General features: G+C 41.5%; 2 protein-coding genes across 2 annotated transcripts; both read right to left on the bottom strand.

The window, feature by feature from the left end:
* Positions 1-80,948: 80,948 nt before the first annotated feature.
* On the bottom strand, positions 80,949-101,058 carry hs3st3b1b (heparan sulfate (glucosamine) 3-O-sulfotransferase 3B1b). Its single transcript, XM_020630858.3, has 2 exons — positions 100,218-101,058; positions 80,949-84,010 (listed from the first exon to the last, which is right to left on the bottom strand). The coding sequence occupies exons 1-2, from the start codon at positions 100,796-100,798 to the stop codon at positions 83,392-83,394; spliced, it is 1,200 nt and encodes a 399-aa protein (XP_020486514.1). The 5' UTR covers positions 100,799-101,058; the 3' UTR covers positions 80,949-83,391.
* Positions 101,059-104,880: 3,822 nt separating this feature from the next.
* Positions 104,881-141,791, bottom strand: cox10 (cytochrome c oxidase assembly factor heme A:farnesyltransferase COX10). Its single transcript, XM_020630766.3, has 7 exons — positions 141,681-141,791; positions 136,628-136,758; positions 136,127-136,526; positions 135,254-135,378; positions 111,388-111,458; positions 107,165-107,397; positions 104,881-106,678 (listed from the first exon to the last, which is right to left on the bottom strand). Exons 1-7 carry the CDS (start codon positions 141,709-141,711, stop codon positions 106,248-106,250), a joined length of 1,422 nt encoding a protein of 473 aa, XP_020486422.2. The 5' UTR covers positions 141,712-141,791; the 3' UTR covers positions 104,881-106,247.
* Positions 141,792-144,179: the final 2,388 nt, after the last annotated feature.

Raw genomic sequence — 144,179 nt, 5'->3', positions numbered from 1 at the left:
GAGGGAGAGAGTTAGCTAGGTGGCGTGAAACAGTAGCTAAGAGGGAGCATGGCCTGAGGCTGCGGGTCAGAGTTCTCCTGAGGTCATTTAGAGCTAATTTGACTAGCAGATCCAGAAAGAAAGGGAGGGAGAGGGGGAGAAAAAAAGTCTGGGGAGGATGAGAATGAACGAGAGAGACAGCTAGACAACCTCCGGAGCCATCGATACAGCCCCCAGGTCTCTTTGATCTATCACTGCCTGCTTCCTGAAGTAAACATTGGCTAATTGTCTGGATCAGCTTGAGATGCTTATCTGCGTTCGCCTGTCTGTTCCCTCCAACGCTCTGGTATGTTTCTTTAGCGATACAGAGGAGGCCGAGCTTGTCAGTCCCTATCAGATTCCTGGAGGTAACCCAACATTTAACTGCTTCAATCCACCATCCGGCCAGGTTTGACCCCAACGCATATCTCCTGACCTTTTAATCCAGCAAGCGCCTCACAATTAATGCAAACCTGATAAAGAACAAGTAACACAGGCTTTTTTAGAAACACATTTAATTGTGCTGTTAACTTATCTTTTAATTGCCTGGTAACTTACTTGAAAATAAGTTGGCTTTATTTCTAAAGTTTTTCTTCCAGTGAACATGTACCTTTTATTGTATTGTTAAAAGAGTTGTACTGATACCAACACCAGTAGCAGGATTGGGCTCCAATATTACCTAAAATGCAGAATCAGCTTTTGGTGAAGAATGCCAGTCACAAATGACAACAGTGTGGTGCTAGCAAAGTGAAATATTAGTCAAAAATATCAAAACGTCCACCATCAATGATTTTTAACCAATGTTATGTATTTTTTTAGAAGACTATCTGAGTGGTTTTCCTTATCAGCCAATATTTAGGTATCAGTATCAGTGTATGCATGGATGGCTGGTTTAAATGGACTAACAGAGCTAAGCCCTCCCTTTGTCAAACAATGAAGATGGAGAAAAATATTTCTGAAATAACTTAAAAACAGATTGTTTTAAACGCTGGTAGAACTAGGTAGATCCTAATGGTTACGTTATGTCGTTAAATGGGCTATTTTTATACAGCCCAAGCAGTGCAGCATTCTCTTTCATTCACTTCCTGAATATAAATGGTTGACAGGTATCATGGCTTGGTTTTCTGATTTGGGCCGAATCCATTAAGCCCACAGACCAACAAAATTTCACCAAATTAAACTGTTGAGTTACAGACTGTAGAGAGGCTAAGAAACTAACTTATCAACGCTTAACTAAAAAAGAAACAATTCTACTCAAACATGTTAGATGAGGTACTTTCTAAAGTTTAAATTACAGCTATTTGGATGCTAATTAATGTTAGCAGCAAGCTAACAAAGTACAATGGACATCCCAGTCCAGAGAATAAACCACCAGCCAATTCCAAATACTGCTTAGCATCAGTATTAGTATCAGTAGCCTATTGGATCAGAATCAGGAATCTGGTACGGACGTCTGTCAATGGAATATTTTAATAATTCCTCTATTTTTTCAGTGGTTTCAGATTTTTATAAAGTTGAATTATCTCTTTTGTCTCTACGTATTCCAGCCATTCATAACAGCTTTTTGTAATTTAAACTAATAGAGGAGAAGGGTAAGAAGATAAAGACAGAGGCAGATTATTGGAGGGTGAGCCTTTGAAGTTGAACTTTTGGTATCCAAGAGGTGGTGACTGGGAGGCGGGGATGACAATATCCCCCTTCAGAGCTTTCCTGGCATAAATATTGGTTCTGATGTTGTAATGGAGTTTTCCTCATGACCCTCCTTCTCTAGACACAGAGCCCTTCATGTGGATTCTGCTTCCCCTCCTCTTCACCCTGAGCCCGCAGAGATCAGACACTGGGGGTCTCCAGGGGGAGATAGCTCATCCAGTGATGACGCTACTCACTACAAGCCTGATTGGCTTTAGTGATGCCTTGGGGGAAGCTGGGGCCAGATAGAAGAGATACATCAATAAGCTACAGCTACTGGGGCTACTGGGAAGCCATTACTCCCTTGATGTTGGAATAACTGGTTTCATGCAGATGGTTGCTGAGGATGTGGTGCTGAGATTTACGCTGGCAGCTGCATAAAGATACAAGCCTGCTGTTTTAATTTGTATGTTTTTCATCTTGCCTCTATATTGTTTTAATAGCCTTTAGCATCTTTATGAACAGCACCGAGTCCTTTCAATTTTATATGCGACAAAGGCAACAGCCCTGCAATGCAGCTGGTTATATGTTCTGTGTACGCAATAAAGAGCAATAGAAAAAGCCAATTTAATTTACACAGCTGAGGGCGGAATTTGTTTGTGTTTTGATGTGGTGTGTCTGAATCTGATTGATCTCAAATCCAATCAGTGTTTTTTTTTATTCAAGCTTGTTTAAGATACATTTTTTAACAATCCCATAAAATCTAATTTACAATCCAATCATATCCTCAACGGCCTTTAAGGGAACTGGAAAAAAATGGATTTTCAATAGAAATATAAACACGCTAAGGGCTTGAGTCCACATACACTGACTTTTGCACTGCCAGCTCCCATTTATTATACAAAACCTGTATAATTTGGCATTTTCAGCACTCAGGGTCCTTAGCACAAAAATGCCCTCGGCGTCAGCTGTCATTTTTGCACTCACATCGCTCTTATTTGAAAATAGTTCTACTCATGAACACCCCTGTACTTGTCACTTCTCCCTCACTGACCAATCAAAACCAAGAAGGGGCGTTACTTCTGGTATCAATTTGTGAAACACAAGAGTTTTAGTTAATGACATAGCTTGTCATTTGTTTGATGTAATTTGTTCTTTGCCTTTACTTGAGAGGACAGTGGACAGAATTGGAAATCAGGGAGCGAGAGAGAGTTGGGAATAACATGCAGAAAAGGAGCCAAGGGTCAGACCCGATTTGGGCTGCAAGGATCACAACAGCCTCCGAACATGGGGCGCTACCCAACAGCCAGGCCATCCTCGCCCAAATTTGGGTGATTTTAAAGTGGTGTCTCCAAAAAAAAAAAAAAACTTAACTTACAATCATGTGAAATCTAATTTAAAATCCAATTTATGAGCCATTCTTCAGTCCTTTGTGAGATAAAGCCAGGACCAGTTGGTTTATTTACAGGATAACATGTTAATACGAGTGTGCATGCAAGTGTGTGCATTTGCCTCTGCAATGATTTGTATGCGTCTGTGTGTGACACAGAGGTACAGCCTTGCATCATGGACCAGTCTTCTATCTTGTAGAGGCATCATTCCACCTCGGGCCCAGGACTCCACTCTGTCACTCACCCTGACACATGGAGAGGCAGCGCCCTGCCCGCGGCGTACGGAGGGGATCACCACCCTGTCACTGTCTGTCACTCCGGCTTTGTCCCCTGTCGTGCCCCCACGCTGGCAGGTTGAGGGAAAAGAGGGGGGTTTCTCGTCATGAGAGGTGACAGACTGACAGGTGACAGGTGAAGCCAGCTAGACAGCCAGTGCAACAGACACCAAAATCCTCACTGCGTATCCCAGAGTGGCTCAGTATGTATGTGTGAATATGTGCCGGCTTACAAACACACACAGCAGCTTTGTTTAACACCACTGGGACGACATTAGAAGGTCATTTTTGGGGTTGAATTGACTCCCGTTGGGACCTGTTTTATGACCTCTTAAGCTGCAGGGGTATCAATCTAGTGTCAGAAATGGTAAAAGTGGATATTTTGGGAAAACCTTAACAATTTTGAATGCTGCACGGCCAAGGCACTGCCAAGTTGTCTTCCCCCAAGAGCCTTATTGCTTTAATGATCTTTCAAACTCAGTCACAGCAGCAAAGTTTCTTCCCAGGCTGAAAATCACTTTTCTGGTCTGCACTTTGCCTTCACCATTTCATCCTAAACCAAGGTTTTCTTTTTCACCTAAACGCTGGTTATTTTATTATTTCACTGCTTAGTGGATATTCAAAATTTCTAAACTTTTCTTTATACTTGTTTTCAGAGCACTTTTTTGGCTACTTAGCCTGTTTGTGACCATAGACCATTACATTTCAGTACAGTAGTCCATACTGCTGACTGGACTACTGTAATGTAAGTTTCTTCAAATATTTTGGGGAATTAAGACTTCTGATCTTTGCTATTTGCTTGATAAAATGTTGTCGCTGTAGAAATAAGCCTACCAAACATCCAGATTTCTAACTTAGGTTTTATTTAATCTCTACAGGTATTGGTGCAGACCCAAAACTTTAATTCTTTCCTCCTCCTCCTCCTCTTCTGAGTTCTGTATTTCTCTTTCAAAATTATGGAAATGTAATTTCATCAATTTATTTAATCCTGTGTTTCAAAGGAACTGTAGTCACTTGGTGAAAGTGCTAAATTAATCCTAGTGTCATCTGCATGTCGGCAATAAGCTTGAACCTAAAGTGGTCTACAAATTGAACCTTGGGGGACACCACATGTCAAGGTTTTCCACTGAAACTGCTGAAAGCACTTCTCCATTCAAAGTAACGGTTTGTAAAGTTTTGTCAGGTTGAAATCTTCTACAGACATGTACTTTACCTAGATAAAAATTCAGCAAAACAGCATCTCAACAACTCAAGAAAACACAATTTATCTTGCTTGATTTTTTCAAAAATCTAAGATTGAAAATTAAGTAAGAAGTTATTTGCTGGGCTGTCTCTTGGCCAGGCAGGAATGTAGCAGTGACTTCTTCTTATAGTTTTATCTCTGAGGTTTCCAGGGAAAGAAGAAGATATTCCTGGAAGTGCTTGCACCCAACCAAGAAATAAGACAGAGCTTCCCAAGCTGAGTAAGCAACTTCTGAAGAATTCACTTTATTTTTTTAATCTCGTCAATAGATGATGCTCGATAAGAGTGACCGGAAAATGTCTTAATTGAAAACTGTGACGAAACTGCACTGTGTGAGGCACAGATAAAATACAAGCCTCTTAGTACAGAGTAAGTTACATAAGAAACTTGCTTTTGAAACTTACTGAAATATGCATTAGCTGGCCCTGATATACTAACCCAGTAAAAACATTGAAAACACAACCGAAGGAGCTCAGCATGCAAACATATTGTAGAAACACAGATGCAAACACGCACGCGCACACACACACACACACACACACACACACACACACAAGCAAAGCAGAAGATCATCTTTTGATCAGTCTACCCACCAGGGTTAAAATACACCCACTGCACTCATGCTGCTGATGCTGTCAGATCTAGGCAAGGACTGAAAGTGTGAGTATACTTTTGATGTTGGAATAGACTTTGGCTTATATTCTTCTTCTTTTTTCGCACAAGAAAAGGCAAACACAAACCCCACAAGAGATGGTGCTACATATTTAGTTTAGGTTCTAATATTTATGAGCTCAGCAATAAAACTGTTTTGTTCTCAGACGAGTGGGAACGCTGAATAATTGCTGATAAAATATAAAGAGACATCGAGTTATTTATGTGCAACCGAATTACAGCCAACATATGTGCACAGTCCTATATGGGATTAGATTTACAGCTCTCTTTGTCACTCGATCGACTTTTAATGGCCATTATTGCTGCCGCTTGTGGTCCCAAATCGAGCATTAGACCTTCACTGTGGCTTGAATCTAACCCGATGCCAGAGGTTGCACCCAAATCATTCCATTTGACCTGGATCTCCCTTCCCATTACCCAACATTCCCTGTGGGGACAGTAGTGGTCCCCTAACACTTGAACTTTGACCCCAGCCCCATCAGGATTGGAGCCAATAACAGCTAGGGAGGTTTTATAGGCACCCAGGCTATCTGGATTGTCTCGCTTTTTTGTCTCAGAGGGGACATACAGTCATAATGATGCCCTGTGAGGTTTTGCTCTGAAATGTGATTTCGTTCTTATTACCTACAGTCATATTGTGCGAGGCTGCATTTGTCAGGAGGATGTATGGAGGGTAAACAACCTGCATCATCTCATTGGAGAAGACAATGCAGAACATTTAGAGAAGACTTGTCTTTAAAATGAGATTTTCTTTCCTTATACTCCTGCAGGGTTCAGCGGGTGTTCATATCCCAGTTGTAGGATTTACAGCATTACAGTCGTTCCAGTGCAGGTCAAGCCAGGTCAGTGTGTCACCAACCAGTATAATAATGTATAATTTAGTGCGCTATCACTCAGTAGAACCCTGTCTCTGCCAGAGAATTATGACTTATCAGGCTTTCAAAGTGAGTTTCTCCACATTTCAGCGCCAGGCTTGGTTCGATTGCTGTTCATTTCTATAAATCATTGAAGAGCACGATGATTCTTTTTCGACCTACATAGTTGCACACTATTTGGTTGTGATTCTTTTAACAATAGAAGAAGAAAAGTGCCATACATTAAGCATATAGTGCAGCCCTACAGTAAAAACAACATTAAACATTCTCTAGACAACACATGCACAGGAGTTATTCCCTCGGGCCTCTGAGAGAAGCTATACTTCTAAACTCGTAGGAAGCGACCTAGAGTAGTGGCACAGTTATAATAAACAAGGTCTGAGTTATTATGGCAAATACAGAGAACTCTAAATGGCGCAAAGCACAATAATGGTGCCAGTGTAGGTGTCTCGCTTTAGTGTATGTCTTTAGAGACATGCCTGAAGACACACAGAGTGTCCTGATGAATAAAAAGGCGAATAACTTTCTCAAACTTTGTATGCATTACTCTGTGATTTAACTCCCTGAATTATTTGGTGGAGTTTGGCAACTGCAAGCTGCTACTGTGCCTCCAAAACTCCCATTTCTAGACTCTTTGAATTAAAATATTCATCATCATCATCATCATCAACCTTTATTTGAGCCTTGAAAATCATTGAGGTTTCCCTCATTAACAATGATGTCGGGATACAAAAACAATATACAACATTTGCAACAATTAAGAACAGACACAATTTGTGTTTATAAAAAAACAATCACACATTAACGTGAAATAATTTGAGATAAATAACTCAATTTGTCTTTTTTCTTCGATTGTGGATGGTGGCTTGTACTTTGGATTGTATCTACAGAAACGTATACAGGGCCAGAAGAGGAGAGGAGAGTCAACAGATATCTTATGTAGAGGTGGCTCAGTGAGATTGAAGGTATAAATACCACAACTAAACCTAAGTTTGGGACCCTCCAAAACACACTCATGCTCGTGTACTCTGATATAATTATCTGGCAACCAGAATAATTCACTTCATTGTTAGTTTTTTTTTTTTTTTTTTTGTTCAGGAATGGTGGAGTGGAAAACAAATGCAGAAATGTCTGACACATTTGCAGAGAGGAATTAAATTAATGCACATTCACATTGATTTTTTGAATGAGAAATTAGAAGTTTGATACAATAGCTGGCTACTGTTAAAAAGGATTCAAGACTGGATATAAAGGGATGGAGGGAATTCAAAAGGAGAGAGACAAAAGAAAAGTTGTTTTCACTGTCTACTGAGTCCATGACAGGCCTGTGGGATTGGCAGAGATTGGTAGAAGAGCAGTACTTGAAAGCCAAGACAGGAGTTTAAGATGTTCATAGGAAGCTGTTGGTCCTCTCCTCTCCCCTCCTCTCTCCCCTCCTCTCCTGAGCCTCCCCAAGTCTTTTCAAGCTGCGGGCCTGCAGACACTTTTTCTTTTTCTCTCATCCCTCCAAGAGCCCTTACAAGTATGACAGGTACACGAGAAGAGAGAGAAACTGCAGAGGTGTAAGGAGAGGAGGAATACATGAGAAGGACTCCAGACAACTGAGAGAGAGAAAGTAGTCGAGACATTGCAAGATAGAAAGCTCCATGTATCTTATCTGGATTCATTTCAAAGGAGGAACCTTAGCTCACTGAAATGTCTCCAATGAAAAGGGATACACAAAACTTTTGTGGACCTCTACATCGGCAAAGCACAAAAACAAAGTGTGGACATGACTTTTTAAAACTCAATTTAAAAAATCTCAACAACGCAGTGCCCTTTCAGGTAAGGGATGTCATTAACTGATGTTAGAGGAAAAGGTCATGTTCACAGTCAGTGTTCCAGTTCATCCTAGAGGCATCGAATGGGATTGAGGTCAGGTTTCTGTGCAGGCCAGTCAAGTTCTTGCACACAAAACAAAGAAACTTCATGGAACTTAACTTGTGCACAGGTTTGTTGTCTGTTGCTTAAGTTGGACCCCATTGTCTACTAAAGGCCCATTAAACCCAACTAAGGGTCCTGAACGACACAAATCTGGGTATCTACAAACTTCAGCAACTACTGCAATGAATATAGCAGAGTAGGAACTGCAAGAATCTGCAAAAAAATAGCTGAACTTAAGCCCTCCCTTTTACAGAAAGAAATTGTAAAATCAAGCCTTAAAAGTGCATGCATGTTAATCAGGTATACATTTGTCCTCAAAGCATATTATGCTAATGATATGAAGCTGTGTATTAACATATTTCTTTGAGCATAAAGTTTTCATGATGAAAGGCATTGCTAAATTAGAAATATGAATCCATACACATATATAAAGCAGAGCAGGTTTCAGGTGAAGTAAAGGTGAAAGGTATTCTTTTTCCTTGAAAGAATCTGGCTAGACTTTTGATTCTTTCATCTTAAAAAGGTATAGTCCTGTTACGCCATTCAAATTTATAAGCTCCTTTGAAAAGAGTTTATCTCAAACAGTGATGTAATATTCCCTTCCATCGGTCCCCATCCCGGTATCAATGAAACTCAGGTGCGTGGTATAAAGGAAGACACAAGAGCATTGTTTTAGGTTTGTAGGGATGAGTTATTGCTCCAATTTTTCCGCCGTATAACAATGATTTGCATGACAGGCCCGTAACGGTCGATGAGGTCACTGGCAGGGGGTTTAAAGCACGGGTGCTTATGGTTAAAGATAATAAATATTGCCATGACAAGATGAGAGTAGAAATGACAGATGGCGAGACATATTTTTTTCCCCCCTTTCTCAATGCCATGTGTGTCTTCTATCAAATACATCTTTCTTTCAAAGAGCAACCAAAAGAGAGTAGAGAGGTTCAAATCAGGAGTAAAGGGGGAAAAAAAAGTTTTGCTATTGCTCTCACAGGGCTCTTTCATAACCATTAACTGTGTGATGACACTGGCGGATATTCAGATTGATTTACCATCCTCTGGGGATCACTCGACCTGCTCAGAAGTCTCCCATACCAAAGATTCATTTGTGTCCTTAATGAAAGACTTCCTGCCCTAACGTTTCTTCAAATCAAAATCCCACAATTTTATACTTGCTTTTATTACCGTTATGGCCTTATTTATGAGGTCACTGTTGAAACTCGTATCTCATTGGTAGTTCTTTAGCCACAGGATGGGCAGGGAATTAATCTAAAATCTCTAGCTCTGAAGCTCATTTTTCAAAATAGCAGCAATGCCCCAAAAATCAATGAAGGAGTTAAGGGAATGCCAAACTGCGAGATAAAGGGCAAATTGTCTGGAAAGGCTTGGCAAAACCCCAGAGCAGTATAAAAGAAGAACACTTAAACTTGCCGAGCAGACGGCAAGACTCTATAATGAGAAGTAGAAGAAAATGCAAAGCAATTAAACAACTTATACCATCAAGACTTTAGGCAATTATTGTCCCATAATGCCCTTATTGATGCTGACATATTCACACAGTGGAGTAGCTTGTGAGGTAACATCAAAGAAGTGTTCAGTGTGATGCTAACGGTGGGGAGTGGGGGCTTGAATAATCAGTCTGCAAAGGTGATTACATCCCAAATTCCCCACTCAACCAGCGCTGAGGCTTAGGTTGGGTAGCCCCAAGTCTTAGTCTGGCAAACAAGTCATTTAGCACTCCTTGCAAAATGAATGTGGACACAGTGTGACAGTGAAGCATGAGGTTATGGTTTCTAATCATAGCTAGAGAGGAAGCAGAGGTGGAGTGGTTGAGAGAGAATGGAGAATGGGGGTCGTCTTTCAAGGAATCAGAGGGTTCCCCGGTCACCTTTGACCATGGGGGGGTTACGATGACCTGTATTTCCCAGGGTGATTCATTTCCTCTTCCCTGAAACACCAACCTCTTCCCGATCACAGTATACATGCCTGTTGCTATGGAGATGCTGTGGCTCTAGAGGGGATGGCTGGGATGGATCTTGGGATCTAGAGGATACCGCCGAGGTCGTGTCATTAACCCTTAGGGCATGAGCAGTTCAGACTGAGGTGGAAATTTAACGCTTATAGTTGAGCCAATCGAGGGTATCGACATCTATATGGGTTAGGGGGAATGGAGGAGAAAGGGGTAATCACTCGGCCATTGGTATCAGGGAATGGCCTTGAGGTGCAAGTGAGTGAACCATAATGTGCAGTCTGGCATGAAAGGAAACAGTCAAGGGGATCAAAACCATATTAAAAAAAGATTGTTGGTCAGTGATTCTGGTGGATCAATGTGATAATGCGACTCACAGGGGGACTGTGAAAGCTGGAGACACAAGCTAGAGATTCTGACATATGAAGCCACAAAGCTAGAACCTAACTTGGACTTTACTTCAATGAGACTTCACTTTTGTTCTGACTTTTTTAAGGCTTGGCCATTCTTGGCACTTGACAAAGAAACCCTGTCAATGGACCCTGACATGGATGCAGCCTTAATGACACCATTAATTGGTTTCTGAAGAACATTGGTAAATGCTCATCATCCTGCTCATCTTGTCTTACTTCACCATGAATTGAAATGTTCAGTTTAATATGAGTCATAGGACTCAAGTTGACTACTTCCAATTGTTGGCTATTTCCATGGAAGCAAATTGAACCATACGGTCTATGGGACTGAAACCAGGGTGACACAAGACCTGTCCTTCATCATAATGTCACAGTTATTATTCTGCTTTAACAAACCTATTCACTGTACATTTTTCCAAAACTAAGTGGTCTTGAGCAAATGTCACATTGATGACCTGATGATGATCTATTCTTTTTTAAAGCTTCATGTGAGCCAAAACTCAATCAACAAGTAACCCGTTCATGCAGGTTTCATTTAAGTCCAGCTACAATCAGGAGCAGAGAAATCCCTCCCAAGGCAATGCAGTTGGAATCAGCTTTAGGAAGGGCTGCCTGGTCTAAGCCTCCGAGAAACAGTCGGATTAATTCCCTCACCCCCTTCCTAGACATGCATTATCCTCCACTGTCATAAAGTTGGCTGTGGTGAAGATTTACAACTGCCTTGTGCTCTCTCTCACATGGCTTTCCTTCCTAATTGTCTGAACGGCCAAGACCTTGACCAGAGCTTTTCTCATTTGAGGAGCCTGAGAGCTCTAGATTGATTGCCAAACCGGGCTAATAATAACACAAACTCTCCACCAGTGGTTTGCTGAGGGAAGACAACACTGAACTCATGATGGTGGATTTCCAGGAAAGCCAGAGTAATTAAGTGATTTTCCACCGAATTAGGATCTTTGTCAAAGAGCATATGCCAAACTGAAGCAAAGGAACCTGGGATTAAAACGGAGCATGCTGTCAAGTGGTTGCCAACGTTAGACAAAGAAATTCCTTAAGTGGAGATAGTCACAAGGATTCTTGCACATGCATTATTTCCATATTGCAAACAGAGCTAAAATCCTCAAAAGGTTTGCAGAATGAACTCTCACTAAGGTGTGCTGAACAATATACCAGTTGAAAGATGAATGATGATACCAATGTAGCATTCTTCAGTGTTAGTTGTTTTCAAGTTTTCTCTACTGATGGTTAGGTTGTTGCTGCTGCTACTCAAGCTCATAGATCACATCATGGAAAACCCAGTTTCTGCGCCAATTCAGTTAGCAGGAAGCAGCAGCGGATGTGAGCCAAGGTTATGAACCGGAGGACATCAGCCCTACTGATAACGTACTGCTTCTGTGTGTCCTTGGTCTACTGCTGTTCAACAATCAAGGCTGCGATAAAGTACAAGGACCGCTGCTAACATTGTAATGGCTGAGACACTATGTCCATAACAAGAGCATTAATAACCAAAGAATGGAGATAACAAGAAAAGCAATCTGAGAAAAAGCAGGAACTTGTTTTTTTCTATAAGACAGTGCTGTTTTGCAAGGAGTCTTTAGGTAGAAAGGCTGCAGACGTTGAGACTGCTTCTTGAAATAGATTTTAGATTTCCTCTTTTTCATTATGATGGTTCACTGAAATTTCATTTTGGCTCAGAAATAATGGAAAGTGGGTATGAGCTGGAATTGTAGAGGGAGTGGAGGGGATTGGCTTCGCACAAGTGGTAATTGATGTAAGTCTCAAGCTCACCTTCATGTACTTTAAAGGTGCTACTTTTGTCATTCGAGTCTTTTCACATTTTTGAACATTAAATGTTTTATTGGTTACCCAATTGGGAATCTACATTAGTTTCAGATTGTCATAGACAGCTTGATAATGGATAATGACAGCTCTACCCAGCATCCCTGTTTACTAGACCAGTCCCCAAGGTGGACCTTGGGGGGTTACCTGTGTTTGGATAGGCCTTATAGTGTTTGTACATAACACCTCTAGGGACAGTGGGGGTCCCCAATCTCTAGCACCCTTATTTTGGGGGTTGCCACCTGAAAAGTTTGGGAACCCCCGTACTAGACAATTACAGCGGATAGATACTGTACCTTGATTTTAAACGATGATTTCCAGCCATTGCACAGTGACTTTCAGCTCCTTCCCTCCAGAGGAAGTTTTTTAGTCCCAAGATGAAGAACAAAGCCGTACAAGAATGGCTTTTTCATGCTTTCATACAGACGATAATGGTTGTACTTGAAAAAGCAATCCTCTCAAAACCAAAACTATGGAGGCCTATCATAAGCTCAGGTGATGTAAACTAAGAGGTTGAAGAAGAAAAGAAATCCCTTTTTTAATAATGAGACAGTGGTGAGCGCTCAATGGCTGATTTGATGCCATTAAGTAATGTTTCCCAGCAAGGGAAAACCTCCCCCCCCAGGCGTGGAGTTCTGCTGCAATTTGGCTGATTAGCTGAACTAGGCTGGTATTTATGGGGGGATTTCGTTTGATCTGTTGGCTTCAATACATTAGGACGGGGGGGAAAGGGGGGAGTTGAGGTCGAGGGATGGGGAGGAGTGTGCAAATGGTGAAAGAAGAGACCAGCATCCATGACTGCAAGAATAAAAAAAGCTTAAAAAGACCTTTTGGGAGATAACAGGGGTAAAAGAGAGCGAAGATGGTGATGAAGAGGAAATGGTGACGGAGCAGAAGAGTAAACAGGGTGAGGCAGTTAGAAGAGCACAAGCTTTATTCTCATTACAAGACTCTGAGACTCAGGACAGCTGTGGCTCCTGTTACTGCTGTAACATGTGTCTGATTGCACATTACTACAGAGACGCCACACCCCCATCATCATCATTCACTGCATGTCAGTTTCCCTAGTTCCTAGTCCTTGTCCTACTTTGACCCTGTTTCCTCTTTATGCATGGTATTTCCTCTTACTGTCTTGGCACACTTTTGTCTCACTTGTATTCTATTATAAAAGGACAAAATCCAGACTATCGATATAATGTTATGATTCATTACCCGTTGCTTTTTCCATCTCTCCTTTCCTACAGATGGGACACATTTCCGTTACCTCCTGCTAGCTCAGACCGCTACCACTGGTGGTCTCGTCAGTGTGTGTCAAGCCCTGCATGACCACCTCCCTGCTCAACACCGGTCCAAGTAAAACCACAACCTTTTTATCACAGGCCCATACTGAGTTTTGCACCCTTAACCCTCCTAGACAACCATTTGATTTCCACCTTCACAGAAAGCAAAGCCTTAGCATAAAACAGCACGCTGTTAAAAAAGCCAGACACACAAGAAACAACATGCTTCTAATATGCTTCCCCCTGGCTATTTATGCTGTATACATATGTTGCAAAACAACATCAATTAAACATAGGAGTTTACAGCAGGAGCCTTTCTCTGCTGCTGGGTAATAGTTTAAGGGAAGGAGGCTGTTAAAACAGTGCCACCAACAGAGAGGAGCCAAGACACAAAGAGCCCACACAGGCAGTACGTTGTCTCTCCGTCTGCCCCAAGGACAGTGGGGCCCATCACTAAACAAGCAGTGTTTACATGCATTCCAGACTGGGATGCATCCATTTCCATGTTGGGGCAACTGTAAACACCCAACAATAGGAAAATACCCAATGCCAAATAGGCATCCTTACTATAAAGTCATGCCAAATGTAATAATAAATGTGGAATAATTGGTGTTCACTCCTTTATTAGTCGTATCAAGATCACTCCACGTCGTCCTTCAACATCACTCCCGTTCAACATTTGAAGAAATAACAAACATGACATTGAGGTCCATTAGGAGCCAGCCTTACATTACTGTTTGGAGATGTTTAGTGGCCATCAACTACTTGCATAGTAGCAAAGTCCATAAAATTCACCCTCAGTCTAATTCATACTATTGCTAGGTTTTCCCTCCAGTCAACTAGGCAATCCTGGTTATGAAACGGACTGAAATTAAAACTGATGTCACCAACAAAAGCAAACAAGACCATCTGCAACAAGTTGATTATTTCCATATTGTTACCATTAATGCCTTGCCTGCAGTGGGTTGAGGTATCAGACAAATGGGTTACCTCCACACTGCCGAAACAGCCTTTATTCACTATTTATGGCAAAGATTCTCAATGAGTGACACTAGTAATGCCACTGGTCATTGTAATGGTGGTTTTGATTGGTATGTTAAGATTTGGCCAAAAAACAGGCGTTAGTTATTTTTCAGAAAACCAGTGCTGATTCCTTGCAGTCTCTTTTGGCAAAAAACAAATGCTAAACAAGGCCTTTTCAAGTTGAAGCACCTTCTGATTTCTAAGGTTGCCTCCACTGAAGCTCACCCTGCTTTCTGGTCTATTTGAGTTCAAATAAGACTATAGTTTTAATGATTACAATGACATATTGAAAGAAACTCAAGAATAACTTTGAGACAGTCAAACTTCTTATCGCGACTACTGTAGTTTCGTCCTATATACAATCTGTGATCCACCACTACCAATTCCATGGGTCTCGCTTACTATTCCTCATATACATACACAAAGTTGTGGACACACACTTTTGAACATGAGCACACCCACCAGTGAAACTGAATCCTCAGTGCAGCTCATATGGTTTGCAGGTTTGTCAGATTGTTAAGAGACATAACACTTATCTGTTCCCCACATCTGAAGCTTGGTTAGCGGCGAGCGCCTGTTCATCTCCAAAATAGCCTCAAACAGGCCCAAAGTAAGAGGAGAAAGGATACCAGCCCGACCACAACCAATCATCGTGTGATGAATCATTTGAGCCGAATCCCTTAGCTGTGGCTGAAGGATCCCAGATTGCAGCTCTTGTCTCTTAGGGCCCCTGAATCTTCTTGATTTACTGGATACGGACTTTGAGTACAAGCTGTGCTTTCTACACCCCACTGTACTGTCTTTCCAAATCCATATGTGCATCTGAAGGTGAATGCGGGCTGCTCAAAAGTGGATATAAAAACTGCAGCTCTTCAGAAGCAAAAATAGAGGAAGATAAAAGGAGAAATATAAAATGTGACAATGACTTTCAAAATGGTCACGACATCATTAGCCCAAATCTGTCTTTCAGCAAGCCTTTGAAGCAGATACACAAACAGTAAAAACGGATTGGGAATTAAAAAAGGAAGAAGAGGTTTCAGTGTGTAGGAGTGGTCCATTTGTCTAGTTGTTTTTCTTGCCATATGAATCCAGCAATAGATTAAGTGTTCATTTTAGTTGTGTTTTTTAGCACTATGAAGCACCTGGAGGGATTATTTTGAGAGATTTATCAAAAGACTAGAGATTCATTTCGGCTCATTACTCTTGTAATACTCAAGCAGCTGTCTGTTGTCAAGCAGCCTTGTACTACAAAATTAGACATTCCAGAACACCTCTTGCATAATGAAAATTCATCCATTGAATGCAGGCTTTATCAGAATGACAGTAAACAAACAGAATCCATAATATTTGTAATTTACTCAACTTTTGTAATGATTTTGGGACATCTTGGATCATGCGCACCCAAGCCTTCAATTCATGATTGAGGTAATGAGGTGAGACAAGATAAACAGCGTTGTGAGTTGGGCCATCCTCAAGCCCCCTTAATGTCATCAGAAGCCATGGCAACAAACCATCCTTTGCTGCTGTACATTCAGTCCGCTCCAGCTGCGAGACAGTGGCGCTGACAGAACTGAAACCTACGAACCGTTAAGTGGTAAGGTTATGCTGTGCCGCCGGCTGAAATGGAAACTGTGCGCCAGGTAAACATTTACACAAGCTTGATGAGACCTCTACCATCCGGCACACACCGCCTGAGCCATATATTCCAATCACATGCTCCACGCCTGCACGCTCCACCATGCTGCGTGCTGCTGACACCCACTTTGGCTCAGTGAATCCCATTTATTTAACTGCAAATGGAGCAAAACACTTCAATTGTAACTTTGGCCACACTTTGGCTCAGACATGTTGAACAGTAAAACAATATCTTGGCTGTGTTGATTGCCTAAGGATGGAATAAAAAAAATGAAACCAGCAGGAGTTGGAGGGTTGGAATAATACTTTCCAAATTCTACAAATGAGCACCTGTGTACATGAAAGAAGGCTAAAACGTGGTAATTGTTTAATTTGAAGAAGCAGAGAAGCTGGAGGCTACCTGGCACCGACTGACTGACAGATGTTGAAAAAGCAGGTGGGAGACGGAATTTGTAGCAACATGTCGGCCTTTCTATCAGCCACCCTTAAGCTTTTTTTTATAAGATTAATTAGATAGATTTGCTTCTTATTATCTAGGTCAGATTTGTCAGGTTTACTTAGGATTGTTGATTAACTCTTTGTGGTGAGGAAAGGATAGGAAAGTTTGAATAACAAAGAGAGAAAGGAGAATAAAAAACATCCATAATTTGTATATTAGAAGAAGACAAAGCCACATTGAAGTCAATCATTGGTTTGGCTTTTTACGCTCTCAAGCATACCCCAGTTCATCACCTTATTTTCCAAGAAATGGGACCATTTTCCACAAAATTTACTTCTTTCTTGCTTAAAGACTTAAGAACTTTTAATCAATACCATAAACCCAATGGGAAGTGTTTACTAGAGAGAAATAGGGTACATTTCTCACCTGTTTTTATACATTTGGTATTGTTTGCAACCAGTGGAGTTGCCTCCTTATGGCGATTACAAAGAACCCGTGTAGAGTCACTTCCTCATTATATTCACTTTTGAACCCATAGGTCAGTCCTCCTTACAGTCGATGAGTCACCGCTTTCTAACCCCCCATTCTCCTTTCCAGCTGCTCAATTGAAAAGTAGTTTAACTTAAAAAGATGTAATTTCCTGCCATGTTTTTATTTCCTCAGAATGAACAGGAGCAACTTGATGCGAAGGTTGTGTCTTATTTATTGCTTTTCTATCATTAGCAATTGGTGCTGTGCTCTTCATGTGGATTCTTCAGCATCATGTTCAGAGCCTCTCAAATACGGCGACCAAACCACATTAGTGGATTTAATCAGGGACACAGAAAATTGGAAGGCCACTTAACATCCCTCCCTGAAGTAGGAGATTGCTGAACACACGATGAACTCAGTGCCGTCCAACCAAACGTTACGGTGGTCAGATTAGGCAGCTCTTACTAAAGAAACGGAAAATCTTATAGAGTCTTGCGATGACTCACGACCTTAAAATACCACTCTATTATCTATAGCTATAAAAAAAATGCATGAAATCTGATTAAAATGTGACTCTTCTGCAAGAAAAACTGGGTTTGAAGAGTCAATTCTGGGGGATACAGGCCTCAGCAGCTCATGAAAGAAGCATTATTCATGTATCTACATTTCTATTGGCTGACCAAAAGGCTCCTGTTGGAAATATGTTGTACGTCAATGAATAGAGCATGGGTTATGTCTTTGTTCTGAACAATGCCCTCTCCCAGTATTACTCACTATCTGCTGAGTGAGTCCTGGCTCGGGCTTTTGTTGGGAGGAAAGTTGTTGAAGAGCATGAAAATGTAAGCACAGGAGAAAAATGGGGGTCTGGGTGGGCTTATTTATCATAGAGCTATATTTTACAGTAAGGTTACAGGGAATACATTGTTTCAGTGTGTTGTTAGAAACACTTGAGGTTTCACTTTATATTTCAGGGAAAGAGTGGAGTGGATAAGTGTGCCCAGGAAAACGAGTTGATAGGAATAATGCTGGAGGGTCTACCTGAACACATGGTTGAAAAAAAAAGATATGTTCACATGTCTGCGGGGAAATAATACATATTACATAAATAGATTATACTCACAATATCAAGAATATCTTTCCTCTGAGAAAAAAATGTTGTTATTTGTGGTTGTGAATGGTATTCATTACCCTCATAACATGTTTGTATTTCATTTTTGTCAATACTTCAATTTTGGACCTTTAACTGTCTCCATATGTCAAAATGATTTTCCCACTTGGGACACCAGTATCGTATCATATCGCATCATATGGCATCGAGCTGCATAGTACAGTTTCATTTCACATTGTACTAAATGGTTTAATTACATTTCCAGTCATACCGTATCATATCGTATTGTATCGTATCATATATCGCATTGCATTGCATTATAATGCAACTTGTTGTAAATTTATCTTGTTGTATTAAGTATTGCTCATCTTGTGCTGTACCCTATCATATCACATCATTTTGTGTCGTATGATATGGTACTGACGAGTATTGCCATTTTGCATCAATTTGTAACCCTTTCCTATTGATAAATACCTGACTGTATCATATAGTATCAAGTCCTATATTACTGATCGTATCGTAAGATTGTGATTTTCTATTTTCCAGAATGATTTAAATTCTCTGGATATTTCTATCCGACCTCTAACGTTTATTTGTGTTCCGTCAGCCTCAGAGCTCCTTCTTCTCTCTGCAGGTCTTGGTGGGTTCTAAGAGCCAGATTTACTGAACAGGTCTGTGATGAGGAGGCTGAGGAATAAAAAGGTATTAAACCTGGGCGGCATTACAGAAAAGAGGGGGAGGCGGTGGGGGTTGTGGGGCAATCTGATATGGGGTTTCCTCTAATCAGCCAGAGGCTCCACACTCCCTCAGGCAAACAGGATGCAGAAAGTCGAAGAAATCACTCCCTATACACTCAGGAAAAGAGAGAGAGAGAGAGAGAGAGGCGGAAAGGGGGTGGGAGCTGCTTAGACAGCCAGGGGCATCTAAATAAACACAAACCAGATGCAGAACATGCAGAACACGTGTGTGAACATGAAACAGGAGTGTGTGGATAAGTGCTTTTTGTATTATGTTTACTGCTCATGGGGCTGACAGGTCTGATCATATGTACTCTTGTACTTTGATCTTTGTTAAAACTAATTTGACCCTGATACGTTCACAGTGAGAACAGTTTTAAAAGGTGAGAGCTTCTTTTTTGATCCGATTGAGGGTTAAGAGTTGTTTTTTATGATTAACAATAAAATTCCGTTGAACTCAGACTGTTAAATACATGGATGTAGTCTCAGTGAGGTCACCCATTGGTTTCTGAAGAGGCATTAAGAATCCAATCATAGGCTGCCGCCATGTTGGAACATTTGATGAATTGAGAAACAGTCAAAGAGGTGAAGCTGAGGCGAGACTTGAACCTCCTGGCAAACAGCTAATGCTAATTTAGAAATAAGTCATAGGCTTAAAGAAATGATTTTTACAAAATTTACCCCACATACAGTGCGTACCAATAAAGAAACTATCTATTGCTAACCTATTCCTTTATTGAACCAGGCTGTTACATATTTATCGCTGCTGTAAAAATTGGCCCTTATTTGTATCCATTGGCTTTAACAGTTTGTCAATTAGAAACTCGAGGAACTGCAATTTCTTTGACTACTTGGCAAAATTTTTCAACACCCAAGATTTCCACTTGGTTTAACCTCTAGTTAATGTAATTCGAGCTCTTCTCCTGTATGGTCCCTCATTGGTGGAATATATTGACAGACTTGATTTGGTCAGCAGGATTTAAGACCCTTTGGACACTTTCATAACTAGTTAACCTGCTCTTTTTAAGCTTTTTTTCAACAGAAACCAGACATAAAAATACATTCTATTGGCCCTTATTTTTCAGTTTATGCATTTGAAACCCATGTGGCATGTGTGTGAGCTGAATGTAGAGGAACCTTGCTTTGAAAGCATATAAAGCATGCTGTACATATTTAAGGTATTTATTGACGAAGGTACCTTTACTTTTCTTTCCATTGGTATCTTATTTTTAAATTATCTTTGACGTATCATTTTTAAGTTCTATTCCTTTATTTCTGTTGTCCCTCTTTTATTCAGGCATCATTTTGTTGGATTTTATATCTTAAGCATGAAGCACTTTGAAATGCTGATCGTTGTGGCTTTATACCCATCAGGCAACAAGAACTGATTTTTCTATTACAACCTGAGAGATACCTCTACACAAGTTCAATGTTACTCTATAAAGTTGTTCACCGCGGATGCTATGTCAAATGCTAAGAAAATAAGAATAATCTGTATGTCTCTGCCATCTGTATCCACATTTCAGAACTTCCTCTTCATCTCCGCTGAACCTCTAGAGACTTTAAAGCCTTCCACAGATTTTTAGACTTTTTTTCTAAATCTCAAGTCCCTCGAGGCCATTTGAGTGGCACCAGGCCTAGAGTGCAGCTGAAGAGCAGTCAGTTTATTCTAATGCGAAGGTTAAGCTTAATCCTGTCTGGCCTTTGATATGCTAGTGGAAGAAAAAAATGTTTGCTGAGTGATCCTCTGCAAGAATAAAGGCCTCTGGGGTTAGGGCTCCTCAGTTCTGCTGCTTCAGTCCTTGTTGTGGTTCCTGACATCGGACCAGAGAAGATCTGAGCCTGGACGACAGAGCAAAGTAGACAGATAGACTGAGATCAATGGCGTCTCTTAGTGCTCCGTTCTTTCTAAATCTGCTTCCTCGTTTTCCTCAGAAGCTAGTTTAAGAGCTAATAATGATGTCACTGGCTAAGTAATAGCTAGCGAGCTATTGAAGGCAAATCTCCTGATGAGTGCTGCGACGACTGAGCTGCCATTAGAGAAGGACTTGCAGAACTTTTTGAGGGTGTGGTGGTGTGTGTTTAGAGGCGCATGTTTTGTACCAACCAGCAAGCTAGGCAACAAGCCGGCCCCACCCTGCACCCCCTTTTGAGAGGCCCTTGATAATGGCCCTCAAAAGTGTCTGAAATAGTTGGAAGGATGACACACGCGAAGAAAAGAATGGCAAGCCGGAGTAGCATGAAATAAACTGGCCCAGAGGAGAGACAGAGACCGTAGAGCAATTTGTTTCCCCTTCTACGAATTACAGGCCGGAGCCAGCCGCTGTCTCTAAATGGGAACCAGCTCGGATCTGCCCAGACACCACTGTTCAGGCACAGTAAGTGATTTGAGGAGAGGGAAACAGCAGCCAAAACCCCACGGCTCCTCCTGGGCAATGAAGCCTGCCTGTAAATTCTTGGGTGTTCCTTTTAAAACAATCTTTGCAAAGACTTATATAAGTGTTCAGTGGAAATCTCTAACACGGTGTCAGGCCTTTTAAGCGTCTGCTTTGTTTTATCAGGATCATATTTGTGTAAGCAGCCACGTGTCATCCCTGGGTACTATTGCAGACAGACTGGAGATTCACACAACGCTTTGACAAGATCTTAATTTTAGATTTCTTTCGTGTTACCTTTTGAATATTTGAATTAAAAATTACCTGGTACATGGCATTTAGCTATACCATGGGACTCAAATCCCAAATGTACTCAAATCATTGAATTATTTTCCATTGTTCTGTCGAGATGAGCTACCATACCGCAAAACGATAGCAGACGCTGTCCATATCCCCTGTGAAATAAAGCTAACAGAACAAAAAAGAAATGATCAGAGTATGGGAAGAACATTTTGTACTCTCATTATTTAAGAATTTAGGGAAAGCTATCTCATTGGACAATAAAAAAGAACTCAGGTCAACAAAGTGGTTTCGCCAACTCACTGTCTTAGTCCTGCTCAGTAACAGTTTTCAAATTTCTATCCTGGTTTTGGGTGTAGGAAGACGAGCGAGTCATCACACATCGACCAGTATAACAACATTTTAAAAAGGCGGATCACCTTGCAATGATGCGTTACAGAATTACTTTCTCATAGGGTATTCCAATAATTTTTTTATTTCTTTGGTATAAATTGAATTTATTGGGACTCCAAATATTGAGGCTTTGTAATCTTGCATGTTCTTCCCCACAGTGACGAAGCTTCATGTGGACGAGTCATGGAAGGCCTGCACAACTTTATTTTAATTTATTTTTGTACCTAAAGTTTGTGTCATGAACGTGGCCATAAAGTAAAGCCCTGAGGCCTTTTAGGACTTTTTCTATCAAGTCAACCTGGTTGACTTTTTTGACCCTCAAACCCATTACTATAAGTTTAAAGTCACACAGGCAGGTCGCCGTGGACTCTCAGTCTGTCTAAAAACCATTTCCATGAATTTTTAATTCATACAGGGATGGCAAATGTGATGACGGCCTGCATCTTGTCTCCGAGGTTTGAAAACCGCATTGCACATTAATGTTGGTGCCCTATGAGGTTATTATATGTTAGACGCTGTTTTTATCACATGCATGACCAAACGTGTTTGCTGTGGCTATTGGCACAAAAGTTTCAGATGAGTCACAGGCTGGACGGACTGACTCGACTCCAGTCCCTGCTGAGTGAACATATCATTACACGTATCTATTTCAGAAAACGCAAATGAAGAAAGCATGTGCACACGTACAAACACTGATCAAGAACACAACAGCCCACCATGGATGTCTCCACCATCAGACAGAAATAAAGCGTCCCATGGAGAAAAAAAGTTATGTGGGTGTCTGGTCACTGATGTCAACAAGCAAAAACCACAGCATCAAATCAAATTTATTAAAGTGGTTCCCTTGATCCTGGCGTTTTTTTCTGCTTGTGGATACTGGAGGCATGGCCAGCATTTCCAATTCAGGCTGTGCCATGTATAATTTCAACCAATCACAGCCCGTTGGTTCAGTTTTCCACTCACACATTGCGCCCCTGTGGCCACTTAGCTCATCTTGTCCTGTGGAAAGAGATACTTATTCAAATGGATTAATCACCAGAGGGGTCCACTTTGAAGAAGCGCACAGAGACAGGATGGAGGGTTGGAAGGACGGTTGGAAGAAGGTGGATGTGAGGGGATAAGATGCTATGTCGTAGCCAAGGCAGCGGGGAGGATTTCAATAGCGAGCTGTTGGCAGGACGACGTGGCTTAAGATTCCTGGCATCGTCTGCATGTCTTCGGGGGGCCATCTTTGCGTGCCCACCATACTAAGGTGGGCCAAGACCCCTCAGAATTCAGTCCATATGCTCCCCCCTCTCCCTACCCAGCAGCACCCAGTGCCTCAGCCAAAGCACACAATCTGTCCCGATTACCGGCCTCCCCCTTCAGCTTTGATACCGGCCTCTTCTAAAATATGCATGTGTCTGGTTGTATCTGCACTATAATAACTCAGCTGCACCATAAACCTGCACTGACCCCAACTGTCTTTATCTCCACCCTCCTTGATCTTTGATGAATTACACCACACGTGTCTGTTAGCTCTAATGTAGCTCTGAGGTCCACATTCAATTAAACAAAGTCACTTTGGTGGACATAATGGACCCAAATCCGAAATAATCTACTGGTTAACAATGCAATTTTATACGTCACCTCATTAACAAAACAACAAATGGGGAGATCTGATATGTCACAGATGATATAAATGATACTGTCCACATCTGATTTCTTCAATGCATCTCTTAGAACAGTGGTTCTCAACTGGTGGGTCAACTGTTCAAAACTGTTTCTGTTGTTATTTTGGTTCCATTTCTTTGTTCCGTCACAAATTGTCCCGTCTGAGGTCCAAACTGCGCCGTTTCTTTTTAATAAATCTGAGTTGTTGAAAATGTTCTGAAATTTGGAGCCAGTTTATTCATTGATGAGGCGATGGCGGGTCCTGAGGCTAGACCAGTTGAGAACCACTGCCTTAGAATACCACATCATGTATCGAGAAATTGACGGATAACGTCAATGGCATCTTGGACTTCCAGGCAACCGCAAAGATCGAAAGAAACAAGTGTACCCTTCTGATCTGAATGCTGACTCAGTAGCGTCTTCTCTACAAAGATCTGAGGTCAGTTATATGCATGCCAATAAAGCTTGTAAACTGAAATTGAATTGAAAATTTAGAGGAAACATTTTGAGGAATGACATGTGGGGAAGGCGCCACAGGCCGGTCTCAAACCTTGGCCATCCACTTGGGGGACAATAGCCATTGTACATGGGGCATGACTTAACCGCCAGGCCATCCGTGCCCCTAATTTGAGAGTATTATATTTTAATTTAACTCCAGATTTGAGATTTACAAAATACATTTCTTGTGTAATCCTGTGGATATTGTCACCTTACAGTTTTAAGGGATTTTTCAAATTCACAAGAAGAGAAGAGAATACGTCATGGAGATCTAAAAACAGCACATAATTTCTGTATAGAGCGTCCAGGTTTCCATGTTGGCTGCTCTTCCATCCATCATTCAGCAGGGGTGTGACATCAGAGCCCTCCACCATGCCTGGGCCATGCTGTTCCACTCCAGGCCAAGGCCAGGACCAGACGGACTTCAGCTTCATGGTGCCTACCAGCTTCATTGGACATTCTTGGCTTGCTGTGGAGATGAGTGCAGCTGCAGATGACCCCGTCCGCAGCGTGCTACTGGTGACTGTTTATTCAGTCAGAGCGCCACACTAATGGCCTGCCACATGTACCAGGGACTAGCCAGATGCACTGTGGTGTCCACATGTCAAATACTGATGCACTAGTGTGAACTCAAATTTTAACTTTCAAACACAATTCAGCAACTATGAATTAACATGTCTTCATGTATCAATATGTTTTTATAAGATCTGTCCATCTTTTAGTAAATATCAAAAGTGAACACATCACAGCTTCCTGTGATTCAGAGATTATTTAAATATCTTCTTTTATCCAATTAACAGAACAAAACCTAAATATGTTCAATTTAAATTGATAACATGACACACAATGTAGCTGAATGTCACTTGTGAGTAGCTGGATCAAATAAATACTTGACTTTTTCTTTAAATAAATGACCTTAAAGTCCTTCAAAAGGCCCAGGATTTGTTTTATTCCCACCACACAAATTCAAACAAAACCATAAATGCATCAACGTTAATGCCCTACACACAGACGTAGTCCCTCTATACTTCCTTATATTAGGCAATAAATGGGTTTATTGATTCCTTCTTTAAAGCAACTTGGAAGAAAACTAGAAACTCCTCTGACATGTTTACTCATAATTACATTCTGTAACAGTGCAAACACTCTGCCTTATACAAAAGAAAAGTATGACAAATATACCGTGTCAAACAAACCTAATGCCAGCTCTCTGTTGCCGTTGGGATGGTTGTTTACTTTTGTTGAACGTAGCAACGGCAGACGTGTTTGTCTTCCTTTGGGGACGATGATGGTGGAATAATATACTCCAAGGATGACAAACAGCCTCACAAAAGTGAGTTGAAAGAGGCTAATGAGTAACTGCAGGTCAAACATTAGTGAAATATGAACATGGGGATAGATTGGGGGGGGATGGACGGGGGGGGGGGGGGGGGGGGGGGTTCTAAAATGCAACTACCCGGTCCTGACGACTGCCGTGTGCTGTGCCATGTTGAAATACTTCCTTTACTTTAACACGCTTTCATTAGACCCTGAGTGCTCATTCATCACAGCACTCCTTTAAGACAAGGCTCTATGAAACAGAGAGAGAAACTACAGGATGGGTTATCGCAAGAAGAAGTCCACAAACATTTCAACGGCTCATGGACAGGCTCACAAAAGACGGTTAAATATTAAATACACTGCAAAAAAATCCACATGTACAATCAAATGTGCATTAGTCGGGACTCTCTCTCGAGCAGAGATTTTCCTCGACAACAAGTGAGTAGTTCAAGCCAAGAATCAACAAGGTGTTGTAACATATGTGTACAAGGATGATTAAGTTTATTTTATTTATTTTCAAGGGCAGATTGGACATTGATTTGACTCCAAGGGCTAAAAATATACATAGCATTGCTAACATTTTGAGCTGTAGTACAGCTAGATACAAAAAAAACATAATGAGATGCCTTTAAAGTATAGATTTTACAGCGACCCATCAAGCAAGCTAGTTAACTATAAGGCTAATGGTTAAAGAAGTGATGTTAGTAATACTAAATGTGTTGGGGGGGAAAAAACCTTTGTGAAGTAAGGCTCTTTCATCGACCTTTTGCTTGACTATACAGGGGCAGCCCTACACTCTTATATCTTTGCATGTGCTTCCCATTTCAAGGTCTTATCAGTGTCGACTGAACTATCCGAGACCGACTTTGAACCATCACATTTAATGTGACAGGTTCGGTTTTCAATCTCCAAGGAAATCTGCAGCCAAATTCAAACAATACTCCGAAATCTTCCCGTTCGATCAGCCATAATCGGTCGAGACGCAAGTAAGACAACATCCAGCTTCCTCTGCCAAGTGCAGAAATGGTAAGACTTTAAAGAGCCTCACAGTGAAGCACATTTTGAAAAGACTCAAAGATGACTTCCCCATACGATCAAGTTGTTTTTAGGGAAAGAATGCAAAATGAGCTCGTCTGTGCATCACCAAAGCAGTCTGGGCTCATGCTGACACACCACGCAATTTCAATTTCAAACAGTGTTTTTCAGTCTGACGTCAGCAGCGGCCAAACTTTTAATGTGCCAAACCTGATGAAGTTCATTTTTTTTTATACTACATCCAACGCATTATTTAATGCTAAATTGTCAATTAAACTTTTATACTTCGACGGTAAAGAGAGCCACAAATCTTCGGCTCCATCTTTTATTCATCTGGCCTAGTTTGTGAGATACATAAAGACTTGCGGTATACAGCGCTGCTAAACTGTCTGCTCATCACCGTATTCTTTAACAGTCTGCTGTAATATCTTAATGTGCACTGATTGGATGGACTCTTATAAGGTGAGTTGGGTCACCTTGTGTGTGTCTTTGTGTGTGTGAGACATGTTAAACTAAAATAGAACAGACCCCCTGTTTAAGACTTCAGAGACCGAAGGTGGAAGAGGATTTTTTTTTTTTTTTTAAAGCCCACTGTGGGTTGAGGAGTCACACCACATCAATTCAGAGAAGGATCTGCTTCAAAGCTGATACCTCACAGCTCATTTACCTCCACAGTCATTTTTCATTCAAGGACTTCATGACAGCCAGTGAGGAACATGCAGGATACACACTCACAGATGGAAAAGGTAAAATAAAGACTGAAAGATTTGAGATTCCCTTGTTACCTAACATTTAATAGCAGCCAGCTGTCATTGGGTTCTTATAGACAAGGGCCAGAGCACCAAAAGTTGGGCGGGGACAATATTGGTACCACTATGTTTCATGTAATGATTCTTTATTAGTCTTACAGATCTAATACATTTACAATGATGTGACAAAATGCCTGCATAGCGCCCCCTACAATGATCCTAAAAAGTAACCCCTTCAGCATGTTTTAGGTACGTTCAAAATAAGGTAAGCTTATTTATCACCTCAAGACCTCATACGAGATCAGCCGTTTTGAAGTAACTTTTAAAGTTTGATGTATTTTTGGCAAATAATTGGGCTCAGATTTAATCAACCTCCTCCTTGACGCTTCATCTGACCCAATTCAAACTGTGTCGGTGTAAAGAAAAGATCTGTCAGATATTTTTAGTCAAATTTTGTGGCATTGACAGGACGCTGAATTCCTGTGTTTCACACCAGTGGCAACCTCGGGTGTTAAACAACTAAGACAATGTTGAAGTGCAAAACACTGCAGTTCCACAAGTGTCCACTAGATGCTGGCTAAAAAAAAAAAACGCCATGAAATACCATTAGGTCCGATATCCCATAATGGGAAAACGTGGGTATATTTTGGGTTAAATGTGAGAGTTATTGGGTTTATTTTCAATAATTCATCTGTTTTATGTTTTTATCACTCTGAAGTAATATTCATAAATGTGCACAATTAGAGGCCCAGCTGACCGACAGATCGGTGCCATGTAGCTTTAGCCAGGTGTCTAAAGACTTGCCTCAACCTCTTTGTTCGTTTCTAGATCGATAGAAAGTTAGATTGCGTCCGCATTTCCAATAAAGTGGCCTCCATTGTTGGACTTCAGTCTGTGATTTCACCCCAATCTACATGCTAGCATTCGGTTTTACTAACAGCACCACCTACAGCTATAGGAGGCAATCGACCTTTGATGTAAATGTCCTACAATTAACCTCTATTTTACGCGTTGGGTAATACAGGTAATGTTCTGCGGCATTTTCATGTTTGGGTGTGTTTCTGTGTCAACTCACGGCCCAAAGTGGACACAGGAAGTCATGTTGTACGAACACAAGAAACATTAACAAGACATATTAAAGGTCTGTAGCTGCAAACATCTGAAAGAAGAAAAATTGCAGCCAACTTTCTAACGATTCCACAAAGATTGAACGGACCCCTGGTATCGACTTGACTGGTTGAAGATGGACGGATACCTAACATGTTGGGAGCTTCTAATGAGCATTTTTGTGGACAGGTTTTAGTCTGTTAAACCTCTTGATGAAATGAAAACACATTTGCAACTGCGACCGACAGCATCTCTTTCTTTCTTTCTTTCTTTTTATGGGAGAGCAGTGTGTTCATAGTTATTGGCACTACACTGTAGGCTGCAGCTCACAGAAACAGAGAAGTTCACATTCCCCCATTTGGAATTCACCCGTAAGCCTGTATTCATCCTTTATATTCTCCAGCCATTAAAATCAGGCAGGGAAATAAAATCCAGAAACATTTTTGGAAAGGAATTTGAAAGCTTAGCTGAAGAAAAAAAAAATTACAATGTTCCATTTTGCTCATTTTTTTCCCCCATTCAGGAAGAGGAAAATAAAATCTTTATCACACTTTGAGCAGTAACACACACATGCACAACATCACAGGCTGATACCTCAGGGAGATTCTGTCACCTTTCAACCTGTATAGAATATCAAAAAGAATCTGTCTACTGTCAGCGTATAGAACATTGGTCAAAAGAGGATATAAGTACAAATGCATGGGTTTCCATTTAGATCAGAGTGTTTCAGATAACATCAGATTGAGCTTTCGATCAAAAAGCAGTCATGTAAATTGATTTTCCAGGGCACTTAAGTAGAAAATAGTTTTAGTTTCTGGCACTGTCATTTGTGGCAAACCCTATACTTCAAACAGGTTCAACCAAAACCCATGAATTGTCTGGAAATACCATTTACCTTCACTCAAACACGGCTCTGAAGCATGCTTGTGAAAAATCTCCAAAGGGACGGCTCAAAAAGAAACCCTAAAATGTAACGGCTCACGTTAAGCACAAGGTGCATTATATTCTCTTTTGGTTCCATCGCATGGTCCATGGTGTGCATAGGGAATGCGTCACGTGTTTTATTGCACTGTATGTGTGCATGGTTGAGTTTTCCCAGGTGAGTGCGTATGTCAGGGGGAGAAGGGGCTCCTTGGATGGTCTTCACAGCCGTGACATTTCTTCCTCTGAATCCGTAGGCTGTATTTCTGGCACCATTAAAACCTGTAACTCAGGAGATGATCCAACAGCCGTACATGCAGGCCACCCAGCAGAAACACCGCCTTTAACGATGGAAATGGGAAAAAAATGAAAAGAATGATCAAACTGCCGTTGGGTTTTAGAGCATGCAGGGCCTTTGATACAGGCCAGTCGACTGTAACGCGGACTGAGAGATCCCATTTTTGCTCTAAAGGAGAAAATAATGCAAACCAGCCACGGGAAAAAGAGGGAGGGTGATCTCGGGTACGAACAGTACATGAGGAGATGTGCCACAGAGGAGGGAGCAGTCAACGTCTCGGTGTGATGAAGACATGCGGACGTGGAACCGACTCTGGGAAGCGTCAGTGATGACGAGCAGCCACAGGAGCGGACGCCATATAATTCATCTCAGTTAACTCCCATTCACCTCGGCTTTGAACTGTCATTTGACAGGTGGGAGTCTGTGCATGTGTTACCTCAGCGCTGTGAGTCTGTGTATACAGTATCTACTGTACGTGTGTGCCCTGTGACTCGTAACCAGCCTCATATGGGTTTAATAACATACTGACTGCATGTTCCTGAAGAACAGGACGTTTTTCTGTTTATTATTAACTGCCTTCTTTTTTCAATCAAGATACATTTTATACTATCACATTGCTGTTCTTAGTGTTGAAATCAACAAAAATGTAGTCCAATCTAGAATGTATTGATTGAATGTAATTGTCTTGGGCTTGATTTTGCAAACATTGTGAATGCCATTTTTACTTTTTTTTGTCCTAACGTCCTAATGTTTTTTTCTCTTACAAACTTTATCCACAAATGCCACTGATGTAAACTTTAGACCATCTTGAGCTTTGCAAAATTCCAATTTGACAAATAGTTGAACTATTTAAAGTGGTAACGAAGAATTAAAACCATTGTAAGATTGTTTGAGGAATTTTAAAATACTGACAAATTGAAAAGCACAGGAAACAACTTTTGGATAACTTTGTTCCTTAAGAAATGTGAAGTATTTCTCTGGAAGGCTCTGAAGTTGTAAGGTTTGGATGGCTTCTAAGCAGAAGAAGACTTTGAGATATTGACATAAAAAAAATGCGTCATGTTCTGACTTATGAAAATGATCTTCAGCAACAACAAAAAAATCCTTTTTAGGCAAGAAGATAAGCAGTTAATCTATTCTTTGGTAAAATAATCATGAATCAATTAATAATGGAACTTAATGTAAGATGCAGCAGGTTAACCCATTGTGGCTGACAGAAAATGTTCCATGTAAATATTCAAAGTGATGTCTTGAAATTTGTGCAATCCTAGACATTCTTCTCTCTCAAGTCCCCTTAGATTGAAACTGAAATTACCAGCTGAATTGTGCCGTAACATTGTGGTTAAGTGTGTCTGAACAACAGCCAGAAAGATGACGTGTTGTTGGATCAGTAGTTAAGACGAGTGATGATCCCTGTGAACCATAATGGCCTCTTTTTCCCCCTGGACTCTGTGAACAGCAGCCTAATGATCTCTGAGACCAGATGAGACATCACACTCCAACCTCCCGTGTCAGATCACACAAACACACACACACATCAGCAAACACACAAGCACAATTACAAACATATGTACAGGAGAACACAACAGAACAACTGCTAGCTTGGTAGTGGTAAATGGGGATCAAAATATGTAATAATAAAAGCCAAAATTTCAGATCTGCTACAAAATATTTCATGCATAAAGGTGCTTTAATGAATCTCAGTTAGCATTGGTCAGATCGTTGTAGAACAAGCTCCAGAAGCTGATTTGTCTGAACTTAGATCAACTTTTACACCAATGTGTTGTTACTGACTGGCCTTCCTCTTTCAGGAAAAAGCATTGTGGGTAATGTAAATACCTAGAGGCATGTAGTGAAGCAGGTTAGTTATGACAAGTTAATCTCTTGTGTGTGAGTTACAGAAAGTTTTAAGCATTGGTATCCAACTGTCTCACAACAAAACCTTGTCATTAAGTTAGCTTGTGAAAAGCTTATAGCTGGGCTAATGCTAACTGAATCATTATAAAGAAACCAACAGTTGGATAATGGAGGCTGAGGAGCCAGTATGTCCTCCTCTGAATGGTCTGTATTTGTTTTAGACCGTTTTGGATGCCCCTCAGTTTGCCAGGCAAAAATAGTAAGAGTAATTGGTAAAAAGTAAAAATGGACTTTAAGTGCTTTTCTAGTGTTCTGACTACTCAAAGCACTTTCACACCTATCCATTCATACACAATTATACAACGCCGACAAAGCAGCGGAAGCAACTTGTGGTAAAGTGTCTTGGCTAAGGTCACATCGGACATGTCTGTCGCTGCAGGAGCTGGGGATCGAACACCCCAACCTTACAGATTGGAGATGACCGGTCACAAAACCACCCCTAGAATAAACATTCAGACTCTAACCGAGTTTTTCCAAAACAATCAAATCATAAGCATGACATCTTTTATGTATCGTATCATACAAGGAGTGTCTAGTTCATCAAAATGTATTGCGTCTTCACGTCTTAACTTGGTAACTTGTAGGTTTTGTTTTCCGGCAAGAAATCGTTTTCTGCTGCCCCAACATATACATTTAGATTTTTTGATTAATATCATAAACATATGATGACTGGTTAACTAGTTAATGGCTTAACCTAACCCCACACTTGTTGCCCATAATAATCATCTCAGTCGAAGGCAGCCGTAGAAACCACCAGGATCGGTTGTTACTAAAGGTCTGCAGGGGGAGTAAGAAAAAGGAAAGATTCTTAGGGGTCCAGTGGGCAGACAAGTGCCCCGACTCCAGACATCCACCGTCTGCCTGCTCATCCGCTCCCCAGGATGTCACTCCATTCATCATCCTGCCGCACGGCACACAGCTCCGCTCAGCTGCATTCTTCACTTACAATCAGGCTTTCATACTCATCCTCTGATGACTAAGCCAGACACTGGAAAAGACAGTAGCTCCTCAGACAGCTCTGAGTGGAAGAAGATCCCAAGAAGCAGATCCACCAGTCAACGCATGTAGAACTACGTCTAAAAAAAAAGGCCTCTAGGATTGCTGTGAACAAGTTTTAAAGATTAGATGCAAAAGAGTTTGATGAACTACATGGAAAATCTGCTGTGCAAAGGAAATCTAAAAAAAAAAGGTATCCTGTAGGTTTAAAAAAGCAGGTTTATGACTTATTTTTGGTGGAGGTTGGGTTGATTTCCAGCCGAGAAAAGCTCATAGGATGAAGTGAACAAAGAAACTTTAGAATTTTATAAAGGAAGATGGATGTCTGGTGGGTCCCAGGGGGTGTATTTAGTGGGTTTGTAAGACTCTCAGTGGTGAACCCAAAATACCTGAGCAGCCTGAGGAGGGCTCTGGCTGCTCCTCTAAGCCTCTTAACACGTCATCTACCATGAGTTCAGTATTTCAACTTGACAAACACAAACAAAATGTGTAATTTTTCAATCTGTTGCAATGAAAATGTGAAAGATTGTTACTTTTAGTAGCCAAATGTTTTACATGCCAGACCTTCACTTGGTCATCCCCTCATGAGGGAGTACAGAACGTTCTAATTGAGCTGTGTTGCAAGTCGACATATTTAACGTTTAAACGTTTAAAACGTTTAAAAGTGGGTACATGATTTACACAACTTTTATCTGTGAGAGACTGCAGTCATTGCATGAGTAGATGAGGTTTTTATACAACAGAGCACTAATCTGATGTTTTAAATTAGGAAGAGTTCAGAAATCAATGTTTGCTGGAATAACTCTGATTTTTTAATCACAGCTTTCATTCTTCTTGGATTGCTCGCCACAAATTTTTCACATTTCTGTGGGTTGACGTTATGCCACTCTTAACACGAAAACTCAAGCAGCTCTGTGGCATGGCTTGTGACCATCTCTCTTTTTCTTGGTCACATTAAGTAGAAAGAGGGTTGAAATTCAACAGACACTGTAGAATGGCTCCCGTGCTTGTAAGTGTTTCAAGCTAAATTTGAATAGGTCTTTTGAGGACTATGCAGTTAAGAAGGCTTTTTACATTGACTAGGTATCCAACATGGGGACTAACATTGTTCCTTCAAAGTGTGAGGCTTTTATTTGCTAAACAAACAAATAAACTGTTTGTGCTGTCCATCCAGTCTCCAGTCGACGATACTTCAAGGTCAACTAGAACGGTTATTTCCCAATGCCATAGTCCTTAGCTGCAGTTCCTGTTCCACTGTGATTGTCGGATGTCCAACATGACTTACTGTACAGTGTAAAGTATTTTGTAAGTCCTTTATGGAGACTTGCCCGAAAATCGAAATTCCCATCATTGAGGGAGAAACCCTCCGAGGAAACGAGAAGAAAACCAGACAAGTCCTCCTTGTAGTTCTTCTACCACCGTTTGACTGGAGAGATTACATCAGTCGATGACGAAATAAAAACTCTGAGAGAACACAGTCATACTCATTGGACATGAAACATGCCTCTGCTGTGATTAGTATTAGTTATAAAGATGAAGATCAGCAGTGTTCCTTTTGAGTACCGCTGAAACTGAATTTGAACAAAGTTTCTGTGAAATGGAAAACCCTGAGCACTAAAAATCTTTCCGAGGTTTGTAAAAAGATGTTATTTACATTTTTGTAAAATCATTTTTAAACAATAGGCTTTGTAAGAAATCCTTTGATGAAATACCTGCTGAGGTAATTTTCTCTTTCACAAAGTTAAATGGAGAAGGTAGCTGAATCTTCTGTCAGATTAAGAACCTTCAAAGCGCTCAGGATGAGTCTCTCAGAAGGTGATTCAAAGCAACAGAGCCAGCGAGCCTCCTGCAGACAAACCAAGGCAGAAGATTTACAGATACCCCATAGCTTTGTTGAAGTTTCATAAGAGGGAAAGAATAAAAAAAGGCCAGAGAGGAGCTTATCTTCTCCCAGCACTGATCGTAGGATTAGAGGAGCAGGTCTGGTTTGCTCAGCATCAGTTTTATGTGACAGCTTTTTGAGCAATATCTGTGTTGGATCACTGAAAAGTGAATCAACAAAGTCTGACGTATCCTATCAAGAGGTGGTATTGATTGATTCTTTTGGCTAACAGTCCTTTGGTTTCAAAACATGTTGAATTTGTTCCATAAAGCAGAACTCCAGTGAAACTGTGCCGCAGTGATAAAAGACTTTGTGCTGAATGAGAAAAAAACACTCAATTTGCCCAAGGCCGGTAAATATCATCCACTAATACCTAAGGAATTCCCTTTACATGGAAGGGCTTCTCTTTCAATTCTGGTTTACCTATTATCATTTAAATACATACGACAGCAGGAATTGGGAGGGGGTGAGAAGGGGGTTGGGTATAAGGTGAAAAACAAGTTCAAATGGCCGAGGGAAATAATTACCACTTGGTTTTTAGAGAAGAAAGGGGAAATCCACAGAAGAATTCCTAGACTGGAAACTTTGCTAAAGGCGCTGTTCAGTAATTAGGGAATTTACAAGAGAGCATGTGTCTCAGACAACATAAAAAAGCAACAACTTTTATACAGCTTAGTTCCCTCCATTTCTTAATATTCTACATCTTATTTTACAACTACTACTTCTCTTAATACTTGAGAGGTGCGCAGAGGGCTGACTTCCATAAAGGCCAGTCATCCATTCAACTGCTTAATGTGTTTTTATCTAGAAAACTATAAAAAACCACTAAGCGATTAGATTCGAGTTAATAAAACAGGTGCTGACAAACAAGCTTTTAAGTTGAGGATGAACTATTAAGATTGACTCTATACAGGTAAACAACTAAAAGAACAATAAAACTGTGACAATTAATTATGCAAAACAATAATAATGAATTACGCCAACAAATGAACACACTGCTGTGAATAGGAGTAAGTAAGAGGTAATAATGGACTGGCAAAATGTACAGGGTAATATAAAAAAAAAAGGTTGGTCTTTAAATTTGATTTTTAATAATGATGGAACCGGAGGATTTTTAACAGGGTGACACAAGTATGCTGTTAGCAGAACAGAGGTATTTGTGGAGCTAATTAATTTAAGATTTAAGAAATAATAATATTAGTAAGGAAGATTGAAAATCCAGAAAGTGAAGAGGGTCTAATATTGAACCTTGGGGAACGCCACATTTAATTAAAGTTACCATACCATTGGCATCAAGACACTGGTGTTCTTTCATTTTTTATGGCTTATTTGTGAGTTGGATCTGGATCCATCCAAAATAATTTAGTTTGTTCCCAACACAAATACACAGAACTAAAACTAACTTATTTTGAATGTATTCCATAGATTTGGTTACTGAAGAGCCCTTGTAAAATGTTGCAATTTAAAGTCAAATCTATTGCATAAAAAATCACTGAATTAAATAGAAATGGTCAGCCCATGTAAAAGGAAAAAGAGCTCTGATTAGTGTCTAATTAATAATAGTGTAGAAATGTGTTCCTCATTTATATTTTGTTTCTCTGTATGATGAGAGCAACATGGATTTTCCAATCATTAAGTCAAAAGATTAGAAAAATCTTTGGAAAGAAAACTCTGGAAAAGAGGAACTTAACATGTGACTGCAAACCAACAACAGGAAAGAGTCTGTGGTAGGTGGAAACAGTGGAAAGCACTTAGCCTTTTTCCTCATAGCAATGTGTCGCTGCAATAGCTGTTGACATGCAAGCTCAGTAAAAGAATAGCAGTAAAAGAACTGGCTTCCAGGTGCAGTATCACACCATTTAAAAGGTTATATGGTTACATTTACGGTTACTGGTTCTGCTCATTTATTTGGCCTTTTCTTGTTTTTCAGATAACATACTTCACCTGTTTCACTTATTTTCTTTGCAAATGCATGAGTCTATCGTTCTTCTCTCCATCACCTTCCTCTTTTCATCCTCCCGCCTGGCACTGAGACCAAAGTATCTGGCTCTAATTCCAAATGTCAAAAAAGAGGATGAATGCTTTGTGAAAGCGATGGTAACCCCATGACAACTTCTAATATGATGATTTATCGCAGCCAAACTTGCGTATGTGGGTGCACTGGCATGTGCTGTTGGCTTGGCTCTGAGTTAATGTCAGCTCCACTTATCGTCTACTTTTCATGATAATAAAAAGATCTCATAGCTTATTGATTACAGCGCTTTTAATGGGTTGCAGGTGCATGGAGGAAATACCTAGTCTGAAAGAATTCACAACAACTGTACAGAAAATCAGTATTGATCACTTCAAAGAAAATATTCCATAACATCAGTTGGTTTAAACATTTCCAGCCATAAGAACCTGAAATCGACTGCTCTGACCGAAACATCCACAAATGCTGGGATCTACATTCATTCTCTTAAAAAAAATGCTCACCATTCTTTTACAACTTATAAGCAGCAAATCAATAAAAGCAGGAGGAATTTTGCATTCAGCTTCTAGAAGTTCTACCGAAACTTGTCTTTGACTTTTGAAGTTGTGTGGGGAGTTAGGAGCCCATGTCAAACAAACAGAAAAAACAGCATTTTAAATAAAATGTACAAAAGCCATAAAGACATAGCATACCGGCAGACAATGAAAGTTTCAAGGGCCAACAATTCTTGTCAAGGCTCCAAATGAAGCCTCTTTATTCGAAACATTTCTATAGACTTTGCAAAACAAAGGGGAAGAACAAACAGTGAGAAGAAATAGGAACCAAGTGGTAAACACATTTCTTTGCCTACTCGCTTTATGAATATATTGTTCTTGGGTTGTTTTTTTTTTACAATGCTATTTGACAGCGTCCTCGATGTTTGAATTTAAAGTAATGAACATGTTTTGTTGAATAAAAGTAAAAGGGATAAAAGGGTAGTGTTCCTCTAGAAATACCACCAGTTTTCCATCACATATATACATTTATCTTTGGAAAAAAAAAAGGCTGTAATTACTCCAGCAATCTTAGGGTTAAGGATATGAAAATATCCAAATATGGTCATTTTACATGACAAGAAATGTGGGAATGATTAGCTATGTGTGCCCAAAAATCTATAACAGTTTGTACTTGTTTGCCATGTTCCAATCCTCTCTCTGATATTTCTACTTTTTAGTGTGCAGTCTACAGCTATCCAGATTAGACCCCGCCTCCTCCAGTCCGGCTGACCTTCTGTCTTCCTGTTCCATCAGGTCCTGGAGCCACTGGTTCCTGTGTGGGCCTATCAGGCCTGATAAGAACCTGAGCCTCCTCCCAGGGAACTTTGGCGCTGTCGTGCCTGGAGGACAGGGGCTGCCTCTCAGGGCTTATCTCCCCTTTACCCACCCTGCAGCACAGAGCCGGAGCCAAGGCCAGCCAGGTGGGCATCGCTGTGAGGCATGTCAGCAGCATGCCAACCACACACACACTCACCGAGCCGTCAGCCACTAACCCTGGGCCCGCTGCCTCCTTCCCTTCCATCACTATCTGCTCCTGGCAGCAGGGTCGCTTCTCAACATGGAGCGGATATCAGTGATTCGAGGAAGGTTACAAAAAAAGCCACAGCACAGAATGTTTCTTCCTCTCCGATATCCAAAAATCATATTTTCTCACTTACTAATGTATCAAGTCACGCACACAGTAACGGTTCTTTCCTGAGAGTTTTACCATCATCTTAATACAATCGCAGTGAATGGAGTATCATGTTTGTGCAAGGGGGGAGAAAAAAATCACTTTCAACAAAGTTTTAGTGGTTTTCATAACTTTTTCTTCAACAGAAAGTAGTTCCAATGAAAACTGGGACACGGGGAATACACACATGGGGAATATTTTAAATGTAATTCTTCAACACGTCGAGCTCCAGGCAGAAAAAAAACGATTTTAGTGCTGATATCTCAAAAACGGAAGTAAATGAAACCAAAACAAACTTCACAGTTTGTTAGAGCTTTGCATTTAGCTGAACTGAATCTTTGTGTTCAAACTTTTTCTATTTTTACAGGAAGAATGTGCGAAATTTAGACTGCAGAAATCAATTATATCCTCTGTAAATGTCTCTCTGAGTCATGACTGTCTGCAATGAGTGAGAAGCTCGAGTCCCACCAGCTGTATTGTTGTCAGAGCCGTGTTTACATCATGTTTACATGGACAGGACGACCTTCATATAAAGCTGTTTTAGTCAAGCACTAGAGAAGAAGAATAACATACTCACTGGTTATTTTGATGTCATGTAGGTTTGTATAGATCACTGTCATTCCGAGTCAATTTATGTTCAATATGAAGCTATGAGCTAACCAAGTGTGCTAACATTAGCCTGCTAACACAACAATGCAGGCCACAGGCAATCACCTCGAGCAAAGGACAATTTTGTCCGCCGCTTGCGCTTAATGGTGCTTAATTATGGTGCGTTCTAATTGATAACTCCTTCCTGTGAACGCGAGTGGAGAGGGGCTGGAGGTGTGACGCTGGAGGAGAGCGGAGGCTTCAGAATAGTGGAGGTGTCTCCAAACAGCAGTTTGTTTTGGTTTCATGCTGGTGCTCAAAGGTGACGTCTACTGGATCAGAAAGTTGCACTTTCTTCCTTTAATGAACATTTGACCGATGTTATAGCATCTTGTCTGCACTATAATATCCTTAATGTTCATCTGAATCATGTATTTGTAACATCAAGTTGCACCCGCTTGCTAAATAAGTCCACTGAAGAGTTTCCTGCAGCAACTTTATCAAATCAATTAAAGCACTTTCAGTTTAAGCTTGGAAATCAAAACTGGTTTTTTTTTCTGCAAACAGTTGCAAAAAAATGAACAAAAATGTTTCTCAGAAGTAAAAAGGAGGTGCATTAATTTCATTGCACATTCAGCAAACTTCACTTCCAGCCTGGATCTTCTCCTTTTCCTACTTTTTTTTTTTTGTTGTTGCTTGCGGCTCTTTCTTGATATTCTTTAATTCAGAGGAATTTTTCCCTTGAAAGTCTACCCATGATCGTGGGGAATGTGCTGAATGCTGGATTTTTCAGAGGACGGTGAGTGTTTACACATGTGTTAACGCTGATTGGTCCCCTGGAGTGACTGTTTGTCGTTGGGAATGAGAGAGGTTCATTAGCGATCCAGGACGATTGTTGGTCTTTAGGGCAAAAGATGTTTTTTTTTTCCAGAGGTGTCGACTCAGCGGATCAACAAAGGTAACCACGGGGGAGAGATCCATAAAATATGAAATGTTTATTTCTTGTTTCCTGGAGAGATGGAGGCAGGTTTTTTATTAAGGTACAAATAATGTAAAAACAATAAAACGCTAAATAGACCAAATAAAACTTTAAATTGACTAAAGAGCCATAAAATGTAAACCCACACACACACACACACTATCTCTCTCCTCGTTGTGTTTAAACATGAAGGATGCTCAGCACATGAAGCTGCACATGTGAGCACACAAAGAGCATGACACAACGCCGCCCGTCCAGCTGCACACTCATGTGTGACTTCATATGAAATGAAGTCAGGCAGAAAAGGCTCTGCTGCCGTTTTAAACGCGTTTACGTTAACGTCGATCACATTTCCACTCTGCGGTCGGACAAACCTGAACAAACCTGAGAAAACCTTCAACAGATCATAAAAAAAAAGTGGGGCCGCTTGTTTGCATTTTGTAAAGTCACCGACGTGTGCAAAGCAAACTTTCTGCACTCGGAGCGCATGTGAGCTATAAATATAGTCCGAAGTGATTCGATTGCTTCAAGTAAAACAAACACACGTTGGAAAGGAAGCGTAGCTAAGCTGGGGGAAAATGCACACAAGCAAACGAGAAATACATATCTCCAGAATTCTTTGTGTAAACTTTAAACCATGAACTCTGCCAAGTTTAGAAGAGCTCCTTACAATGTTGTGGTTCCACTTACACCAGAGTGCATTTCAAACCAACGGGGGCTGCTTTTTCTCTGCATCTTTGTGACCACTCGGACTCTGCTGTTTGTTTATTATGAGAGCGTCCAGCCTCCTTACATGTGTCTGACCAATGGGAGGACATTTTTTTTTTTTTTTATGGTCGTGACACAAGGAGAAAAAAAGAATAGCAACAAGGAAAATACTGGGAGGATTTTTTCACGGGTATTCATGGAATTTTAACAACATGCCGGCTGAAAGTAACCACTGGGTGGAGAAAACATCAGTATGTCGGGGCGTTTGCATGGAGAAAATGTAATAACATAACAATTAAACACTTAATTTTCTCCAGATTTCTTTCGCTGGACACCTTTCTTCTTCTAATTACCATTTTATTATTTATTTTTGCTCAAATGCGACCGAAGGAAAGATCAGAAAAAGACCCATAGGTCCTTGTTTGCTTGCTGCACCTGCCGTGATAATTTCTTCTGCCCTTGTTGGGGGGTGGAGAAAAAGGGGGCGTCAGAATGATGTAGAGGGTGTTGGGAGTGGGCGGGGCTTCAAGGAGGAGGAGGGGGTGGGAGGATACCACAGGGAGTTTGAGTGACAGGTGCAGACAGGGATCGTGGCAACAAGTGGACTGTAGTTACTTCAGCTGCAGTTTGGAGGGAGGAGGGGTGGAGGGGGAGGGGTGGAGGGGGAGGGGGGGAGGGAACGCAAAGAGGGAGAAAACAAGCTCATCTGTGACGAATCTTTGGGTTCAAAGGCATCAACAGACTCATAAAAGAGGGGGCTGAGGAGGTTGTTTGTGGGTGTATGTGTGTGTGTGTGTGTGTGTGTGTGTGTGTGTGGAGAGAGAAGCGTTGGGAATACAAGAATGGATGTAAGGCTGATTTATTCATGCAAGTGTAACATGTAAAATATTAAACAGAAAACACTGATTATTGTTTTTTATATAGATTTTTCACAGTAACGATTGAGTGTTGACTGCAAATTTTCTTTTCTTTTTTTTTCACATCGATCTGATTTTTTTTTTCTCACTTGACTTTCTGTTTAGTCTCTGTTGTCGACTACAGATCCAATAAACCGGGGCTATTCAACTATTTTGTTCAGGGGGCCAAATCTTCAGAAAGCCAAGTACCCGGGGGCCAGACAAGCCGGCCCACCACAGAAGTACAGCTTTTTTCATCAACAACACAAGCTTGTGATAGGCTGCGAGATCAGGACCAAAGATGTTCTATTAAACGGGAGCGCTCAGCTGTTTTAAAACCTTTACTGTGGCAACGATGACTGTCATTCACATGTTTCCCCCCCCAAGTGTTTATAATCTATTTATTTTTTAACTGCAAATAGAACTAATCGACAGGCCAGTCTGATGTCATCGGTGGGCCGGAGTTGGCCCATGGACCGCCAGTTGAATAGGCCTGCCATAGACCAAGATTCAGAACGCTATACAAGCTGAAGTCCATTTTCCATTTACCGATGTTTCAACAGTTTAACTCGTTCAAAGTGAAGTAGCAGCTGTAGGAGGCTCCATGTGCATCAGCACTCGTACAAGGGTTAAGAACGCCAGAAGTAAACAGTGAGTGTTATCAATTTCATAAAGCTGAAGGACATTTATACAATCTCAACCTTGAGATTGAAGGTTTGAATACAGCGCAGGAATGGATGACTACCATGAAACTGCTCTATAAATATGGTCATTACAGACTGTAAATACATTGATTGGCTTTTGTTGAAAATCTCCAGATATGTAGCTTGAAAATAATCTACACTAACCTATCATTGCATCATGCACTACCGAGATGTATTATCTTTGCAAAAATCCAATCTAGACGGCGTCCAGCGTATATATACTCAGCTGCTCTCCATTTGCTTTACATGAGCGAACTTGAGTTTTAATAAAACCCGATGTTTTCTTCTCATTTCTCTCACTGTCACGTTAAGAAAACGGGGCAAATCAATTTCATTTAATTAAAAGTAAAAAAAAAAAAAGAAGAAATCTCACATTTCCCAGCCGACTCTCGCGCTCGCTCTCCTCTGATATGATCAAAGAATAGCATACCAACTCCTGCCCCTCTGAAAAAATCCCAGCGCATACTTCTCTGACACAGTAGTCTAGAGGGGAAAAAAAAACAACACCAAATAACGAAAACGAGAATTTGAATTATCTGTTCAGACAGCAAATTTGGATTAGGGTTTTCCCTTTTGTTTTGCTTGGCCGGAGCGTCTCGGTCCTGTTACAAAAACCGCACATACCTCTATGTGTGGCGGGACGGAGAGAAGCAGCGGTGTGGAGCCGAAACTCCCCCAGAGGAGTGACACCTGAGCAGGGGACGTGGGCACCCCTGAGATCTCCCCCGTTCCAGCTAAAACACAGACTATTTAAGAAGGAATAATAAAAATGCCTAACCTTGTTAAGCATAAGGGCAAGTATTCTCATAACATTCACACACAAGAGGCATGGGGGAATTAACTCGTTGGATCGGGGAGATCGGGGAGCCCGGAGCTCGCATCACGGCGTTTTCTTCTTTTTTTTTTTTTTTACTCGCCACAGCGCCCGCAGCAAGACGAGATTGCCTTTCCTAACGCTCCAAAATAATCTCAGCCAAGCGGTGTGAAATGGCAAGAATGTTCTAATCTGATTTGACATAAGGGGAGGATTGTTTCATTTCAATCTCCCTCTTGCTCGCCCTCTTTCTGTCACACACACACACACACACACACACACACACACACACACAAACACACACACTCAGCGACATGCTGCCTGTCCTGTGAGACGTTTGTAAAAATGGCTGCCAGTTGTTTCTTTATTTCTTCTCCTCTCATTGGTTTGGAGACTTGTGTGGCGTGTAATTGGCAACTCTGGCCTCAGGATCTTTGAGCAGATAATAACTGTCTGGTCTGAGAGGGGGTGTCTCGGACCAAATGTGCTAAATTCATTACCTGGGACCATTATTCAATTACTTCACTCCATCAGGACATCGGTTACTTCAATGGAGCCAAGATGAAGACGAGCAGCGGGGGGGCTCACAGGGAGAATCTGTCTGCAATGGAGATGAAAGATGGATAAGGGTATGCACAAGACTAATGGTGACATCGTGACGAGGGTAAAATGCTCGATTTTCCAGGTTACAATCGATTTCATAGGCGGGATGTACCTCGCTAGCAGCCTGCTAGCTAGTAATATCAAATCAAGATATATCCTCCAGCTCCCTGCAGATAAAGCCGACCACGGCGCAGAACTTGATTTTTAGTCTATAAAAGTTCTTACATATTTTAAAAGTCACCTCAAAGATGTAAGGAGATAAATGTACCACTTTCATTTACTTCATTTTAATCTAGAGCAGAATGATTTCTTTCAACAAAGCTAGGATCGGACAAATGTGTTTGGCTAGCATTGCCTCGCCAAAGCAAATTAGCATTACAGAAGATAAAACAGATGTGAGTTGTTCATTTAAAGTATTTTATGTCCTAACAAAGTATTGCAGGTTAGCCTTTTTATTTAGTTACCAATGGATACCACCCTCACATCTGTGCAATAACTCAGATCTAGACTTGGAATGAATTATCTTAGCTTAGCACAAACACTGGAAGAAGAGCTAGCATAGCTTAGCCAAAAATAATTAAAACAAATACAAGTATCCCTTCATGAAGATGAAATACAGATTGGGGCATGCAAGGGCAAAAATGCATGATTTTCCAAGTTCAAATTACATTTTTAGTTCAAGTGATTATGAAATTGCTGCAGCAGCACCACATGATGATGTTGCAGGAAATCAAAAATGAGCACTAGCCACAACTTGTCACACCATAATCATCAAATAAGCCTAAAAACACAATAGGCTGAGTGGATGCTTCCTGGAAAAACACAGAAAAAAATGCAGAAACTCAGTCAGAGGAACGACACAGGAATGTGTGCCAGCAGTGAGAAAAATCAAGGATGTTTTGTAAGGAGAGATGCAAAATAATCAAGGACTTGTCTCTAGTGTGGAAGAACAGAATGAAGAGGCTTTTATATAAGGTACATTTTGTATTTCTTTCTTTCTCGTAAAGTGAAAAAAAAAAAGATTTCTTGTTTAAAAAGGGTTTTTTTTTTCCATTGATGACTTTATCTAATTATGCAAATTACACTTAAAGTGTTTTTAAGCATGAAAACCTGTGCTATTGTTGGATGAATGTTGACACATCAATCATTTCCACACAAGAAGAAAAATGTGGCCACAGAAGCACTGTGAAGAAAAGGTTGATCAATTATCAATCAAATAACAAAGAGCCCAAAGAAACACAAAAATATTCTGAGGCTATACACCAAATATTCCTCAAAGGTGGTCAGTATTTTGGAGATTTAAAGTTAGGTGCCAGTTTTCACTTTAGCTGGCATACAGATAAAAAACCGACCAATGAAAAGCCAGAGGCAGCCCACTGGGTAAAGCTGTCCCACTGACACGCAGCCCCAGCAGACTGCAGGAAGGTGGGAGGAGGAGGAGGGGAAAGGGGGGGGGGGGGGGGGGTGCAGATGGCCCTGATGGTGCAGGAGCCACACAATTTCATGGCGTATTTTCTGCAGATGTGTCTGTGGTAACTCATGCGAAGGGTGCAGCTCGGACACTGACAGGGGTGATGGATAGACCCCCGAGTCACACTGTGACAAAAAAACACTTCGTCTTGCTCTTCACGCTCACTTTCAGGAAAAAAAAAACTTCTTTACGAAAACAAAACACGACTATAAGCCAAACTTTTAAAAGACCTGTCATCAAATCAAAGACATTATGACATGAAGAAAAATGTTTGGCAGGACAAACGAAGGACTGTGAGCTTTAAAGGATCAGACTTGGCGATGAGGTTGAGTTGACTGTAACAATGCATGCACAGCTGCCCGGGGAAATGTTTAACTCCTGCCTCAGCTGGGGGATTCACACACTCACTGAATTTCCTAATCAGTGCATTGATCACAGTTTTAAACCTAAGGCTAAATTAGATCCAGAAAAGTCATCAACTAATCCATATAGACCCTGATGTGAACCAGACATCTTTTTGAACTCATTGGCCAAATGTTCGTCTTCTAAACCTCAAAATTTGAAGCATCTATTGAGTATTTTTGAGCATATGGACTGTTTTATGTTCTACTAATTGTTTTTTTTAAAAGTTGGTTCCCCTTTAGAAGGTTGAAACTAATAACGAGGCCGTCAGGTGTTGGAAAAATAAAAAAAAAAGGTGCATGTGAGTGATTTCCCCATTCACCTGAACGCGTTGTGCAATTTCCCCTGAAAAGGTGGGAATTTCCCCCAGGATGAGCCAATAACACGCTCGCGATGCATGATCGATGTGATTCAGTGGCTGATGAAAATGAAGCAGATGTTTTCAAACTGAAACATTCATCTTGTGTCGAGCTTTTTATCCGGCTCGCTGAGAAAGGAGAAGAAGAAGAAGACGAAGAAGAAGAAGTGTTTTGAAATGCTGATGAAATTACATCATGTAACATGTGAAGGTAATTGCCCGCCCCCCCCTCCATCCCCCCCTCCATCCCCCCCCATGCCCAGAACAGGATGAATGCATTTTATTAAATCAGACTCCCACCCTGCTAATTTGATTAATGGTCGCAGTGTGAGGCCATCAGGGTGTCTGCAGGGAGTCACTCATGCAGGGAATTTTCTGATTAAGTATGCAGAGTGATGTGTCACCACGTTTACATCTGATTGTATGCAATCATGCAAAATTCATACGTGCAGAGGGCTGTTTGACTGATAATTACAGCTGCATTCTCAAACCCATGCTTTTTATTTACACAGTGCCTCGCCTATGTGATTCCACTATTCCCCATGTTTCCAGGTGTGGGGCTTTAAAGAGCCACCTGTAGAAGACCTCAGGATGCCCCTCCACCCCTCCCTCACCAGCCTCCCCTTCCTCCTCGTCTATCTGCAAAAGAAAAACAAAGTCTGGGATTCCCCACATTCCCAGAGCCGCCTCTTTACTTCCGATCATGATTTCCTCAGGCGAAAGTGGGACGATCCTTCTCTCGTGTGTTTTTTTTTTTTGCTTTCAATCTCCGTTCATGTGCAAATCTCTGCAGGTACAATCTGAAGGACCACATGCTGAGAGAGGAGACACACAAACCTCGCACAGATGTTTTTTTAGAGGTCGGGAGATGGAAGCCGGGGGGCAATACAGGAACTACATCCTCAACCTTAGACACCACCTTTCCCAGTTACGCCTCCAGAAAACTGGGAATAATGTAATGACTGAAGGACGCTCAAATCATCAGTAGTGCTCTGTTTGGTGGAGCACTGAGCATGTTAGGAGTATTAGGGCATGAGGAAGAAAATATATAATTGCCAGGAATATAAATACATCATTTGTTTCAAGGTTTCACTCCTCTACTTTGATTTTTTTCTTCTACATCCAACTCATTATTTCCATACTTTTTAAAACAAATCCTGTCCTGTTTTTCATTCCTGGTCCTGACACTTTTCTGAACGATCATCAGATACTCTCTCTCTGTGTGTGGAGTAACTTCAACTAGTTGATATAACTTAAAATAATCCTGTGTCCGGGCTTCCTGCTGACTAGTTGTTCAGAAACAGCGGCAACCCGGGTGCAGCTCCCGTTAGCTCGGCAGACCAAGGAGGATCCTCTCCATCCAAACAGACAAGGCTTGATTTTTTTTGGGGGGGGCTTTTGTGCATTTCATGGAGAGATAGGACAGTGGACAGAGTTGGAAATCAGTGAGAGAGAGAGTGGGGAATGACATGCGGGAAAGGATGCATGTCCTCTTAGGCTCTTTGTAGGTATGTTAGGTTGTTTGGATGCATCTTATTTAACCTAACCTGTTACCTATAGAGGTCACCAAAGGAAGTTGAGTCTGTTCTCTGATCTAAGTAAAAGAATGTGTCGTCTATTGCCGACTCCCACATAGAGAGAGTAGTACTGAAGCAATGCACATCCTGTTCTTGACACCTTACAGTCACCATGCTTGCATCCAGCAGGGCACCAACTCAACCAAAAAAAGCCATCTGCCCCCACCACCCAAACCCCCACTAAGGCCTGTGCAATCTGTTGCCTGCCAGTCAGAGATCTGGGCAGTAATCTCCCTGAACTTCTCGGTCCAGGAGCAGCCCTCGGCCCCTCCACAGTGCAGCTCCTCCGGGATGATAAGGGCTGAATAGTCCCTCATAAAAAGAGCCCTCATAAACCCACACACCCCTGTTCCCTTCAGCAGGGGGCTAATCAGCCCAACAGGGGGGGAAACTGAGGTAAGAGTCTGGGGAGGCTAAAGGGGTAGAGGAGACATGGGGGTGGACCTCAGCCAGACAGGAGACAGAGAGCTACTGTAATCACCGAGCGGAGGAGATGACGCGTGTACAGCAGATCAAGTCTGAAATGACACAAAAGAGGAGGAGAGAGGAATAAGATGGAAGTGGGACAAAGTTTTCTGACGACCTGGGTTTTAAAAGATAAGAGAATAACTGATAAGGAATGTGCAGAAAAAAAGTGACAGGAAAAGGAGGATATAATGCCAATCAGAGGGGCCAGAGGGTCTGCGCGAGGAAGCCGAATTTCCTCCCGTGTTTATCTTAAAAGCCTGGATTTAAGGTTCAGGGGGCTGGAAGAGTGCAGACTTTGAGGGGTTCATTAAAGGACACACTGGGAGGATTAAAGAGATCAAAAAAGGGTCTGCCTTATGTAAGTCACAAAAAATGCAAAAGTAAAGTCAGATTATACAGGATTTCAGCTTCGTCTCCTTGTGAAAAACTTCCAACAGAGGAAGAGAATATGTGAGAGAAATATTGATGAATATAAACTAAATATAAAAAAAGAAACCTGCAGTTTGAGCCCTCAGCTTTTGGACATATTGCAGTTCATGGACAGAATGTGAGGAAGGAAAAGATTAGCATTCATCCCTCTGCTCGTCCATCTGTACCTCATCGACGACATGTGTTGGCGGGTTGGCTGTCAACCTGTTCACCCTTGCCCCGAGTAGCACGTTAGACCTGCTGAGAGGGGTGTTTTAAACATTTATGAAACAGTATCGGTTTTATGCGCCTGTCCTATATGACCTCTTAAATTGTCAGCTAGAACAGCGATGAGCAGCTTTGGTTACCAAGAGGTTCCACCATCAATGTAGGATACTCTCAATAAGCAAATACATGGACTTGAGCTTTTTAGACACTTGTCTAGTCTTCTGACTGCTCAAAGCGCTTTCACGCCACAGGTCACACCTTCACCTTCACACACTGATGGCAGAGGTTTGCTGTAGGGCTGGGAATGTTTGGGTGTCTCAAGATTCGATTGGATTTCAGTTCTTGGGGGGGTCATGATTCGATTGAGAATCAAAATGATTCTGGATTCATGATTCTATTTTTGGATTAGTAAATACTTAAGGATCTAGTCCAGTCCTCTGTGAGACTGGATGAATTTCTTGCTGCTTTATTTGGTATTCTACTGAGTTAAAAGTGACTGATTAGCCAATTTTTGGAAGTTATGAATCTATTTAAAATCTCAGAAGATAAGAATCTCGATTTTTACATAAATCGATTTTTTTCCCCATCTCTAATACGAAGTGTCCATCGGTACTAACTAATCCCATTCATCCGCCGCTGAAGAGCAGAATGAGCAACTTGGGGCTAAGTGTCTTGCAAAAGGATACTTTGGACTTGTGACTGCAGGAGCTGGGGATCAAACCCCAGACCCTCCAGTTAAGAAGCGACCGAGTCTATAAAATAAAAGTGTGTATCTAAACAGTCATGTACCATTAAGATCAGAAGTCATCCATTGTCCAAGTGATCTATTTCGGTTCTCAACTTTATTTTCACGATTCAACAATCTGTTAAAAACAGAAAAGATGAGGGCAGGGTTCTGAGTGTCAGAAGACGATACTTCATGCTCTGTGAACTTGTAAGAGGAAGTGAGTATGTTCTGTGCGGTGTGCCTTGTAACCGCCTGCAGGCCTGACCAGATGTCCGTCCACCTCTCAGCACTTCCAGCCTTGCGACAGGAAGTGTTCGCCTGTGGTCAGGATGTGATCAGTGTCAGCACCGGGGCTTCATCAAGGCAACTCATCAGACCAGCTGCATGCTGGGACACACACAGCCGGCCGAACGGGCTGCAGGCGCTCCGCTCCACTCCAGCAGCTCTGTTGGACTGTTTGTCCCTCTGTTTGCTCTCATGGTGTCTTTCAATGACCCAACATGTCGCCAAGAGGGATCGAGGCTTCTGCACAAAGTCAACAACTGGAAACACACAACTATTCATTTGAAATAAAGACACTGGGAAGTCTGGGAAGCTGAACATTTCCTGTTTACTAAAGTGGGAAAGTGTGAATGAGGGCCAGAAATGACTGTTTGTTTGGTTGTTAACTGTTTATTTTGTGTTTGCTTTTAAAGGATACCGAGCGGTTTGCAGGAAAACTGAAGATACAACAAAGTTAAATGACTTCCCCCCCACTGGATCCTGTACAGTACAGTGCTTCACATGTGATGAGCTGAAAGATGCTGCTGGCTCTGCTGGAGATGGATTCAATTAAAAGTTGGGTTCAGTGTGGAAGCAACCTGCTCTGATTCATGTGCACTTTTTACATGTGTGTCTTGTAACATTCCTTCCTGGCTGTAATATGTGACATATGTTGTACTGGCTTTAAGTCTCTTGGTTGAATTCTAATTTCTGCGCAAATGTAGGAAACTGTTGTCTTTGTTCTGTGTCATCTTCCTGTTCTGCAGCCACATGCACGTCAACCGTATACGCTAAAGGCATGTTCACTGAATGACTCACACGTCTGCACTTATCACATTAAGTTTTAAGCACCTTTCCAAAAGGGTCATCCTATTATCATGTAGTCGATGTCTTTTTTTTTTAAATAATTGTTGTGCATTGTTGTTTTCGTTATCCTTGTTTTTCTACAAAGTAAAAACAAAACTCCATCTGGAAACTTCACATTATAAAGTTACGATGACACAATTCAAACCTTAGTGACTCACTGCTTGGCCAGGCTAGCATTAGCTCGGAGGAAGCTGACTCGTGTCACTCAGAGAACATGGGGGTTACAGAAGCAACCTAAAGTTATCGAGTCAGCTCATGATCTCTCTGTTGCTCTGCTGTACATTACGCTCTCTCCTATTTCCTGCTTGTTATTTTATGGACAGATAAGACGCACAGTGATGTACGATATCACGGATTTTCAATGAGTGACAGACCACTAACGTTTAAGTCCCGTTTCATCTTGTTTATGAAAGAAAAGTACTAGATGTCAGAGCTTTTAGAATTAAAGATCTATTTTTTCAGCTCGTCATCATCTCTTCTTTTTCATGGAAAAACGGTCTCTGACGAACATAATTCGGCATATTTCCATGAATTAAATGAACACTGGAATAGACTTAGTTTCTGAAAATGTCATGTTTATTCACCTCATACCACTTCATATTTAATAATTGTACATTTTGACACCGTGTCCTAACAGCAAGCGACCGTACGATCGCACACTGGCTCTCCACACTGCATCTGTTAAACATACAATTCTTTGCTCTGTGTATTTCAGTTTCCCCTTGCAAACAAGGTGACATCTAGTCATTTTGTACTGAAGGTGGACAAACTGAAGTGTGCTGCTGTGTATTTAGGAGCTGTTGACTCAAATCAGAACACAGTGGCTCGTCAAAAAAACGGCTTGTGGTGAGCCGAAATACATTTTTTTCTCCGGTGTTGTTGACACAAGTCAAAGCTCAACATTTCAATCACGGATGTGGATACCATTTATGCACAGTTATCTCCCATTTGTACAACAAGTTAACAAGCTCTTTTGAGTGAGAAAAGTGAGTGTCAGCGCGTTGTAGAGTCACCCCTTCTCTCGTTCTTCGTTCCGTCTACACAATCGACAGAGAGGAAATTAGAAATGGGGCGTCTGGGTAACAAAATGTTAAGACTCAAATAGGAAATCAGACTTTGTCGCTGACGCTCGCGTCGCGTGCTTTTAGTTAAGGCTGTGAGAACAATGAGAAACTGATCTCAACTTCTGATTATTTAAGACAATACTTCATATGGTTTCATTTTTTGAAATTTCATATGGAATTCTGTGGCAGAACAAAAGACATACTGAGTGCCAAAGGGTTTGTAGGAATCACCACTCTTCTTAAGCCTCGCCCTGCATCCAGTGGACACAGTGAACATATAATAAGGCTTTATCTGACAGGAACTGGAAACGTATTAATGGGAAACGCTTTAACTGGCCCTTAAATCAGGAGGATTAGGAGCCATATGTGAGGCTCTGTAATCTCATTTGGAAGAGCCATGGGCTTCCTCTGCTCTGCTGGTATGTTTCACATTAGCTGAATCAAAAAGCTTGATGCCACTCAGATGGTACACAGTCCATGGTGTAATCACACAGAAAGCATTCAAAGCAGACCAGAGGAGAAACAGCTCACATGGATAATAGTTAAGAGAGCTTTCAGTCTCACATTCCGTCATTCCCGTTCAGCTTACATCACCTGTCCCTGGTGTCAGACACACGGGAGGGAAACATTTAAATATTCATAGTGTACACATATTAATAGACTGTGCATTTTCTGCCCAAATTAACTGGATCTCATCTTGAAGGGTTTGCTCATGCAGAAGCAACAGCATGCTCTTTATAAATATTTCAGCGGGCCACGTTTTTCCCTGCAAGAACATCAGCGTTTGCTTGGAGATTTTCTGAGAATCAAACAGTTTGCAGAGAGGGTCTGAATGCAAATAAGGTAAATACATTAAACTCATGATATATACATGAAGTTCATTTGAAAATGTATCGCTTTTCCTTACATACATACTCTTTGGGTCGCTGTTTGAGTTAAAAACAACCTTACAATGAACTTAATTGTGTTGAACTGGATGACTTCTTACAAGAACCAGACAGATCTCACTCCCACATAATTAGAGCGACAGCTTGGAGAGCGCCCTAAGGGTCAAAATAGTAAGTAAACCTTATCATCATTTCTGGATAGTGTCCTGTGGCCAATTTTTTTCAGTAGCCTTTCAGTTAGATGATGTAGTACAAAGAGTACATAAGTCCACTAGGGGTGGGGTTTGGGGCAATTAATGGAACAAAAAACAGAGTACTTTTCTACAATAAAGGGAGCCCTTGGTCTCCAATTTCCTTGTGAAGCAAATACAAGAAGCTAACAGACTGTATTTACATGGAAGTAGTGTGGGCGACGTCACCCATTGGTGTCTAGGCGGACTTTTGAAAGCCATCGATAGCGTGCACCACATTGAAAAGGTTGTAGGTCCTGGCAGAGTTATTTGAAAAAATATGCTAGCTCTATTTGAAAAAGTCCTCAATTCTGCTTTTCCATTATTGTAAACTTTATCACTTTCTTTTTTAAAGTCTGACCAGACATCGTACATTTAGTTTAGCTCACCTGCTTGTGGAGCTAAACTGTAGCCAGAGTGTAACATCTGAAGCTCAGAGCCACAGTCCAAGCTGCCATGTTTGAAGAGTTTGAAATGAGACTGTGTTGAAAAGAGTATAAAGGCAATGCATTCCAGCAGCTATGAAACAAATAACACTTGAATTCTTAAATTGCATCCAGAGACGACGCGGGGTGTCTCTTTCAGATGCATTCTGCAGCTCCAGAGAGCAGGTTGGTCCATGAACGGTTCTGGGAACGTCTCATTGTTCTCTTTAGTCCTGATGGGAAAGAATGCAGCTGTAAAGCTCTCACATTAAACCCTGGCATCTTCGATACAATCAGATCAGAGGGGAACAAGTCAAAGGTTGGATCCTTGACCTTAAACTAACCAACATTTTATCCAATTCTTCTTCAAACAAGATCACAAATGTTCATAACACCATAATGAGATTTTTGAGGCAGCGAGACAGCCACAAAGCGGAGTGATCTCCAGTAAGGAACAGATTAGTGTGACGGTCCGTCTATCAACACACCAATAAATCCGAGATGTTTTTCCTCTTGAAGATGTTCTGCCAACTCTATTAGCTTCAAGTATCGAAACGAGGTGGAAAATCAGAACCACGTTTGAGTTCTAAAAACTCTTCTGTTCAGTTTTTTTTTTTTTTTCTTCAGTCAGGAATAATCAGCTGAAGGCGATTTGGAATGACCAGATGATTCAAACGTCTGTTATGGCAAACTGGTTTGTGTATGGAAAACAGTCACAGCGTAGCTAATTCCCCCCATCGCTATAAAATAACTCTTTGTGTAACTTTCGAGGATCGGTCACACGGCCAGCTGTTGAAGTGCCACATAAACAGTCAAACTCACAGCAGCAGAGGATGGGTTTGATTTTAGCTGCTCAAACACTAGAAGAGAGGACACATTGTCTGAACAGACGCCATGTTTTGGAAGTGTTTCCACCTTCATCTGGCTGTAATGGATGAGATTAGATTTCATTTGTATCAAGCCAAGCTGTAATGACGCCTGTGGGGGGAAATTTGACAGCAGGAAAGAAATTAGATGCAAAACAATGAAGAGCAGATACAGTAAGTGAAGACAAAAGCAGGCGTAACCTCAACTAAACAACAATAAAGATGCTCCAACATGGTAAGGCTTAATCCAAGATTGTTGCTTCATCTGTACAGAGTAGACTAACTGAGACGGTGACAAATCAAAACACCATCACACAAAAGATGATAAGAAAACTGGATTCTATTATGATCATGTAAACATTGATGTCCATCCATTATCTACACCAATTTTTACAGTTCTGCTGGAGCCAATCCCAGCTGCCATTGGACGAGAGGCGAGGTACACTTCGGACTGTTCACCAGTCAATCGAGGTGGGGGGGATTTGAACCAGGAACCTCCTTGCTGTGAGGCTACAGCGCTAACCTCTGCACCACTGAGAGTCCTGCATGTTCCACCCCATAAACATTGATGTGAATAACCAAATTCATCTTGAGCCAAATTCACCTTGAGCCATGTAAACAACACATCATCAAGAAGTTAAAAATAAGGAAATGGCTCAAAAGTGGAATACTAATGAGCATGTAAATGCATTGATTGTTTATTTAGGTTGATTAAGCTGATGGTGGAGGTGGAGATGCATAAATGGAGTCATTCATCCCAAACTGGTGAATTATGGAGCTAATTTTATAGCTAAGTAGCTAGCGAGTGATGCATCTTGCTTTCTTACTTTCTCTGTTTTAAAATTGCACATGCTCAGTACGATCACCCAGAATAACCAAATCCATTATAAACAGCTTGCAAAACACAGCTTCCACACAAAAGTAAAAGACTATTGGGCGAATCGGAACACAACATTAGCTGCTGAAAGACGGTACCGAACATCTGATCCCCTCCAGACTTTTGCTTGGCGGAGAAAACCAATCAAGGGTCATAAAAGACCATGAGGAAAATTATTTTATTAGACAATATAAAACATTGTTTGGACGAAACGAGGGGATGTAACGTTTGATTGGACAGAACAGGAAACACTGATTCAAAGTGTATGACGAACACAAAGGGGGCACAGAAGGGGGAAGAGGCAGTTACCAACATTTTTCAGCCCATGTGAGCTACAGGACTTGGGGGGGGGGGGTTCTTGGGTGTTTTATCCATTACGGCTGGAAAGGTGAAACGGCAGGAATTATGGCATGACCTGCAAATTTGTCAGTATTCCCACCCGGAGACACAGTGTGGGAGAGAGTCCAGTGAAGCAGACAGGATTTTGGTCTCCACATGTCCACTGTAAACACTCACAAAGCAGCAAAGTCACTTATTATTACTGTGTGTTTAGACTTTCCACCAGCAGCAACTTCTGCCCATGCAGGTGGTTATTTGATAGTATTTAGAAATAAATGAAATCTAAATGATTTATCCAGCTGAGGCAAATTTAGGATCTTTTTTTTTTAAAGACTAAGCCGAACCCAACGAGTGAAAAGAAGCTAAGTTTTTTTAAATAAATGATTCAATACGAACAGTGTTTATGAAAGGCTACTCTGTGATTCAAAGTGAAATGTTTACTCAACCCCTGGTGGAGAGGTTCAGACAGTTTGAAGATATAAAAAGACGATTCTCCAAAGAGGAAGATGAGAGATGTGCAGGGATTGAGAAAAAGACGATTCAGGAAATGATGGCTCGTTTCAAATATCCCCTTTTTAAAGCATCCATCACGTGCGTCTCTCAGCTTCCTGTTGAATAATAGCTTTGGGAATAATGGTTTGCAAAAAGGTTAATGTTCAGACGACGTTCTCTATACTTGTTGTGTTTATTCTGTAAGTTATTTTTTGTAAACGAGGAGAGAAGAAGGAGGTGTGAGGTGACCAGAAGGTTAAAGTTCCAGAAATGATCAATCCAGCTGCTTTGACATGTCAAATATCAGTTTCCTAAGACTATAATAAATCACAGAATGCCATGGCCCACAACGCGTTCTCACTACCATCACGCTCAGTCGGTGGCCTTATACGCTTTAGAAACTGACAATCTTAGTGCTCCTCATGTCGGATTTTCACATGCAGGGCTCTGTAATCACGTTATCAACAAGTATGCAACAACTCGTTAAGACTTAATTTAAAGCATTTCGATTGGCGATATAAAAAAGGCAACATAGCTTTGGATATGAAAAAATAAAGCCTTGCAAGCAACCATTTCAACATTTCATGACTTTTGGAAGTGCAACGATCGGTAACACTTGGCTGATTGGGTCAAATCGTTGCAGTTTGGTTGTTTAGGCATTCAAATTTCTTCAATATGCTGATGTCATTATCTTGGGTTGGGTTTAAACTCTGGATACATTAAAGATATACAAACCAGGACGCTGTATTTGTCCAACATGGGAGTGATAACCGACTGCATGACCACCGTCACCTCCGCCATTTAATCCGTTCCCACAACCCCCCACCCCACGTCACTGACCACTGTCCATTATTCTGCATACCAAAAAAGCGAGGGTCACCGCTGGCCACTGTCCATTCAGGACACTCTGACCCCCGTCCACCCTCCCCCTCCAATAGGACCACGCAGGCTGACCACGGCCCATTGTGGACCCATTGTGACGGTCTCCAGAGAGGGACCAGATTTGTGGAGCCGGCCTTCTGTGATTGATGCGGCGCTGACCCCCGGCAGTGGCCTGTCGCAAAGATTGCGGCGGACGTTCAGCAACAATTAGCATGAATTTGTCTCTCTGAGGGTCCTCGTCTGCCACAAAAGATATAAACACCATAAATAACACGGGGCTCTTCGTTCTTTCTTCTTACACCTCATGTCTTTCTGTCTTTATTTTCTTTCATCCCTCTTCTTTCTCCTTCGTCCCTGCTCCTTCCACCTGCAGAGAGAATCATCATGAAGACTGCCACCAACATTTAGCATCATCTGCATTTCGTAGATTTGTTGGCAAAGCTGTCCATCAAAATGCAGCTCACATCTGGATCCACCGCTGTGATAGTAGATCCAGGTTCTTCATCCTGTTTAGGTCACATTTGCCCTGCACACTGCTGTCCTAAATCTTTTTCCCCGTCATGATTTGGGCCAGGAATTCTCATAAAGATGTAAATATTCACACAGCTCTGTCCAGCTCATCATTTTGTGTTTCTACGTTCATGTCAGGTACACACCTTTCATCCACACTTCTCTTGTCTTCCATCCTTTCTTTTCCTTCCCCCCGTTACAGTTCTTCTTAACCTCCTCGTGCAATTTGTCTCTCTGTTTTTTCTTTCTCTTTTCAGACTTTTTATACATACATTTTCTTCTTCCCTTGCCTTTGACGTGTCTGAGGTTTGCAGCTGTGTTTAGTGTTTCTACCTCGACTGCTCGTTTTTTTTAACACCTTAAAGTGTTGCCAAACATTTTAAAACACTTCTGATTTTTTACTATGTTCTTCTCCTGCATAATCAGACATTTACCTTTCTTCTTCTTCTCCTTCTTTCATCCCTAAATCCTACACTTAATCTGCATTAGCCCTTCTTCCCTTTTCAAATACCACAATCTATTGATACACTGAATTGACATAGTCCTTCCACCTTTAGCGCAGACTTGCAATCATGTGAGAGAACATTTTCCGGGACTTTTTTCTTCTTGCCATTTCCCAGCTTCTTATCCCCCCCCCCCCCCTCCCCCTCCACCTGGGGAAGTCCTAAAGGAAGAGCTGCTATCACCTCCTATCTGCTCCTGTCTCCTGTCCTGCAGAGAACTGTCACCACTCCTCCCCTCGGCCTCTAATGCCTCTCCTCTCCTGCGTTTAAAGGGGTGATAACACCTCTCAGCGAGGCCTGTCGTCGGGGCAGCTCCGCGGGGGGGGGGGGGGCTCAGCTCGGCTCTCTCAGCTCACTCCGTACACGGCTGTAAAGTGGTGGAGAAGCCGGCTTGTTCTTTACCTCTCCTCCATTTCTCTCTTCATCCCCCGCCTCCTCTTCCTGCATCTCTCTTTCTCGCACGCTGTCATACGCTGTGGCAGCTTCATCAGGGGACACTTCAGAAAATAAACACCAGCTATTCCCTGTGACCCAACCTGGTTCTTAGACGGGGAGAAAAGTATCTCAGTGCAGTAACTTAGCACATGGTGGATATACCGTGTCGGTGTGTGACTCTGAAAAGGTCATGTTCTGTACAAAAGGCCACACTCACAGAAGGATTTGAAACGTCGGACATCTCATTAAAAGGTGTTTGATTTGTCTAACAAGTCCTTAATATCACCTTCAATTAAAGAAACGGAATTATCCTTCTCACAAGCTGAAAATAGCTTTTATTAATTCAATGGTTTGTGTCGTTTTTTTCCCCCACTAGGGGCACTGCAGAGCAATGTTTTGATGTGCTGATTTTGTGTGTATCTTATCAAGAGGATGAACATGCATGCTACTACCAAAGGTGATAAGATACACATCATCTCTCATATCTCACATCGTCTCACTAGTCTCTCTCTCTCTGTCTCTCTCTTCACATTCACCTTCATGTCTGCTTTCTCACACACCTATAACAACTCAGATTGTGTTGAGGACTTTTTCTAGTTTTTTTTTCCCACAAAGCCAGTGAACAACATGTTGAGGACTAAATTCAAACGATAAAATCAACATGTTCATTTTTAGCAGATGCCTTCGTACAAGTTTTTTTAAACAGAGTTATAAAAAGGGCTTTTATTTCCTCCATTACAAAGAGCTTCTTGTTGTATTGTATTCAGCAAAATTACAGATGGGAAATTATGGCACTCACTCACTCTCTTACTTTCTCTGTCTACTCTTTTTGTCACTCTCATCTTTTTTCTGTCATGCTTCTCTTCGCTCTCTCTCTCTCGTTCTCACTGCATCTTTTTTTCCTCTTTCTGTCTCTCCCTCTTTTATTTTTCCTCGAGGGCTCTCTCTCACTCTTCATCTCTCCCTCCTTTTTCTGCCCACCTCCTCTCTCTCTCTCTCTCTCACTATCAATCTGCATCTTTCTCTCTCTCAATTCTCTCCCCATCGCCATCTTTCTTAATCTCTCTCTCTCTCAGTAGAGCGAGGAAAGATTGTAGTTCATCGTCTCTCTCTCTTTAAAAAATACAAAAATATAGGGATACATACATGCACGTTTTACAACTTTCTCTCCCCCCAGGTGGCTTCCTCTGTAAGGTATTCATGAAGCTACACTGTTTTATTCATCTGCCGACTGTAACGACCGGTAATGAATAATGACAGACAATTAAAATAATCTGCCATATAAGGTAACAATGAAAGAGAAGCCTGCAAGCCGGAGTAAACAATGCCGACTTCCAAACATTCAAAACAAAGTCTGCACATTTTTCACTGTTCTGGAAATGCATTCAGCATGCTGTCAAGGCCTTCAGGATACTCTGAAACGGTGAACGTAAACAAGAGTCGTTTGTCTTCACGTCAAGCTCCTCGAGGTACCTTTAAGTTTGAATTTGAAATATCTCTTTATATAAGTTGTTCCTGCAGAGGTTTGGCCAGGTTGGTTTCTGCGATCAGATGTTTCATCGATGTGCAGCTCTGGTTTCGTTGTTGTTGTTGTTCTCCCAATGGACGGCCTTAGAGGACCTCTCGTGTTTGTGCCTGTCTAACATCCATACCCATCACGGATCAAGAAGGACCCTCAGCTTTGACATGATGGATTGAACCGGTGACACATGGAGCGTGGACTATGTGCTCTCACTTGACCTTCTATTGGTTTAAGGTCCAAGCGACGCCACTCAGGCAGCTCTCTGTGGGCCCGACAGGATCGTCGACATCGAGACAAATAAAAGAGAAACTTGATTGATTATAATTTCTGATTTACTTCAGGTTGTGTCAAACCTTCTAAAAACCTACATGGAAACTTTTGAAGTAAATCTTTAAATTTTCTGATTTCTCGTTTGAGAAGACCAAATTAAGCGGTGCTTCTTTTTTTTTTTTTTTTACATTGGGCTGTCTCTTCTTCCTCCAGTGTACGATCTCTACCTCTTATCAGAGCTTTGTGCTCAGGGGTGTCGTAAGCCAAGTCTCTCCTTGGGGGCAAAAGATAATGATTTATTGAGCACGTCCTGAGGCTCGGTCAAATCCTTCCTAACATCAACAGCTTGCTTGTTTGTTTACTCAAGACGATGCCGGTCAGCATTTTGTCACCTAAAGCTTGGGTCCTCTTTCTGTTTGCCTCGCTTCTGTTTTGCTAAATCCTCAACATTTATCGCCACTAAACTCACTGACGCACTTGAAGTACCTTGAGAGTTATCTCATTGAGCTGCACCCAAAAGTTAATTTGATCTGTGTTATTGTACACACAGCGACACAAGAGAAACAGTTAGACAATATCTATACCTTCCAAAACAAGTCTCTCAATGGTTCTCAAGGTGTCATAGTTTATCTGTTACATCTACTGGAAGCAAAATACACCAAAGAGGTCTCCTCAAAATATACTGAGAGTGAAAAAAACTGAATGAAAGTCTGACTGAAAGAACAGTGGAGACTGTGAGCTGAGCAGCTACTAGCTTGTTTGTACGTGCAGTGCTAGGTTTAAAGTCAAGATGACTGAGAACTAAGAGACTAAGTGATTAAAATCAGTTAAAACATTGAATAAAACGGATTTGACATGAAAGGTGGGAATATTGTAAAGCACTCTTTTGCTGAACATGAAAGGCTGCCAGCTGAGCTGCAGATAGCTTGTGTGCAAATCTTGAATTAAGGTCTGGATTCCTTACAGAGGTCTCCACCATTCTTCCAAAAAACACAGATGGCGATTAAAAATGGTATAAAACAAGCAGTTTGATATTATAAGTTGTAATTCTTTGACACTCTTTTGCAAAGCTTGAGGGGCTGCTAGCTGAGCTGCTCCTTGCTTAAACTCATTCACCTTCTATAGAGCAATACTTCCAGTTTAATGATACAGTCAGGAACAATGATTTTAAGACTTGTGACAGGAGGGAAGTAGTTAGCTGGAAACATCTGAATGTCTCTCAGGCAGCCATAAGGTGGTTAAACATGTAGAATGATGTTGTAGATTGTTGTGGCGCTGAATTAAAAAAACAGAAGATAATAGTTGAAGCGATTTATTGAGCTTTCAAATTTGGCTGATGAAATCCAGAGTCAGCTAAAGCACAAGATTTTAATTTCTAGCAAATTAATATAACAATTATACTGCAAAAAATGGTTTTGTTAAATTGCTAAATCTGCATTTAGGATTTGATTATAAATGCTCAACATTACTTGTTTCTGGAGCTTTCTTGTGTTCTTATGCAAATGCACTTGTATATTGATTAGATATTTATCATCCAAGCTGTTGGGGGTCCAAGCTGGGGTTTGCAGGGGGGCCCTGTGAGGCAAAGGAGAAACCCCCCCCTCGTCCCTTAGGTCACAGACTGAATTTCTGATCTGGAGATGCAAATAACCACACACACACACACACACACACACACACATATATCGAGACAGGCCTGTTGATCACAGGGGTACTTGTTAACACTGATCAGTAAAAGCATCACATTCTTCAGGCCGCATGTCTCACTGACATCATATAAATAATTTAATGTGCGCTGACATGCGAGTCCTGGTGTTAAGGCTCTGAGAGAAGACGAGCAGCTCAGGGAACACATGCAGAGAGGAAGAGGAGGAGTAACAACATCCTTAGAGGAGACAACGGGGGGGGGGGGGGGATGACGCTGATGCTGGTATGGAGATGCAAATGACCAAAGAGACAGGAGTACGTTGAGAGCGTGCGGGCATCATCTGACCTTTCATGCCAGACCACGAGGGACGAGGCCCCCGTGCTCCACCTCAGTTTCTTGTGGGGATTCCTTTGCTGAGTGAAAAACAATCAACTCCCCCTCAAATCCAATCTCATATTTGCCCTGAAATTAGACTCAAAGACAACAAAGGAATAACTGAGAGCGAGAGGAATAAGAAGAGGGGCACATTGCGTCTATGAGGGGTCCCATCTCAGTGTGACATCCTTTTCTAATGATCGGCAGAGCAGATGGCAGGAGATAAGACACATGTTTGTGCCCCGTGCATCTCAGGGCTTGTGTCTCTGTCACCCGCTGCACCGCAACGCTTCTGCTGCATGGCTTCTGGATTTATCTGCAGGATTACATCCTCCAGGCAATGCACAAAAGGAAATATCTTTTGCCATCATTTTATATAATTTTCCTGCTATCAAGCCGAGATTGTAACAGCCCAAGTGAGAGAAGTGTTGACGACAACTGGGAAAAATAGAACTGTCAGGCGAAGAGTTTTTGAGATAATGAATTTGGACTGTGAAAATGCTGTTAGCTAAATTATATGAGGTTCCTTCCTTGGCATTGAGGACATTTTCAAAACTGTGTCACAATGTAATAGAGATATGTTTTAGGCTGGCAAATTTCACAAATATGGGGAATAAGAGAAGTGGTAACTGTTTCCTGATTTTTCAGGAACTGAAAAGAAAATAAGAGAGAGAAAGAATGATGGTGCTTTACTTCAAGAGAAACTGCATATTTATATAAAAGTAGTAGGCTAGTTACTGTTAGACAACAGCTACAGTTAGCATTATCCAATTCCTACCTAGCATTATCTTTTAAGTCTGTTAAACAGAACAGAAGAGGATTAACCTCCAAGTTAATGGTAATGTAAGCTAGCTTACAGTAATGTTTTGTGACTGTAGCCTTTCAGCTAACTTTAACTGTTGTTAGACTCCAAGCTTATCATCATTTACTGAACAGCTAACGATAAACATTGGCTCACAATTGGCCTATAACACGGTTAGCTGTTACGTTAGGCAATTGTGTGTTTGACCCAAGTTCCAAAAACTTGACCTTTTCCTTCCTTTTTGTTTTCTTTTAGGCTACTAATGATTACTGTTGACCTGTTTTGGATTTTTGTGATTATGTAACATCATGTTTTCGGGCATTCTTCTGCTTTTTTGGCTCATTATAAACGTAATAAAAACGTAATTGACAACTAGACAAATCAACTGTGACTAAAATATTATTGAATGCAGCCTTTTGAATCATGTTGAAATATTACCTGTGAATATCAGATATCAGGGATGGGCAACTTTGGTCACGGCAAGGGCCACATCCAATTAATACTCCCTGCGAAAGGGCCAAATTGTAGTATACAAAAACGATCAATTATGAATCAATTCTAAAAAAAAAATCAATTATGTCTCAAATTTAACTCAACATTATGGACGTATTTCTGGTTTTCATGATTTCATGGCAGATTTTGTCACATTTTCTTCATGTTTCGAATTCATTGATATGTAAAAATTGACCTGAGGGCCACATTGAGGGTTGATGTGGGCCGCATGTGGCCCCCGGGCTGCCAGTTGCCCACCCCTGTCCTATATTATGCAGCCTACAGATAAGGTGTTTTCTTGTTTTTCTTGTCATTGACATTATTGGATCTCTTTTTAGGAAAATCATCAACATGAAGTGTCAGGGTTTAGGATCAAAAGTAAATAATCAATGGACCCATAATTGAGTCAAAGACTATGGAAGTTTGTTGTCCATGTTTACTCAGACTGTCAGGATACACACGACAAACCAGCACACACACACACACACACACACACACACAACTCACAACTGGGAAACAGAATTGGTTCATTTTTAAACTTTCCTGCAGAGCATTAAAGAACAGACAAGAAACAGATGAAGAGAGAATTCCTGCTGAAGAGGAGTTTGTGGTGAACGTTTGGAGAATGAGAGGAATGTCCAAAGTGTGGGAAAGAAGAAGATCCAGTATGGACAGTAGATCTGCCAAACTAGAAGCCAGACTCTGCATCTGTCCCCTCTCTGCAGGCGTCCCCCTGCCACCAAGGAACAGCAGACGGAGGAAAGGCCTACCAAACACCCCCCCCCCCCCCTTATACCACACACACACACACACACACACACAGTTACACACACACACACACTCACTGAGTGGCAGCTCCGTCTGGGTCAACAGAGCGCCCTCTGACATTCCAGCAGTGAGACGGATACGGGGGTGTCAGCTCACCTGGTCTCGGCTCCATGGCAGCAGAGGACAGTAGGGGAGCAGCACGGCTGTCCACAATATTTGTTTAGCTGCTCAGGGTATCAGCCCGTGTCTTAATTTACCCTCCTGTTTGCAGAGCCAGCAGGTCAGACCACGGCTATCACTGAGACGGCTAAATATGAAGACATTTACTTTTTTTTTTTTCTTTTTTTTTACCCTGATGGTTTAGCACATTGCTGGTCACACATTCAGAAAAAAGATGGAAGCGTTGTAGAAAGGAAAGATGACAGGTGGTCACTATCTGACTGACTGGGAAATTAACTAGATTGTCATAAGTGGTGTTTTTTTCTGCTATAAATTAATCAATGATGACATCCCTGACTGCTGCTATGATAACTAACAACATTTGAGTTTGATATTTCATGCATTCTGGTTGTGGGGGTCATTAGGGGTCACGTAGGTAGTTTCAGCTTTTTCACTGTCTTGAGCTTGCATGTACGGAGCACGGGGTCGTTGAAGGTAGGCAATGCGTTTTGGCCTGTGATGGCCATGTGGTAATGTAGGTAAGATAAAGACGCTCTGCCATTCTGTCCATTCTTTGACATGTGTTGTAGCTCTGTATAAACATACAGCTGCAGTATTAGTAAGAGCGTGGCTTAAGATAACTAGTTGCTTCTCACCACATTGGGATCTACTCCGCTACTTCACAGGTTTTTTGTATTAGTCACATCTCCCTGCGGCCCCCTCCCCCCCCAAAAAAGAAAAAAATGTATCTGCACGAGCACTCCCAAGTTCCTCATCCTGTCACAGTGAGCTTAGAAACCTGAAAGCTGAGCACATACAGACAGGCACTGACAGCTTCCATGAGCCAGGAGTTTAAACACCGTCCCCTTAAATTCACCCGCACAAAGGTGCAACCCAGCTTTACGGCCAAAACATGCTGACTTTATTTGCTTTTGCATGTATTGATCTATTTATTTATTTACTTCTGGCTTCATTCCCTCTCTCTCTCTCTCTCTCTTCTCTCATCTCCTATTCGCCTGTTCCAAGCACCCAGGGATCTCTCTCCCACTTTAATAATTCATGAATGTTCGGGCTGCTGCCGTAATCCTGACTGACACTAAAAGTCTGTCTAGATTTAGCGTCATGAAATTTTCATCCATAAATGTACAGTGGAGCTGTGTCTTTCGCCTCCCTCTCCTCTCCTCTCCTCTCCTCTCCTCTCCTCCTCTCTTAAGGGCCACTCTCGCTTTTACCGACAATCTCTCTCGCAGCCAGTTTGCAAGGCTAGCCTCATTCTCTCACTCACTTGTATGAGCGTAGACACACACAGGCATGCACACAGCGACAGGTAACACACTGACACACACACATGCAGGCAGAAATAGAAAGCCAGACGGTGAAAGAGAGAGAGAGAGAGAGAGAGAGAGAGAGTCCACTTTGCTCCGTCTTGATGGGGCTGTTTACTGTGTTACATCTGGACTCATTTGTTCATCTGTGCAGCAGCTGATGGGAGGCGTCGACCCCTCGAGTACAAAGTGACTTACAGATCCGTGGGTGGATGTTTCAGCGGTGACAGTCCCTCAGGAAATCAGCATCTTAACCGAGTGTCAGTGACACGTTTTAGCCAGTTAGCAGCACTGAAACACAACCCTATCACGCGCGAATCATGAATTAGCAGCTCTGTCCTGTTGCCTCCCTGAGCTGTCAGTCTCTGGATGCGTGAAGTTTAGTGTCCCACCTGGGGATTTTATTTCACCTGCAATGGTCAGAACCATATTAGCAGCCAGCATACTGTTGGTTCGACATATTTCTTGATCAAGTTTGCGGAGAATACCTTATTTTTATGCTGTATTTTATCTTTTTTTTCTAAGAAAACAAATTATTGTTTGCGCAATAAAAGACCAAAATATGACTTCCTGTTTTGAAAAATGAATCCAGTGCAGAAGTGTAAAAAACTGCAGTTCCTAAAGTGTCCACTCGAGGCTGGATGCAAAAGCCAAGGAAGGAAAGATGCCATTTTCTTTTCAGCAGAAAGTAAAATGTTTAATGTCTGGTTCACATTTCTTGCCTGAATTTCTTTACTTTTTTTACTTCCTATAACTGAGCAGGGCTGGGGTTTTTTTTTTTCAGTACTTATGTTTACATTTGCATTACAAGGTGTGGGCTGATTTGACTGACAGGCGGGCATGTCATAGTTGTTTGCTTAGGGTCACCTCAGCTCCACCTCTTTGACTGTGTTTTGAATGATCGAAAGTTAGGCTGAGATAGCATTTCCAATATGGCGACCGCCATCGTTGAGCTTCATAACGCCTATGCAGAAACCAAAGGGTGACATCCCTGAGATGACGTCCATGTTTCATACAGTTTTTGGTGTGGATGCAAATCTGGAAACTCTATTTATGGTGCTTTTTTCTGCACATAACCTTCAACCACTGTGGCCACTACACCCTTTACGCAACCTGTCAATCTTTACTGGCACTGAATGCAAATCTGTCAGTTTTTGTTCATGAAGTCAGGACAAATCCATCTCTCTCTGACGTTCTTGCCTGATTCATTCCTCTGTGAGGAGGATGTTTCACCATTTTCAACGTTGTAACTTTAACTTCAAGTTCAGTTTTCACTTCCCAATAGATACACTTGGTTTCCGCTAATCCTCAACAGAGAAGTAGATGTGAGAAGTATCGTGACTAACAGACTTGCATTGTATCTGTGTTTTTTATTGTTTGTGGTCACTCAAAGTAGAGAATGCGTGTGCACATATATGTAGTCAGCTTTTAAAGTGTGTGCGTAGCTCAGCAGTTCTTGTTCCTGTAAGCACTTTAGCAGAGAAGTGACTCATTCTCTTTTCTGTGGCATGCTTCACTTAAACAAATAATTGGAGTTATACAACCGTCCAATCAGAGAAAATCAAGGAGGTTGAATAATTCTTTTGGGCTTTTTCAGGATGCCATGACATAAAAAAAATAAAAAAATAAAAAGTCCATCGAGCACAACATGGGCGATATGCTTTGATGTTATTTCACTGCGGTGTTAGCGATCAGCGGATTCTTGTACACTCCCACAAACCCTGACTCCATGACTAAGGTGAAAAAAATACATTTTGGGAGGAAGTCGTCATGGAGACAGCTTTCGGAAACAACCCGGCTCTTTCCTAGAGGGAGGGAAAATCCTTCTCGGAGAACATCGACACACTGGTACTGCCTCAAACCAGCGATTGTACGAGGGGTGAGATTATAATCCACAACTTGGCTGTTATAATTTCTGACTGAGTTGAACATTGTTCGCTCAGAGCTGTTTTTTCGATTTTGCCATAGAAACAACGCTACACTTTTTTTTTCTCCATTAAAAATGCACTTGATGGTTTTAGTGAGTAATCAGTTGATAAGACGCCCGGAGCTTATAGCCCCTCGTGGTATCGGCTAATTCTCTCTAGAAGAAAGAAAGAAAGAAGTGGAGCTCGGGGAAGAGTTGATAAACTTTCATTGCTCATCAACGGGTATTCATCGCCGGTTAAGTGCCACGGTATTAATAGCAGTCTTATCAGGGAGAGAGAAAGGCCCTGTAATTGGCTGCTGGGGTGATGTCTCTCGCTGGTATCAAAAAAACAGACCAGCAGCAAAGATGCACAGATAACCCGGCGATGATGTTTCTAATTACCACCCACCTCTGCCTCCATTTCTTCCATTTTTCTTCTCCATCTTCCATCTTCCGCCTCCCAACCCCCCCACTCTCTTACTCGAGCATGCTTCAAGAGGGATAAGTCAACCTGAAGAGAGAGGTTTTAACCACAGTGAGGGAAGGCAGCACTCACACTAATGGACAGAATATGGTAGCAAGGAGGGTGTGGGGGGGGGGGGGGGGGGGGGGGGGGGGTTTGTATACTCTCACCCCCAATTTCCCTTTCCTCTTTTTTGCACTTTCTTTAATGTGCCTCCATTTTTCCCATCTTGCCTTAAACACTGTTTTTTCTTCTACTATCAACTTCACTCTGCAAGAAAAAAAGAAAGACTCAAGAAGCACCTCCAGCGCGTCTTTTCACCACTTGCACCCTTGTAAACTCTCTGCACTCTCCAGCCGCTGTAAAGTATGCAAGGCAACACACATCTTTGCTCCTTTTTCCCCCCGTTTTTTTTTTTTTTCCAGACACATTTTATGCAAGGTACAATAGCAACCTCTGACACCTATAAAGACAAAGAAAAAAGACCACCCACACTTCTTCTATCTGTCCTTCACCTCTTCAGCCCTGCTGGAGGACAGTCCAATGGAAGCCATCACATCCGACAGTCTGGCTGTTCACTTTTATTGGTGCTTATTAAAAAAGGACATGGACTTCAGCAGCAGTGAGTTTAGTTCACTCTTCTTGCTGCCCTTTCATTTTTATACGCTGTATACAGACACTTCTTCATGCACGTTTTTATTACATATTTACATGATTTCATCCAGTATAAATTTGATGCTTCTTCTGTGATCTTAAAACAGCACATTAAAATTTCAGCGTGCTACTAAAAATGTGACAAGCACTGCTACATTTAAAACCATGTGACTGGCTCTCCACAGGGATAACTGGATGTTCCTCTTTGCCGGGTTATTAACATCAGCTACCACTGCTCTGCAATAAGAAGGCATCGAACGATGGGGTGGAAAAAGCTGACAAAATCTTGTCCAACAGCGACATAAAGCAGATTATTACTCCCTCTTATTGCGAGTCAATCAAGCGTTTATCGTTTTCAATAAAATAAATTAACGTATGCATGTATTTAAGGGCTCCAACACTGGCAGAATCAACAAGCTGCAATCTGCAGAGCAAATCAGCACAAGGATTCAACAGTGACTGACAGCTGATTGGTTGTTATCAAGGGTGATGAGGGTGCTGTAGTCTGCAAGTTCTTTGGGTTGTCAATCCCAGGAAAATATAACTAAATCACATCAGTTAGTTCATCTCTCAAAAAAAAATTTTTGACTGTTGTTCTGTAAATATTTGTCATCACTTTATGAAAAATCTAAAAATACTCTCACTCCATTGCGCTTCCAATTGGTGTTGTGGAAAATGTAGCTTATTTAGAGCTACCGCACTACTTGATCAATAATACAGCTTAGCGGCTAAAAAGCTATTTGGCACAAAAAAACAGCGTCACTACCACAAAGCTACTGAAAAATGTAGTTAAACCACTAGCACCTCTATTTGTGGTGCAGTAACTGCCCATCACTGCAGACGTTATGCAGATGACACAACTCTTTGTTTGGCTGTTAAGTTGGTTTTTCTTTTAACTTAAAAGATAGAACAGCTCTGTCCTTTAATCCTAGCTAAATGAACTCTGGCTATCGAGCTTAAACTGATTAAATCATCAGCACTACCGCTCCAGTTCAATTATTAACTCAATACATGCTAACTGACAGTCTGCATGAAAGACTATAGTTATAGGCGCTTCATTACCTTCTCCCTTTTCTATTCTGCTTCTCATATCCTCAGCTGTCACAAACACATATGCACTATGACATGATTTAATTCTCTGTGATGCAGGTTATATCAAAAGCATTATAATCAAGTGCATGATCACAGTTTGATTTTTCTACCCTGCCTTTGAACTAGTGTGAAGAATCCATTGCCCTGAAGACAACGTTTGAACCAGTCTTCAAAACTGGAAATGTATAAATTTAGTCTGGTGAACTATCCATGACTCCCATCGCTTGATGAAAATGGTAACTAATGATACAGAGGGAGGAAGAATTGTCTTTTATGTGTGCAATTCACATGTAGCATATGCTATCGTTTGCACTGAAACACTGTCTCCAGTGTGGGATGCAATTACAAAGGCGGCTGGGTGTAGTGAAAGATGGAGATTGCGGGGTGAAAGCAGGAATAAAATCTACCATGTAATGAAGAGATCGCATGTTTTAAATGACTTGCTGATGGTGAGTTACATGTGTGTGTACTGGAGCAAAGGAAAATGCATCAGTATTCAATATCATGGGTGGAATCAGCAGTCACACGCTGGACGAGATACTTAATGCAGGTGTGATTCAGTACGGGTGGCAGCATGCTCAGTGACTTGTGCTAATGTGTTCATTTCACTCCGGCGTCATGGTGTGTTGATGGCATGCAGCCAGATATTACTGTGTTCAAATATGTGTGTGTCGTCATTGCAGAAACAATGTCACCCAAACACACAACTGGGGTCTCTGGCCTCCATTTGTGGGAGATGATGCTTAGTGGGCAATCTCAGCAGACAGATGTCAGCGCCTTATTAAAGGAGATGCCCACCAGCCCCCAGAGCTCTGGGAAGGCTATGAATATATTTATAACACTAATGTACTGACCTTAAAACTGTAAGTGACGTTCAAACGCCGCAGTGATGCTGGCAATTGATGTAATCGTCATTAAGGAGAGAGGAAGGTATATCTGACAGTTCCCACTCCCAACTGGTGGCCCAATGAGAAAAATAACAACATTTCAAACACCCCTTAGTGTCGTTATTTCAGAGGTGGGCACAATTAATCAAAAGTTTAACTCTGTTAATTGTTAATCCGTTAACAAAGACGTTAACTTCGATAGCAGTTAATTAAGCCAATTGGGAAGTATAAAGAACTGCAGTTCCTTGAGTGTCCTCTTGAGGCTGGCTGCAAAAACCCCGGGATCCCCATTAAAACCCATTTTAAAATGCCCATTTTGACAGCAGTATTAAACATGTTTACAGAACGGTTTTGATCTAAACAGCTCATGTCATTAAAAAAGAACTAACTATACAAGGTTGATTTTTTTATAACTTATCGCTTTTGATAGAATTAAGCCTAAGAGTTATGCATAAATAGGGGCGTGGCTGACAAGATTGACATATGGGCATATTGTAGATGTTTGTAAAGAGGTGTCAGCTCCACCTCTTTGCCATAGGTTGATCAAAGTTAGTTTGACTGCATTTTCAGTATGGGGTCCGCCATCGTTGGGATCAAAAGTCCCAATGGGTGATGTCACTGAGACTACGTCCATGTCTTATACTGTCTGTGGTTTCAAGCCATGGACCTTCCATATTTCACAAGTTGGAGGGTGAACATTTTCTCCATATATATTCTGTTAACACTGCCTCAGCTAATGATACACCCCCCATTCTTCTTTCATCACTACTTCACCATACATGCATCCGTACTGCTTCTACCTATAGTCTACGCGCCTCCAGAGGAAACACCAAATAAGGCTTGTTTCCATGCCAGGAGCAGGAAGATAGAGTCTCTAAGAAGTTTCCACCTCCTCCATCACCCGAACAAACCACCTCAAACGTCTCCTCAGCCGTGTAGGAACGCCAGGCTGCTCGCATTTGGGCCTGATTAGGGCTGTGAGTGGGATGTTGCTCATGGACCAGCAGGAGGAAGTGGCACGGCAATGGTTTCCAGACCAAAGACTGGTACTTATTGACTGTGCAGCACTGGAACCTTGCTACCATTGAAGTCTGAATGTGACATCACCTAAACAAAGATGAAATGTAGCTCTGTTGTCCCCGAGGCAGAGGCCGTGGTTTACAGTGAAGGCCACACGGCAGCATGCACGTGCCCATGTGTATGCGCTCACACAAATAGATTTGCCCACATTTCCTCATTTCTTTGATGGACAAAACGCATTGCAACTAGCAACTACAGCCAGCTTTGACAGAAGAGACAAATATCTTTCAGGAAAAAATAAAAATCAGTCACACAAGTCTCGCTTGAAAGGTTCCCAAACAGTCCTCGGTCTGACTTCCAAATATCTAATTTCAAACGATTTTGGATTTCCTTTGATATCAGATAAACTCATAATTCCTGGTGACAGAATGATAACTGTTAGATATAAACAGCACCGAGGCTGAAATGATGTGCCGACATACTGAATCTTTTTACATTTTCTTTCGCTTTAATCACAAAAAAAAAATTGACACCCTAAATCCATGAAGCTCTTTACCTCACTCTCTCTCTCCCTCTCCCTCTCTCTCTCCCACACATTATCATGCCAACAGCTGGGCAAGGACTACTGCTGACAAACTGTGAGATATTGCCTCATCTGTTAGTGGATGCTTTCACCATTATAAAGCTCAATTTTTCCAGCGCTAACACCCCGGCTGTCTCTCGCAGGGGCCTAATGTTAATAATCACACATTAGATGAGACCATGATGCCAGTGGAGGCTGTTTTTTTTTTTTCCAGGCGTTTCTTCCTCATCCGATAGGAAATTGAAGCCATCCGTCTGTGCTGAGGTGGGGGGGCTTCCAGCAGGGACGGACCCAATTGTCCCTGATGATAGCTCGGAAGCGGCCGGATCCCAACGCCATGTGCATTATTGATGGCCATCAGTCGCCGTGCGTCCGACCACATTAAAGTGTCTCAGCATGGGGGTGCTGCAGTAATCGAAATACATACACACACACACACTGCACTGTCTTCAGCTCACTCACACTCTGTCACACACTCCATCATCAAGTGTGCATCAGCACATCGAAACTGGCACTCACAAGTGATGTTTTCATACAAACAAATACACACAAGGATTCAGGGAGGGGCTGCAAACATGGATGTGTTTACAGACTAGATTTTCACTGTACAAGGGTCGGCAGGCTTTTGTTTGGCCTCATCAATGTTATTATTTTCCTTTCCTTTGCTTGTTTGAACGTGTGTTAAATTTCTTTTGTTAAAATCGTTCCAAACTTCCGTACAAATTTCAGAACTTTGCAAAAAAGATATTCTTTTGTGGGTGGTCGGCTGACGTTGGGACGTCTCTACTGAAAAAAACTCCACGTTCATCAATTTAGCCTAGATGCTAATGAGCTAAAACTGAAGGTAGATGACCCAGAGTTTCAGTTTTATTAATAACCTAAAAGACATTTGAGGAACAAGGAAGGCATTGGCTGCTTTCAGATCACATTGGCTGTTTTTCTGCAAACTAATCTGACCTAATTTTGTAAGAATATTGATCCCAAGAAACTCACCTCTTCCCCCCCGAAAAAAAATCCAGATATTTTAGCTATACTCTATTTTTTCCCCCCTATCTCTTCTATACTTATGTAATTGGTTTTCCCCGCCAACTACTACATGCAAAAACACTAATGTCTATAAATGTGTTTGTATGCCATTAGCTTTAGAAGCGTTGTATACCCACAGTGCGCCGACTGCTGTGTTGACACATGTGTGCAGCATGTATGAACCTCCACACACCAGCTACATTACTAATGGACTCAGGTAGAACGTTAGCGCTGACACAAACAAGCAGCGGCTATAAAAACGCCTTTAAAAAAGGCAAATAAATCACACATCTGAACAGTAATGCTTTCTTCCTGAGCAGGAGCTGAATGGACTGCACATTGAAGCCTAACATAAACAGTAAAATCACTCAAATGGGGAAAGCAGACACAATAAAAAACAGGCCGAGGCATACTCAAACTGAGGCAGCGTTTGCAGGTGCATCAACACATCTGTTCAACACTCAGATATTTCATTCATTCTCTTTAATCATTTGGAGCCCACCCGCCCTTTACACTCCACCTTTACATTTCCTCGTTTTAAAGACGCACAGGTGGGTGAGCTAGCTTCCTGCTTCCTGCCGACAGGGACTAATCTTTTGCAGAATGTGATACAGTACATGTAAGCAAAAGGGAGGTTTTTACACCAGTGAAGCAAACATTACTCCTGTCAGATACCCTGTCAAGTGAGGGCACAGACACGAAGGAAACATGAACCTACATTCAGAAATCACAGGATATGACTGACTGTAAACTGACTGATGTAAACGAGATAAGGTTGTGAGTGATTTCTCTGGGGTTTCCAAACACGCAGATACAAATCAATCCCTTCAAATCAATTTCTCCATCTTCAGTAATGGCATTTAGAATTAAATAATGAATTATGTCGAACCTATGGTTATCCAAATTGAGCAGGAACTGTGGACTGTGAGGTTTGCTGTATGGAAAATATTATCTGTAACATATACCATGTTCTGAGTTTCCTGTAAGCAGGTATCCAAATTCAACCCATCATCCTACAGAGGAAAGGGGCTAAAGAGAAGACGCGCCAAAACCTGATCTTGGCTCGATAAAGACGACAGAGGTGAGGTGTAACTGACTGATCTGAAGAAAAGCAAACCTGAGAGGCCCTTAACATCACCTTTGTTTAAGCGGACATTACACCCCTGTGTAAAACCAGCTCGGTCTTCTCCTCCTCAGGTGTGTCGGCTAATCTGCTTTTATACCTGCGGTGATAAGATAGACTCCCTCTTGATCCCTGCATTTCCTCTCAACCCTTAACCGCTCTGGGGCTGAGCCTGTCGCAGCACGTCTGTCAGACAGAGGAAACAGTGGAGGGGGGAGGGGGGGGAGCAATGAGCATGATCCAGTGAGGCCTTCTAAGATGTAGGGGTATTATTTGGCTTTTAGCAGACCTTCACCTGAAATAATTTTGCTCAGCTCTTTTATACTTTAAAAATGTTAATTCACATGCAAATAGGCGTCTTTATGATCTGAATTTGGATTTAAGATCAGCCAGCAGCAACAAAAAAAAATCCCTTCCTTCCTTCAGAACTTTTGTGTTTTATTGAAGCAGGTCACTTTTTAATCTCTTCTGCTGTTTTGTAGACTGTGGGGAATTCCACTGAGACAATCCTGCCTCCTTTGATGTGTGCAGACACTTCTTTCTACTTCTTTCCCACCAACTCCACGGATACATTTATGTATGCAAGTCTAAATGTACTGTTTCTATTTTTTGCTATATGTCATTTATATTTGTGCTGAAGCCTTTGACCCAATCAAGGTTTGTGTTGATGTGTTTCTGCAACACTGCATTCAGGGCACCAAAAACATCAGACAGGTAGCACAAATAAAAAATCAGGTTTGTATCAGCATTTTAAAATCCAACCACTATAGATAACATTGGCTATGATTTTCTTTTTTCCAATTTCCTTGATTCCACTAGTCAAATTCTTCATGATTCATCAATTTATGAATTTAAAATAAGGGGTTACAGAGGTTTCCACTATCAACACAACTTTTTTATTGTGACTCAAAGAATGAGATAACAAATAAACAAAATGAAAAGTCTGAGTTTGCAATATGTAAGAAAAGAAAACGTGCGAACATAATAAGAAGGTGCTGATTAGCATGGAGATCAACATCATACTGGATGAGACAACTTATGACTGCTTTTCTGTTAGAATCTGTTCCTGATTCCAACTACTGCAAAAACAGAAGAACCCAGACGCCACAGGCCTACAGCACAAAGTCCAGGACCCAAAGCATGTCATACTGCTGCGTTCTCTTTTGTGTCATTTGATGCAAAATATAAACCGCCAGTTTTCTCATTTCCATGATGAATCTACAATTAAAGTCTGCCTGACATCACCATCAGCAGTCAGAGAGCTGACTCCTGTAAGTAAAAATGAATCAGGTTACAGGTGACGCTCAATTACAAATTCGATAAGAGTGTATGCCGGCTATCAGCAGCCCGTCATGCCGGTGCTTGTTCATGATGTGGTGACATATACTGACTGTTAATGCAGCTGATCAAATGATATTGATCTTGAAGAAAGATAATTCCAAACCTCTTGAAATAAACCTAAAACTAACTGTAGTGCCATTTACCAGATAAATGAAGAATTATGTTTTTTCATTTATTTATTTTCAGACTGGCCAAGGGTGCACAGGTTGCAAAACAAACGGACCTTGAAATTTAAGGTTGCGTGTGAAGCCTCCCACTATAAGCCACCATTTCCTTCTTAAAGAGCGTCTCCATGTTGAGCTCTTTAGGGAGAGCTGGGTAGACAGCTAAATTTTTAATGCCACCCCCTGCAGCCTCTTTGCCATGTTTCCAGCCATTGTGACAAGACTGTTTGGATATTGTGCAATTGGTCTGCGGCAGCGTGAAGCTAATATGATCAAACACACCATCCTGCTCCGGAGGTAGTATCGAGGGATGGGAGGGGGAGGGGGAGGGTGGAGAGGGGTTTTTGATCAGAGAGGGAGGAGGAGGTGAATGCAGTCAATAAAGGGGGGATTGCGTGTCTAGCACTGCCAGGTGTCTGTTCCCATCCTGAGAGCAGCCGCCGTCTGTACCCAAAACAACCCGGGAGGCACTCGTGATGACAATAAGACATCATCTGCATACGGTACAATTACCCCCTGTCATTCTGCTGAGCTGCCCTGTTAATTACACAAACCATTTCCTTCAAGATGGCTCGCTTGGCTGCCAGCCCGGAAATCTATCACTCCTGTATCTGCGTCTGTGGGATCCATGAACAGGTTAATCAGGTTAGTCATGAGTTAATACAGGTGGCAGGGATTCAGGGGACAAGCTGGGTGAGCGCCAAGAGAACATGCTCCACTTCAACCTGCCAAGCTGGGCTCTTTTCTTTTCTTTTTTTCTCTCAGTCATTCACACCACATCCTGTTTGTCTTCCTCTGCGGTGTGTCTTTCAATGATCCAGCTGAGCAATTATCCTGCCCCAGACCTGTAAATATCGGCGATGGTTTCTGATGAAAGCAAGTCATTACCTGCCTACGGAGAAGGGAAGGGGGCCCGGGCTTGAAAACGACATTCAGCTGAGCTTCAATAGATACTGATAGGTGTGTTTGCACTGAATCATTTTGTGCTGTAACATACACTGCAGTTGCTTTGTTTCAATACATTTTCCATTTAGGTTAAACAGCTCTGAGAAGAAGCAGTGCCATTAACAAAGATTTTCCCCAAAGCGATATTAGCAGATATTTCTACAGCTTTAAAGCAGTCCAGAGTTTTTGTGTGGAAAAATAAGACTAATAAGAAGCCAATGTGCTACAAATATGCATGGAAATAAGCAACTAATTATTGGACAAGCTCCCAATTTGTCATGACCCAGCGCTTAATGCCTGACAAAAACCAGGGAAACAGACGGTTTAACTAAACGGTGAAAAAGTTTATTAGAAAATATACCCCAAAAAAACAGGAGGAATGTGTGTTTGTCAGGTAGTTAGTGTGTTGGCTGATGGTTGAGTGTGTGGTGTGTGCTGCATGTTGTATGGTGTGAATTTAATTACTACTACAACTATTACTTCCAAAGTTTCACAGTTGTCATATTTGAGTACAAAATCTTACACAGCACCTCATGGACACATCAGTTTTATAAAGCTGATAGCTAATAATATATTTTTTTAAAGGAATATAGGATTTACGTTGGCCACGTGTTGGCAATCTCAAAATTTTCACAATAAAAGCCTGCTCACAATGATCACAAAAACATACTCAGCATGAGTCAAGTTTAGTTTTATTGCAGATATATTCTAAACTAATTCCTGTGTGGAAACCCAGCTGACATCTTGTTGTTACCTGTATCACAGTTTTTTTATTCCTTCAGGATGTAGTCTGTGACTGACAGGAAGGAAATAGTTTACCTGCCTTTTTTTATTTGCCACTACATCACAGCGTGCTCTCTGTGGGGATTTCTGCTCTGTTCCACTCATTACAGCCCACCTCTTCCTTAAGGGCCGGAAAGCATGAACAGGACTGTTTGTTGACTTCAGCCAATTCAAACCGGGATGGGAAGTTTAATCGCATTTTCTTTTTTTTTTAAATTGCTTAATTCCATTCAAGACTGCCCTGGCAGAGCACATGTGGACTTAAATATTTTGTATACTGCTGCATATTGGTCCCATTAGAGAAATATTTCAAAGTATTCCTGATTCGAATAGGCCCCGTTTAAAGTTGCATCTTGCAGGAGGGATCTTTGTGTGCATGGGTCTCTTTTAGGTTTGCACAAACAAAACCAACAAAACAAGCAGCAGGATGTGTCAGTCAGATATAGAGCAGCTATACCCCTGAGAACACAAAGAGAAAACAATGATCCAGAGCTAATTTTAACTTTAGAAATCTAGATCAGTCCTAGTACATGCGACATAAAAGTATCTTAAAGTATGGCTGCACACTTATGGAAATCTCATTGTTTCACTGGCTTTTGTTGTGTTTTTTTTTTGTGACCATTTGAAGAAAAAATATGCAAATGATTATCGAATTGTGTCACAACTTGAGCTGCAGGATTAAAGGCATGGTTGATAATTTTCTCTTTGGATTTTGGTTGAAAAAGTCTTTACGTCCTGACAGAAATAAATAACTCATGTGCTCTGAAAAAGGAACAAAGAAAATCTGTCATCTGTAGCAGTTGTAAGCCTGTCAAAATGCTTTGACCAATATCTGCCACGAGGTACCAATCTGATGAACCAATCACGCCACCCTGTCTCCCTGCTCATTATTTACCCCTTGCATGCTATAGCCTACACTCAAAGTGCGTCACCAATGACAGAGTTTATACTGTGAGCTTGTTGTTGGCCGTTGTGAGCAGTAATATGGTCAGGGTTTTTTTTTTTTAACATACATGATAAAGTTTGGTGTTTACTTAGCACTGATTGAGACATGAGACAACGTATTTTTTACACAATATAAGGGATGAGCTGAGGTCCGCTTCTGGAGCAACGGCGCTCGTGCATGTAAGTGAGGGGGCGTGGCTTTTGAGGGAGCACAGAGGGGAGGGGGTGGGTGCAGACGGAGCACTGAGGGAATGCTACTTTCAAAATCATGCTAGTTTTTTTACCAACCCTGCCTTTAATCACAATTTGATCCGTAATGAGACGTGAAAATTTGTGATAAAAACATTGCATAATTTTTAATTTATGCCAATAAATAAAAAAATTAAAAAACTTTTTATGTGGTCAAGCAGTGCTTTCTCACTCAGCACGTGAACATTGCACCTATTGGTTGGAGGTCTGAGTGTAAGGGCCATGCTTCCACACCATCTTGATGCAGTCAGGTGAAGCTGAAGCTAGTTTTGAGCTACCCTTGGATTTATTAGTGCTAATTTAGTGGAGGAAAAAAACTGTTTTTTAGATTCATTTTGAACTCAAGAGGGACTGTGCAAACATATTGAATAACACATGAACAGCAGATAGACATAGAGAAATGTTTTCTTTTGTATCACATGGTACATCATTATTGAACAATGTTATTACACATTACTTGTCTTTTCTCATATTATGCAGGGCTAATCACAACTGCTACAAACAGGAAGTAATTTTCACCATTTTATGATCTGAAACTCAGTGGGATATTTATCTGTCGGGATACAAGCCGGAATTTAAAAGTGCCAAAAACCCCTCAAACAGGAAAAGTTCATCAACATTTTTACTGCAGATATCAACATCCTGGTCGTGGGTCAGGTTTGTAAACACATCGCCTCTTATATTGTGAAAGGCAGCCCTGTGAATACACAGAGGTGTGCTTCAGAGCCTTGTAAATAAACAGCCCTGGAGGTGTATCTCATTATGAGCCATGAGGAAACATTGGCTGCTTTTATAGGGAGTGAGGGTGTGGGTTAATGGGGAGGGGGAATTTCCGATAAGCATGGCAGACCCACCACCACCACCAGCAGCACCAGCAGCAACCAAACCTCCCACACAGCTATATGGGTCACCTGAAACCACACAGACCCCCCACCTCCACAACCGCTGTGCCAGGCCGAGCAGGAAACACACAACTAAAATTAAGCCAGGACAGGGTTTTATTTTTTTGTTTTTAAAGGCAGCCATACACATCACAAACAGAGCCACACACACACACACACACACACTCACGATGTTCACTAAAGAAAACAGATTCCCTGCTCAAATTTGTGCCAAAAATGAGCATAAATATAGCAGAATAAACAACCAGCAGCTACCTTCTTGTTAGCACAAGCAGTAAGTAATACGTTAGCTTACCTTGGTTCAGCAGGGCAGACGTCCCTGATTTCTTGGCAGGGTGAACCCTTACACTGGTACCAAGCTGCTTCATCACTGACAGAAAAACGCTGACTTCCAGCTTGAGTCTGCCACATCTGAAAAAGGAAAGGTAAAGAAACTTTCTGAATCTAAGCAAATGCAGCATCAGGGTGTCAAGTGTTTGTTGCTGGCTAGATTAATGAAATACTACATTAGCTAGCTGCAGGCAGACATGCTGAGCCCTGATGAGACATCAGTCACTTAAAGGGCCGGTTAATTAAAATCTGGGCCTATGTGGAAACTTATGGTGTCATTTAGCCAGATTGAGGGTTAATTCAGAGGTTTCTTCCTCAAACACATCAAAAACAGATTGAATTTAGTTTTGTATCATTTGTATTGAATATCTGTTTGCACAAGCAGTTAGCTAAAGCAATAAGTTAGCTTACCTTGGTTCAGCAGGGCAACTGTCCCTGTTTTCTTGGCAGGGTAAACCCTTATCGAAATGTTTGCTGGTACCAAGCTGCTACATCATTGACAGAAAAACACTGACTTCCAGCTTGAGTTGGACACGTTTGATGAACAAATGTCAAGAAACTCTGAATCCAAGCAACTGCAGCATTAGGGTATCGTGTTAATTTCCTTAAAATTGTCCTCTGCAGTAAGATAATACAACTGGTCAGGGCTAGCTTGTTAATGAAATACTAAATTAGCTAGTTGCAGGCAGCAAAGCAGCCCATCTGTCTTGACTGTCAGGCATCAGTCACTTACAGGGCCGGTGAATTCACAACTGGGCCTACAGTTCGGTGTCATGTGGAAACTTTTAGTGTCATTTAGCCAGACTGAGCTTTATTCCTCCATCTCATACAAGTGGTGCTCAAAGCATAGTTAATTCCCAATGAAAAAATTGAACAGCGTTGAAGAGAGCTTCAGAAACAGCATGTACCTGTTGCTTTTAATAAACCATGTGGCAGGGAATAAACCGACTGGAAAAGGATGTTGCTACTGATTTCCTCAGCCTATGTATCTGTTCATGTACCTTTTTAGTTACCAGAAGAGTCCTATTGTAATTTAATCTTTTTTCTAGGGAGATCTGGCTAAATATTGATTGTAAACATCTCAACATTGACTTACAAACAGAAAATTTCCCATTCACCTTTATTTATTCAGGTGAGAAAAATATATAAACGTAAAAACATGATTACTTTAAATACCTATGTAAAAAGGAGTTATGTAGGAACATAGATTGACAGTTTATGTTCTGGTTCTTTTAAGACTCATTGTGTGAAAGCATTTATAATTTTTTTTGTGCAATAAAATCAAACCTTAAGGTCGAGTAACGCATCGTCCCAAACAGTCAGCTGCATTTTGTGAACTCGTGAGCTTGCAAGAAAGGTCTTCCAAGAACAACTCCTAAGAACGGACTCCACGAGAACGTAAGTCCATTGTTTGCATTCCTGATATTGAGAAACGGCCAAAAAGTCCAAGAAGAAAATGATTCTGATCCAAGAATGGGTTTTCTTCTATTTGAACAATAAGGCTCATAAAGAACAAAAAGGAAATAAAAGTCAGGCACAAAAAGGTTTTGGTAAAATATATACTTTTTTATTTATTTCTTCATACAAAGAAATCTTATGAATGTTCAGTATTTAATCATCTAGAAACATCTGTTCCATTTTTGCATTGTGTAAAATTAACTCCTTTGATGTACATACCACAAAATACTTGATTTACATTTCTTTTCTCATCTTTGTACATACAGATTTGCTAGACTAAATACATATTATATGCGGGTAAGACAAACATTTCTTAACATTTTTTTAGATCTCGAAACTGGTTGAATAAAACTCAACCATAACCGATGTGGCAGCACGAGGTTAACCCATGGGCGCCTGTTGTTTATTTCAGATTTCCCTTCAGTGACGTGATGCAGTTTCTCCATCAGTTACGGGGAAAATGACAGACTTTCCTTCCAGGGTGTGACACCTTGCTACTAGAGGTCACCATAAATGCTTTGTTAAAATCACACATTGCACTAATGAGAGGAGGGGGGATGAAGGCTTTCTCCACTTCATCGCATAGGCCCCAAAGGTAAAGGATAGCATTGAAACAGAATGCAGTGCAACAAGCCTCCATCTCCCCTGCTATCAACCATTGGTTTGAGGTTAAACCAGGAAGCTGGTTTGAACTGAACAGTTGAATTAGAGTGATTATCTGCTATAAAGACAAAAAACAGGCTAACTGTGTTGGATTGGAAAGTTAAAGAGGCACAACATTTTCTTTACTTCAAAAGAAAGCAGGGACAATCGAATTTAACTTTGAACTGTGACAATCGGATCTCTTTAAAAAAGAAAAAAGGATTTGAGGGGCTTTAGTTGTGAGGATCGGTTGTCTACATTCATTCTGAAGCCCTCCTCTGGATGCTAATTATCCCTCCATATTATCCCTGCGTTTTAGTTAACGGCCACCCAATTGAGCATGCATAGCAAAGCGTAGCAAGGCGTAGCACGGCATAGCACGGACGCCTTCCTGTGCCCTTATTACAGCGTGCCACCCGCTGCAGAGACACGGGGCAGCACGGCAAAGAATCATAGCCACGCATTTTCTCTCTCTTGCATATCAAGAATTCAAGTAGAAAGACGAAAAAAAAAAAACAAAGAAGCAATGCAGGGGAGAAAGGGTTGAGATAGAGATTCAAGCTGTGTGAAACATGATAGCAACCCAAAGGTTTTTTTTTTCTTTTTTTTGGCAATAAAGAGAGAGTTGAGATCTGCTGTGGAGAGATGAGATGTGTGAGGATGAGGAGAGTGAATAAGGCATAAAGTATATCGGCCATGGAAGATGGCACATGAGTTTTTTTATTTTTTTTTCCCCCGACGATCACCGGGATGGTTAGACACTAAAACCTCGCCTGAGGCTGATCTTGCTGTGCTCAGAGTTGCTCCACAAAAAACCTTTCCTGTCCCTTTCATGTCTTTAGTCTAGGATCTAAGACGTGGTATCTGTTTGAAGAGGAGCGATTTCAATGAGGCGACGTCTTGGCTCTGTTTTCTGTCATCTTTTCGATCTTTATCCTCCGACAGATATCTCTGTGCGACCTCATGCAAAGATTTTCCATTTTACCGTGAAAACAAGTCACCCCCCCCCCACCCACCCCCCGCTCTCCTCAACAAATCAAATGCCTCTCAAGGAAATTTGATTGAGACTCTGTGTGACCTTTGAACCAAGCAGATAGGGCAGGAGCCTGGCTCTCAGCCAACAACCGCTACTAATGGGGAGTAAGAGAGCGGAGGCTCGATCGATCTGCCCGCTACCTTTACCCGATTAGCATAATGTTAACATGGGCCCTTATGCAGTCCAAGATGGGATTTACCGTTTGATGGATGGGCCATTCATTAGAGCAGGCAGCAGGAGCACTGAGAATGAAAGGGCAGCTGTATACTTTAAGCATGAGTGACACAATGAGGATCAATTAGGCCTATTGATCAAGCTGTTATTGAGTGGAAAGGGACGCAAGATCTGTAGCTCAGGCCAATGAAAGTGTAGGAAAATTGGATTGTAGAAAACTTAGTAAGGACGATGATGCATATATAATGAGGATGTTCATGACAAGGTTATCTCCACTTCTCTGTGAGCACTCCGTACCCGTAATTTGGTGCTTTTTTACACTTTCCACCCTTAATTCTACTCTATTCGTCGCTGATTATTCGCATAACCAAGCACCGATAAATCCACTGAGTTTACAGGACCATGAGGGAGAAGCGAGAGAGTTCATAATAAAAATGAGGAATGTTAAAAAAAAACAACATGTGGGGTTGATGTTATGTACAAACATGGTTAGGCAGCTTAGTGAATTAATTGCTTAGAAATAAAAATAAATTATTATAAAATAGATTTCTGTACATTTTACATATATATAGCAATATCTCAACATCTTGCCATTAAATCACAGAAGACAAAAAATAACTTCTCAACAAATTAACAAAAACAAACAAAAAAAAAAAAAAAGTCTCTTGTCACTTCACATCAATCCCAACCAAAGTTATGTCCTGTCATCTGGTAGAACTTCATGTTGAAGGGCCTGTAGAAGTCCCGTAGCCTCTGGACCACCTCAGGATCAATGTTCGGGTGGGTCCGCCCTTTGGTTTTGCCCAGGCAGTGAGGCTTGCTGCTGCCCTCGGCCTTCTTGAGACACGGGAAACCCTTGGTCTGGTTGAAGTAAAAGTGTTTGTCCGTGATGATCCTCTTGAGCCCCAGGAAGTCCTGCACGCGGCCCAGCTCTCCGGCCGGGTCGCTGATCAGACGCTCGCCGCTCACGAACAGGATCTGGTCCATGGGGAAGTACTGCAGCCAGTTGTCCAGGTGCTTGGCGTAGATGCCGATCTGGACGGCGCTCCACGAGGTGTCGATGAGCCCTGTAGTCCTGTTTTTGAAGGTTAGGCTCTCAAAAGAGGGAATGTCAGGCTTCTTGGACAGAGTCTGTGTGTAGTCTGAGATAGCCCTGGTGACCGGGTCCCTCACCACCACGATCAGCTTAGTGTCCCGGGACATGGCGGAGATCCTGGCTGGAGCCTCCCTGGTCACAAAGTAGCTGGGGGTTTTCTCCATGGTGATCTGCCCCTCCAGAGTCTTGGGCATTAGATCCCTGCAGAAGAAAAAAAAATGAGGAGGTTAGAAAGAGGGTAAGGTGGAGAAAGTCTTGCATAATGTAATCAAGTTGATGGAGTGTACAGTGCTCTGTAATCAATGACTCACTGAGCCTGTTTAGCTTTATTATAGGGCTCTGAAAGCCTATTAGTGCAGGCAGCTCTCCAACATCAACATGCTCACTCACTCATCAGATATCTCACTCCTGACAGAAAACAGAAATCCCTTTTTATTTACAACCTAATCAAACAAAGGGAAACATTTACAGAAATTTCTTACCATGATGGACCCTGACTTATCCATATTAGGGATTACGTTAAGAATTCCCCACCTCTGCTCAGACTCCTGAATACTACACTGTTCAAATCCAGCTTTGCAGCTCTGTAACCTCCTCCAGCCATAAAGCCCATTCATCCATCTATCATTTATTTTTAAACTTGGCTCAGTACATCTGTGAATTCCGTAATCTGATTCCTCTTCTACATATGTGCTCATCTTTTTTCAGTCCTCACATCTGGATCTAAGAATCCAAACTGGTACTACCTAATCAAAATTCAGCCTCTGCCTTTGTACTACTGAATAAATAAAAACTATGTCTGCTATGCTGAATCAGGCATCGCCATGCCACCATGCCCCGCCCCCAATCCAGCCCACATAAATTTAAAAAAAAAAAAGCTTTGCTGAAAGAAGATGAGGCTTGTTTCAGAAAGGGAATCTGGTTTTTGACAAGAGTGGGTTTGGTTTTGGTTGAGGGCTGTCTGTTGAGCTCTACACAGATATGTTACATGCAAACATATAATCAAGAGGTACTTGAGAACAACTGGGTTTTAAAGGGAAAGTGAACGCACTCGGCTCTCTCAGCATTAGGTTTCAGAGTTGGTGGCCAGCCGCAGAGTCTAGTCTAGATAAAATTCTGACAGTATAAAAGAAGTGGATAAAGCACAGTGACTAAACCAATTGGTTGACTTCCTTATTTCAAGCATCAAATTTAGCATTTTGGTCTTATTATATTTGGAAAGGACCAAATTTGGAAAAGACCATATTTGGAAAATTGTTAGCATCTTTCCTGGTTAATAGGCTAGCCTGGTAGCACCTTATCAATTACATGTGGCCATGTCTTCAAGAACATCCAACTTTATTTTCAACTTCATTTAGATTTAAAAAAAAATCTACTCAAACATTTACTGAGAGTGCAGATTGTGGACTGGAATCACCAACAGCTCAAACATTACACACAAGTAAATTCCGCTTTGTGACAGAGAGAGTCGACTCAAAAAAGACACTCAAGAACCACCAACACCGATAACCAAAAACAACAAATAAGCAATTAAAATCACCCAACTGTTGAAAAAAAAAACAAAAGACAGGCGAGATAAGAGGACACTGGTCTATCAGGGAGAACACACTCTCACAGATAAGACTCATGTTAGCCTGTTGTATCCTGAACCTTGCCTCTGTTGTTACTACAGGGGCACTGATACAGCATTGTCCACCCCATTCAAACACTGTGTAATCCTACACCGAGTACTTAAACACTGAGAAAGGTAAGAAAGAAAACTACAATGTCAATCCTATTCTGTACAACCAGAAGTCTGTAATACTCAATTCATCCCAAGAGCTTCAGCCATTCCCTCAGCTATATTATCTAAAAGCTGAAATCTAGTTCACGTCCATCTACCTCATGGCTAATTCATGTAACATCAGCTCTCCATCTAGGCCCACATTTGTGCGCAAGAAGAAGGGAATGGTGAGATAGAAGAGAAAATACCCAGGGTAACATCAGGTAACCAATAAAACGCCTCATGGAAATGGTGTTGGCAGATTTGTGTAATCCTAATGCAGTGCCAGTGATCTAATTATGATAATATCTTCCCTGATTGCTGACACATCAGAAGGGTGAACGCAGTCCGGGGCCCAAGCTCATTAATAGAGTGTTGAAAACCAAAACAGATACAGCATGTGGTTTAATGCAAGAGCCTGACTGATCTTTCCAGCAGCAGAAAAAACATTTCTGGAGATATAAATGCAAACAACATGCTATCAGCAAACGCACATCAATTTCTTTTGCCACAACTTTAAACTGCAAATACAACAGCTCTTGGATACTTCAAGGAATACATGAACCGAACATGCTTGGGGTAAGACTGCACGCTATTTCGTCATTCTCGCCGTGCACAATGGCGACAGTGCCTGCAAGCGTTTTTTTGTCATTCCTTGTGCTAACATACAAAAAGAGTCCAGGGCCGACACAGAAGAGGCAAATGGCTTCCCGTCTAATCCGATTTCAAAATGACAATGCGGCGCGGAGATAGGGAGGAGGGCCCTGAGTTACAATGTGCATAGTGATAGATTATGCTGATCCAAGCTCGGGGAATCCTTGAGTGTTGGGGGTTGGAGGAGCGTAAAAAAAAAAAAAAAAACAGCGAGATGGTTGGATAGCGAGGGAAAAAAGAAAGTGGTGAGGAATCCTTTAAAAAGGCGCCAAATTTGCAAGAAGAGACCCCCCCGCCCCTATTAAAAAAAAAAATCTCCACCTCTGACTTGGCCCACTCTTTCTGCAATAGAAGAGACAGAAAATGGGAACAGAGGAAGGGAATTTTAGTGGGACAAGTAGCTCTTAGAGAAACAATGCCTATTATGCTCCTTTTTGATTTATGAGGTGCTGCTTTCAAAGATTCCGTCAGCAAACAGGCAATTCTGTGACACCGGGCTCTTCTTTTTTCCTGCTTTTCTTTGAAAGTGAGCCATTGTCCCTGGGCGTGAGGGGTGAGCAGGGCAGTGGTCAGGGCACTGGGGGCGGGGTAGAGAGGGGGGCAGATAGAGGAGAAGGAGGGGGTTGCTTATCAAGGGCTGAGTGGAGCTTCTCAACCTCAAGTAAGAGAGGCCTTTTGGAGGGCTCTTAAGTGGAACGTGTGCCAAAATTGCCCTGCAAACAACCCCCCGTTTCCCTTAGATACCAAGAACTCCAATGACTTTTGGTTACAGGGATTGAAAAAAAAAAAAAGTTACTAAGCAACTTGATCGCGGATATCTTTAGCGCAAAACTTTGCTACTGTTTGCGAGTGCTTACAGCTTCCCCTTTTTTCTCTCTCTCTGTCTCTCTGCACCTTTGTCCATTGAGAATATCCCCAAGTTTAAAGACATGCCAAAAACAACGATAAGACACAAAGCAGAAGCCCTTGTCACATGACAGCATCAAACAGGGGGGCCCAGCGGAGTGGCCTTTTGGCCTGTGCTTTAAAGAGCCCTCATCCCGCTGGAGATAAACAGCAGACAGGAAAAAAGGGGTTATTTCTGTCTGATGCTTCTGCCTCCCCTCCTGTCATGTTTGATTTGATGATAACGGGCTGCCACGGTGCCGTCTGTGTCTCAGCATCCCTCACAAAATGACTAGTTTGCTAAAGAGACAAAAGGGAAAGAGCTATTTGGCATGTGCCGGTCGATTTCTCTGTTCGATACAAATGGTGCTCAATTGTCTCGCATGTCTGGAGGTTGAAAGCATTTGAATCTCAAACTAGGGTTGGTTTATTTGACTACAGACAAATCAGGAGGCATTTTGTATCTACGAGGAGAAGGGAGGGAGGGTGTGGCCTTACTCTTCCGGGCATTCAAAGCTAAACATGTGTGGTCTCTTAAGGCTTGAGTGTACACCTCCCATAGGGAAGTTACAAAGTGCAAAACAAGAGTGTAGACCAAACAAGCAGAGTCTGAATTAACCAAGATTAAGTCAAATAAATCGGTTGCATTTTGGGGAATCAGTTCTTTAATGTGCTGACTTTTTCTTTACATCAAACCACACCGTACCCCTCACCCCCCCCAGCATCCTTTCCATTGATCGTCAAGGGTTCCCTCGACCCCTTGACGACCAGGCCTTGAGGTCCGATAGCAAAGTGACACTTCACAAGTGAGAAGAAGGAGAGGGAGGAAATGAGTGAAGTAGTACTGAAAGAGTCCCTTTCTTTTCCGAGAGGCCTCTTCACTGAAACCCTTCACATGAAACCAGCGTGGTGGACGTACAAGCGTTTGCGGGAAACACAAAGAAACATCTTTATTCCTCAATCGGACGATCTCGACAAGCGCTTGTTCCTTCACAGTTGAACGTGTTCTCAATTTGGTCTTTTACCATTAGAGACAACAAGCTACAGTGTTTTTTTTAGCACACATGCATTATGTTACGTACAACAAAGTGACGCTTCCCTTGTGCCTTTGAAACTCTATGGAGGGGATGATAGATGGAACATGCAAATTTGGAAGGGCTCGTTGCATGAATTCATGGATGATGCGCTCGTAAATATAGAGTTTTCATCAACAAATAAGTGTTCATTATCAGTTCCCTCATGTAACTTTCAGCTCCCGGTGGGAAAAGCCTACATGCTATGAAATACAACTAAAGAGAGCATCGTGTTTATGTAACACACTCAATCAGGCTACAACAAGGGAAGGAGTCTTGCACGCCGCTACTGGCCCGCTGAATATTTTCAAAGTAGCACTTACGGAAGCCAGACATTTTGAAATATACTCCAATATGCCTGGAGTCTGACATTATATTTAACCACAGTGCATGGCTTTGGCTGTAAATTAAAGAATAGAGAGGATGGTTTATAGCACAGAGAGGGAGACGAGCTCCGGCTGGGCTCCCAGAAGCTTCGTCTGCTTTCTCTGTCAAGCACTTGGAGTGGAGGCCAGGTGTTAGAATGTGGCCACTTAGAGGTTCCTGACAGTTCATTTCCTGTGCGAGAAGAGTCAGGGATTAAACATTAGATCTTACAGGAGTGTGTTCAGTTTTTTTTTTATGGCTTGTACGTCTGGTTTTGTCTGGATACTTGTTTTGGCACCAAAAAGTGTCGGTATACATTCGCACCTGTTGTTGAGAAAGTCTCCATTTCTACAACATCCGTCACACCTTCTTGTAACTTCATACCGACAACTCGCCGGGCGCTGAACCCAAAGTGATGCTTCGGCTTCGTCAGCCTGATATCAGAGTCATTTGTCAGCGCTCGTCCGAAGGTCTGCGGTTTCAAATTAACAGGCTTCATTGAATAATGGTGTCACTGGAAACTCGGGGAAGGTGGCTGAGTGGAAGCCCCTCCGAATCATCCGTCTGCTGGAAGTATTAATAATGCAGGCTGGCCTAGTATCACACAGTCAGACCTGGATGGAAGGGGGCCATGAATGGGATGGTGGGGTCTTTTAGAAAGGGAGCTGAGAGGGCTTTTGCCAATGAAGCCAGTTGATACAAATGGTTCCAAAAACAAGGACTATACAAGCTTTGATAAGAACATTTCTACTAGCAAGAGGGAAAAGAAGGGAGTCCAGGGGGAAACGGTCAATGACTGCGCAACAGGATCGGAGGTGAAAGTTGAATGAAGGAGCTATCCAGCTTATCCAGAACAACATATTCTTCAGTGCAATTCTTGCGTCTTGCTCCGTGACACTTTGACACCGACTGCCCTGTGCTGGACTCTCTAATCTGGTTGATAAATGCAGCTCCCAGACCCTTAACTCCATCAAGAAGTTGCGGCCATGTCAGAGCAGCCTGGGAATCCACTGACCCTCCATGTATACAAAGCAGTTAACCCCACGAAGGCAACCCCGTCCATCCATCCATCATTTTTTTTTTTTTCCCCAACCAGAATCAGGGAGTCAAAGCTTTTCCAGAGTGTTGCATTTTTTATCTCAGAGTCTACTACTACAGTGCGAGTGTGTGTTTAAAAAAAAAAAAAAAAGAGTGTGTAGGAGAAGGGAGAGTGAATGACGGCGAGAATGTGAGTCCGAATAGATGGAGAAAGGGGGAGTCAGGGTTGCGGTCACAGACCATCTAAACTGGTTTTGGGCTCATACCCAGCCTGGTTTTGGAGGCAACATCAGACGGTAGTGGAGTAGAATAAATAAATAGAGACCTAACCACCACATATAATGTCATGGACTACATGTCAGACACCCCAACAGCATGTTACCACAGCTTCACAGACTCCCCCCCACCCTGTCATGTCTTCAAAATACTTAACTGAGGCCGAGACATACTTCTCTTTTACCATTGTGGTCACATTGTGATGGGCAGCATTGCACAGGCGTGACAAGCACAAATTATTCAATTCAATAAGTAACTATCATTTTTCCCCAACTCGGAAAATCTGTTTTTAAGTATTTCTGTTGCTACTTGGCACCTTCGGCAAACAACGCAGGAATGTGTGGTGCCATGAGGGCCCTGGATGGAACCACATCGGCCTGTGGCCATAGGCGGCTGCCTGGAATTACCGAGTGTTAATAACCCTGCAGTGAAGCGAGGGAGCCCACCATGTGGTATAAATAAAACAGAGGAGTTGGTGAAAGGGATGGCGGAGGCTGGAAAAGAAGAAATACCTCCTCCCCTCGACTTCTTTTCCCCCCTCATGAATGCGCAACAGCTTACAGAAGTGTCTTTTTCTTTTCTTCCTGCTTGCAAGAATTCCACCCCCGCACCCCCCTCAAAAAAAAAACAAAAAAAAACATAATTTTCCTGGCTTACAAGGAGGTGAAAGACGTCTTTGTTTTGGTTACACTTAACACAACGTCTTACCACTTTGTTTGACATGCGATACAAGATGAGTCACCTGAAACCGCCGCAACAATCGGGCTACCCCATTGTGTGTTCGTCAGCGGCCAAACACTCGACAAACTCTCACACAAAAAAAAGAACTCTGTGAAATCCACCATTGGAGGTACAACCCCAGAATTTGTTTAGCTCTAGTAATCCCCTTTAATCAGCGTGTTTGTGTTTGCGTTTGTCGTTTGCCGAAGGTGTTAGAGCGACGCTAGGCACACATTCCACTGCTGCATCGGTACCAGGGTGCGACTGACTGACAGCTCTGTCGGAATAAACAGATGAACCGTGAAAAGGATAAAAAAAAAAACAACAAGAGGGCGAACAACAATGAAGGGCTGCAGGTGGAGACATGGCTTGAGTGTGTGTGTGTGTGTGTGTGTGTGTGTGTGTGTGTTAGCATTTCTGGGTGTTTTTGTGTGGCAGTGCAGGCAGACTCAGCCATTCTGACTGATTTCCTGACACTTGACATGCACCAAGAGGCACATGGCTCCTTGATCTAGCTACAGCAAAGATGAATAAAAGATGAAACAGACTCCAGAAGAACATAGATGCCACCGCCCCCACTCCCTAGACGCACACACAGTCTCACACTAACACACACACACACACACACACACACTGAGCGAGCGAGCTACTTTGCATCCTGTTTGAATTGGCTGTCAACCGTAACAGCCTGCACACCTTTTTGAAGACAGGTGAACTACAAAGTGTGTGTGAGAGAAAGAGGGGATTTCCTCTCTACTGTATGTCACTCAGTGAGCACAAAACCATCTTCCTGTGTGTGTGGAGACTATTATTTCGCTTCCATTAATCACACTGCAGCTGTTGGCGCAGGTTAATGGTTTACAAATTCCTGAAGGCAGCCTGCCTCCCGGGCTAACCTATAATTAGCCAAATTGAGTGAGGATAGCGCCAGTCATGACAATTAACCTGGAGATGGAAAGAGTGGCAGCTGAGATCCTCAGGCAAATCCTCGGGTTTTCTTTGGATTTCAGCCGAGATGTTGTCTGGCACAACATCCCAGCGCACCTCGAAGACAATATAATGATTGTTAAGAGACAGTTTTAACCATTTCTGATACGAGGTTCTGCCAAAAAAAAAAGGCAGACATGGGAGGTAGACGTTCAGGCTAAGGTTTTTGTGGTTTTGTGGATCACGATGACAAATGTTTTCACCCCTCCGCTGTATCTCTATCAGCAAGCCTCTCGGTTAGAAGTGAAACAGGATCTGCTCTAACTCTGTGCCAGCTATGTTGTAAAAAAAAAAAAAAAGGAGTCAAAACAGAAAAATGGAGCGCAGGCTCAAAAAGAATGATATTTGAGAAAAGCTAGCTTAATGCTATATGTCAGCCCTTGGCTTGCAGACGATGTATGTTTTCATAAATCCTTTCAACAGCTAAATTAAGTGTTTCTCCTCGACAGTGCACATCCAGAGGTGGAAAGTTCTCACAAACCTCTGCCAAAAATCGTACTGTCCTCCAGGATTGTTGTTATTGAATTATTAAAGAATTTTTCTGTCTGATTTTGGAATTACTTCAAAATAAAAGCACAAATCACAGAGTTTCTCCACATTCCTTCTATATTTCTTTACTTCACCTGGTTGCTCTCTTTGACACCAGATTATTCTCTAAGAATAACGAGATCTGGCCAAAGAAAAGTATCGACAAAGTAAAGAAACAATTCAAATTACGTGGGGGGGAAAAAAAAAAACTGGAAACACACAGACAACCTGCCTCCAAAAGATACTACTGTTAATTTTTTTTAAATGTTTTAAGTAACGACTTCATAACATTTAGAATAATCAAGTAAAAATGTTACCAAGTTCAAACAGTAAGAATACAATGTGTAAAGTAAAGAAAAACTTTCAGAGTAAGTCTGTGATTATGGTAACCAAATTAAAACATTCATGGTAACTTGTGAAAATAATTTAGGATAACCAAAGTTAAATGTTTTGGGTAATTCAAATCGTTCATGGTAGCTTTGTATACCTGTTGAGGGAAGGTTATAGTTAAAAACTTTTAAAAGTTAATACATAACTATGTTTAGGGTAACTAAATAAAGATATTCAATACAAGTGGAAAAGTTCAGAGCGATAATTCAGGTCATAAAGCAAAACTTTTCTAAGTAACAAGGTTAAGATTTTCAGGGTTTTGTAGTTTCTAAAAAATCATGATACTTGGATGTGTTTCCAAGTGTTCACCGTCACAGAAACTCATCAGATGTAGAGTGATGCGTTTGTTTTTCTGCTTCCAAAAGACACACAGCACAGTTTTCCAGGACTGCCTTCTGATTCTGATCAGTTAAAACAAGCGAGAGAGAGAAAAGAAAAAAAAAACTACTCGTGGTGGAAAATAATTGGAAGTGAGCTGAGTTTGGCCAGGTTGTCTTGGAGTTGAAGCTGAAAGTGTTCTTACAGGTTCTTAGGAGAGAGGCAGCCCCGGCATGGCTCGGGGAGTTCATCTAAATGGAGAGAGTGACGAGTGTCGAGCAAGCCGCGGTGCACAGAGACAACTCAGGGCTTCTAATGAGGCTCTGCTCTTTTTACTGCCAGGCTAATGGAAACCTCAGGAGACCTCAGCTACACTCTCTCTCTTTTTTCTGTGTGTGTCCTTTTTTTTTTTTTTTTCTTTCCCAGAGGCAGGCACACTCTCCAGCACCTTAATGGCTACCTCTGGGACTTACTACCTGGGACACATGAAGCCTTGCAGGTCATCACTTTCTCCTCGACTACATTTCCCTTTCTTTGTGAAGCAGTAACGACTTCCCCGACTAACTTCACTTTAACTGGGATAATTAACAAAACCATATTAAGGGTGTTTGTTTCTTCAGCCTCCAGGGGGAACCTTAATAATGTGCTAAAGAGTGTTTATTTAGCAGCAGTGAATGACCGTTAAACTCCAGAGGGAGGACGCCCGGCTCTGTTCTGACTATACATCCAAATTATCACCTTGTTAAAAAGAGGCAAATTCACACGCAGCACAGAGGGAGAGTTTGTGCACCGTTTCCTTCCCTCTGAATCCACTTCATTAAGACTTCTTTATTAGGATTGCGTAGGCCATAGGAAGGCAAAAGACACACTGCAGCATGTGTCACAAGACTGTGTGAGTGAATGAGTCCAAACAATAGTCCACACCTTTTCTTTTCCCCCTTTTCTGTTTGCATCAGCCGTGCGAGTGTTTGAAAGCAAGTTCCTGTCAGGCTTTTATCCTCTGCTCCAGCAGGAGGTTCCTGTCTGTGGCGGCCATATTGTCTTCACCAGCGTGGGTAGAGCTCAGTGGACACCATGAGGAGGTAAAAAGCTGCCACTCCCCCTCTCCACAGGTCTCCCCTTTCACAATTAACCGCTTGTAATTTGGGGGTCAAAGCGGCCTTTTCTCTGTCTCTCCACCCCCCCCCCCCCCCCCCCCCCCCCCTCCCCCCTCTCTGGTCACTCTCTATTTTAGATGAACCATGCAGGCTTAAGCAGTGGAGAGAGAGAGAGAGAGAGAGAGAGAGGGCCTCAGTTTTTTTTTTTTTTTTTACACGCTGACCAGAGGCTTCTCGTGGTCAGCGAGGCCTGCAGCGAGCCCCGCCCAAGATCAGACAAAAACCCGAGCATGACATGTGACACTATTCTTACACCCGGCAGTGAAAGTGCACAGCTGGAGGATGGAGGGAAAAGCAGGGGTTTCAGGAGGGGAGTGAACAGAGAGTGAGGGGGGGGGGGACAGGGGGGGGACAGGGGGGGGACAGGGGGTACCACTGGCAAACGATCCACTCATTTGGAAAGTCAAAAGTCAAAGTTTAGCCAACACAGAGGCACGGTTTCAAACTGTTGGCACAGCGGCTGAGGATTTGAGCGGAGGACGATGTGAACCTGCTGTCAGCTGGACGGTTGGCTGGCCCGGGGGGAGGGGGGGGGGGGGGCGCTCGATCCCTGGAGGAGCCGCGGAGTTCCAGGAATTAAGGGGGAAAAGACCGGAGCGCCAAAGTATCTAATCATCTGATTTCATCTGTGTCCTCGCTAGAACTGTGACTGGGTTAGAGCCACTTAAAGATTCAGCGCTTATTGATCCTGTCACATGTAGAGTTTGGAAATCAAAAACCGAAAAAATCTGAGTAATTTATAGAAAAATCAGTCGGCTTTTAAAAACTGAAGTCATGCTAATGTTTAGTGCAAAGGAGCGGCTGTAAAAATCCCCCGTGGGGCTTGTAGCGTCCAGCAGCTTTCTGTAGGCCTGCAGATGGTCAGCACACACACTCCTGTCAGCGAGCAGACGTGGGTCTGACCCCAGTCAAAGACCCTTTACCCAGCTCTGCACATTACCTCCAATCAGGCCTGACCAATCAATACCAGAGAAAGTCCCAGAGGAGCTCGGGGAGCTGCAGCGACATCAGAGTGTGAGTGTTTCATTCTTTTGTGACTGCAGATAAAAAAAAAAAAAAAACTATTTGTGGAGTCACAGCTGAGCCGGCCTCTCTTCTTCTTTATCTGACACAACACCCTCAGTGTATGCAAACATCAGCACGCTGTGTTTTTTGGTTGCCTTTGACTGCAGCTTCTATAGAACCAGGTGGCTCCTTTTTTTTTTTTTTTGGCAGCACAGAGGAAGAGGAAGAAGGGCGAGGTCAGTGGACGGGTCACCTACGTGGAAAATAGGAGCAACCCCTGCAGCGAGCAGATAAAGGGACGTGCACCCATCCAGAACTTGTCCCTGACGGGGCGAGAGGCTGCAGCCTGGCTCCACAGGGGGGTGGGGGGGGGAAGCAGCCTTTAGATACCAGCTTTCAAACCAAGCAGACTGTTCTTATAGTGGAACATGGATTTTTTTTGATTTTTTTTTTTTAAAGGGAGCCCCCTTTTTTTTTTTTCAACAAAGCTCCACTTGTCCTTCTTGTGTGTCTTTACTGACGCCTGTTCACCTCCACGGCGTTTTATCACGGCCTCCACACAAAAGGTTGACCGTAGAGACACATCCTGCCCAGACACGGCGCCGATTCAATCCCAGCAGTCTCTCTCTCTCTACGGCGACTGAAGCCTAACCTTTGATCGCAGACCACATCACATACGGACTGATGATTATATAGGTCGGTATGTTGCTGCCTTTAACTTGTACAGTTCATTATCAGAACAGTAAAAACAAAAAAAACAAAAAATAAATTGGGAGAAGAAGAAACTTTGAAAATGTCCGCTCATCAAATATCTGGAGAGTTCTTCACAATATGACAAATAAACAAAGTGTAACACAAGCAACCCATATGTTTTTCAGCTCCTCGTTTAATGCTAAAGTCGCTCTGAGGGAGGAGGAGCAGCAGCGTCGACACTGCCGGGGCCCTGACAGCGAGCACAGAGCGGAGCCCGCGACACGACAGCAAAACCACACAACAGTAATTACATATCAAAGCCCCTTCATAGCCAATAGCACTAAATGGAATATGAACAGAGCGACGCGCACCGCAGACTGACAGCACGGGATGGAGACTGCAGTCAACAAGAGTTAGGAGTAAATAAAACACCTCTCGCTTATGAAGTCTGCACCCAGGGGTGGAGAACTTTAAACTAACTGCATGACTCACAGAGACGTGACATCATCACTCAGACGAGCTGCATTATGGAGAAATACATACATTAAGAATGTGAAGACAGGAGGGCAGTGTGGACTCAGAGACTGTTAGAGGCGATCTTTGGAGAACGGTTAACGTATTTAAAATCATAGAAAAACTCCAAAGCACTTCTACTCTCTCGAGCTCATTTCAGCACGAGGCCTTCAGCATGAAGTCTAAAAGTCTTAAATCACACATTTAACTTTGAAACTACACTTAAGGGACTCACTTTTTAAATCTTCAGAAATAGTCAAATCACTGCCAGATTCTTTAAAAGTTTTCATTCCTTGTTTCAAAACTCCTTAACTTTAGATTTTGTAGTTTGTACACTCGGTCTAAACTGTCTTCTGTTTGTTTGTTTAACTGATTTTTCTTGTCTTTTATTCCATCTTTAAACTTCTTTAAAAATTGCAAAAGTCATAGTGCTGAAAGTGACTTGTCGTTTTTTGTGTGTGGACTATACTTGATTTTTTTTACTTAATTTTTTGTTGTTGATTCACCACTTTATCACCGTGTTTGAAAACTCTTCTTTCTGCCCTTTACACCTTCTCTCCCCCTAGTTTAAAGTCACTTTAATACTTTTGAAACATGTTTAAAAAATGTGCCTGTTACAAAATCTCTAATGGCACAAATACCAGATAACTTCATTTGTTTTTTTGCTAAAAAGATTTTTTTTTTTAAATGCTCACACTGCTGTCCCTGACCTCTGACAGATACTGCTTATGAGCTTTTAACCCTTTCAGGACTCAACTCATTGATTTTAAACGTTTCATAGAATCATTAACTCAGAACTGTCTGATAGTCGACTTTCACCACACAGGTGCAAACACAAAACGAGAAATAATGAACCCGTGTTCCTGTTCGCACCGTCCCACTGAGCCCTGACTCTCTTTTAATGTGTGTGTGTGTGTGTGTGTGTGTGTGTGTGTTCCTCGGGGCCGGGTCATGCATGACCTCACTGGGAAAATGTGTACCTCCTGATACAAGGACCCCTCGGTCAAAAGCATGAATCATGTGTTTGTCTTTGGCAACAAATAAAAAACTGTCAAAGTACATCAGAAATCCACAATAAGACTTGTTATCGCCACCGCCATTCAATTTGAAACTTTCTCTCCCCCCCCCCCCTCAACCCCACCCCCTCATAAAAGTCCTTTTCTGCTCGCTCTATGGGCGCATTTACTTGGTGGAATTCCGCCTCTAAATGTGCGTCGAGGGGAAAGATGGTGCAAGCTCGTTACAAAAGTGGATGGCCAAGAGAGAGAGAGAGAGAGAGATTGAGCAAATGAACAAACATGAGGGGGAATTGCTCAACTTAAAAACACACACACACACACACACACACAGACATGTCTGTAACCGCCTCCGTATACGACCCTCGCTGTGATCAGATCATATTCCCACAGAATAGATTTCAATGCCACGCAATTTTGCCTCCGTCTGGAACATTTCAGCTCCCTCTCTCTCTCCTAATGGGAAACTTTGGAAGATCAGCGATGAATGATGTATGCTCTCTTTTTTCTAAAGGTGCATCTTCCCCTCAGGATAAAATAAAAATCACTACTTCTCTTCCACCGCTTGCATCAACTGGTTTTTCCCCCCCCCCACAGAAACAAACATTTTTCTTTGCAGAAACTCATCCATTAAAGAAGTTTTCACGGTTTTAAAACACGTCTCTAAAAGCACTTCCATGAGAGAGAAAACTCTTCAATGGATTTCACACTCTTTAGATATCCCGTCGCAGCATATCATTCCTCATATCAGAAACATTATCTGGAGCTGCACACCGCTGAAGTGAGTGGGAAATTAAATCAAAGCTCCACAATTGTTTCTTTTTTTAGTCGTGCTGTATGCGTGTGTGTGTGTGTGTGTGTGTGTGTGTGTGTGTGTGTGTGTGTGTGTGTGTGTGAAACCAAGCACATGAGGTTATTTCTCTGGCCCCAGCAGGAAAAGAGTAAAAATGAAAGACAATCTGCTCCCACTCTATCTCAGCAGAAAAACCTTGAGTCATGACTGGAGATGTATTAGATTTCACGGCCTAAGAAGTAGCAGACAGCAACTTTTCCACGACTCCCCCCCCCCCCCTCCCCCCACCACCACCATCCAAAAAAGTTAGTTAAATACCAGAAACAAAAAAAAAGGACTGAGTATGGGCCTGAAGATAAATCTGTGTTTCTCTCAGAGCCAGCACAGGGGAAAGTTTGCCCAAATGAAGGAGCAGTGTCTTTAATCTGAACACTGCCAACACTTGCCTCCCCCCACTCGCCTCTTCTGTTTCCCTCTGCTGAACATTGTTGAGCCTCTCTTCTGCCGGGTTTTGCATATTTAATGAGTAGAAAAAAAAACTGCACTGAATTTCAAACCCCCTTTTTTATTTTTTATTTATTTAATCATCCGTCAGAAGATGTTTCCCTAATTTCCCCACATTAGACTCAACTTTTTTGAAACTCGCACAAAACTTCAGCGAGCTAAAAAAAACAAACTTTGATATTTGAGAGTTTTATTGGAGGAAAAATCTCCAGAAATGTGAAAATAATTACAGAGAATTTCAGTGGGATTCCAGTCAGTAGCAAATCAATAAATTGATCGAGTCATTCATTTAAAGATATAAACTAACCCCCTTTTTTTTGTTTGTGGGTCACAATACGATCATTAGCAGTCTGATCTAACACTCATATTCATCTGATATAATTATTATTAGGCTTCTCAAACACATTTTGAAAAGTGAAGCCAGGATTCAAAACGTCTTTAAAATAACACATGGAAGTATCAAAGGCTTATAACAGCTTCAGAGCTCCTTGTATGAACACTGTGTGATGTAAATAACGAGTTTGTAAACCTCTGAAGACTTTAAACTGTTTTTATTGCAGGATTTGTTCTAAGAAGGATCCTCACTTTGTCTTGCAGATGCAGTTTTTTTTTTTTTGCAGCGTGGGCAGTAAGGCCCGTGGAGCCCATTCACATGACAATGATCCACACGGGTTAAACCCACTCAGCTCTATAGACACTATTAGCTCTTTAGATTCTCAACATTTCAGAAAGAGCAGGGTGGAGATTCTCGCACATTTGGATCTTCTTACATTGGGATTTGGCAGATTTGTTACAAACTTGTTTTTTTTTGTCCACGTCAACTCTTAAACTCTACACGACGTTGTGTCAAAGTTGAAACCGTGATTTTGTGATCACTTTGTCCCACACAGGCGCTCACCACAATCTAACAATGGCTCATTCAGCACAAGTCCAAACAACACCAGCAGCTGCTCCACATAACAAAACAAACAAAAAAAATCAGAAATCAGTTTTAACATAAAATGAAAAACTGCTGAATTTAAAATGTTTCACTCTGCTGATCGTCACCGTGAAGGTGCAATGTTGCACTGCGTCCAATAGAGATCACTGCACGTCGCAGAAACAGAGCAGCCCTCACTGTGTGTGATCACCGGGAAACACTCAGTGTCACAAAGACTCCTCTCTTTTAATTACTAATATATGACTGCAATCAGATCCCTTCAATTAACTAATAAAGGCTCATTAAGGAGGCGTCATCAGCCGGGTGTGTAAACAGACAGAAACACTGAATCACTTGTCACCGTGTTTATTTGAAGGAACAGGCTCCGTTTGCAATAATCTCCAAGTTTAGTCAATAATCACTGAAGGGGGGGAATGTTTTTTTTTTTTTTTTTTTAATTAGGAAATATTAATTAGCCTTATGTTGAAATTGTTGTTCTCGTGAAGCAGTTTGCAGAGAGTCAGTGGGTTAATCCCACGATGAAGGAATTCATAAAGAAATCTATAAATTCTTTAAAATGACAGCAAATAAACTCAAATTAATTTAAAAAAAAAAAGTGTATTTTCCCCCCTCGATAAATATCGCAGTGATCGATAAAATCATTCTCCTTCATCTGCGTCTCATCGCCAACTCTCCAACAAATCTATTTTATTAAGACGCCTTATAATAACTCACGTCTTCACATTTTGTTTTCTCAACAAATTGAATTATCCTCCACATGTGTTAGGCATGAAATAAGTTGTTTATTTACCTGTACCACTCCAGTCCGTTGTCATAGTTTCGGTCGAAGAAGTGCGGCTCCGCTCCCACGGCCCTGATGTCCGGATGAACCCGGAGAAACTCCAGCAGGGCCCGGGTCCCCCCTTTCTTCACCCCGATGATGATCGCCTGCGGCAGCTTCTTGCTCCCGGAGCCGTTGGAGAAGCTGGACATGGCGCTGGGCTCCGGGGCTCTCTGCTGCTCGCCCCGCAGGTCGTCCCGCATCTCCTCCCAGTCCGTGTCCAGCTCGTTATTGAGCAGGTCCCTGGACGCGGCGGTCCTGATGGACGGCTCCTCGTAGTCGCTCTCTATATCCTCCCACGGCTGCGGCTTCGCGAGCAGTCTGGACACCAGGTCCGTCCTGCCGCTCTCTGTCCTCTTACCCAGCCCGGAACCGGTCTCCTTGCCCCGGTAACCGTCCACCACCAAACTGGGCATGGTGGAGCAGTAGCCCACGCAGGAGTACAGCATGTAAACCCAGATGAAAAACATGATGCTGAGGAGGAGTAGTTTCTTCTTCACGGGGCTGGACCAGGGGGCATACAGGCTGTGACAAACCGGGCTATATTCCATAAGCCTGTCGGTTAAAAATCATCTCCCAGCGGCGCATGTCGCCCGACTCACTCCGGGTGGCACCTCGGCAATCCCCGCAGAATGAAACACATGCTCACCTGACGCGTAAAAATAAATACAAAATGACAAATAAAAACAACAAAAAACTACTCTAAATAAACCCGAGAAGCATCATACATCCAGGAATGAAAAGGCATGGAGGACTTTTCAGTCATATTTGTCGCTTAAAAGTGGGAAATGTGCAGCACGGTGCGGCTCCGGGCTCATCTCAGGTTTGTTAAAGCTGCCGCTGGAGCACGGGACCTTATACAGACACACGCGCGGGAGTGACGGCAGCAGCAGCCAATAGCAGCACGGAGAGTTAATGTGTTGATAGAAGCCGACCAATCAGAGGCAGAAGTGGGCGGTCCCGGCCGTGGGAGCCTCAGTGTGCTGAGAGTTTGGAAAACTTTTCTTATGAGGCGAAGAAGCCAATTAAGCCGCGTTTCTAGAGTCGCTGTCAAATCGTTCAAAGCACTTTAGACGACTTTAACTGATTGTAGCAGTTTTATCCCGAAGTTAAAAACACATTTAAGACCTTTTGTGCCATTTTTTTAATTTATTTTTATTATGGAATGAATAAATTCATCTTTAAATTTAGTTTATAAGAAGATTTAAAAATACGGATGTGTTAGGAAAAATAATACCCACAATTTTTAATATCCAATTTGAGTCCAGAAAACAGACTCTGTGAATAATAAGTTTGTTTGACACTCCTGGAGTTCACACATTGTTAGTAAAGACTCTGTTTTCTTGTAAAATGATTGGAAACTAAAACTAAAAATAATCCCAAATCAAAACGTGTAATTGTGTTAAATATACAAATTAATTAAATAACAATTCATAATTAATTGACCTACTCCTAAATGCTGAAAGTCACCCTTGGGAAAACTTTTAAAATAAAAATGAATTCATGAATATATTTTTCATAATCATGAATGGCAAATGAACCACAAAGAAGAGCAACTTTGAATGCGTTTGTATTCATTTTCAAACTTTTTATTCAACATGATGTGATGTAACCTGATTGAATAGATTTTAACGTGGTTATAAAGTCACTCTCTGAACTTCTGCAGCAGTTTAATAATTCAACAGTAAAGTCTCACGTGAGCACGTGGCACACGTGAAGGAAACTGTCATTACATATGAAATGATTTCAACAGGTTCAGTGTTTTTAAAGACAGAGAAACCTCTGCTCCTTTTATAATAACGCTATAATAATAATTAATTAAGTAATACTCTCCACGGGTTTGTTGTGTTATTAATGCCAATGGAGGAAGCCCATATTAGCACAAGAGGCACCTTTATAAATCTAATAATTAGTTCAGCATGCATGTAGCCTATTAATGCCTTTTTTCTTTTTCTTTTAAATAGCCTAATTATTAAAGTTATCCTCTTAATCATGACATATTGAGTCTGTACAAGGTTGAGGCTGTATAAAGTTAACCCTCTAAATGAAACTAAATGGATTTAACTCTTTTTAACTTTTTGTATTTTTGGCTTCAAACAGCCCACACTCACATAAAAAAAAATAAAAAAAAGCACACTAAGAGACATTTAAAACTTCTGTTTTAGAAACTTAACATAAGAAATGCGCACTTTATTTAAAACTCAAGAAAATAAAAATAAAAACAAAACTTCAGTGAATCTTTAATGAGAGTTGTAGATGAGTCACAACAGTCCTGTAATTTAAATCCCGGGAGCTTCAGCCGCTGCATGAAACAAGACTCACTGACAGGCTGTGTTTTCAAAACGAACAGATAGACTGAACGTGAACACACCATGAAGCACACTTAGATGTTTTTTTTGTTATATAAAGCATTTGAACATGTAGGCTTCTGCTTTCCCAGTGTTTGGCTGCAGTTAACACAGTTTAAAGTGACGCCGAATTACGTCCTGCGTCATTATAATAACACTGGATGACGACATTATGTGAAAAAAAAAACCGCAACATGAATGAACTGTAAAAATGTGATTTTTTTAAATGAGGTTTGGTTTGAATGGTCTATTTTGTTAATCAGAAAAATCCCAAGTAGGACGACTTGTTGAAGTTCGATAGTTTAACTTTCCTACAAATCAAACTTTCACTCTACTATTCCTGTAAGGAAACTTTCAGCCTACTCTTCGGCTTGTACAGTTTTCAGTCTAAATATTGCTTTACGATTACACTGCAGCTCTTTGGGTTCTATTTTGCAACCACCAACCTTTTTGAAGAGAGGCCAGAGGTCATCCGTCATCCTGAGATTTCAGAGCTGGGTTCGGAGGAATCGGAGCTCTTGTCCTGTATTTCCTCCTGTGAAGTGAGGACATTAAAAGCTGTGGCTCCGGGGCTGTTCGGGGGACCGTCTCCTGTTTACACAATCATATGTTTTACTCTTCACTTTGTTGACTCTGGCGTTAAAACTCAGACTCTGAACCGGCGAATAACACGAGTGATTTAATGACCTGATATTAGCAAAGGGAAAGAGAGAGACCTCAGTGTTTTTTTAAATGCATGGAAGGAAGTTAAATAAAGGAGAAAAGTAAGAAATGGTGTTCATGAATTAGCAAAATAAAAAAGTCTTGAATTGTTCTTTAATGTTAGGTGATAAATGGTGCCTTGCAGAACTTTATGATCTTAATGCATAATTGACTAAAACACTGAATTATATTCCAACAAGGGACAACAGTTAGAAAATAGTAAAAGCTACTCTGTGAAGTAGATAAGTTTAATACTCTTATATTAAATGACACCGTCCCTGTCAAATGAAGTGAATTCAATGTCCATATAAAAGTGCTTGAATAAGTTTGTGTCTCACAAAAAAAATAAAGAAACATTTATTTCTTTAGCTTTACTAAAAAAAAAAGACTAAATATGCTAATCTTTAATTTTTCAGAAGTTTAATTATGTGACCGAAGGCTGTTTCCAACTTTACTTTAAAGTCCATTCTTTGTGCAGTAAAGGTTTCAAGTTTCCATTTTGCACTTGTGTATCTCGCCATTCCCGGCTTCCAAAAGTAGATGTGATGTCACAAATTTCTGACCGTAGATATGCAACATGATCTTAGATTTAAATCGACTTCATCAGGGTACAATTCTGGAAAATAAGGCTCAAGCATCTAAGTGAATTTGCAAAAATGGAAAACACATTTTAGAGCAGAGAGCGGCCTTTTAAAAAAAAAAAAAAAAAAAAAAGCCACTTTGTCCTAAAACTTTTGAGACACATCTGAATTTCTTTAAGTTCCTGAATAACTTCCATGACATTTTTTAACTAAACTTTCAGCAGCTCAAAGACACCACTCAGCTTCAGGCCGATCACTCACGACTAAGATATATTTTTAAGCTCAACCATATCCGCATCAGAAGTGATATTTAACAAAAGTGCAACCCTGAAGAAATCTGAAAAATGGAGTGAAGTTGTACTTTCTGGCTGACAGGACCAGACAGCACCAAAAGCCACCACCGGGTCCCTGCAGGAGCGGATGTCGTAAACCAGGACAGACCGTCACACACTGATCCGTGGAGGTTTTGTATCCGACATTCAATCCAAGTGCAGGTTTGGGTGTACATGTGTGTGTTTTCTCTTGACTGTAACAGCTGGCTCCATCGCTCGCCTTTCACCCTCTGATATCCGGTCGGACACTTTACGAGGATGTCGAAGCCTGTTTCAGGTCTCCCGGCCTTGGCTAAATCCCTCACCCCCCCTCTTTTTATGGAGGGAGGATGGCAGCGAGAGGGGGGGGGGAGAGGGGCCGCTTGTTTCTGCGAGTGCGGTGATAGAAATGTAACCAAATACCAAAACTAGGGGTAAAGGGCGGAAGGGGCGCACATGTTGAGTGACAGGTGCAGAGGTGGCCCTGGTGCTTAAAGGCAGCAGATCCACTAAGGCTTTAATTGAAACTTAAATCCAAATATTAGGTGGAGCCTGCACCGCCGCCTAACGAGGCGTGTTGGAGGTGTGTGTGTGTGTGTGTGGTTCCACCATACGCCACACAACTGATGACTTTTAAATAGACTTTTAAGTGCAAACATCGGAGGAGTAAATGATGACACAGAAGACAGAATCACAATCATGACGTGTTTTTATTGTTAAGAGAATATTCCCCGCTGTGTTTCTCACAGAGGTTAAGTATCCCCCCTTTGTTTTGGTGCGTCACAACCGTGTTGAATTAACCGTGTTGCATTAGATAAATGAGCCATCAGAGCGTTTGCAGAGCAGCACAAATACAATGAGGCATCCGAACTTCCGAACTTAAGTAACAGGGCTGAGGTCACTTTCAAACAATAGCTTCTCCACAATAAGTTTATATGGGTGTCCTATATGTAAACTCTGAAAAACAAACTTTACATCCTTACATAACATTTCCATTAGGGCTGTCCCCTAAAAGTCCATGATTGGAAGAAGAAGTGGAGAAGACCCAGAGTACGCTCGCGTTTTGTGTTAGTTCTAAATCGACAGCCTGACAGGCAAAGTTTCATTGTTCACAAACTTTTTCCACCAGGAGGCACATTTCCCTCCTAAAAAAAGCTGACCAGTTAATCAAAACTGGTTTAAAAAACAAAACAAAACACTCAATTAAGCAATCAAACATCTTTGATACCTTCAGTCGGCTCAGGACGTCAGGAGGGGCTGTGAGCCGAGCTGCAGCGACAATGTTTTGCGGTTAAGTCTCCCTGCTTGTTTCTCTTTCACGAGGTTTTACAGTAAGCCGATTTATCCAGGTCAGTCCCCTCCTCCCCGAAAAGGAACAAACGCAGCAAATGTAACTGATAGAACTACTCAAAGAAGCAGAGTCACATTGAAATCTGTGATTTTTCTGATGCTCTTTGGCAGTGTGTTTTAGGGGACTGGGGGCTGAGCTGCTGAATCCATTATCAGGTTCAATATCCAACAACGAGGACCCCACTTATAGAATATTTTGAATGCCTGTTGGACAGCCTTTGCTCATCAATAAACATGAGTCAGGAGAAGATTTGAGTAGACTTACACTGGAGTTCTGTGTGGCGCTGAACTGGTAAATAGGTAGTCAGGTGCAGCCCTAACTTTGATAGTCAGATTCTCTTCCTCTGTGTTGCATTTGTACAATGCATGGTCTGCAGACAGAGTTTCCATGTGAGAAATCAGAGGAGCAATTTACACTGTACAAGGTCATTTAACATCAGTCGTGTACAACATGGAGAGGGAACAGCTGGACCCCTACATAAATAAATACAGAATATATACAGTGAGTGGTGAAATGATTACAACCTGATGTAATAATTCTGTGTTGTCTGTTAATTTTGATCCGATCATTTCCGTCTCATTTCCTGATCTGCACCGAGCACCTCTGGGTTCAATTAAACGCAGATTAAATAATGTGTCCATCATCCAGCTGCTCTGAGAACATCAAGTGGTTAAATCGAGGGGTCTCTATCTACTGTGTGAGGCTAACTAGCTTTGCAGTGTCATGGGTATAGGAGCTGGAGGTAGAGCTGGATCCTCTGCATCTTTGCGGGGCTTCTTACAAGTGAGCGCCAGCAGCAGCAGCATGGGCAGGTGCCACAGGCTGCAGAAGAACAGCTTGCGGGCGCTGTTGCGGTCTCCCTTGCGGTAGAAGTTGAAGGCCAGGTAGCTGATGTACAGGTTGATGGGGAGGGAGATGACGGGGAAGGTCCAGGTGGTGACGTCCAAAACGGGGGCTAGGGAGGACAGGCCGATCAGACCCACGCTGTGACGCAGGGCCACCCGCTTGCACATCGCCGGGTGGGTGACGGACATCATGCGGTAGCCACCGCGGGAGTAGTCTTCCCTCAGGTTCCAGCTGAGGGCGTTGAAGTGGGGGAACTGCCAGCTGTACAGTAAACCACCCAGCAACAAGGCACCTGGAGGAGGTAAGGGGGGGGAGGGGAGGGGAGGGAGAGGATTAATGAAGCGAGTGTGAAGGACTTAAACTAATGTGCTGCGCCTCTAATTCACACTCAGCAAGCAGAATTAAAGGCCAAGTGCTGGAATCAAAGTTGTGTGAACTTTGGGATTTAAAGTAACATCTTTATCTTTCCATAGCGATCAATGAGTACGTCTATAACTGAAGCTCGACACGTCCTCTGAAGAGGCTTTAGCTTTACAAGAATTGTACCTTTCATATCAACGTTATTTGGAGTATTTGGATGTGTTTTCATAGTATCAACAAAGAGTATAAAGCATCTTCACATGCACTAAGGTTGGATATAAACCTCATCACCTCACACGCTACCCTGCGGTGAATTTTCCTGATAATGACCTGCTGTTTTCGTCATCTTACTTGGGGGGGCCTGGTTCAAAAAAATTTGGTACTGTGACTTCCTGGTGTCTGACATTGTGAGTCGTACCTGGCTCCAGACAACCTGTGGCAGCCGTCCAGCCCATGACAGGAGGAATCGCACCCACCAGAGCTCCCACCCAGGTGTTGGTGATGCTGAGCCTCTTGAGTGGGGTGTAGCAGCAGGTGTAGAGGAAGATGTTGAGGGCGCCCAGGAGGCCCGTGAGGGGGTTTACTGCCAGCGTGAGCAGAGTGACTCCGGGAACTCCACAGGCCAGAGCAAAGCAGACCGCATGGAGGGGACTGATAAGAAGAAGGGACAAAAGAAACAAGTACAGAATGTAAGAATCGGTTCAATCAAAAGAGAAGGGAAAAACACAGTTGGAAAGTTTAGAAGATGAGGGTTGGGGGGGGGGGGGGGGGGGGGGGGGGGGGAAGGTGGGATACAATATAAAGATCAAGCTCAGACAAAAGCCCATCACCGCCATGGGAACTTCAGGATGATAAAGTTTTGTGGGCTTGTGCAGACTGCAGATAAGACAAAGATAGTTCCACATGGTCAACACACACACACACACACACACATATATATATAGACCCATGGGGGCCACACACTCACTGACAGTCAGCAGCCGTGCATGGCTGAGTCTCAAAACGGGAGGCTCAGAGGAAGCTCATCTGATAAGATGTTGCCAGGAATAAAAGTAGCCCTACAAGATGAAGAGCATGTGCACACTCCAGAGATCAAAACTAGCTGAAGAAAAACCACTGCGGCTCAGGCTTTTAGCCGGATGAAGACTTCCTCCTCCTCCTCCTCCTCCTCTTCATGTCTTTTATTGAAAGCAGTGACGGCGAGGTCTGGTTCAAATTCACCAGTAAATGCTCCATAAATTAAAGAGAGGGCTAGATTAAAATCTTGACCATACGCAGGCCTTTTGCTTCAAAAAGCAAGCACGGCTTCTTCTTCTTTTTTTCTTTGGTGGTGGTGTCGCCCAGCAGAGAGATTGGGGTATTAATGTGATTAGTGGTGTTATGTCTGTTTCATGTGGGCTGAGGTGGGGCCGTGCAGGCTGTCGACAATGTGGCTGTGAGTTAGCTCAGTGGGGGTCAGGAGGGGGGGGGGGGGGGGGTCACACAGCCTGAGGTGGGTGTAATGGCCAATGCTTACATTGTGAAACAGAGTCTTAAGAAAGGCAAACATGTGCTCCTCTGGTTAGATTCAAGCAGCAACCTTCCAGCGTTGTAAAAATGAAACCAAGTGCAAGTGCAAAAAAAACTGCAGTTCCTTGAGTGCCCACATGAGGCTGACTCAAAAACATAAGAATGTCCACTTTTAAAGCAGAAATAAAGATTCCTGCCAGGTACAAATAAAAAATCTATACAAATAACTTTTTACGTCTGAAGTCACTGAGACGACGTCTATGTTACAGTCTATGCTTAGAGCCCACAGGAAGACCAGAGCTTACAAAGTAAAAGCAGGATTTATTTCTTAAAGAAACAGGATGATTCTATTGTTATCGGTCGAGAAGTCATGAAAGGGAAAAAACAAACTGTGCAAAACAACAGTTCTGGACTTTCCAAATCTGTAATAGACTGAAAATACAGCAGCTCAAGGGAACGTTGTTAAAGTGGGGATAGGCTATAAAACCTACAAAGACAAAACGGACAAAACCTTACGCAGATTTTTTAGTAATGACAGCAAAGAAGGAGCACTTGTTAATCTGAGGAAACTCTTAAATGTCTCATCCAGCAAGACATCCCATGAAAAAGTGTCCCTTCCCAAATGTATTAAAAATAGCAACGAGACAAAGAAAAAGTTACACGTGGATGAGATGGTTAAACTCAGAGGAGAGAGGTTGAGGTGAGAAAATTAGATAAGAACTAGGGAACATTTAGCTGGGCTCTGGTTGTGCGCTCAAACTTCAACTAAAACAATTACAAATCAAATCACTGCATAATGCACCGTTGAACCATTTGCAGTTCCAGTAAAAGCTACAGGATGTATTATTCATTCTGCTATCTGCAGGATTCTGACTGTGTCAGTAACAGTCCTTAAAATAGAAACGTGACAAAGTACCTGTGTGGCCTCTATGTTTCTTTTTTATTAATGTATTTTTGGTAACACTGGAAATTAAAGTCACAATATTTAACATTAACTAGTTGTTTATTAGCATGCTAATTAGTAGGATACTGGCTTATTAGTCATTATTTAGCTCCTATCAGTACCTTATTCTACATCAGTAGTTTTCAACTCGTCTAGCCTCAGGACCCACCACCAACTCCTCTCTGAAAAGCCGCGACCTAAATCTCAGATTGCAGATTCCATCAAATGTTTTGTAGCTCAGACGATGCGAAACATCTGACGGATGCAACAAACTGAACAAAAGAAACATGTGTTTTGTTTTGTTTTAAAGCGCTTGACAAACTACGTGACACCAGGTTTTTTCCAGGCACACGCCAGCACCGCGACCCACCAATGGGTCCCGACCCACCAGTTGAGAATCACTGCAGTCTATAACTAAGAGTTTGCCCTCAGTACCCTCCTACTTACTGCTTAGTGGTAGTCAGCTAGGAAGTGGCTGAACAAGACCACTACAAAGAGAGGAGGGCGGGTGGGGCTGCCATGCCTTTAATGCAGATGAAGACTCAAAGGTGGGAAAGATGATACACTATTGTAGTCCTGACATACAGACTACCATCATGCACACACAGACTCTGCAGTAACACAGATGTGGTGGAAAGCATCACTGGGCTAACATGTGGCCTTGTCCCATGTTCTGTTTGACAGGACAGTCCCGCCTCACATCTGCTCGCTGTCTCTACACAAGATTACACGAGTGAGAGCGAAGAGACAAAGAGAGAGAGAGAGAGAGAGAGAGCTAATGTTTCTTCTTAGAGACAGACACGCGCCTCTCGTCAGGGACCGACTGAGAGCTACAGAGAAGTGTTTGGATAGAGAGAACGTCTTCAATCAACATTTCAAGAGCACCAGAGTCCACTTCTAAACAGCATGTCAGGGAAGAATTCCTCAAACTGGGCTGAGATAGCAGCAGGTCAAAGTCCAGTTATGGTACTAACAAGCTGTTGAGTCATAAAGACACGATCGCTGTGCAGCTTCACCGGAATCACGATTCAATGATCCTGTCAATTATTCGATTCCATATCACGATGCACCACGATGGGTTGCATCTTCAACATGCTTTATTACTGCACATGGCTACTTGTTCATCCATGAACACAATCTGATGAATATGAACTCCCCTTTTGATTATTTAGAAAGAGCTTTAGAAATCAGTGTCGACATAAACAGTTGCTTTACAATTTAAACCAAAATCTACAAACAACATCAGTATGCAATAATGGCTATATGTTACTGGTATAAATCAATAGGAACCAGAGGTACTGATGCGTATGTGGATTGTTATTCATTCTCTTGTTAGTAGGTTGTTGTGCCTAACTGAAAATAAAAAAAGAAGCTTTCACTGTAAATTGCAATGAAAGCAGTTTCCTGACATGGACGATAACAAGCTGTGGCATGTTGTTGGTTGGTTTGTGTGTGTGTGTGTGTGTGTGTTCTTTTAGTCCATGCATCAGTGAATATCTATTTGTCTTGCTGCTTAAAGGTGGCAGTCCCCTAAAGCGGCATTTAGAGACAAGCGTATCCAGAGTTACACTCAGTTCACTGAGCACTGATACAGAGGTTATCTGAGATCTAAACAGAGGAGGTAGCAGAGGAGGTAAACTACACTCTGACCTCAACCTCATCCCACATCTCTCCTTATCTGATAAAGTGCTGTTTTTTGCACCTGACAGATGTAAAGCAGCGGTCACTGCTCTAGCGTGCACTGCTGTAATTGGTTTGAGGACCAGAATAACTGAAAGCTGAGAGATGGCTTCAAATGTGGCTGACATCTTATTTAAGCTGCGATCTTGAGTCGAATGCTGCCTGGATACACACATTCTCTTTGGCATCACAAGCTGTTAGTTCATGCTCCCTCAGCAGGACAAGGTAAGAATAAGGTCAGCGAGTGTGAAAACAGGAGCAGACTTTGTCATCTGTCCAGGATGAATTGTACAAAAAAAAAAAAAAGGGCAGCTTTGGAGACTCGTTGGCTGTCATGTAGAGATGCTTAGCTGCTTCTGCACTGAGCTGAACTCCGACTCACGCTGAGCTGTCGTGTCACTCTCCTCTCAGTCATTGTCTAGTCACCTTTTACTGTCTTTTTAAAATGCAACCACTGTGAAAATAGTCTGGCTTCTCCGAAACACCCACAAATACTAAAACGCAGGTACCTGATTTGTCCTCTGACGAGTGGACGGTTCTTTGTCCGGTTCATGTTGGAGTCGAATGGCACCTCAAAGTACTGTGGAGACAAAAAAGAAAAAAAAACATGTTTTAATGCACAACCCCCAACATGTTCATCTTGAAGATGCTAACACTTCACCATAGAGCAGTGATAATATCTAATTCTGTGTCTGAGCAGACAACGCTGCAGATGCTGCTGTTGTTTTTTTTGCACATCTTCTGCACGACAACTCAGAAGGCACAGATGTGGTGGGAGTAAATGCAACATTTCAGCAATTCTGACGTGCTAAAGTTGCCTACAAGAAAGCACACAACCAAATGTTTTATAGCACTCATCGAGAAGATGCAAACAATCATAAAGGAGTGGATGGAAAAGAAAAAGACAGCATGTTATTTTCTTTTTTTAATCTTTGCCTTCACACTCCCCGGTGTTCACAGAAATATACATAAACCGTGTAAATTTATTGAGACCACATGACTTCCACCTTAGCTGTCTCTGTGAATCTTTTCCGGCAACATCTGGAGAGAAACATAAAGTGGGGAGCGTAGAAAATCTCTGAGCCAAGTTTTCACCCTTTTGCTTGTGGAGTATATGGAGTGGAGGTGGAAGGTGGAGCGCGGAGCTGTTGGGTGGGAGGTGGAGGTGGAGGTTGTTGGGGGCGTTCTGGGATACAACTATTTGAAAAACTACTTACACTCCCGTTTTATGATCTGCTCTGGAGGAGTCCCTTCAAAGTGCTCCCATGAGATTGGCAATGTGTGACTAAAATGCAAACACATGGGGTGCTTAAAAGCAGGAACTGGCTAATCTGTGTGTGTGTGTGTGTGTGTGTGTGTGTAATAGTGTGTGTAAGTGAGCAATTGCACATAGATGTGTGTGCTTGCCAGCATAAGAGCCTTTGACTAATGAAGAAACCAGATAAAGCACTTAAACTACAGCATATCTAGATCCATATCTTCAGATATATGGTCCACATTAAATATCTAATAAACAGATAATCCACTTTTCTCTTTTTTAAAACCCCAGAACCCAGATATATCGCACATTTGAAAATCTGAAAGCCACCATAATATTAAAAACCTCTGGAGGAAGGCGCAGAATTTCAATGGTATAGATTTGTATTTTAAGGATCATTAGAGCGTGCTGCACCGTTAACTTTGGATGAACAAGATATGTTACAACACCGAGTGGGACCTGGAGACGAGTTTCAAATACGGAAATATCTACAGCGTTAACAAGCATTCACTTTGGAAATGCACTCAAAGAGAGGGAGAGAATGATATGGTGGAAAGAAGCCACAGGTCCGACTCAAAACCGAGCCGCCTGCTTTGAGGACAACAGCCTTTGTACATGGAGCTTTCAAACTAACCACTAGGTCAACTTGTGACCCAGATGTGGAAATATCTTTAACTGCAAATGCTTACATGATGTCAATAATCAGACTTAAATGGCAGCTCAGCTGGCAGCCCTCCTCGTTGGACATCCTATGTCCACCAGGAGTGTTGCAGAGACCTGAAACTGCTTTCTGAGTGTTTTACTGGTCTGTTTTTTAATTTTTTTTTAAGATTTTTTTTTGGGGCTTTTCGTGCCTTTAATGCAGAGAGAGGACAGTGGATAGAGTCGGAAACCAGGGAGAGAGAGAAAGAGAGGGAATGACATGCGGAAGGGGGCCACGGGTGGAGGCGAACCCGGGCCTACCGCTTGAGGGTCTCAATACATGGGACGCGTGCCCTAACCATTGCGCCACCAGCGCGCCCCGTCTGGTCTTTGAACCGTGAACACTGGGTAATCATAACTTAAAAAAGTGAATTCACAGAAACCAGCTGAGACCATTTAAGTGGCAGCTCAGCTTGCAGCCCCCTTGGACATGCTTTGAATAAGTAAATGTTGTTTTAAAATGCTTTATTTAGTGTGTTTTTCTGGTTTGAATTATACTCCAATTAAAAATGTTTGCTAGACAACTTTAATGCTCAATAACCACAATCTAAAGTTAGAAATAGCAACTCTGTAGTTCAATCGGTCAGTGATTTTGTGATTGTCGAACCCCTCAGCAGCCATAGAGTGGAGTTAATGAAGAACACTGAACACCTCTCAAAGCGGGGATAAACAATACTCCTTATTTGGCTCCAGTTTCTGCTTAAATTGCAGAGGCACTTGAACCATTAAAGCACTGGAAGGCATTAAAACAGGCGATGGGCTCGGCTCTCTCCCAGCTCCAAAGCCAATCTCCTGCTTCCCGTTTCCATCTCTGGTTCAGTTGCAGCGCAGCCCTTGCTCGCTTGTTCTGACTGGACTGGGCCCGGCTAATGGACAGCTGTGTTATGAGTCTGTGGGACCCCAAAAGCCCAGGCTGAGGTGTTAATTCTATTTCCTGGGTCAGGAAATGCGTCAGGAGGTCAGGGGCTGCCTGAGAGAGAGAGAGAGAGAGAGAGAGAGAGAGAGAGAAATGCACTTTGTGGCCGAGCCAGAGCAGAGTGGTGCTGAACTAGGCCTCACACACGGGCCCGGGGCCAAGCCCGCTGCAACACCACTGCCATAAAAAAGGATCTACTTAGTTTCCAAGAACATCATATAAATAAAAAGCTTGTTTCTGTGTCCAGCGCTGCTCTGTGCATTAAGCCCCCACAGGTTTTTTAATGCACCTGTGCAGTAAATAAAAGAAGAAAGGGGAGAAACTTTCCCAAAGAGAAGAACGACGGTGTTGCCATTGTTATGATGAAGTAGTATCTCGTGTATACGGATGATTTGATGTCAACGTCAAAGACAAACAGTCCTCCCTGCTGTGTGTGCTATGCTGTCGTTTCACAGTTTGTCCAGTTCTGCTCTCTTTCCTCTCGCTCTCTTTTTATGTCAGAGCTCCTCATCTGGTTCACATCAGCAGCTCTCTCAGCCACATGTCATTATTTCCGCCCAACACTGCCATGTGTTACAGCGATGGCATTAAAACGATCGGAACATTTGTGTTTTCTTTGTGAGCATGCACGTGTGCTGCTACAGGTAGGTCTGCAGGTCGGGTTCAAGGGTCCATCAGTTTTTACACCTCAAAACTAATCCTTTACCTTCATTGAGTCCAGGTAACTTCACTGTTTAATTAAGACAATCCGACCTGTGGATCCTTCACTCTCTCCCGATTTCTGACTCTATCCACTGTCCTGGATCTCCTTTACAATGCCCATACAAAATGCAAAAAAGCAAAGCAGGCATTCCCTCATAATTGAAGTTTCTACATGAATGTGAATACTGATTATGTTGAGTATAATATTGGAAATACTGTCACATGTTGCTATAACTGTTTAGGCCAAGAAATATTTGAAATAAAAATGTTATACCAAAAAATCTGTAATTGTTACATGATCACGGAGCAATGATTTTAAAACTAAATGTATTGTACTAAGTCGTGAGTTTGTTGCATTTTAAAAATTGCAAATCTTTTTTCCCGTAAGCGTTAGATTTTTATGAAGTTAAATGACTTATTGCATGGATTAGAACTTGATATCTGTCCCTCATAGTTATTTTTAGAGATGTATCCAGTTGTTTGAATATGCACACAGAGACACAGAGCTGTGGGAGTGGCAGGAGAGTGATTCAGTTTCCAGTTCTTAGTTTTCTGTGTTTTATTCTGAACCGCATCTCCGCTTGCATCATTCATTGACACCATGATACGTCACATTGAACAGCTGACTCCTGTTCACATTGAGCACTCCGCAGTTCATTCATGATTCACTCTGTGACAAAGCACTGATCTGTGGAGCTCCATGTAACCACAGCAAACAAAGAAAGGATCGGATAACAATAGTTTGAGGAAAGATGTCTGAATAAACGCCAAATACAGAGGTGACTGTGTGGACTGAACCGGAAGCCATGGCGTCTGCTGCTGCTTTCATTTATGAACACAAACACACACACACACACATTAAACCCATAACTATAGGAACAATTATCAGCCAGATGATGAGGTCGGAAAGGAGGCGAGACCAAAGCGAGAAGCGAAGGAGAGGGGGGTGTTCAGCTGCCAGATCCTCGGAGCTATCAAAGACCAAACGTGATCCAGCGCCAACCACTGGGGCTCGATTGATAACAGGCTGCAGGCGTGCACTTCCTCCTCTTGTACAGAAGAAACCGAGGATCTCTTGGTTTTGTAACATGATATGCTTGATGGGTGTCTGGAACAGGAGGAGTTAAAGGACTGCATGGTTTTGTCAAAGAGTGTAAAAAGTGTATTATTTCAGTTAGTAAACTTGTACAGTTAAGTCAACTGGGGAGAGAAAATTACTTTTTATCCCCATGAGGAAAAAAAACACATTTTAAGAGCTTTTATGAAGCAGTGATAACTAATGTTTGCAATAATACTGCAGCAAAGCTCCGAAAAAGGGCGATACAGTTACTATAAATTATGCATACTCTGTTTACCCAAAATGCAAGACTGTACCGAAACACAGAGACAAAAACACACACAGCTCTGAGCAGCCTTCCTTATTTTCTGAGCAGCTGTACGGCTTCCACTCACAGACACATCAGCTGGTCTAAACAGCGCGTCTCTCTCGGCTCACACAGACAAACCCAGGTGCACGAGCTCAGCCCAACAAAAAAAGACACTTGTCAGACTCGTCACCTGTTTGCACACTGGAGTTCAACCACAGAATCAAACATCCACAGGGGCGGCTGGGTTCTCCAATGCATGGCGAGCCAAGTCTACTTGAAAAAGCACGAGGGCTCTCAAAGCCCTCTTTCGACGCCGACTGTGAACCGTCTCTGATCAACCACTTGACAAACAAGCAGCCAAAAGATTTACATAGATTAAGCTCCCCCTCAGAAGTCGGTTCAGCGGCTCTGGCAGACAGTCACGACGTTTAGAAGTCAAATGAAAGAAAAGAAACCGAACAAAAACAGGCGACACATGCAGCAAACACAAAAACAACACGGTATGGCAGATTGAGGTCATTTGAAGGTGTTTCACAAAAATGCTATTGATGCGTCTGGAGTCAAATGAATAGTCTCAGAGTTATGTGAGCAATGCTTTGATTTGACACTGTTTACCTGAAGAACCTGTTTAACACTTTTTTAAAAGTACTCATTTCACTGTTAGCAAGAACGTGTGCATGTCTAAGTGGAGGGCAGAGGTGTTCAAAAGTCTGAGGTGGAAAGAAAATAGTTAAAAGTGTTCAGAGGAAGAGACGAGCAGCATGCTTTGTCATTTAAAGAAAGACTAGCTGGTGGCTTATAATTAGAAAAAATGTTACTATGGTATAGATCTGCTCTTTCAAATAGATTTACCTGAACGTTTTCAGGTACCAAACTAATTTTATAATCTTCAAATCCCATAAATACAACATGAGGAAAAAGCAGAACTTTAAGGATGATACTGGAAGGACCCCTTAGAAATATTGTTGTTGCATTACTTGGTTACAAAAAAGGAGGTAGTTACACACGCAACATCACGGAAGTGCTGGCAGTGCAAAAAACAGCAGACTGAGGAAGAAGATAGGCACGCACACTTCTTTAAATGCCACAAAGTTTTAATTCCAACGTTTTGACCAAACGTCTTCTTCCGGTGAGCCTATAGATGTTGAAATCTATATATGGGTGTGGTCGCCCCTCCTTAGTAGAAAAGTTATCACCTGAATTAGACCTCAGGTCGGGCCTTTCTTCTTCCTCAGTCTGCATTGTTTGGTTGCAAAATGTTTTTTAACAAAATGTCAAAACTTAAATGTAAATAGAACTGGATTCTGAAATATAAGTGGGCCGAGGACATCTCCTTTACTTCGCCTTATGTCAACAAGCAAAAAAGTACGAATAATCAGTTCCCACTACCCGCAGCAGAGGTGAAGATAGAACCAGGAGAGATGTGTCTGACAGCTGGCAGATGTCTCTCGAGGGTTCCTCGCCCTCTGAGAAGCTTTAACGTGATGAAATGATTGGGGATGAGAAGGTGTGATCTGACATGAAGAGCTCAAGTTGTTTGTGCAATTCCTGAGAGAAGAAATCAGGAAAATATTCACAATCTATGTCGTTCTCATCATGGCACAGAATTTCCAGTTTCCACGTCTGCAGTATGACTCTTATGTGTGAAAAATCATATGACGTTTTGTTATATTTTGCATCTGGTCAAGAGTAAACTACCCAAACTTCGTCCTTTTCTAATAACACACTGAAGTCTCCTTCCACTCTTCCTCGGCACCGCTGTACAGACTGCAGTTCTCTGTCTGGCCAAACAGCGGATCACATCTCCCTTTGAGCTCAGCCCACACCTCTCCTCCCTCTCTTTTTAGTGGTCTATGTGGAGCCGTTGGCAGCGGTTCAGCTGGCACAGCCTCTCCCTTGATTAATGGCCTGAGTGTGGGACAGTGAAGTGCTAAACTGTCCTTATGTTAATCAGCCAATTAATGCTGAGCAGAGCCACGTTACCTCTGCCCCAATCAGTCCCTCTGCCTGTGGAGATACGGGCTGGATCTGGGAACGCTTACTGCACTGTGGAAGCACGCTGTAGTCTAAATGTCTAAGTCATGAAGAGACGAAAGGAGCAGCGGACAGACAGAGCTTCAAAGTGAAAAAAAATGTTTAAAAAGAGAGGATTATTCTTGCATGCTGCTTTTATTATTCCAACTCGTCTGATCAAAGTAAGCACCGACAGACGGCTTCTTTTCATCCATAAATAAAGACAAGTTTTTGATTTAAAGCTGAAGATAAATGAGTGTTGTCTATTTCTGTTTGGTGTAGAAGACTGTTTAAAGCTCTTAAGGCAGGAGGTCTGGTTTTTGAGAAGTGCTGCCATAGCTTGTCTGAGTGTTTGTGTGAGTGTGAGCGTTTGTGTGAGTGTGAATGTGTGTGTGCGTGTGCATCAGTAATGCTGCTGCATGTCAGGCCACAGTGCCTCCTAGTGTGAGGGAGGATTCAGACTACAAGTTAAACTCTAAGTAAGAGGCAGTTTGGCATGACAGTGAATATTCAGTTCCATGGCACCCTCTTTCGCAAAAAGATAAAAGATAATGAAATCAAAATCCACTCGGAAATGTGCGCACATGGTGGTAATGTTAAATCATGAAGAGGATTTGAATCCAGTTCCCGATCACCTTAAACTCTGCACACTCTTGACTGCTCTCTATTCAGTCAGACCCACTATGGAAGAAGATATCTGTGGAAGCTGAATACATAAAAACCGAGTCTGTGCGAGTGTGTGGTCACTTGTTTAAAGAGAAATAAACAGTCCTTTTCCGCCATCAGTGGGTATTCCCAAATATCTGCGCGGGTGTGACTGACATGACATACAGTTTGAAAGCCTCTCAACAGTTTTGGCTGCAGTTGGAAAAGAGGCATGTGCATGACAGTGTGTATGTTTGAGGGAATGTGAGTGTTTAGGTTTTTCTTCTGCAGCTGTGTCTGACCAAAAAGAGACTGAGTATGTGTGTGTGTGTGAGTGTGTGTCTGCTCTAATACTGCTCTGACACTGCTCCAGTCCCGATGATTCTGAAGAAATGCATCTCTTGGAAATGAGAAGTGATAAAAGTGTGGCTGCATATGAAGGCCCTCACTGTTCCCTTAAACATGACAGCAGCCGTCAGCACCTCTGGCAGATTTGTATTTGAGGCAGTGACCCGAGGTAAAGTCCTACCCTTCATTCAGTAAGGCTCATTCAACAAGCCTTTTCAAATCAAAATGAGGAGGACCTCAGAAAGAGACAATCACTCATAGTGAGGTCCAGGTTCTCTGTGTGCAGAGAGCAGACAGTGTCATCTATTCAGAGCTCTACATGTAAGGATATCTAGTTCAAATTCTTGATGTCGTCTTATACAGAAAATACATTCCTTTTTTATGGAACAACACAGGATGCCTGTAATGAGAAAAGCTGGTTTTTAAACCAATCTGAACAATAGAGCAAATGCAAGATATCAGAACCTGCAGTTCCTTAAACGTCCACTTGATCTTCATAGACCTTTGTAAAATAAAAGCCCAGGTCTCCAGCAGACATTAACATGTAGAGGCATGCCCTGGTATCAAATTTATCTGGACTCAACTTATATCCCACAAGTCATGATTGCTGCATGGGGGTTCATTTCAGCTGTTTAGCTGTGATGTATCCATCACATGGGTCTTTGAGTGAGCTGGGGAGCTTCAACTAGCTGAATTTCACTCTCACCTGGATTTGTGAAGATGCCAATGGCAAAAAAAAAAAACAACACAGCAGTTGAGGCTTTGTACATTCTCAAACAAATCTGTTACAACAGTTCAGTTTGTTTTGGAGGTTTTGTTTTCACTCATCTCCAGATTGTGGTGAGTTCTTTGCATTCTGGGACATGGGTCACCGATCTTATATACCGCCTGCTTTGTCCAAGGAAAGGTTGTTTGTGAAAACATCCTGCAGCTGCAACAAACTGAACACAAGGTGGGCTTTACGCTCTTCAATCAGCATCTTTTATTCTCCCTCGCTTTCTCCTCGCCAGCATGTTCTGTAAACTAGACTCCTGATAATGCACGTGCAGCTCAGCATGGTGGAGTGCAAAGCAGGAGGGTTACGGGCAAGAAGAGAGAAAACTGGAAAGATGTGTGCAAAGACAGTTTGGTAAATTTGCATGTTTCAAATCTTGAGTTTTTGCAGCTAAGTTTTACAGAGCTTCACAAACTTTTTGATCCAAGTATGAAAAGACAAAAGAGAGCACATGGTTAATATCATGGGCACGCTCTGAACTGGCCCCAAGAAGTACAAGGAAGTAGAAAAAAGTTCTTTCAAGCGTTTCATCGCTGACTTTCAACTAGAAATAAGTTTAGGTTTTCTACCTTAAAACTTCTCCTGCTGTGCCTAACTTCTTATTCCCTTTCCTCTCACTTGAAGAAGACAAACTTGGAAGAAGTAAAAGATATACCCTTTTTGATATCGAGCTGGAGAATTTGCTGACACACTCAACGCAAGGGAAAAGATAGTAAAGAGCGACAAAAAGCAGCAGTAAATAATTTATCTGCGAGTTCCAGTCTTGTTTGCAGGAGGAAATGGGATGGCAATGTGTGTGAACAGAGTGACAAAGTTCCTGTCAGAGTGTTTCCTCTTTCACCACTGGAGCTTTGCCCCCCCGAGAACTATCCTTCTTTCTGCCATCTTCTCTGTCCCCGCGCCTCCCTTGTTATCCCCTTAAGTAGAAAAGCAAACCAGTTAGCTGCTAGACAGGGTCTGAAAGTAAGATGTCAGCCATCTTTCCTTTAAAATGTGAGACAAATTCTTTCTGGCAGGATTTCACATGAGACAGCTCTCAGTGTGTCGGATGGGGAAGAGTTAGAGGCTGCACAGTTCCTTAAGGTGACTCGCAATGATGCTTAAAATGTGTCTACAAGAACAGATTAACAAAAGACAACTGGAGTACATCAGAAAAGTCTTCCAAATATGTATATGAAGATCATTTTATACAGAAGCTAGAGGTCAATGTTGTCGGAGTTAGAGAAAAAAGTAACTTTTGGCTCCTCACTTGCAGCCAACAATTTAAAATAATAAAGAATACCCTGAGGTAAGCTGCATTTGAAAAGTAGAAAATATGTTTTTAAATCTGTAATACACAGGAACTGACTTCAACCTCCATCTATGGGAGATTTCAAAGGAAACTTGACTGACGATTGTGAATGCTCCGTCACAGATTTCTCGTTAAGCGTGAGCTCTCAAGTTGTGCTGGACATTCTGGTCGTACAGTGTGAGCGCATAAATCTAGAGCTTTGGTCGATCCCCAGCAACGATTTAGTCGTACAACCTTTTCACCAATAAAGCTTAAAGATCAATGTATATTTGAATAAAGGATGAAGCAGTCCTAAACAGAGGCAGCATTTCAAAGCAGTGAAGTACCATTATCAATTGTGGGCTGGTGAAATTGGAGCCACTCTTCCTCTAGCCACCCCGTCTCTTCATAAGCAATTACTAGCAGAGCACATACAGATAAAAGGTCTACAAGTGGGAGAAAGAGCAAAGAACAGGACAAACCCCCCCACCCTCCCCTCACAGTACCACTACAGAGCATAACGGAAACGTTTAATCCCCAGGATCTGGATTAGCGAGACAAAGAGGTTCAGGGTAAATACACACAAGTGTGGGTTATAACTACTCGAGCACCTCGATGTCTATCATTCTCAGGCTGATTGTATTTGTGTGGGTGTAAAATGAATGGGAACAGCAGTGCTTACTTCCCTCTACTTGAATGAGCGGCTGTGTGGTGATATTAACAGTGTTCAGAGACAAAACGCACACATGCTGAGCTTCAAGGCCTTTTTGATAGCTGCTGTGTTTGAAGCATGTGGGCAGATAAATGACGCCGTAAAAGAAGAGTGTAGCACAAATTGCATATTAAAAAAGTGTACATGGTCTCCCTCACAGCATGGAAAATATTGTAAAGGAAGAGGACAAATTTTGTGTATCTTTGATAGAGATACTAATGGCAGAAGCCACTTCAAAGCATATTTGGTATGGTATGTATGCCGATGATGCAGCGATATTTCTGAAGGCTGGTTTTCAGGTTGTTTGGGCAAAGAAAGAAAAGTCATCAAGATGTAAAGCATAGAGGGGGTTAAGTTCTACAAGAATTCTATATTTTACCTCGATGTTGGTTTAGCAAGCTTTGCAACATATGAAGACAAGGGGATATGTACACCCAGGTACAGTGAGGCAGAGTTGGTGCAAGCAGCACACACCCAGAGACACACACTTTGGTCTGTCATCTGAAATGTAATCATCCGTTATTACATGACAGAGTCTGACACACTGCCATGTCATCATCTGAAGTGCTTCCTTTGACAGACAGAAAGACGGGGGGTCCACACCCAACCAAGCAAGATGACTTCCGCAGGTGAGAGAGGATTGGCTAGTGAAAGAGGACAGGTGGACCAACAGTAATGCTACACTAAGGTAGACACACAAAGGCAGACTTACTAAGCCTGTTGTGCTTGTGGGTGCTGCCATTCCCAGAACAAAAGTGCATTGGAAAGTTTTTCACCAAATATAAAGTAAAAAGATTCCAGTGTGTTTAGTGCAAAAGCACATTTTATTCAATGGATCACATTGATTTAAGGGCCTATAACCTATAACAGGAGGCGATGAGGAGATACATCGTGGCTGTGTTTACAGAAGAATAAGTGGAAGAGAACTGAGTACATCAAACTGTGCTGCAAGTTAGATTCATAAAGTGTGGAATATTTCAAGTCTTCAGTCTTTGCACTTTAAATATCTACTTTTTAACGTGACTGTAATGAGAAGGGAAAAAAAAAAGCCAATGTCAGGCAAAACCTCTTTTTGTATGCCAAAGATCACCTGTGACTTCCTGAACTCTTCAAGGTATGCTGTGTGATTACATAATGAAGGACTAAAGACATGGGTGGCAGTTAAGATTCAGGGAATTCAGTCTGAATAATAGTCCTTGGAGAACAGCTAAAAGCCTTTCTTAAAATTCAAGAAGGCAGAGTAAAGGAGCTGAAATCACGGAGGCAATTACATAAAATACAGACTCGTGAGCAATGACAGTCTAAATCGAGTAGAGGTTGGAAAAATCAATTCATGTAAAAGTTTTAAATATTGCTAATCAGTCACTCCCTGCTATGTGCTAAGGCTAGCTCTTTAACAGAGTGAAATGCCAACTAGAAATTCAGCCGGTCTCACAGATGACTGGAGTAGATCCTGAAGTATGTACTCATTAAAAAATTGACTTTAAATCCATGTATCCATGTAGGGTTTCTGCCTCCATAATACTCAGCAATACAGAGCACTGTCAATAGTTTGAGACTTTTCATAAATAGATGAGGTGCATTGTAATGCATACTTATTTAAAGACTACAGGGAGATGGGACCAATGGCAGCGATAGAGAAAATTATTAAAGTAATCAAAGTTGTAGCTAATACACAACAAAACACATTAACTTTATGTGTTGATTTGAGACATGATAATGACCAAATAAATGCAAATCTGGTTTTAATTAATCAACCTATTACCAAGCGGTGGAATAATATATTCCTCGTTTACCATTGGAAGGATGGAAAGGCTAATTCATTTAATCCTCCATATGCCATCGAATGATCACATCATATCAAACCAATTATATTTATAAACTAAAATATCATCTGCTGCACTTGTGAAGCCCTGATTCGATTTAATCATCAAATTATTAAACCAAGACTTTGTTAAACTGAGATATTTATAATCCCTAAAACCTTTCATTCTTGGTGCCTGTTGGTAACCATATTTGTTTTCCAGCAACGATTACCCCTGCCCCAAAAACGCTCCTCCATTAGAATGAAATTAGCATTCAGTGTTGGCTCACGGGCACGCCATAAACAGGCCAGCTTTTGTTAATTATCCACGGATCTCAGCTTGACAAAGACTGTTCTAACTTGCCTTTGGCTAAGTTACCTTCAGATAGAGAGGGAAGTCTTGAGTTTTGTGGAAAATTAACAACAAAATGCAGACAAATACATCAATGTAGTGACTTAGGTTGATGCCCTGAATGCATGTCTTTTTTCCTGAAACAGTGCAGTCTTCATTGTTGCAACAACAAAAACACCACTATTTTCATACTGTAAAACTATTAAACTTCCATGTTTTTTTATATTCAAGCAATATTTTTTTTTGTATCTGACTACTTCAGTCCTGAAAAAGGTGTAAGACAAAGAGATTGTGTACACATCAGTGATGTCATCACATCATAAATATAGCTATTGTCGGTCAACATCAGGCAATAGCTGATGAGTTCAGGGACTGGTACAAGGGCAACAGTGTGTCCTAGAGACATACAAGAACCTCTACACTGAATAGGTAAATGTAAGGGCTCAAATATACTTGCTTTTTAACCACGCATGTGGGTAAACAACTATATGTACAACTTGTGTTACTGGAGGATTCCTCTAGAGGGAGCACCACATAAATCAGACGACATTAAACACCGAAGTAGAAATGATCTGTTGCCAGATGTTTTGGCACAAATCACATATAACAAATCACAGTGCGGGTAGTTGCAGACATGATTTGTTAACTGTTCTTCTTTCCGCCATTGTTGTAGCGGCACTCTGGTGTCTCTGATGTTGTAATTTCCGGTCTCATCACCATTCATCTCTACACTGCTACTGGCCGTTATATGCATACTGCATCTCATGGACGAGTAGCATTCATTTCTAAGGACATGCACAACCAATGCTCCGAACCACTGCAGGATACACAAGTCTGATGTAATGGAATACTCAGGGCTTAAGATAGATTCTGATAGAAAGAAATGATGTCCTCATTTGTAGACCATAAACATCCAGACTGTATTTAACCCAGAAAAACACAGCTACAAGCATGAAGTACTAGTAGAGAAAACAAATACATCAGATGGCGTGTGGTAGTTGTTGTAACGGCATTTACTCAGCTTGTATGAGGTCAGGCATTCCCTCATACAGTAGAGGTGTAGAAAGGTTCAGAGGAGCCAGACAGAGCTGAGGTGGGTAGTTTCCCCCCCCTCTTCTTCTGACTCAGGTCTCAATGGTGTCTGCATCCCCCTTGTCGACCACTGAAGCCCGTAATCACAGTGTTTTGTCAGAAACTAAAGGCTAATCAGGGAGTTGAAGAGGAGGCACTCCACCTGCCCCATCAGTCACTCATGTTCTTCCCCTCGGGTGGAGGTCTCTGTATTGTGGTGAAGCGTGTTTGCCCAGACAAGCTGCAGCACTGAAAGCTCAGAGACACCTCGCGTGTGATCTTCACAAAAGGATGACAACATGTTGTTGACGGGCCACGTTCTTGTCTTCTTTTGAAGTCACTGAAGGTTGTTCTCTAATTGTGAAGGTTGGAGTATACAGAGATCAAAGAGAGAGAAAAAAACCCATAAACATGTATTACCCTATAAGACACACAATCAGGAATGAGGATTGTGTTGAAAGATATGTTATGTCATAGGGACTATTTTTGCCTTTTCTTTTCTTTTGTCTCCATGGAAAATTAAGGGTTTGAAATTCATTGGGGCCAAGAGCATATCTTGAAGTAGAATAATTAATAGTTCACCTAGATTTTAGAGTAGATTTTTCTACAACTAAATGGCAACTGAAAGAGTTTAATTTCATGAGTTTAAAAATCGGAGTATAGTCTTACACGTCATATTTAGATGTTACTTATGGAACAATTTTGGAGGGTCTTTAAATACCGAGATCAAGCTCATAGTATAGCTTATCTTGTTTTCTTTGATATAAAACAAGAGTTGAATTAAAGAAATGTCATGTAATGTAATTGTTCTGGATCATTGGTGTGCTGCTGTGGATCTGCCCAACTCAAACTGCTCCAACTTTTAATATCAGATTTACGTCTATTATCATTCTTAGAAATGTTAATGTGGATATAATAGCTGCTGAAATTCAACTGCAATGATTAAAATGATCATTTGATCTTGTCTGAATGTCTTGATGATGATGATAATGAGGTTTTGTGGTCACTTCTTACAGTTCAGTCTGAACGTCTTCAAAGCGAGACTGTGCGAGTTGAGAATGTTTAAAGTGCCCAACAGTTTCTTAATCGGTGTCGGGATCAACGGCGTCAGTCTGATATCCAATCCGTAAATTACATCGGTATCATTAGATCGGATCAGTCCCACCTCTACTTATAGCCAAGGCTTAGTTACAGTCCTTGTCCCTGTTTAAAGATTGAATGATTGTAAATAATGTGACAGTAAGATCTGCTTAAACATTTCTACTAAAAGTCTATAAATCCCCTTTACTTTAATCTGTAAATTTGAAATGAAAGGCTCTATTAACTGCATGAGATGGACAGATATTCATATGACTCATACCGGTGACTAAGCGAGGCTGTTATAAGTAAAGAAGCGGCATAAAGCATGATTGAATAAAAACTAAACTCGACTTTAAACTAATCACCTCTCTCTTTGTGTCCACCCACTTCATTAAGTTTCTCCTTCACATTTAGATGTTTTGATCCCTTCTCTAGGATTGAAAAGGACCAACCTTATCTGGGAAACGTCAATCACAAACAGCTTTCTTTATCCATGTTTAATAAAAGAATCACGACTACTTTGGCCCTGTTTCTTAATACTTTACGTTTGTGTTAAACACAGATGAACTATGTTCAAGTTTGATGAGATTCTGAAATAAGTGCAATTTATTTTGTTTTCAAATAGTCCAATTAAAAACCCATTAAAAATAATAGAAATAACTGGAATCCAGAGTATTACCATCTGTGTTTGCTGCTAACCAACACTCTGCCTGGCAACAGTGATTGCTCTGACCCCCCCTCAGGCATTATCATGGGGGTATTTAATAGATGGATTTACCCTTCATGACTTTATCAGAGGAAAGCATCTGTCTCCGTCTGAGGCTGCAGGAGATTCATTTGTACAGTTTGAAGCGGATTGGCACCCCGTGGTCGACAAAGACAAAAGCCTTTAAAGAAATTAACTATTAAACAGGGCTGTCTGGTTAAATATTCAGTTTAATCCAGCGCTGAGAGACAAGATACCCATCGAGCCCTTTCAGTGCCATCTTGCTTGGCAATTAAAAAAAGGAGTTTCGTCATTCTCCCGGGCTGAAGTAACAGCTTGGTGGAGAGTGTGAAACAAAAAGCTGTCAAGTGTCAGTGTCAAAGATCAGCTAGCTCTTTTGTTTTAACAAAGCTGTCAGAAGAAGGAGCTTAAGGGCAGCATCTGCACCAAGGAAGGGGTTTTGTTTTTGTTAAAACATTCATTTGGCTAATACTTTGATGTGTTTGACCTTCGACTCGAAGAAGCAACCCAAAAACACATCCTTTTTACAGAAAAACACTTTTAACCAGTCAGTCACAGCACACAGCTAGTAGAACCAACATGACAAGCACTGACACTTTTACAACTCCATCTGATTTGAAACATCTTTGGACTTCAGAAACAAATACAGAACACCTTTTATGGGGGTTATTTAGAAGGTCTCCCCTGCTATTCATCATATGGACACTGATAGTAGTACAGTAGGGGGTAGTTCTCAAGGAGATGAAATATAAGTTGCACAAAAATACAACTATGTCATCATGGCATAGGTATTCTACAGCGTGCGTTTGAAACAGTATCTTCTGTCGCTCTTTCTCAGCAGGGAACAGACGCGAATCCAGCGGTGGAAGGTTTTCATTGTCTTTGAAGGGCCCGTAGTTGGTGGGGTTTTTAGCGGCTATGAGGTCTTGTTACAACTAATGATCCTCTTAAGAGGCACCGTGTTATGTGAGGTACCCCAAACTACAACAAGCAGAGCGCGAGTCTGGAACATTGTCGAGGCAGCTTTGACTGTTGAGGCGCAGAAAATGTGACGCCACCCTGGACTGATGTAGACGACGACCGCCTGCTGTGCAGCTGATGGAGCGGTATCTACACCTCCGGTCTGTCCAAAGCAGAAAACACTGGGGTAGTAAAGCTGGCAAGAATTATTACAGTAAGAGCCAACTCTTTAAGAAGTCAGAGGAATAGATCACATGTATCAGTGGAACATAAAACCTGCAGCTACGCAGGGAGAGCATCAGAGCGGTCTGTGCCTTGCTCAAGTGCACCTCAGCATTGCTCAGGAAGTGACCTGGCACCTCTCCAGCTACCAGACCAACTTCCATATTATGATCCGTATCCAGACCCTTTGGTTCCCAACCCAAGTCCCAACGGACTGAGCTATAGGGCATAGCATAACATAGGGCTGCGCGATATGACCTCAAATCAATATCACGATTGAACATTTTACCTCGATTACAATTACTGAATTATTGGAAACAGCACTCAAGGTTCAGTCTTCTATGTCACTTGAGTTCCTACAAGTTGAACTAAAGACACCCTTTCTCTTAAGTGTCCAAGATTGCTCCCAGCTAAAAGCTTCCATGCCATATGTGCATGAGCTGCAGAGGGGCATGACAAAGTGTCGTTATTCGATGACTAAGGAGTGAGAAAAGGCTCTCAGTTGATGTTGACATGTCTGATAATGTTACTCACCCTAAAACCGAGGACAGTATACCAGAGGGTACGATTCCAATATGTGGCTGACAGCAAGCGTTTGAATTTCATAGTAAGTGTTTCATTTTAGATCAAATACACTTACAGTACAGCGCCAAAACAGAGAAAATGTGTCATAAGTGACTGTACTGTAATATAAACATTACGCCATGCTAATGTCGACCAATTTACCCGAGTGTAATTGAAGGACTTTCAACAAGTGCAGCTTGTAAATTTGCACCAGCGCACATTCATATATCACACTAGATATTACTCAAGGGTGGACTTAAAATGAAACATAACAAAACGGGAATTTCCTGGCTCAGTTAAACTCTCATTTCGAGTGGAAGCACACCAGCCTGACCTCCAAGTATGTGGAGTAATAAGTCTACGAAGATGACTGCCACTGCAAACAATAGGGGAGTAATATGGTGAGGATGAAGAGCCCGACTGTGACAACAAGCCTGTGTTGCATTAGAGTCTTCTTAAAATGGTTTTCTGTGCCATCATTAGACTCTGAGGCGCCTGACAATGCTTTTAAAATTTAAAGCATAAGCTACCACTTGATAGTTTGATTTTATATGACAGGGCAGTTTGTATAACGAGAAGAGTGCCAGAGAGCTATCAATTCAAATCACTTTTACTGGTTGGATGGATAAAAGCTTCTAAATGCATCTGTACAAATCATCTTAATCATGGTCTAAATGCTTATTTAACATTCTTTTTTCATGGCTTTGGTGTGCTACAAAAAGTGGCTTTTCTGCATCTTACGAGTTGTTTTCTTGAGATCTCGACTTGTACTTTCCTACCCCACGGTTTGCGAAGGCATATAACAAACATAGGCACACATATATCGGAATTATTACCATCAAACTGGAGATACAGGGCCCCACGTTTTAATAAGGTCAAACTGAAACAATCCTTTGTTCACCAGTCAATTCTGAAATTGAATGCAGAGCTGAATCCCCGAGCAAAGCAAGTTCAATCTTGTGTCAAATGTTTGGATCTTTGTATCTTGCCCTGATTTTTATGTCGCAAATGAAGCCGCTGTGATGCAAGACAAATTCAGACCATGTCTGACAATAAAGTTCAATCAATCAATCAATCATATAGGCTTAACTAACATCATTAATGTTGTCAATGGCAAAATGGCATGTCCTGGTCTGACATATTACAGTGACCAGCCGATGGTTTTGTTTACTAGACTGCCAGAAAAATATCCTGTCTCCTGAGGAAACAAGCTTCCTTATCTCGAGATGACTAGATTAATTAATCTATAAAAATGGGAAAACAACTTCTGTTATCCCAAGATCACAAGAAAAATTAGTTATGACCTTGAGAAAACAACCAGGAATGACTTGTCACCACTGGAAAATGAGGTAAATAAAATGTGTTGATGCATGTCAGCTTAGGGCTTCCGTAGTTTATGCCTGGTTTACCCAAAAAAGTAACTGTTCTTGTAAAGGTTATGAAATCCTTTCACCACGTGTTTAGAGAATGGTTTTTGATGGCAGGATAACTCTTTCAATGTGTTTACAAAGTAAAAACACGTTATCATCACATAACCTACCCATGTGTTCAGTCATGTACCCACTCTGTGTCAGCGACTGACCAAGAAGACAGAAGGAGGCATGCAGGAGGGTAAATAATACATGTCTGCACAGGACAAGAGAAGGAGGGCGTAGCTTGAAGAGGTAGGAGGGGATGGGCTGGGGGCTTGTGGGGGCTCGCTTGTGCGTGCCAGCCTCAGACAGCTCACCACAAGAGAGACGCAGACACAAAAGGAGACCGACTGTCATGGTCACGAAGGCAGGAATGACAGTCGGCAGCCACAGAGCACGCCAGCTCGTATTTTCGTCAAAACAAACATGGGGCTGACAGAGTGCGACTTACACTGCAGCCGCTGTCAAAACAGTCGAGCAGGACTTGTGTGACAGTCTAACACCCGATCGGGTCTTTTGATACACCGCTGGGGACTTCTGACTGCCCACGGGTCTTTAAGGTTGAGACTGAAACTTTCGTCTGACCCAATTATCCAATTAGCTCGAGCAGGGACCAGACTGTGAGGCGATGACGGCTGGGACACCTGTGGAGGTGACGCCTGGTGTGGGGCCCGCAGGTCCTGAAGACCAGAACAACCAGAATCCCAATACTAGCTAGAACAGAAGGAGCTCTGTAGTGAAACCTCTGGTGAGACTTTTTTACCAGCCGACCTATTTCTCTCAGAGTAAACCGTGTGAGGTTTGCCAACAAGAATATGTTATGTGAAGATTTTGTATACTAAGCTCAAACCTACACCTTTTCTGTCAGCCATTTATGGTTGTCCTTTGTTCAAGTTAATCCCTCAATATATATTTTACATCAAATCTGACGTGTAATTTTTGCTGGGAGGAGGGGAATTGTTCAAAAATGACTGAATAAAATACTGCTCATCCAAAAAGCATGTCTCATTTCTAGAGGTGTCCCGTGCCTCTAAATCTAAAGGTGTCATGTCTCTAAATGTAAATCTGATTTGACTTTGATAATATTGAAAAGTGCCTGAATATAAACAACATTATTTTAAGCACACCACAAATTGAACGCAACCTAATTTTCCAATACTAATATAAATATATGCATTTAATTTATTCTAAATGGAAGTGCTGAGCAATACATTGCTGTAAAAATGGCTAAATTAAATAAAGGCTATTTTACAGCAGCCTAAAAAGAGTGGCAGAAACGAATCAACTCACAGACATTATCTGAACTATTAAGAGAAATTGATTATCTGAAATATGATCGGGAGTTGTGACTCTAAAACTACAGATGTGGAATCAAGAAAAGTATCTAAAAAATATCCCAGATGTGAAGAATGTCAATTAAGACGAGTAGAACAGTAAAATGTGCAGAAATAAAATGAAGAACTTTAAGAGCATTCTGTTTAGATATCCTGAAATAGGCTTTTATTAACAAGCGGGCTGAGCAAAACAATATTGAAACTCGTCGATCCTGCCTTCAATTTTAATGACAGAAATCATTTTGATCAATCTTATTTCTAATCTAATCTCCTCATATTTCAAATAATCTTCCACACATACTTCAAAGGTGGTCGAAGCAGCAAAACATAAACTGCTTGCCAAAAAGAATTTCATTATTGCCAACTCATGAGAGCGTCTTGAACGGGATGTTGAGATAATAACATCCCTTTGCTGTCGGAGCTGACTGTCCTCCCTGATTTGAAGTCAAGACATGACAGCATAAAGACTTCTGACTGTGGTGAGAAACCGTAGACGCTGAAATGCCTTTGTTACGTGACTGCGAGCGCTTACACCCTTCCGTCAGTTTTCCCAAATGGAGAAACATTTTAAAGGGGAAACCACAACATTTCTGTTTGCCCTCCGGCCACTTCCCCCCGATGGGACAAAGAGCAGCCTTGGCTTTTGACAGCTTCTGCTGAAGGTCTGGCTGCCACTTCATAGAGCCAAATCAGTTTTCTCTCCCTCCAGGCCCTTTTCCTCCTTTCCTCAAGGTAATTCGACAGCTGTGTGGTCGCATACTCGCACACTCCTCTGCCTCTTTAGATGCAGAGCATTAAGGGATTAGGGCCGAGCGAGAGAATCCATAGGAAGTGATCTTCACTGGAGACTTTCTCTGCTTTGATTTTGTTTGTCAAGCTTTTGTTTGATTTTTTTCCTATGAAATAGACATCAAGCTTTAATCGGGATTAAACACACTAATGCTAAAGCACGATGAAAGGAACGTTTAAATCAAAAAGAAAACTGGCTAAAGATCTGAAGGTAAATTGTAGATTGATTTTTCTCTTGAAGGGATTATGAAAACAAACAGATGAGTAAAGTGTTGGCATCAGTCACACACACACACACACACACACACAGGTGCGGGTGTGTCTTTGACAACAAAAAAAAAGAGCTGAAAAGTGTGTGTTGGTCTGTTGCAAAAAAAAGTGTAGAGTACGGCCACTGTGGCGGTGCAACAGGCAATTATGTGTCACACATGACATCCTTGGAGCTGCTGTGTGTGTAATTACAGCGAAGGAAAATGACATTCTTCTCCAAACAAAGCAACACCAGCATCGTGCGTACAAAGATGAATACTTTTCATACCAGACGAGCGAGACAAGAAACAACCAACAACAAATATATTTATCTTTCTTAATGATGTTTATCCCTTGCAACAAAGATCTACCTTTGCACGACATTGTCCCAAAAAAAAAGAAAAAAAAAGAAGAAACTTCAAAGTCAGCCTCACTTCAAAACAGGTGGCTCATTTTCTGAAACAATAAACCCATTTTACATTCTCGCAAATTAAGACTATGATGACACGCAAAATGCCCTCTCATAGAACGAGGGATTAGGGAGCAGAATGAAGCCGGCTAATGGGAAGACTCGGGCTCACATACCAGATACAAGCCACAAAAAAAAGAAGAAGAAGAAAAAAAAGGCCTCAAACGGAGCGAGCACTGATGAATTTCAGGCTAAAACGCCCCAGACCATTTGTGAAAACACAGAGAAATGTTGGAAGAGATATTCCACCAAGATCTTTTTACAATTCAAAGTATATTTATCTACAGAAAGCATGTGGAGCATTCCTATAATGCCATACACAGAGTGCTTTTTTCCCCGCACATGTTTAATTCATAATGACATTTTTTTTTTTTTAGACATCCAGTTTTTTGTTGTTGCGCCTCTTTCATGTCATCGTGATGAAGAGGGTCGATTCATACAACCAAATATTAAAAGCTCTCATATCTTCTAATGCTTGACTTCATGAAGAAACACTTAAAATGTTTTATTTCATTCTAGAGCTTGAAAAGTAATACATGATGTTGTCTCTACATCCCAAAATGTAAAGCTTATAATTATACTTCTGAAAGCTGTGAATAATCTTTTTCTCTAACGATGGAGATTTTACAAAAGGTCTTCAAAAATCCAGATTTTTAGAAGCCCTGACTTTCTGTACTTCCTGCAGGTTTTAACACACACTTATCTAATTTGCTATTTGAGCTACATGTGCTCTAAACTTCACCTTTTTCTGTCGGTTTGAGACTGGACGGGACTCGAGGAGGCCAAAAAAAAAAAAACGTGAGGAAATGCTAACAACATTGTTTCAATGTGAAATGTGAAGCCGTGTGGGCATCCTAACCTCAGGCGGCGTAAGTGGGGGAAAATGAAGACTGACAGGACTGATGTGAGGGGTGGGCCCGCAAATAAAAGGGACACCCAGGGTACGAGCGGGGGGAGAACAGAGGCAGCCGCCTCTTCATCACTCATCGCTTTGAACGTCTCGGAGCTCGAGTCTACCGCTACTCTCAGCGGCATGAGGAGAGGGGGGGGGGGCATTTTTGAAATACCTGAAGGGTATTTACACACCTGCTCAGTGTGAGGTGGAGGAGCACAGAGGAGTTAGAGCGGCTCTGTTTCAGGAGAGCCAACACATTTTCAACCTGAGCGCTAGGCTGATTGACACTATTCAGACACGACTACAAAAACAAAAGTGTGCAAACATTTGTATCACATTTATATCCATGACTCCCTGAGGTGACACAAGGGGGGGGGGGGTGACACTGTACCTACTTCATCATAAGCCCCGTTCACACATGCACTCCTGATGGTTTCCAGAAAATGTCAGGGCAGCCAGCCCCTGAAAGTCACAGGGTAACATTCTCAGAGTCCCTCGCCATGATGAAAGTTTTTGATTTTATAATAACGCCACATCTGACTGGACGTTTCCAATCAAGCACCAACAAGAGTGGAAAAGAACATACAGGTGAGCATATGAAGAGTAAGAAGCAGCGTCTCTATGCTCACGGAGATCAAAACAGAAACGCACAAATTAGTATGATGAACATCATCACACCTGCTCACTCCATAAATGTTCCTGAATATTACCAGCTGCTTTCACAACCACTCACCCTGACTTCTTGCAAAAAAAAAATAACTACGAGGCTGGCAGGGAAATTCTGGATACATTTGGTAAGTAAAATTCGGCCCTATGCATTCTCGGGGGGTATGCTGATAATTTATAAAAATCTGATTAGTGCATGTATCTGCCAATACCAGACTCCACATTTTTGGCTGTATTAGTACAGGAACGTCTCTTAAAAACAATAAAGACATCAACTGGAACAATGAGGAGCGATTGTGTGCGTGGGGGGTTTGGCCCCAAGGGCAGGAACTAGCAGCAAAATCCAGGTATTTGCCAAATTACAGACCAAAGACTCTAATAAGAGTTCAATGTGAGGCTGAGGGAGAGGTCACCCGTGATAGTAATATTCTTGAGTTATGGAGCAAATTCTTCAAAACAACGTCAACACTAGACGGCACAAGGGGGCCGTACCTACAGAACTAGCTCTAAGTGTCTTTGTTCACTAGCTGTCCTTGGTTTGCAGCTCCAAAAAATGCTTTCAGCAGAGAAATAATAACAGTGTTACAGTCAGCTAGGTGCATTTCTGAAATACGCAGCTAAAGAGGAATGCAGAGTGAGAACAAAAAGAGGGGATGTGCTGATTCTTTAAGAACAATGTCAACTCACATTATAATACCAACAGATATCCTGCCAGCTCTGACTCTAATCATCAACGTTTTCTTTCCAAGAGGAAATGGATTGGTACTTATAAATACACAGATTAATGAGCAGGAACATCTGTACTGTTTACTGGAAGTCTTGAAACAATTACACAAACCATGTGTTGAATACTGTTTGGGATGTTTGCAGTGTGAGTAAATAAGCTGTGTTTACTCATTCATTTAACACAGAGTTTATTAAATACACCTGTACAATACAGCAGTGTCTCCTACTTCTGTGATACTATCACATCGGCAGGCTCATTTGTTTTTCAGTTCTGCGCGTGTGAAAAGTAACCATGCAGACCACATCATTCACTCTACAGGTGTAAAAGCTCCTTCAGGATAACTGACCTGGTTGATTGAATTGGCAGTGCACGAGGCGAGGCCGGTTCCCAGACACGACACAAAGAACATGAGAGGATCAAACGGCACTGGAGCCATCGCATAGCCAGCCGCTGCAGTGGTTACCACCAGAGCTGAAACCACAAAGCAAACGAGAATAAATTAAAAACCCATGATGTCTTCAAGAGTAACCTTTCTTTTGTTACAGGTAAAGAACACAACAAGGGAAATGTTTCATCGCTGTAGAAGTCAGGTTTACTTGAAACAGAAGGAGGGCAGTTTGGAGGGAAAAAGTAAACAGCCCACTATATTCAATTGAAGTTTAACCAGAACTACTTGGGACACTGGTTTAGCCAAGCTAAGGGTTTTTTGTTTTTTTTGCAAGGGCAAAAATGGCCCAAAATATCAACTTTAATGCCTCTTTATGGACTTATCTATTTAAAAACGACTAAATATCAGTCTTCATACAACTATCCAGGGGCTACTGAAGCTCTGAAGTGGCACCTTAGATTACACATTTAATGATTTATTACGAAAACAAGAGTAGATTGGATCCAACGAGTATTTGGATCAAAAGTGGAGAAAAGTATAATTCAGCGTAATTTATTTTTCTCAGTGACTTTAGTTTGACTCAAGATTTATTTGTTCTTTCATTTTTTTGGGGAGGGATCATATATATTTTTGTAATTGTACTATGTTTTGATTGTGACATTAATCTCTTTGGTGGTAAAATCATTTTTCATTTTCACTGAAAAATCAATATTAAAGATCAAAATCACAATCATGGTATATTCCTTGGGCTTGTTACCAAACACAAGTATTTTCATAGATATAAAATATGTTATATTTTATGACAAATTAAATACGATCTATGCACTCTACCTGTAAGTTTGATTTTGGCAAGCTTGGCGTAAACATCTGGCAAGTCAGCCACATCCACTTTCAGCATCTTCCATTGTTTGTCCAGCCGTGCCTCCCTCGCCTCGTCCGTCTCCACGTGGACATGAGGAGTCTCGTCTGAAGTCAAATCCGCACTGGACACAGAATCGTTTTGTAGTGCCCCATCTTCTGAGGAGGCATCCTTCAAGGAGGATAATTCTGGCTGTGCTTTACTGGTGAAGTCTGCAGGATGTGAAACTGCATCTGTGACCTCAGCATTAATAGTTGGTATTCTCTGCACCTGGCGCTCGATGCTGTCCTCTCTCTCGTCCACGATGGTGAGAACGGGAGCCTGTTTGGGGATGGCCCGCTGGTGAAGCTCGCTGTTCTTCTTTGTTACATACTGAGAAGAAAACAGGAGGGCGATGAGATTTTTATGGGATAAATCAATTCAATATCACACAATACAAACAAAGAGGAGATATAGAGCACGGTGAAAGTTACCTGGCGTTTGAGGAAGTTGAGATGCTGGTACGTCAGCCAATTTGACGGATCTCTTCTGTGCAGCTGAATGAGGCTGCGAGCACTCTGGTTACATCGAATGAGTTTCTGTTTCACACTTACACTGACTAAACCTACAAGAAATGTGGAAAGAAAATAAGTACAGTCACTTAGATGAACTGGTTTAATACTTTCTATTATAAAATAGATTTTCTATTATAGAATAGATAGAGCTGTCACTTCCGGTTTCTATACTGCTCTAATACAGTAAATTAAAATATATTGGTTGTGGTCAACAACATTTATTTTCAGCATTGTGTGACGTTTTTAGACCAAGCAACTAAGCAGTAAGATGTGAAAACTATCAACACTGCCAATTATGTGTGTCTACACTTTCTTTAAAGACAAATACTAAAAAGAAAATAGATAAGACTAAAGAACAGAATCAGTCTTACTTTGAACATGGACAAGCAAAGATATACACAGCATCAAACAAATCAAACAATAAACAGCATGCACAGACAGTGTTCAATGACACGCAACAAGTAACTTTAAGGAGGACTTTGTAACTCTGACATTTAGGGTTTAAAAGTTGTACCGCAGGCCAAATTCAAAACATTGGAGTGACCTGTCTCCCCCCCGCCCTCTCTGCCATAGAGCTGATGTGCACACAGGTTTCTATTACAAGGAAGCTTCAGTGTTTAGCCAGCTCTGCATCAGTCAGTCGGACTGTTAACTTCACTCTCCTCAGTTAAAAACAAAACAGAACTGTGATTACATGATGCACACACACCACACATTCCAATCTGCACATTGCACTTTGACACTTCACACACTGACACTTTACACTGTTTACATTATTCTATATTTTGTATATTCAAATATTTCTTTTTTAAATTTTACATTATATTCAATTTTTACTGCATATATGTGTATTAGTAATTTGAGTGTTTATTGCATGGCCTTGCGGAACAGTCTTTACATTTCACTGCACATACAGTGTGCAGTGAAACAAAAACAAACCATTTCACACCAGAATCAAAACTTAGCAGGAGGACATACTGGCTGCTGTGTAGTTAACACTTCAACATAGCATGTTTCCTTAATGTCTCATGATATAGTCAGGTCATGTTGTGATTTAAGTCAGTAGATATCTTACAGATTGGTCCTTTAAGATTCATTTATTTCCATCCTTCATAAAAACAAATCTACAATTCTACAATTCTACAATTCACTTAGCAGATGCTTTTATCCAAAGCGACGTACATCAGAGAGTAAGTACAACACAAGCAAGGATCTAGAAAAAAGGGAACAATGTCAGTAAGAGCAAACGATCAGCTTTGAGTCTGATTGGACACACAGGTGCTGACAGGAAGTGACCAGAGGCAAAGCACAACATTGACGGCAGTTCTTGAGAGCTCTAATCAGGATAGAAACCATCTTATAAGTCATCGTTATCAAACAAAACCATCGTCACTACCATCATCATCATCATCAAATCATAATGATTCGTTAAATATACTTTTTTTACCAACTGCAATTGCACTTTATAACGACTCTCCTTTAAGTAAGGACAGAAGACATTTAAACATTTAAACTTTAGCCTGAGCTGCATATATCAAATATCAAACTGTATTGTGGGCTCATGTTTTTTTGTATGGGTGGGATATGTATGTATATATGTGTTGTGTTGTGTGTTTGTATGTATATATGTGTTGTGTTGTGTGTTTGTATGTATATATGTGTTGTGTGTTTGTATGTATATATGTGTTGTGTGTTTGTATGTATATATGTGTTGTGTGTTTGTATATATGTGTTGTGTGTTTGTATATATGTGTTGTGTGTTTGTATGTATATGTGTTGTGTGTATGTATATGTGTTGTGTGTTTGTATGTATATGTGTTGTGTGTATGTATATATGTGTTGTGTTGTGTGTTTGTATGTATATATGTGTTGTGTGTATATATGTGTTGTGTGTTTGTATGTATATGTGTTGTGTGTTTGTATGTATATATGTGTTGTGTGTTTGTATGTATATATATGTTGTGTTGTGTGTTTGTATGTATATATGTGTTGTGTGTTTGTATGTATATATGTGTTGTGTGTATGTATGTATATATGTGTTGTGTGTATGTATGTATATATGTGTTGTGTGTATGTATATATGTGTTGTGTGTTTGTATGTATATGTGTTGTGTGTATGTATATATGTGTTGTGTGTTTGTATGTATATATGTGTTGTGTGTTTGTATGTATATATATGTTGTGTTGTGTGTATGTATGTATATATGTGTTGTGTGTTTGTATGTATATATGTGTTGTGTGTTTGTATGTATATATGTGTTTGTATGTATATATGTGTTGTGTGTATGTATATATGTGTTGTGTGTTTGTATGTATATATGTGTTGTGTGTTTGTATGTATATATGTGTTTGTATGTATATATGTGTTGTGTGTTTGTATATATGTGTTGTGTGTTTGTATGTATATATGTATATATGTGTTGTGTGTTTGTATGTATATATGTGTTGTGCTGTGTTGTGTGTATATATGTGTTGTGTGTTTGTATGTATATATGTGTTGTGTTGTGTTGTGTGTATATATGTGTTGTGTGTTTGTATGTATATATATGTTGTGTTGTGTGTTTGTATGTATATATGTGTTGTGTGTATATATGTGTTGTGTGTTTGTATGTATATATGTGTTGTGTGTTTGTATATATGTGTTGTGTGTTTGTATGTATATATGTGTTGTGTGTTTGTATGTATATATGTGTTGTGTTGTGTTGTGTGTATATATGTGTTGTGTGTTTGTATGTATATATGTGTTGTGTTGTGTGTATATATGTGTTGTGTGTTTGTATGTATATATATGTTGTGTTGTGTGTTTGTATGTATATATGTGTTGTGTGTATATATGTGTTGTGTGTTTGTATGTATATATGTGTTGTGTGTTTGTATATATGTGTTGTGTGTTTGTATGTATATATGTGTTGTGTGTTTGTATGTATATATGTGTTGTGTTGTGTTGTGTGTATATATGTGTTGTGTGTTTGTATGTATATATATGTTGTGTTGTGTTGTGTGTATATATGTGTTGTGTGTTTGTATGTATATATGTGTTGTGTTGTGTTGTGTGTATATATGTGTTGTGTGTTTGTATGTATATATATGTTGTGTTGTGTGTATATATGTGTTGTGTGTTTGTATGTATATATATGTTGTGTTGTGTTGTGTGTATATATGTGTTGTGTGTTTGTATGTATATATGTGTTGTGTTGTGTTGTGTGTATATATGTGTTGTGTGTTTGTATGTATATATATGTTGTGTTGTATGTATATATGTGTTGTGTGTTTGTATGTATATATGTGTTGTGTGTTTGTATGTATACATGTGTTGTGTGTTTGTATGTATATATGTGTTGTGTTGTGTGTTTGTATGTATATATGTGTTGTGTTGTGTGTATATATGTGTTGTGTGTTTGTATGTATATATATGTTGTGTGTTTGTATGTATATATATGTTGTGTGTTTGTATGTATATATGTGTTGTGTTGTGTGTTTGTATGTATATATGTGTTGTGTTGTGTGTTGTGTGTATATGTGTTGTGTGTTTGTATGTATATATATGTTGTGTGTTTGTATGTATATATGTGTTGTGTTGTGTGTTTGTATGTATATGTGTTGTGTATTTGTATATATGTGTTGTGTTGTGTGTTTGTATGTATATATGTGTTGTGTTGTGTGTGTATATATGTGTTGTGTTGTGTTGTGTGTTTGTATGTATATATGTGTTGTGTTGTGTTGTGTGTATATATGTGTTGTGTGTTTGTATGTATATATATGTTGTGTGTTTGTATGTATATATGTGTTGTGTTGTGTGTTTGTATGTATATATGTGTTGTGTATTTGTATATATGTGTTGTGTTGTGTGTTTGTATGTATATATGTGTTGTGTTGTGTGTTGTGTGTGTATATATGTGTTGTGTTGTGTGTTTGTATGTATATATGTGTTGTGTGTTTGTATGTATATATGTGTTGTGTGTTTGTATGTATATATGTGTTGTGTGTTTGTATGTATATATGTGTTGTGTTGTGTGTATATATGTGTTGTGTGTTTGTATGTATATATGTGTTGTGTGTTTGTATGTATATATGTGTTGTGTGTTTGTATGTATATATGTGTTGTGTGTTTGTATATATGTGTTGTGTTGTGTGTATGTATGTGTTGTGTGTTTGTGTGTATATATGTGTTGTGTGTATATATGTGTTGTGTTGTGTGTATATATGTGTTGTGTTGTGTGTGTATATATGTATTGTGTTGTGTGTGTATATGTGTGTTGTGTTGTGTGTTTGTATGCTGGCTGCTGGAACACCTAAATGTCCCTGCTGGGATGAATAAAGTTTATCTTATAAGAACTTTAAATCCTCATCATGTCCACTTTAAACCTTCTGATACGTCCTCAGCTCACGTCAAGATTTTGTTGATACACAAAACTTGAAAACTGCTGTTGTGATATTTACTTATTTACAAACTAAGAGCTTCTAGTTTCTGGAGTAAACTTGTCTTCTAAGGAATTCAAAGCAACACCAGAGTAAAAACAACTCACTGTTTCAAGAGCTATAATGTAAGATTTGTGCTGAACATGTGTTTGAAGAGTGCTGCTTCAACCTGAGCTCTTCCTGCAGTTACATTGTGAGGTTTAACTTGTAGTTTACACACAAATTAAACCACAAAATTACAAATATTTACAGTTTAACATAACGCAGACAGTCAAAGTGTAACAGTAACATTTCACTTTACATGTTAACTCATGGGTTAAGCGATATCGTTATAAAAACAGGCTTTAATAGTCTAATTGTAGTGTCTGCAGATGTGTCTGACTTCTCTTTAAGGTCACTGTTCGCCTCCAAACAAACATCTCAGGCACAGCTAGCTGCTAGCTGCTAGCTTCCGCTTTAGCTTCAACGTCTATTTGCAGATGATATAAAAGATAAATAAACTCTGAAATGTAACAACAGGTTACAAGTGATATCCCGTCCCGCGGTGCGTTACCTGACAGTCTGCTGCATGGTGTTTTAAACATGTTCTCGTATCATGAAGCCGGCTCCCGTTCACCTCTTACCGACCCCGCTTCACATGCAGCGCGCCGCCATTCTGACCTCGTTAGGTAAAGAGAAAGACTTCCGGGGTACGTGACGTCAGCCTGCCCGTTTCCATAGTAAAGGCTAAAGTGTCTATGGGAATGTCACGTATTTGTGCAGTAATTGGTTTTTTTTTTTAAGTAAATCTAAAGTAAAAACACAACAAAAAGTGTTGATACAGTTATATGAATTATGTTATGTATGTGTAAATAAATAAATAATATAAAAATAATTATGATTATACAGTTTACTTACCATAAAATAAGACTTTTGCTTTCTTCATGTAAGAGCCAATATGCAAATAATTGATTGATACTAAATATCTAGTTGAAAATGATTAACATCTGATAACAGTAATTTCATGTAAATTCCTAATGTTTAAAATTGTTTTTAAAGGCATAATTTAGTCATTTATAAATGATAAAAAAAATGGTTATTTTTTTATGTTTTTGGATGTTTATGTTATGACAGTCCGGGTCCGATATTGATGGAAGCTATACAGTTTTTTGACCGTGCGTTAGACCTGTATTTTACTTTGAAGATTTTTTTTAGTAAACCTTTTAAAACGAAGGAAAGTTGTCCTGTCTTTTCGCTCACGTGAGTTGACTCCAACAAGTGGTACAGAGGACGAAGAAAGAGACTGAGTGCCACTACACTTTACTTTCTTATTATTCCTGTATGTCTGCTGTTGTGTTATAGGCTGATATTAGGCTACCTGTTGTGTAACATATTTTCAGTTTTAAAGAGTTTTAAAACTTAATTCAAGCATAAAATAAAAAAGGAACTCCGTCAATCATAGTTCAAAGTGAATACAAAGTGCATATATTTATGAAAACGTACAGTTATATTACATAACAAATACAATGAAATTACATCGAAATTGCTACTGCTTGCTACAGCTAATAGATTTAATAAGGAATTATGTTGATGAAATAATAGACAAAAATGTTGTAAGCCTAAACATTCAGGGGGAAATAATTCTTTGAAGTTATTTTGAGTTAAATTATATATTGTGTAGGTTTTGCTTTTTTTTCATGTCATTAGGAATTAACTATTCTTCAGTGATTTTATTTTCTGTTTTCTTTAAGCCCCGACCTGACACTGCAATGTAGGAACATTTGTATGTGTCATAGTTCACGTTGTGTAAATATTGTTAAGGGGTGTAATCAGCTGTTTTCCTTTTACGTCTTGACTATTGCATGCAGGCTAAACACCATGGCTTAATATCACACCTGAAAAGAACGCAGCTATCCATTTTTACGAGTGTTTTTCTGTGGACAAAACAAAATATCTGCTGTGAAAAATGACTGCAGAACATCTCATAGTTAGATGACAACAGGATAAAAAGCAGCCACACTTGTTAAATGGGCTACATGACATTTTCTGTGAAATAGTGCTTCCGCTCTTTTTCACTGAAGCGTAACACTTAATGTCATAAAAGTATATGAATACATTTCACATCTTGGGCCTCATATCCGCTAATTCACAACACTGAAACAGTAGAGAAAGCCATGCTTTTTTATGGCGTTAACACCTGAGAAACTTAACTCAGTTCAGCTGTGTTTACTTAAAAATAAACATAAGCTGGAGTTTTACTTCCTTAGAAACCCAGAATACCAGAAAAACCTGTGCCAATGACCAATAAATCTGAGTTGTAGACGTGATTCATTTATTTCAAAATTGCTGTCTAATTCAACGTCTGGCCTTTTGTCTCCTGCCCTTGTGTGTCCTCTGACTGGCCCATGCTGTTTGGCCTGTTATTTATGTGTATGATCATGATCATCTTGATGGCCCTGACTGCCACGGCCAACAAGATGGAAACCCTCTGATTAATAGTCTCTCCACTGCTTTCACTTTGCAGCCTTGCTTCATTGAAGTAAAGATAATAAAAAACAGTGTGGTCATCTGTTTCGTGGGCAGAGTTTCATTTCCTTGAACAATAACATTTTGGTGACCAGGAGGTCGATTATCACTCGGCTCAATCATCATATTTAATATAAAGAATGAAAACGTCGCCTGCTGTTTTCTTTTGCTAATTCAATTTAAGATGGTGTGATGGTGCAGTGATCATGTAAAGTGCACGTGCGGTTCATACACATAATCAAACGTCTTGTATGATTGGTTTTACAACTGCTCACGATTGAAACACCCTTTACAATAACAAGTGTTGTCTGTGAACTAGAAAGCCCCCGCTGCAATCCAAGCCGAGCATTCCAATTCTCCTGATTCATCTCGCTCATTCCCCCTCGACTGCCAGCGCCTCCTTCCCCGCTAAGATTACACCGTGTAATCTTCATGCACCATCAAGATGCAGCGCCTGATGAATGCCAACAATACACACAAGGCCATCGCTGATCCTGCACAAGAGCACCTTTATTACCGGAGATAACCATTATGTGCTTCTCTACAA

This window comes from Labrus bergylta, chromosome 21 (assembly GCF_963930695.1).
Source record: "Labrus bergylta chromosome 21, fLabBer1.1, whole genome shotgun sequence".
Lineage (NCBI taxonomy): Eukaryota > Metazoa > Chordata > Actinopteri > Labriformes > Labridae > Labrus > Labrus bergylta.
Note: the sequence above shows the minus strand (reverse complement) of the source record. Positions and strands in the feature narration are given on the sequence as shown.

Coding starts and splice junctions, on each gene's coding strand:
- cox10 (XM_020630766.3), bottom strand. CDS start 141,711: ATGTTTAAAACACCATGCAGCAGACTGTCAG. Junction 136,759..141,680: donor ACCATGCAGCAGACTGTCAG/GTAACGCACCGC, acceptor CATTTCTTGTAG/GTTTAGTCAGTGTAAGTGTG. Junction 135,379..136,126: donor TGCCAAAATCAAACTTACAG/GTAGAGTGCATA, acceptor TTGTGGTTTCAG/CTCTGGTGGTAACCACTGCA.
- hs3st3b1b (XM_020630858.3), bottom strand. CDS start 100,798: ATGGAATATAGCCCGGTTTGTCACAGCCTGTATGCCCCCTGGTCCAGC. Junction 84,011..100,217: donor AACGGACTGGAGTGGTACAG/GTAAATAAACAA, acceptor TTTCTTCTGCAG/GGATCTAATGCCCAAGACTC.